We start from the raw sequence: 144,179 nt of genomic DNA, 5'->3' as shown, positions 1-144,179 counted from the left end.
CGTAAGTTACCCCAATTAGTCTCTAAAAGTGTGAGGTCTTAACAGCAGGCCTTATACCAGACATTCTCAAACTGGATCTTGCAGTCAGGGTCTTTTATTTTATTTTTTTAGGGGGAGAAAAGAAGGGTCCTGGGAATGAAATCCATGTTGCTCCGGGGATGGCTTTTTCCCTGAAACAATTTCACATAAGCCTACTTTATTAAAACACACACGCGCGCACGCACACACACACGCTCACCCCTGATTTAATTGCCACTAAAATATAATCATCTAGAGACTCAGGAGTGGGTGGTATTAAGGGTCGCCGGACCCCCAGGGAATTGCCACCTAGAATTAATATGGCACATTACCAAATGTGACTGTGGGTTTCCCTCCTTGCTCCCCGATCATGCCTTCCTTTCCCTTCCCTCACTGTCCCCTGACACTATATCACTGTTTTCCTCAGAATCTCCTTTGACAGTTCATTAAGGCACCAAGTTTCCAAGTTCCTTAAAAAATGATTTTTTTTTGATATTCTCTATTTCTCACAATGGATCTAACCGAAGCATTACTTAATTGTTTGCTTGTGTTTTTTATGGGACCATACAGATCATTTCCCCTGAGCTCTTTCAGTTTGTCCTCTCTACATTCTCCTAGCTAACCCTAATTATCTCATTTACCCTCCACCTTTTCCTACTTTTGTCTCTACTTCTGTCTTGAACTTTTTCCTTTGCTGGAGAGACTCTTTTTTCTCAGGTTATCACACAATGCACTGACCTCGTACAGGGGACTAGGGCCATGCAAAGCATCAGAATAAAGATTCTGCAATAGGAATCAAGTATGGGCACCATCTGGACCACTGGAAACATACTAAAAACTTGAGTATATTGCCAAGACAAAGAGGGATTAGAAACCCAGTGACTGAAAGATATACAAGTATCAGAGGTCTAAATAAAGGCAAGTCAAATCAGTAGCCACAAGATATCAGTACCAAAGGGGCACAGAGACTCGAATATTTGCTACTCAGACAGGAAATCTTGCAGAGTATAGGCCAGTCTCAGGCTGCAGTCTTACAAGGGGGTCTGCCAGTGTGAATAAATGAGCCATGTTAGAGTGCTGGCAAATCCCTTAACAGGGCTTAAATAGAAATGTGGTAACATATCCTTGCTCCATACTCGCCCACTTCCAGCTTTCCCCAACCGATCTAAATGGATAAAACCCACAATCCTGTTTTCACTCAACACCCTGCCAATTACAGTTGCTTTCTTGTCTGTGTATGATGGAAATGTGTTATAAATTTAAGTTTATATCACCATTTTCAATATTTCTCTATTTCCTGTAGACTTTTCTCCAGTGGGGGAATTATTTTTTGAGCTAACCCTTTCTAAACTTTTTATAACACCTAGTCCAAAGATGGCAAAATAGGGATAATATACACCAGACCACCTCCATGGATCCCACCTCTGGAAGCCAGTATTTTAATCAGGGCACAATTTCCTGCTAAGCTCTGGCTTTACTTCAGACTTCTCCGCAGAGTTCTCCAGGAAGTTACCAGCAATTTAACTGAACAGGCATTTGCGTTGACACATTCACCATGTTGGCCCATCTCTTGGCATAGGTGGGGAACTTAAATGTTCTTAATGGTGATATTGGCCTAAGGATTTGGGGGAAATTGCTCTACTTCATCAACAAAAGTATAGCCAGACCAACTGCATGAAGGGAAAAGAACATGAATATGGACATTTGTAATTTGGTTTTGAAAGTGGGCATTGCTGCTTCTCTGTGACAGACACAAACAACTTGGGTGTGAATCTTTCCAATAAATTGAGCCCCTATCAAGAAGTTTCTCTCAGTAGGAAAGTATTTAATCCTCTTTGCAAATATAACCCCAGCTCTCAACTTAACAGGACTGCCTACTGTGTTGAATTATAATCAGAAGTTTTTCTGACATAGACCACTCTCCCATAGGGACAGGACCAAGACTATTCATTGTGTAAAGAGCTGTCGGTCAGATTGAAACCTGTATCTCTCTGGCAAAAAGCCAATAGTTTATTCACCATGTCACTCAACTTTTTCTCCCATGTTATATAATTATAAGTGTCCAGCTTGACATTTCAGTCTGAGTAAAAGTGATTGTAAAAATCCAATTCAGACATGGCAGACAAAAGATAATCAATTTTTACTTACAAATATACAGTGACTAGGTTAAAGGAGAGAATTGCAATCTAGGATGCTGCCTTTTCCTAGTTCAGTGGCTAGACGCAATCTGGACTAAACACCTGGGTGCAAAAACTTTGGGGAGAGGGTGTGTTATGTGTGCATGCATGCATATGCGTGCATGTATTTTTTGGGTTTGATCGGAGTGGCTGAAAGAGGTTAGTGTAGGGACAGGAGGAAGGAGATAGATTTAGTTACAGGGTTTCACATGAACGCCTCTTGTTTTGCCACCATATCTTCCTGTAGGTGGCAGCACTAACAAGGCTGGGTTAGAGAAAAAAAGGTTTGAGCTTCAGATTCTGAAGAAAAATTTTCAGTAACAAGAATACAGGGAGAAGTTAAGACCTGTGTTTTGCCCTTTTAATTGACTATAGGTGCTGAAAGTCTTTCAAGTAACCAATCAATTACTCAAATGAGATCTCTCTCTCTCTCTCTCTCTCTCACACACACACACACACACATATACACACACGTGTGCATGCTCAGCCAACTTATTTAAAGAAAACAGACCAAAGTTGGGTAACTTGACATCACCAACTGCACCAGAAAGTCCTGGAATGTCTCATGTTCTCTTCGTTGGGGAGAATGAGCATTGTCTCTTCTGCCTGCAGTGTCACTTCTCATTGATAAACATAAAATAGAAATTTAACCCAGACCTTTTACTTCAGTGACTATTCAAAAGTTGGTCTTGGTGAATTTGGTAGCTGGAGTTAGAAATCCAGGCTCCATTTTTGAGGACAATAAACATAATTTGATATGTTATCATTATTATTCAGTAATAATAATAAAAACAAAATAGAAATCCAACCAATCAACTAATATCAAATAAATACCCAGATTTTATAATAAAGTTAATAGATATTGCCTGTCAGCATCAAAAAAGTGCTAGAAGTGAGCATGTTGAAAATTTGGTTTTGTAAAATTTATTACTAATCACAAAATTTTAAATCTATGATCATAGCCATGAAATTAAGTTAATATTTTACAGTATGTTCACTTACATAATGCCTAATTTTTAAAATCAGGTTTTGGGTTTGTTTTGTTGCCCTACATAAATTATAAACTCCTGAATAACCATATTATCTCATATTCAGCAGCAGCAACATTACTATCAGTTTGGGGGCAGTTTCTATTAAAAAAAATCACCTTGTACTAATCCTCCCAACAAACGGAAGGGGTGGTATGGTTTTCCCCATCTTTCACAAAAAAGAAGCTGGAGATAAGAGGAAATTTAAAAGGAATTTGCTTTCATGTTAGCTGACTGATCACTCTCTATTCTCTACCAAATAAAGGAATTCCTTGGATTTCCACATGGCACCCTTTCTAGAGCAATAAGAACAACAAAAAACCCAGACTATATATTATCCATATATAGCTGTGTTGCTATATATTCAATTTATAGGAAATTGTCTGAATACCCTCAAAGAAAAGCATTTTTGTGGTATTTCTCCTGGATATCGCTCAAGAACAAGCAATGTGGTAATATTTCTCATTGAAATACTGCATTTTTCTCCCAGTGGTGGCAGAAGAAAACCATGAGAAAATTTGCTTTCCTGAAAGGCATTTCTTCTCTCACACAGTGTTTCTGAGGGAAAGCAGTAGAGTCTGCAGGTGGTAAAATTTAATAAGGGAACTTTGCATTCACTAGTGCCTTTGACCTGTGAATCATAAAGTGCCTTACAAGCATTAATTAATTAATCCGCCCAACACCCAAGAGTGGGTAAATCACATAACCAAGATCTAGTATTCATTGCAATTTTGTGAGCATGAGAATAGCTATAGAACTGTCCACTATTAAACAGTTTGGTGCCATAGAAGGAAGCTTACCGTTAACCATTCAGCTGGACGGGGAGCTAACCAACTATGTGGAAAGTACAGTATTAGGCACTTGAACTATGTTAACTTATTTACACCTCATAACAGCCTGGCAAGGAATTTATTGTTATTGTCACTTTCCACAAAGGTCAAAAGCATCTGCCCAAATTCAAGTGCTTCATAGAAGAGGGTGTCTTGCTCTGAAAATTTTGTTTCCATGACATCACACTGCCTCATGGAGGATCTCAGTTATATGTTGTTCTGTAAACCCCTAAAACCCCAAAACTTTTCTGACACATTTTTGACATCCTTTTGCTACCTCTCCTCACCACTGCTTCCAGCTAAAATAAACATAAGAGTGCATATATCTTTTCAAATTAGTGTTTTCATTTCCTTTGGTTAAATATCCAATAATGGCAATGGAAATAAAACAAAAATAAACTATTGGGATTACAGCAAAATAAAAAGCTTTTATACAGTGAAGGGAACAATCAACAAAACTAAAAGGCAACCTATGGAATGGGAGAAGATATTTGCAAATGACATATCCAATAAAGGGTTAATATCCAAAATATATAAGGAACTGAGACAACTCAACACCCAAAAAACAAACCATCCAATTAAAATTGGGCAATAGACATGAACAGACATTTCTCCAAAAAAACATCCAGATGGCCAACAGACACATGAAAAGATACTCAACATCATTCATCATCAGGGAAATGCAAATTAAAACTACAATGAGATATCACCTCACATTTTACTCAGAATGGCTAAAATCAAAAACATAAGAAACAGCAAGTGTTGGCGAGGATGTGGAGCAAAAGGAATCCCCATGCATTATTGGTGGGCATGCAAACTGGTGCGGTCACTATGGAAAACAGTGTGGAGTTTCCTCAAAATGTTAAAAATAGAACTACTCTATGATCTAGTAATAGTAATTGCACTACTGGATATTTACCTCAAAAGTACAAAACCACTAATTCAAAGGGATACATACACCCCTGTGTTTATAGCAACATTACTTATAGTAACAAAATATGGAAGCAGCCCAAGGGTCCATCAATAGAAGAATGGAAAAATAAGATGTGATATTTACAAACTATATACAACACACACACACACACACACACACACACACACACACACACACACATCGGAATATTATTCAGCCATAAAAAAGAATGAAATCCTGCCATTTGCAAAGACATGGATGGAGCTAAAGAGTATAATGTTAGCCAGTCAGAGAAAGACAAATATCATATGATTTCACTCATATGTGGAATTTAAGAAACAAAACAAACAAGCAAAGGAAGAAGAGAGAGAGACAAATCAAGAAACGGACTCTTGACTACAGAGAACAAACTGATAGTTATCAGAAGAGAGGTGGGTGGGTGAAATAGGAGATGGGGACTAAGGAGTGCACTTGTCCTGATGAGCACTGAGTAGTGTATGGAATTGTTGAATCACTGTTTTACACCTGAAACTAATATAACCTTGTATATTAACTACACCGGAATTAAAATAAAATTTTAAAAAGTAAATAAAACACAAATGCTACAATATTAATGCCCTCTTCAAAACCATCTTTTGGTAACCCATCACATTTACAATAAGGCCAAACACCTCAAGATGGCCTAAAAGACTTTAAATAGCCTGCCCTTCCTTTTCTCAGACCTATCTCCTACCCCACTCCATTTGCTCTGCCTGTTCTTTCTCTAGACACACTGACCTTTCTTTGAACAGGCATCAGAAACTTCACATGCTTTCATGTTTCTTGCTGGAATTCCTCCTCTCTCACTCCCTGATTTCCCCATGGGTCCCTCCCTCATCTCTCTGCCTTTGTTCATCTCTCTACTCAAAATGTTCCCTCCTCCACCATTTGGTTTATTTCCTCTACTCATTTGTGTACATGTTCAATCTCTATCATCCTGGGGTGCTTTACTTTTTTCATTGTACTTATCATTACCTGTCATTATAATAAATATTTATTAATTTATGCCTGTCATTTCCTTCTGCAGTGTAAGGTCTTGGAGGGCAGAGATTTTGTTTATCTTGTTCATTTCTGTATCCCAGAACCTAGAGTCCATGATAAGCTCTCATGAATGAATGAATAAATGAATGAATGAATGAATGAATGAGCTGCTGCACTATGTATAGCATCAGCAAGTTATTAAACACATATTTCGTGGCACTCTAATTGCAGGATGATACCTGAATTTTTTCAAGGCATCAGAATTTCCCCTTAACAGAACAATGCATTTGAAAATACATCCCTGCACATTGCTCTTCAGGAATATTCCGCATCATAACTTTTTTTTTATTTGTGGATGTGATATCCTCAATGATATGATGAGTAGAAACAAAAAGCTATGGAATTTCTTTGATTTATAGAATTTGTGGCAATCAGTATCTTCAGGGTTAGGAACTCAGACAAGTCAGATCTAAAAGGCTGTATCACAGTAATTCAGTGTTCTAAATACTCAAAAGAGTATTGGTTTTTAATCTGCCTCTTTTACTCTAGTTCTATATCCCAGAACGAACCTCCTGATCATGCATATTTCTTTTCCAAAGACCTGACTCGGAATGAGTAGGGAAAAATTGTTTATACAAAGTCATAGTATTAGGTGGGTTGAAATAGAAACACAAATACCAGCCATGTTTCCCGCCATGCTTTCTTCTCCACATTTAATGGAGAAAATGAAATTGCTTCAGGTCCAATCTCAAAGGTTCTCAAACTGGTCTCTAGAGAAGGACAGGAAACAGCATTAGTTTTACCACTCTGCCTGTCAGCTCTTCCTGAACAAAAACTTTCCTCGAAGGGAAAAAAATTTTACCTCCCCAAATATAAGGGAAAGGTCATATAATGTTGAGTAAGATTGAACATCCTATATAAGATTGAAAAATTGATTTCTATATTAGTTGCTTTTGATTTTTATAAATCAAAATATTTCATGGGAAGGGTGATTTCTGACAAAGACTTTTGGGTACCTCTATTTGAATGTCACAGAAATAATATAATTTTGGAGTTTTAATTGTTTGATGGGACCAATCTCCTCATTACAGATGAGTGTTTCAGTGACTTGCTACTTATTCAGAAATGAAGTCAGTCTTGAGGTTCTCAGTCATTCTCTTCATTCCACAGCAAACAACACTCCCAACTAAAATGGAAGCACTATCAAGAATTCATTAATGAAAATGATGTTTCTTTCCACTGCTGAAGTTCTGAAAACACTTTATCTGCAATGTGATGGCCATGGGGCATTTATTGGGTATTTGAGCTCCTAATTAGTTGGTGGTTGTATTTGAAAATATATTTATCAACACTACAAAAGTCAATGCTAAAATACTATGTTTGTGATTAAAGTTGTAACACTTTTTTTTAAGATTTTATTTATTTATTTGACAGAGAGAGACAACGAGAGGGGGAACACAAGCAGGGGGAGTGGAGAGGGAGAAGCAGGCTTCCCGTGGAGAGGGAGCCTGATGCGGGGCTCGATCCCAGGACTCCAGGATCATGACCTGAGCTGAAGGCAGTCGCTTAACCAACTGAGCCACCCAGGCGCCCCAAAGACAAAGTTTCTCTTTATCATGTTCTCTTATACAGAATGAAGATAACTGAGGTTTGATATAATTGCTCAAATTTCTGCAATCTTTTTTTTCCCAAATGTTGGTTGGCAGGCTGGAGTATACTACATAGGAAAGAAGGGTTTTAAAGGAAGAGATTCAATTTGCAGATATGCCTAGGGAACCTGTTATCATTACTCTATAAGCAAACTCTATGCTAAGACTATTTGAGACGTTATTAGGGCCTTAAATGAAGAAATAGATGTTAGCCTCATGATCTTTACTTTGTGGCTGAAATATATTGCTATATAGAGGGCAATATGAATGAGTTGGAAAATTGTTAGACTAGAACATGTTGGGGAAGAAACAGAGAAACTCCTTTCTTTTTTTTTTTTTTTAAAGATTTTATCTATTTATGTGACACAGAGAGAGAGACAGCTAGAAAGAGAACACAAGCAGGGGGAGCAGGAGAGGGAGAAGCAGGCTTCCCGCGAAGCAGGGAGCCCGACACTGGGTTCAATCCCAGGACCCCAAGATCATGACCTGAGCCAAAGGCAGACGCTTAACAACTGAGCCACCCAGGAGCCCGGAGAAACTCCCTTCTTTTACTAACCCAATACATCCACCAAGTTTACACATATTTCATGAATTGAAACAGATGCAAATCTATAGGCTTACTACAAGGATCCGTATCCTTATTTTTGCTGTGTACATCATTGGCAGTCTAGTAACTACCATAACTTCAAAGTGATGATGACCACACATGCTATTTCAAGATGTCTGCAGCAACTATAATAGTTCATAAAGAGAGCTACGATATACCACATTCACAATTCCAGAAAATGCCAAATTTGCGTCAGGAGATGACAAAAACAAAAATGAAATGTTTTCTCATCATAGGTCTCCTTCATTCTACATACAGACCAATGGATCTGTGGATCTGATATTAAAAACCTCAGGTTAAAGAGCAAACCAAAAAAAACCACTTACTACAAAAATAAATTTAAACTTCCTTTTCAAGATGAGGTTTATTTACTCTACCTTAGGAAAATTCTAATTTACATAAAATCTAATAAGCTTTCATTAATTCTTAGAAGAACATTTTATAAAGGGGAAAGGGAACCAACATTTAAATATGGATATGCTTGTCTTCCGTTCTTCATACTTTTAGACTTTTTTTTAAATTAAGATTTTATCTTTTAGAGCAATCTTAGGTTCACAGCAAAATTGAGAAAGTACAGAAATGTCCCATATATCCTCTGCCCCTACATGTGTCTTGCCTCCCTTGTTATTAACATCCCCCACTAGCTTGGGACTTTTCTGAAAAACATGAAAACCAGATGCCTGCTTACAGCAGTAGAATAGCCCCCTGATAAAAATGGACAGAGCTCCCGGATCAGTATTTAACTCATTCGCTAATTTCCTCAGAGTTCAGTAGTTTCATGTTTATGTACTTAGGCTTCCTTTGGCCCACCATCTCTTTGCTTTGGCATTGTATTACAGAGGCAACTGTCCAGATGATTTTAGCCAAAATCCACTTTGGACATTTTCTGGGGTTTACATATCCATGTGAGTCTTGTACTTTATTCATTAACATTTTATGTTAAGTTGAAATGCACACTGAACTTTGTTTACAGACAAGTGTTTTAACAAAAGAAACATGATGACTGAGATATGTAGCGCTCAAATTATTTTGTTGTTGTTGCTGAGGCTGAAATTAACTAATGTGTTCATTGTTTAATTAAAATTTGAAATACATCAAAACACAGTTGTAAGCAAACTGTGCAACATCATAATAAAAGATAATATATCTTGAAAACATACATTTCACCTCAAAATTAACCAAATTGATAATAATCATAAAGCTATGTTAGGTTGAATAGGACAAAAGTAGAGAAAGAAATGGTTCTGGTATCTATTCATGATTTCTTATGTATCAGACATTGTATTATCTTATTCAATCTTTACATTAACTGTAAGAAGAAGGTATTATTATAATATTATTACTGGAAACCAAGATTAAATAACTTGCCCAGGTCACACTAATGACAGATATAGAATTCATGCCTGAGTATTTCTGTCTCCCTATGAATAACACAGCTCTGGATATGTAGCTAAGAAAAAAAACACAGCCATTACAGACACAATTTCCAAGACATCTCATAACAGACTGACCTCAAGCCAATACATATAAAGACACTGAACCTTGCAGTTAGCTTTTTTTCCCCTTCAGATTTCTCTGAGGAGTTAGTTTCTTTTTTACTTTATTTTATACAAAGCTGAGTTAAAAGATCACTTCTTAAGGCATAAAACTAACAAGTAAATGAGAAAGTTTACATAACAGTTGAATTTATTGTGAAGCTATTTTTAAAACCACATTTAAAAAAGGTATTTCTTTTCAAGTTTAATTTTTTCAGCAAAAAAAACAAAAAACAAAAAACATTTTGCTAATGGACTCAACAACTTCTAAGCCTGTAGCCCTAAATTTCTTCAGTTTTGTTTGTTTGGGTTATTTTGTTATTATTATCAGATAACGCTACCAGAATGTCTTTTTGAAAGGATATGGTGTGGGGGTTGTGGACTAATCACAGTAGAGAAAAATCTTCTGTCTCTGTAAAAAAATAAGGATTTTGGAATCTTTGTCATGCTCTTCTAGCTCTCTCTTTCTCTCTTTGCCTCTCTCTCAGCTCCAGGACTGCTGTGTACTTTGGGGTCACTAAAAGAGCAGCTAACCATTTGACACAGTGTTTGGATTCTCACCCCCACACAACAGACCCTCATTACCAAACTGTTAATCACTGCCAAAGGAGCAAGTCCCCTGACAGCTCTCAAACCCCCATCCCCCAAAGTACATCTTTCCACACTTGGTATCAAATTGCATTGTGATTACAACAACACGGGGACTGGGTAGTTTAAATGTACATTAGCGATGAGGAGGCTTTTTTCCAGCTTGGATTTAAATGTTTCTTCAGCTATTGTGTACATGTTTGCACATCAGTAAGAAGTATAGAGTTTGCGATTTGCTCTTATAAACACATACACATTCTACACAGCACACCTGATGCCCAGGTCTTTTGGAGACAAAACTCCATCTTGTAAGAGATACAACCTTCCAATGTGGAGTTTTATATTTTCTTGTCATTGGAAATTGCCTCATCTTTTATTTAGCTATTAGGTTAATGACACAACTACTTATTCAAAAGAGAAAAGGTTGTCCCAACAACAGTCATTTTGTTTATTTGATGCCAAAGAGCCACACTGACTGGTGTTTTACACCTACCCAGTGAACTCGTTGAAATCATCTGGTGTGTTTATAGTGTTATATAGAGCCAAGAGGTGAGGAGGGGAGGTAGAACTCGATTTTATATAACAACCTGCCTAGGCTCATATCTGTGTTTCTGGCATATCTTTCTTTTTAAAAGGTGATATTTTCATTTCTTAAACCTAAATCTTTATTAAAAATACAGTCTCTCAAGGGACAATGTAAGACTGAAGACAGTTATGTAAATTGACCACTTTGTCATGTATTTATTTATTAGATTAGCAAAATGGGGAGCTCCTGCATTACAGCTGTTTGGTTCCTTTATTTTTACATCATTGTATCAAAGGTATTCCAAGTGACATGAAATTGATTACCTTAAACCAGGTCATGTCCACCAAACCCTCTTGAAATGATACTGTTATTTGTGGAATATTAGTAATATATGAATAAAAATAAAAGTGCTATTTGATGATGATTGGTGTTAGTGCTTCTGTGGATATCTCAGTCCTCTTCCCAGTGACTGAATAATAGTACCAGTCAAGATTCTGTTGGTTGTAAGTGCTGAATTCCCAAGGCAAATTGGCTTAAACTGAAAGGGAATATATGGCTTCACATAACTGGGAAGTCAAAGTAAAACCCGCTGTCTTTTGGCACTGTTGAACATACGAACTCAAATGTGAGCACAGACTGTCTAATTTTCTCCACCTCCTGCTCTCTGGCTTTGCCTGGCTTTCCTCTGCAGGCTGGCTCTCACCATATGGTAAGCAAGATGGACCCTGGCGGAACCATAACTTTATTTTTCTGGAAAGAGTAGCTTTTTCTTCTAGTGTCTACATATCAATCACTGAAAAATACTTTCTTGCCCCTTCTCTGATCAAAATACATGCTATCATTGGAACTATACTGTGTCCAAAATAATTCAGAGCAATAATTGGTATAACCTCAGTGATATGCTCATTACTATGGCTTTTGGCAGATTTCAATGACCACAATCCTACCAGGACTCTATGGGTTGGAAGAGAGATGATTCCTTAAAGTCCTACAGAAACACAACTGACATACTCCCCCTACGCCATCCTCCAACACCAGTTCCCAACAAGAGGGGCACTAGGAGTTGACTTAATATTCACCAAGTATAAAGTCAGGAATTCAGAAGGTTGCTGTTATTTGCACTCTCTCTTAGTAAGTCTAAGCTCTTCAACACAAAGACATGGCTTGACCAAGCCGGTTTCCTCACCATCTTCATTCTGTTCTGTAGTGTGCAACCCATTTTCATCCTCCATTTTTCTAGGATTGATTTAGCTCTCTTTTTATCCATTCAATTAGATATTCAAATTACATGTATGTTTTAGGAAGCAATTCCAAGCCTCCACATGACACAAATTCTTGCATAACTAACAAACATGCTTGTATTTCTTTTATTTCTTATAGCATTGTGTTAATCATTTTTAACATATCTTTTATTGCCTCCAACAATATCACAAATTACCTTCTAATTGTAAATTTTGCTTCCCTTGATATAATAATATGGTTGCCCACAGGCACTGGGGAATATGTCTTCTTATTCATATTTAGCAAGGAGGATAAAAATAAAAGGACAGAGAGAGAGAAAGAAAGAAAAGAGAGAAGAAGCTGGCTCTATTTCAAACAAGATCTGAGCGAGCCTCTCTTTCAATAATACTAACCCCGTCAGACTTGCCCATTCAAGATCCAATCCAGGGCTAGAGGAAACGAATGTTAATTAGGTAACCATCGATTGGCATACCAATCACCTGAGGCAAAATAAAATTAATAGCAAGACCACTATTATATCTAGTCCTGAACTGAATATACAGTAAAGGATCAAATGTAAATGCAAATAGAATGGACTATAATGGAATTACACCATGTAATAAGCTGATGAAATGAAATTAAATGAGTAATAATTAAGATATAACCCCTATTCAATTAGAATTAAAAGAGACTATTTTGCAAGTCAAATGAATTTTATCTTATTCACAATGATTTTAAAAATATTCTAAAGAGTTTATCTGATTAATCCTTGTTTTGTATTATTAAGCCTACTACAAAATTCCTAAAACAAGCAGTGCTGGATTGTTAAGAGATGATATGATTAAGTAATCCAAAGAAGATCATGGTAAAAGGCCCTTATTCCACTGAGACAATTCAACATAATGACTCATCAGTTTTCAAAAGAGAATTAAGAATTTGATTTCCAATGATCATATTGAAGGCATTTGTTTCCTTATATCTTAATTATCAAGAAGGTCAGAGTGTCAGAAGGAACAGAACATAGTTGATTGCATATTCATTCCCCATGATACCCGATAACAGTTTTCTATACCACGGAACAGCATAAGACTTCCAAAAAGACAAAGATCTAAACTCAATGTGTGGGTCTTGACTTAAATAGATTATGTAGAACATTGGCATTAAGATCTTCTTTCCATTTGCCCTTCTCCTTAGAAGGCTGTGGGGACAGGACGGTCACTTACCAAAAGCACTTCTTTCCTTTTGTCAAAAAACCTCATGGAAGGAGATCGGTGCCTAGAGTTGAATGGTCTTGCATATAGCCAAGAACTTGTCTTATCATGAACTAAGAGAATGCAACCTTTAAATTTTTAGATGGCAATACCATCATTATAACTCAATAAGCATGTAACCAGTGTCCACACATTCTGAGTTGAATGTTTTATCCTGTAATTTTCTATGTCAGTTGTCAAAGTATTTGCCTAGCAATCTGTATATGTGTGTGTATGAGAGTGTGTGTGTGTGTGTGTGTGTGTATACATACAGAGAGAAAGAAAGAAAGAATTATTCATTTCAAGAAGACTCTGAGCAAAAACAACTGCTTAAATTCATAAAATTTCAATACCTTTTTTTTTTCAGTATTTATGAGGAATCCAACATAAGGAAATCCTTTCGGTGACGTTATTTCCCACAGACTTCAATGAACAGTGATTAATGGGTTTCTGTTATTATTTTTTTTATTATTCCAGTGTTTGGAAGTTTGCTATTTGGTAGGGAAGACACACTTCAAGTTTTTGGGGGGACTTCTACTTAGCGGTGTGCCTCATGTTTTTCCTGGACAGTAAGGCCGAAGGAAATTAGAAATGAGTAGAATGGACCAACACCAATAGATTGTTTAAGTTGCTAGAATTTCTTTATTTTTTTACATGGTAAGTGAGAGCAATTCTAGAAATATCCTGAATAGAAAAAAATAACTTTAACACTGAGAAATATCTTTTTCCAGGTATCCTATTAGAATTGGAGATCATCAGATTTTTTTTTAAGCAGAACATGTTTATACACTAAAAAATATTACCTATAGGTAAGATAACTTTACAGGGTGATTTATGTCTAAGTTTTAAATCATGCCACAAACATGGTTTTATTCTAGATGCCATACCTAATGAGAAGATAAAAGTACTAGAGGAAAGAGTATAATTTCTTGTGTATTCCCTCACCATAAAACCTGACTGATACTTTTTTATAACATATTATGACACACATTTTCCCAAAATGCAAGGGTTTGAAATTGAATATGTAAGTGTTAACTCAGAAAATTTACCTTTTTTTTGAAATTGTCGGTCTCATATATTATTTATAGCCAATATGTAGGTCTGAAATTTGAAATGTTTACCTAAATTAGGCACCTAAGGACATCATTGTCTTTTCCTGTAAACTATGCAGAAACAGACATAATAGTATATTGTTGCATATTAAGTGATCCAACTTTAAGTAAAGGGTCTGGGAGTTTAAATGTTGAATTCTGAATGGCCAAAACACTCAATGTATAATAATCAACTGTTTCATATTATGAATGAAAACACTAAAGTAATTTTTTTTTGGAAAATTATAGTTCAGCTCATAATGTTATCTCTAAAAATCAGTATCACTAACTGAGCTTTAGCTCTTTGGGTTAAATCAAATAAGATAAAAGATATTGAGTTAAAGTTTAGATTTTAAAAATAAACTATATGTGAAGGTACTCAAAAATTGTAAAATACAGAAATGTTTGTTTATTTTACAAAATTTTCACTTAACAGATTTTGCTTTAAAATATTTCTGACAGACTTATGTGCCTTAAGAAATCCAGCATTTTACCCTTTTTATAATATCAAGAAGAAATAGGAAGTACTTGCTGAGTTTCACCTTTGTATGCCTGTAACTGCATTTTTAAGTAATACCTAACTTTAGATACATTTGCACATACATATTTTGCTCTCAAAGATTTGAAATAATTTATAACAGACAAACACCATGAAATAAAACTTTCCCATTCCAAAAAATGTAGTTAAAGTTGAGGACTCCTGCTTTATCTTCACTAATTCATGCCTTCGTGAATCATATTCTGCAAGAACTTAGGTTACTTTACAGAACAAAGTTAAGACTTCTTTGGAACCCATATGAGCTTTTTCTTCCCATGAGGACATTATTACATAGAAAGCTGGAACTTTCCAAGCAGTTTTGAAAAGTAAATTCAGAGCCCTTTTACCCCTAAGTATCCACAGACTGCTTAAACTTTAATAATTAAACAAAACATCAAAGCAGGAAAGGTCCCATGTACTATTTACTCTAAGTCTCTCAGTTTACATAAAGGAGAAAAACAAGTCCCCGTGAATTGGTGTCAAATCCAAGCTAGAACCCAGTTCACCTTACTCCCAGGGCTCTTGCATCAAGCTATTTTGGGGTTGGCATCCCAGGAACACACTGTTTCCATAGGTTCTTCTACTCTGCTAATTTGATCTTTAGAGTCCATTAACATAATAATTTCGTCAGTTACCGTGTTTTCTTAAATTTTCCTTGGGAATTTGGTAAAATCATCTAAAAATTGTTCTGCTATCACATATAAATAAAGCACAAAGTTCCAGGTAGAAGACTTACAGCTTCCAAAGGGAATTAATTTGCATGGAGAAGTAATTTCAATCAAGAAGAGAGGTCTATTGGGTAGAAATTATCTCTTTGATCATCAAAGGGATTTTTTGAAAGGTAATGAAAATATAATAGTAATGTTATATAGTGTTTTTATTTATATGACATCATTTGATCTTCAGGTACTCTAATAGGCAAGTATTATTAAGTTCATGATAGATATATAAAATGGAGGCTTAAATTTACTAACTTGCTTCTTATAATAGAACTAGTTATTGTCAATGCTTGGGTATGAACCAAGTTGTTCCAACTCCAAATCAGAATTCCAGTCTTCTTATTTTTTATCAAGTATCTAAAAAATACTGCACAAATGCACATGAATTCACCCTTAATATAGTGAATAAATTTTCCCTATTGTTTCAAGGTGTGAAATGCTTTTACACTCATTATCTCATTTGATATTAGGAACAGCCCCATGAATTAGACAAGACAATTATTATTATGATTTCCATTTCATTAATGAGGAAACTGAGGGTCAGAAAGTTAAATGATTTAATGTAGGTAACACAGTAGGTATGTGACAGAATCATGCTTGATCATCTGTCTCTCACTCTACATTTATCTGTCACAGTGAAAGCCCATATGCCTCTAAGAACTTAACTGATTCTGCGTTTTTAATGATTGGTTAAACTTATTGCCGTCCAATACCACTTAATTTCTTCCTTAGCAAGGGATTCTTTTAAACAAGCTCTTCCTGTCATTTAAAATGTATTCTCAGAGGTGCCCAGGATTCATCCAGGCTTTTGATTATGTCCAGACGATCACTCCAATAGTTAAATATTTGTTCCACAATGACTTAAACACAAATGTGAAGTAGACAGACTAACCCAACAACATTTGCTTAATCAGCATTTCTAAACCTCTTCCTTGTAGATTTTGTTCTGAGGACTAAAATCTGCTTTCCCCTTTGAGTCTTTATGCTGTATAATGGAGATGGCTGGAAGCCATTAAAACAAAACAATCTGGGTATCCTCCAGCAGGATAAAAATGTAAGTTCATTTTAAGCATGACACTGCTATGAAGTTGATGCTGTGCTTTTTTTGATTAATCTCCATGTGTATATTCATTTTATGCAATATGTTGTATGACAGTAGCTTTCCATTTAGCAAATTAGTTTCTGCTCTAATTCAATGGGGATGAAAAATATTAAAATCTACCCTTTTTGTGAGACATTTCCATTTCCAGAGGCCCTGTTTCCAAGAAAGGTATCATTCTGAAGTATACAATAGACATTCTAGTTCAAAAATGGAATTACTTCTGTTTAAACTGGGTCTTGTGAGTAATTATAGATTTGTGGTAGCAATAATATTACTGAAAACAATTAATACTGTCCTGAATTTTAAAATATTTTTTCATGTAAAGAAGCAAAATTATATAATTTTAGGGTTGTTTTAAAATGATACGAAAGGGGCACCTGGGTGGCTCAGTTGTTAAGCGTCTGCCTTTGGCTCAGGTCATGATCCCAGGGTCCTGGGATTGAGTCCAGCATCGGGCTCCCTGCTTGGCGGGAAGCCTGCTTCTCCATCTCCCACTCCCCCTGCTTGTGTTCCCTCTCTCTCTCTGTCTCTTTATGCCAAATAAATAAATAAAATCTTTAAAAATAAATAAAATAAAAACGATACGAAAAATCCAATAGAGAAACAGAATTTTGTAAGTTTGCTTCAAGGCTTTGATGTTGATGTTGAGTAGGCAGGAGGGGGTTGGGGGCTGGGATGGGGTGGTTGAGTGGAAAGAAGGTTGTTATTAAATTGTGTGTCCCTGGTAGTTTCATTCCCCTAAGGAATTTTCAGAAACCTTGTTTCTGGTGCTGATACAAGTGCCAGACTACAGTTTTCACATTATAAATTACCCTTGTTTTGTTAAAGCTTAAATTATTTTTATTAGCTGGTCACCTGGGATGTGAGCAAGAGTCAAGTTAAAACTTTCAGATAAGCAAAGCAGCTGTTGGAATCAGCTTTCTCTTTGTCCCTTTTGCCACACACTCTGCCTTTCTCTATCCAATCCCTCTCCTCTCAATCAATCACTCTCTCATCTCCCCTTTTCTCCATGAAGAAATAAAGTGGCAGAACACATGAGTTTTAAGAGATACTTTGCAAGCCCAAATAGATCAATTTTCCATCGTGACAAGAATGTATGGGTACCAGGGCAAGTGGTATGGCTGTCCTGTTCTCCAGTACATGAACCTTAAAGATTCAGCAATGAAACCAAAAACTATCTAGTGGGGTAACACAGGGAGAATGGGAATTTGTTCATCAAATCACGAAAAAATTTTGTTCCACATAGGAAAACCTAATAGTTAAAAACAAAAATTGATTGGAGATCTTTCATTTTTATTTAAGTAAATATTTGGTAATTATAGAAATTGGGAAAATGTATAAAAGTAGAAGGAAAAAAATGAAATAGTATACCAAACAAAGATAACTCTACTTTTGATGTTTCATTTGCAGTATCTTTGGAATGAATAATGTATGTGTACCCATCACACACACACAAACACACACATACATATATATTTATCATACATATTTTTCTGTTTTTTATTATCACATCATTATTATTTTCATGTTATATAATAATTCTTATGGATGCATAATATCCAAAGAATGAATTTCCATTCCATGAATGTGTTTATTGTAATATTTTCTATCACTGGATAATTAGTTTATGTCCATATATATTTGTGATATTTCATATCAAAATTCTGCTCTTTGTGCATATTTTAATTTGATAGTTTAGATTAATTCCTTGGTTACAGTCCTAGAAGTGGAATTGATTTTTTACAGAGTGTATATTTTTTAACATGAGAAGAATGTGATTTTAGAGAAAATAAACATCATAGCTATGATGCATTCTACACCAACAGAGTTCTGATATGTCATTACCCTACTACTTAAGTGTGTAAAATAATTCACTTTCTAAAGTGGAACATCATATATTAGATTGTTACAAACACACAGAAACTTCCACCAATATTTAATTATAAGCATTCTTTTTTATGAAGAATACTGTTCATCAGAGTACAACCTGAGAACTAAAATGGTTAGGTATCTACAAGCCATTAAAAAATGATTTAAAGATTTACATGATTTATCCTGGACATCTTATGGGGAGGGACGGTAAAGATAGCATACATCTTTTCTTTATATCATCTTAAAAGGCCAGACCAGAACCAATAAGTGAAACTATAAGGAAACAGCTTCTGGTTCCTTCCACAGAACTCTTTATATAATTAGCTTTCATCCAAATCGAAAGAGCTGCCTTTATAGACCATAGGTCTTTCAAACATGTATCATCTGCTCTCTCTATAAGGGGCTTCTATCCTATGTGAGAGGATGAACTATTTCCCAATATAAAATTTGGCAATTCTATGACTTTTAAATATATTTTAACTATTTCTGAAGACTTATTTTTAAACTTGTTGTTTAGAACTTTTTCTATTTAATAAATAATTAGTTTAAGGACTAGATATAATGAATGAACCCATAGATAGAAGAATACCACATTTTAACTGTGGGAGATTTTGCCAACACTCTTGCCATTATCTGTTCTCACCGAGGTTGGTGAGAATTCCCCATGAACAAAATGGAAAGAAATGGCCAAGGTTGTGATTTCTCAGGGAATCACATTCTAGAAATAAAATATGAAACTTTTTCTTGCGACAACACTGAATGACTATATCATTTTATGAAGTGGCTTTGATAACATTTTGAATTTTTACAGAATACAGGTATAGCAGGTAAAAATGGGATAGAAGTTATAAGTGAGGAAAAGATAAGAAACTTATAATTATATGGTATCATCGAACCCCTACCTATAGAAGATTCATGATCCTTGGTATAGAATGCATTTGGTCATGCAAGTCTCCATTATTCTAAAGACCTATTTCCAGTTATAATTGTAAGGTGCAGTTATTACCAACCCCAGTCGCTGGGGCAAATCAACAAAAGAGAGCTAGCCAAACATTGAATTCTTGCATTCCTAAAATAGTTTGAGGAAACCTCTTGAGATCCAATATCTGATTCTTCAGACTCTCTTGGGAGAAGGAAAAAGGAAGTCAGAAAAAAAAAGTCATACATATTATGATACAAAAATAAATAAACATGGTTTTAAAAAGTGAAAAAGAATGATGGACAAGAACAAACATACCCTTAGAACTATAATGTGTTTGGGCTTAAAAACTCTAAGGCAACAAGGGATTTTTATATGAAGATGTGACGAATTCCTCACAGATGGGAAAAGATATAAAATGCTGCTTTGTAAGCATTCATTTAACCAGAAGAGATTTTCTCATACAATGGCAATACACACTGTGTGGCAAATGATAAAATAAATAGATAGCTAGTCAAGAATATTCCACTGCATTCATCTAGAGACCAAAGCCACCAGCATAATCTCTATAGTTGAAACAAAGTCTCTTAGTTTCAGAATGGCCACACAGAGAGATTTTATCCATCTGCTTCTGGGAAGAGACTTCTTCATGCTGTTGACATAGTCTAGGGGTGGGTAACATGGGAACTCACCTAAACAAGGCTGCCCACCTAAACAAGCGTGTTCCTTGAACTGCAATTGCCCTCAGTGCTTAAGTTTACTATCCTCTGCACCTCTGCCCAGCATTTCTGCCATCTTCCGCACTCATTGCCTGTGCTTTGGCTAACTGGCTGGCATCAGCTCTATTATGTTTTCTTTTGTTTCTTTGCTTACTTGTAATCACAGCAGGGTACCTTATTTTATCTTGCTCATTGCCAGGTCACTGAGTGTCATAGAAGGACAAAGGGGATCACACAGAATTAGGGATAAATAAACGAAAATTGATTTGATTCTCAAAACGTTTGAGAACAATGAGCTCTGAGAAGAGAACAAATTATCTACATTTTGAAGATTGTTAACTCCCTAAGGTCATTAGGTACCATTTAGTGCTGTTTCCCAAGCACTAGTTTAGAAAACAACAGCAGTCCATGACTCCACTGTTATTCTTCCATGAGAAAGCATATTCAAATCTATTACTGAGTAATTATAAAAATGATTGCTTTTCATCACTGATAGCAATTATGATTGCATTTTACATTTCATTTTGTGCAGAAGGGACACCACACATCAGGAGCGATATTCGCAGCTCTCAGCTTATCTTTAACTCTCCCACCCCCGTTCTCACATAAAAATCATCGCTGGTAGAGTGTAGAGTCCCAGGCCAGGAAGGAAATATGATGCCATAATACTCCAGGATAACAATAGCACTCAAATACCGAGGGAGAATGAGAACTAGAAGAATAACCACAAGGTTGGGATAAGAGTGGGAAACAGAATCTATGCCAAAATTCTAACCATTGCAAGGGAGAAAAATAGAATGATTCAGAAGATAAGTCTTATGAAAAAGCAAGTTTTGATTTTAGAAATCTGAAAAACTTCCTTATTCTCTAAAAAAATAATACGTGAGCACACTGTCAATTAGATTTTCCAGCTTCTAGGAGGTGCGAGTAATATCTGAATACAGCAACAATGTTCCAGTATACTCTCTCCCAGCATGATGTAAGAATTTAGTGGGTTGAAAGAGTTAACTTACTTTGATAATCAAAGATATGCATTCACTTCTTACTAGCAGAAACAGTTTACATTTTTAAAATTTCAAAAACCAGCCATCTCCATGTATGTCGAGATCAAAACTATGTTCCAACCTGCTTAAAATCAGATTCCATTTTGTTATTAATCTCCCCTCTCCTTCCCCTGCACAAAAGGCCTCTGCTTTGCCAGCTGTATACCATATTGAATCAAACTGCATTGAAATACGTAGTCTGTGAGTCTGCTCTGAAATTCCCATAGGTGTTTTGACTTAGATTATACCTATATATATAGAAATCACATATGGCTACCCCCCTGGAAAATGCTGTATCTAATCCTCTGTCAATGTGCTTGTTTGGAGATGACCCCTGAAAGTCGTATCTCTCACCTTTGTTCTTAGTAGAAATAAACTGTCCATATTACTAGATAAATGTCATCCTATATGTCAACAATTTAAACTATTCTGTGCCTGATAGTTATTACCTTTTCAAAAGTGCTATCCTGCACATAAATGAGGGCCTTTTGACTCATACAATTATTTTATTGGTCCTCTGTAGGAATGGGTGTCTAACCTCTATTACAGAACTCATTACACTTTTATTTATGTGATTTACTCTTATATTCTAACTTAATATAATATGTTGATTATTATTTATTATTATATGGTTATTAATTTAATGTTTGTTATTATATTTTAATTATCTGTTGACCTCAGATTAGATTATAAGCAACTGAAAATAGGGGCCATGCTTTGTCCTTGCATCCACAATACTTCGCATTTGACAGTGATAAGAACATGATGTTTGCTCAGGGAATACATGCACATTGACTATGCATGGCTGGAAAACATGCCTTTACTTGTTTTGGATTCAATGCCAGGATTACCAAAGAAGGTAAGAATGCAATTTAACTGCCAATCAAAGGCTAGAACGGAACCATATTTTTCAGTCAAATACAAATCTTTGCTATCTATCTAAAAGCATGAAAATTGACAACAAATATTATAATATTTAGTGTCATAAAAACAGTAAAATTCTCTGATTAAGATTTGCCTTCTGTGTACTCAACCATTTTCCTTGCATTTTAGGTATTTGAAACTTGGTAGCCTGATAAAATTAATAATGATAAGCAAAATCAAAATGTGTTTTAACTTAGTTGCAATGGAGAATTTCATTTAAAAAAATTGAAACGTTAATTTTAAATTTGAATACAACTTTTAAGTGATTGTTTTTATAGAGATAACACTCATTTTACACGTTGGTACTATCCCATCCCATCCTTAGTACACTGTACCTCCTATTTATTATACAAGTGAAATTACACTTGAGCTTTGGCCTTGACTATATGTTAAGACAAAATAGCACAGTATGCCCCCATAAAATCGAGACCAATTCTGCTTTTCCAAGCCTTTTCTTTAATAAAATGGAAGGAATGAATTCTGAGCTACTCAGCAAACATTCTGATTTAATCTTAAAGGCTTACCATACCCTGTCTGTGCATGAAATTCTGAAGTACTAAATCAACCACCCATTATCAGATGTGTTATTCAAGAACTATAAAATATCTAATATTAGATATATGCTAAAATAGTGATCAGTCAAATCCTTATAATCATTAACTGACCTCCCAAAGAACAAGCCTACACACATATTTCTTATTGCTTCAATTATCATCTGTACTTTGTTGCTGAATCTTTTTCTTACAGATGAAAATGGGCTAATTGTATTTTTTTAAATCCATTGGAATGGGAGAATTTCCACTTTGTTGCTAGAGTTTAGAGTCCACTTATGAAAGTCTTTCCATATTATGCCAAAAGATGGTTGGGGAAGTACTATTTCCAAAAAGATAAATATTTATCTAAAACTTTTCTCCACATTAAAATCACAATTGGTCTGAAATGAGAAAATGACCTTGACTTCTTTTTGTATTCTATTTGTATTTTCATTTCTCGTGGAGTTTTTGATATCATCATGGATTCTTGCCAAATGAATTATATCAATATTTGCAAGAGCAGCCAATAAACAAGTATTGATGCAGTAAGACTTTGGGACAGAAGGACACTGTACCCCAGGGAGAAAAGAATTGCAAACTTCACTTTAATTTAATGACGATTCCCCATCTTAATATCTCACAGAATGCTACTCCCTGGTTTGTAACTATGGCAGATACTGTGAGTAATCAAATCCAACCATTCTAACCTCTTCCTGCACATATGTGCATATCTTGCTAACAGAAGTCTCTTTTGTTCAGATACTGGTCTGTCATCAGTGTGTTCTAACAAGGTACGCCCTTCCCCTATTTCAAAGGGGTCTCAGCCAATCATGAGAAACACATACGTTACAATGAACGACCTAAGGGTGGTCATATTATCCAGTTTTGAAAATGATACATAAAATGTGAAAAGAGCCCTAGCAGTAGAAGGGAGATGTATTTCCTGATAAATCAGAGAGTATTTGGAAATTGGCCTTTTTTTCTTCCTTTTTTATTTCTTTCTGGTTGTGTAAAACTAGAATGCTTAAAACTGCTGCAGCCATGTTGTGATCATGAATTGAAAATTTAGAGGGAAAAAAAAAACCAAAATGCTGAGAAAAAGAAAAGGAAAAAATAGAAAAAGTCTGAGTCACTGTCCTGGCTCTAGAATTGCCAGAATTCTTTTTTTCTTCCCCCAAATATTCTATTACTTGCAGCTAAACACATCCAGATACAAAATTCATGTTAAGTTTTAGAAAATTAAAAGTTGAGCCAATAGGGAAATACATCCAATTTTGGTTTTTTGGTTGAAAATACAGACTAAATGCCCTTTGTTGTTGGGGCGTCGGTTAATCGTCCAAATCTTGATTTCTGCTCAGTTCATGATCTCAGGGTCGTGGAATCAGCCCCACGAGGGGCTCCGTGCTCAATGCAGAGTCTGCTTGTCTCTCTCCCTCTGTTCCTCCCCCCACTCTCACTCTCTCTCTCTCAAATAAATAAATGAAATCTTTTTAAAAAATAAAATATATGCCTTTTGATGTCATCATGCACAAAGTTAATTATTGCTTGAGGAGATGACAAGAGCCGTCAAGTACTCCAATGATCAGTTGCCCTCAAACTCAGAAGAAACTGAAGTTGAGATGCAACATCTGGGGATTCCCCAGTTGAAAGCCATATGCCTGTTCTATGACCTTGTTCTCTTGTCTTCTCATCAATGAATGGACTCTAAGCATTGGAACTATGTTCTGTCCCACTAAATATAAACACTATTTAATGAATAAGTCAGCAAAAAAAATGAAGATGGATTTGCATTAACATCTCTTTGTCAAATAACTCAAGAAATAGCACCAGGAACTTAGGTGCAATGTTATGATGTGAATTAACAGGGTAAATACTTAGGGGAAGGGAAGATATTTTCATTTATTTCTCCTCTAGAGTTCTTAATTTTTTTATTAAATTTTTTGTTGTCATTTTAGAGAGAAAGAGAGAGCGTGCACACAAGCGGGGCATGGGGTGGGCAGAGAGAGAAAGAGAGAATCTTAAGCAGGCTCCATGTTCAGCACAGAGACCCACACAGGGCTCAATCTCATGACCCTGAGATCATGACCTGAGCTGAAATCAAGAGTCAGTAGGGTGCTTAACTGACTGAGCCACCCGGTGCCCCTAGAGTTCTTACATTTTTTAAATTGATAATGGAAGATACCCTAGTGTCCTGCAGTTTTCTTTTTGGTAAAATATATGGTCTAATAAATACCAATATAAGAACAGTCATGTTGGGAAAAAAGGACACATTTTTTTCTTCATTTAAATCTCCAATTATGAATTCAACTGTTCCAGTATTGGCAAAACTACTTATAAATGATATCATTAATTAGACATAAAATATTTAAGCTCTAATCTTCTTAAATTCAAAATTTCAAATTAGGATTGTTATTAAATGACTGATTTTTATAAATAGATATAATTGTTATATTCAAACCAAGTATATAGATATTCTGGATATATCTATATGTGTTTTTCATCACTGCTCTTAATTTTGTTTGTTTTTGGAGAAGAATGCTAGAAGGAGGAAGATTCTGGTTGGAATGCTAAGATCTCCTATAAAACAAAAATGCTAAACATCATCCCCACTGTTGGATTGAAATTATATTTTTGTAGTTAAGTTTGGTCTTCAGCTGAATTGATAGATACGTGTGTTTAATACTGTTTTCCTGTGAGGTAGTAAGCTCTTACCAGAACAGTTACTATTATTACAAAAATGCAGATACAAAATTGAACATGAAGGTAAGTAATAATAAGGAAAAATGAGTGGCCTCATTTCTGCCAGAGGCTCATGCTCGATGGAGTCCTTCTTAGAAAGATTTCTAAGCGATTATTCAATATGTCATTGTGCCATTCCTCAGAACTCACATTTCTGTCTAGATTCTACCTTGATGACATGCTAACCCTCTCATAAGGAGTGCATTCAGAACTTTAAACCACATAGGAATCAGTTTCAAGTACTTGTCACATAAGTAAATGATAAAGATAAATAGCATATGCCAAACAAGAAGAAAAGAATTAAGAGCAAAGAGATAAATTTACTTCTGACTTTGAAGGCCAGTAAATAATCTTCTTGTTGCTCATATAAATCAATTCTCAATTCTCAATTCAAATTCAGATCAGGGATACTTAGTAAAAACAGGAATGTGCCAATCAGATACTGGGTAACAATGTGAGAAATGAGATGCAAAACTGCCTACTATTTTTAATCTCAAAATATACTAAAACAAGAACAGAATTGGAATCCATGGCCCATGTTTCCATTGCTGATTGTCTTTTCATTGCAGCATCACAATTTCCTCTGTGAGCATTATTTATGTATACATTATCTCCCCCAGATTGTGGGCACCTGGAAGAAAGAAGTCACATTTTTCCCTCAAATAGTAATCCTCTAGAAAACCTAACCCAGGTCTTTGTATACAGTAAATACCAATATATTTTTTCCCCTATGTCACATAAATGCATTTAAGTGTTTCCTATACTCGGCTGCTATTTCCTCTATTATTTTATCTTGCGTTATATTTAAGATAGCTTGTTATATTTAAAATTATATTTAATATCATTTATATATTAAACTATATTTAATATAGTTCTCCTGATGGAGAACTTCTTAAGGTTTTTAAAATCTCAGGTTTCTAAATTTTGGTCCTGGAGATAATTTTAGGACTATTCAGGGACTGGATTTTTCTTTTCCATAATGATGTGAGGGTTTTCCATTCTTTGGGAAATCTTCAAGCCTGTAAGGGTTGGCTGAAAAGGTCATAGGCCTGACTTTTCATATTATCTAATTATATAATACTTGGGCTTTGATGAAGAAATATCCTCACAAATCAAAATTTTCCTGAAAACATCTGGGACTTGACAATTTATACTGGATTATTTTTTAACTTGCTCTGGATATGGCCAGATGGCTCCTCCCTCTTTTTTTTTTTTAAGCAAACCATACGTATAGAACAATTTCTACATTAAAGCTGCATCTTTGTAGGAAACAGGCAGAGTGTTTAACCAATGATATACCTGACTTCGTTCCAAACCAAACAACACAGCCTTTTTTATTTTTGCCCATGCCTCAGGCTATCTGAAAGTATTAGAGTTAATGTGCAATCAGGTAAGTAAACCCATATTATATATCTGTAATTTTCATCCAGTAGAAAGAAAATATTACATTACAAGACTCCATAATTGCATTCAAATGTAATCAAATACAAAACTTTAAGAACCCAAATCCTTTGAGTTATAAGATCTCTTTTTCTATACATTTAACTAGTCTTAATAGCTGCAAAAAGAAGTTGAAATAATTTTCAAGGCACTAAAAAAACTAACAAGATTGCCTTATACTGTAACTGCCAGCCCCTGGCTCTAATTCTTTTATAGCACTGTCTGCACCAGCCATTTATGCGTTTAAGCAACAAAGGCCTGGACAGGGGTGCATTTTCAAAACATCTATTTGTAACTAGGAAAATAGCCGTTTGTAACCAAATAAAGTTTCTTTGGCTGGGGTGTTGGATGAAAATAATATATAATAAATAGGAGTTATACACTTCTTTTTTGATCTATGAATCAAGAATGAGTGTTCTTGCTTAGCATCAAAATTGAGGAAATCTGAATTAAAAGAAAAGTCTTAGGAAGGAGATTCATCAACACTATGAATATGATCCAAACTTTGAATTTTTAAAATACATTATGTTAATAGTAACTCTATTTATCTAAGATGCCTGCTTCCTTCCTTCTTTAATTTTTTTTATCATGGGAAAAACACAGAACCACTTGGAAAATAAAGATGGGAAATGAAGGTAGATGTTAGTAAATAATGTTGAGTCCATCTGCTCTACTCTATTCCAGACTACGTAAAGAGAAACAATATATAAAGGGGTTGGAGACATAAACTATACTAAAATGTTACAAAACTTCTTGGCCAACAAAGATTTTCCTCTGTATTCCCCATATGGTATGCCTCAGAGCTTCATTTGAATTAAGCATTTCTACTTTTAAAATACAAATGTTACCTTCATAATATGATTTCTTAAAATGAGAAGTTGTTATTTGATGATTTTTTTCTCCCAAGAATAATTATAAAGACCACTGCACAAAATACACACCAAACTGCTTTCCTGCCCTCCAACAGTTTGAAGGCATTTGAGAAAAATCTATGGCAGCTATGGGGCAAGATCATGGGGAGAAGAGAAGTGCATTGAGATGAACATTACAGGAAAGCCATTGCTTTTCCTCTTGAGCACTTGCTGATTCAAATTGGAGGGCACAGAGCTACATGTGGTTGCATAGAGCTTAAATTAGACTCTCTCTGCCAGGAAGGCAGAAGTTGGAGCTCAGGTTGCCAGGTGGGCTAGAAATTGGGGGTGAATATCTCAAAGAAAGGGAGCCACAGCAATATCATCCTGAGGCAAAATGTAATAACTGACATTAAGAATTTAATATCATGTTTAATAGTGAATTAGAGCAAGAAAGAGGACGAATAAACTATCATATAACTTAGTAGAACATTACCAGATCAAAGCACAGAGAAAATAAGAGGACTTGGAAAAACATAAGCGCATGAGAGATACATGAGACCTTGTAAAATGGTCTAATGTAACTGAAATCACAGAAGGAGAGTAGAAAGGAGTAAAGAATTATCTAAACAAATACTGGCTGCAAATTTGTCAAAACCGATGAAGCGTAGATTCAAAAATTTGAAACAAGATAACTCTAATGATAACCACATCTGAGAATGTCACAGTAATAACACTGAAAACCAAAGACCAGAGAGTATCTTAAAAGTAGGCAAAACAGGAGTAACAAAAAAAGACCAATAGTGGACTTTATAACAGAAAAAATAGAAGCCAGAAACCAACATAATTACATCTTAAAATTTTGGAAGAAAATAACTTCAAGCCTAGAATTGTATACCCAGTTAAAACATTTTCTTAAAAATTAAGGTAAAAAAAAACGAAGATGAAATAAAGTAGATCAGACAAACAAAATCTGAGAGAATTGGTCATCATCTCACACACACTAAAAGAAACATTAAAGATGGTTTTTCAGTCTAAAGAAGTAAGATTGCAAATGGAATCATTGTAAAAAATTAAAAGTATAGGAAACAGTGAATATGGGTAATAAATCAGAATGTATATTCACTGTTTAAAACAACAATAACAACCAAGTAAATAAGTATAATATTGCTACTGTGTGAGATGGAAAACCTATGTGAAACTAAAATATATATCAATAGCAAAAAAGATAAGAGGTGAGTAATTGAAGGAAAAGTCTACATTGCCTGGAAGATGACAAAAGTACTAATTAAAGATAGATTTTTATATTTTCCAATTTCTAGCGTAACTACTAAAAAAATCATAACATCAAATATAACTAATAAGGTCAGGATAAACTATAATAGAAGACACTATTAATCCAGGAGAAGGTAAGAAATAAAAATGGAGAAAATAAGGTTAAATAGAAAATAAATAATAGGATGATTGCATAAATTTCAGACTGAACATATGAGTAATTATATGAACTATAAGTGGAGTAAATACTCCACTTGGAAGACAAATATTGTTGGATTGAACAACAATGACAATAAATAATGCTCACACAAAACACTTCAAATATAAGAAGTTGAAAGTAAAAGGATAGAAAATCACATATGCAAACACAAAGCAAAAAAAGACTTTAGTGGTCATACTAATATGAGAGAAAGCAAACTATAAGGCAAAAACAATTACAAAAGATGCAGAAGATGTTGCATGTTAAGAATGGTGTCAATTCACCAGGAAAATATAATAATTTTAAAATGGTATACATCTAACACCGTAACTTCAAAATTTATAAAGCAAAAAATTAACACTAAAAGGAGACTAAAGCCTCTATCTGCTATTATATTTGTAACACTCTCTAAGTCAACAAATACATCTATATCTACACCTATATATCATCTCCACTTCTATCCATCATCTGTCTTAGAAAGCATAAGAAGATTTAAGCGATGTGATTAACAAATTGACCCACTTGACTTATTCAGAAAACTGGAATAACTACAGAATAGCTATTCTTAAAAAGTGTACATGGAATATTTGCCAAGATAGATAGTATGATGGGCTAAACAAAATCATATACAATATATTCTCTAACCACAGAGAAATTAAACTAGAAATCAATAATAAAAAGATAAATAAATCCTCAAATGTTTGAAAATTAAACAAGATATGTATAAACTATGGGTGAAAGAAGAAATCATGATGAAAACCAGAAATATTTTGAGTTGAATCATAAGAAAATGTAACAGCCTACCTCTTCATATCATTCTTCTCCTGTATTATTTACAAAATGTTCTTTGAATAGGGTTATTACTACATGCCACATTCTCTTTCTTTGCAATCCCAATCAACAAAACCATTGCCATGGCTGCTCCTTCTTAGCTTATATTTACTCTAAAGCCCTAAATTTCTCTTGTTTTTCTTCTGCACGGTTATACCCTTCTAGTCAATAGATAACAGTTATAAAAGTTTTGAAGAATGTGTACATTCCTCATATTGTAAAAACTTATCAAAATTGTTTTTTAATGTTTTTCAGAGGGAAAGAAATAAAATAGAGCCTAAAAAGACAATAGAAAAGATCAGACTAAGACTTTATTTTTTGAAGACAAACTTTTAGCTAGACTTACCAAGAAAAAAAGAGATAGGACTCAAGTAAATAAAATTAGAAATGAAAGATGAGACATTACAACTGATACCAAGAACAATTATATGCCTCAAATTGTACAGTATAGAAGTGGATAATTTCCTTGAAACAGACAACCTACCAAGACTGAATCATAATGAAATAGAAAATCTGAACAAATCAACGATTAGTAAGAAGATCGAGTCAGTGATCAAAAACCAACCAACAAAGAAAAGTCTAAGACCAAATGGCTTCACTGGTGAAGTCTAATAATCATTTAAGAAAAATTAATACCAGTCCTTCTCCAACTCTTTCAAAAAGGAAGGAACACTTCCAAACTTATTTTGCAAGGCCAACATAACCCCGATACCAAAGCCAGACAGGGACACTACAAGAAAAGAAAATTAGAGGCCAATATCCCTGATGATACAAAAATCTTCAACAAAATATTAGCAAACTAAATTCAACAGTATGTTAGAAGGATCATACATCATGATCAAGGGAGATTTATTCCAGTGATGCAAGGATGGTTCAACATCTCCAAATCAATGAATGTGATCCTCCACATTAATAAAATAAAGGGTAAAAATCTTATGATTATCTCAATAGATGCAGAAAAAGCATTTGACAAAATTCAACATCAGTTCATGGTAAAAACTCTCAACAAACTGGGTATAGAGGGAAAATGCCTCAACATAATAAAGGCCATATATGACAAGCCCACAGCTAACATCATATTCAATGGTGACAAGCTGAAATCTCTCCCTGTAAGATTAGGATCAAGGCAAGGATGCCCACTCTCACCATTTTTATTTGAGATAGTACTAAAAGTGCTAGAGAGGGCAATTGGGAGAGAAAAAAACCCAAAAAGTTATACAAATCAGAATGGAAGAATTAAAATTGTCTTTATTTGCAGATGACATGATTTTATATAAAGACTCCACCAGAAAACTGTTCAAAATAATACACAAATTCAGCAAAGTTGTAGAATACAAAATCAATATACAAAAATCAGCTTTGTTTCTATATAATAAAAACAAACTATTAGAAAAAGGAAATAAGGAAATATCCATTTACAACTGCATCAAAAAGAATATAGTACCTGGGAATAAATTTTACAGAGATAAAAGATCTCTACACTGCAATCTATAAGTTGATGAAAGATATTGAAAAAAAACACAAATAAATAAAAAGATATTCCACACTCATGGATTGGAAGAATCAGTATTGTTAAAATGTTCATACTACACAAAGCAATCTACAGATTCAGTGTGATCCCTATCAAAATTACAGTGACATTTTTCATGGAAATAGAAAAAAAAAACTATCCTAAAATTTGTATGAAACTACAAAGACTCTGAATAGCCAAGCTAATATTGAGGAAGAACAAAGCTGAAGGCATTAAACTTCCTGATTTTAAACTACATTACCAAGCTATAATAATTAAAACAGTATGATATTGGCATAAAAACAGACACAAAGAGCAATAGAACAGAATACACAGCCAAGAAATAAACCCATGAATATATGGTCAATTAATTTAAAAACAAAGGAGGCAAGAATACATAATGGGGAATCAGTCTCTTCAATAAATGGTGCTGGGGAAAATGGACAGCTACACGTAAAAGAATGAAACTGGACCCTATAATTCACCATTCACAAAATCAACTCAAAATATGGTAAAGACTTGAACATAAGGCCTGAAACCATAAAATTCTTAGAAGAAAACATAGGGGGTGAGCTCCTTTACATAGGTCTTGGCAATGATTTTTTGGACTTGACACCAAAAACAAAGGCAACAAAAGCAAAAATAAACAAGTGGGACTACATCAAACTTAAAATGTTCTGCACAGCAAAGGAAACGATAAACAAAATGAAAAGGCACATACAGAATGAGAGAAAATATTTGCAAACCATATATCAAATAAGGGGATACTATTCAAAATATTGTAAATGTAAAGAACTTCTACAATTCAGTAGCAAAACAGCAAACAATCAGATTAAAAAATGGGCAGAGGAATTAAATATTAGACATTTTTCTAAAGAAGACATACACATGGCCAACAGGTACATGAAAAAGTGCTCAACATCACTAATCATCAGGGAAATGCAAATCAAAAGTACAATGGGATCACCGCACAACTGTGAGAATGGTATCATCAAATGAAAGAGGTAACAGGTGTTGACAAGGATGTAGAGAAAAGGGAACCTGGTGCATTGTTGCTGGGAATGTAAATTGGTGCAGACATTATGGAAAACAGTATAGAGTTCATCAAAAAATTAAAAATAGAATAACCCTATGATCCAGAAATCCCACTTCTAGGTATATATCCAAAGGAAATGAAAACAAGATATCAAATAGGTAACAGTACTCCTATGTTTATTGCAGTATTATTCACAATAGCCAAGATATGAAAACAACCTAAGTGTCTGTCAACAGTTGAATGGATAAAGATGTAGTTATATATATATAACTATATACACAATGGAATATTATTTGACCATGAGAAATAAGGAAATCCTGTGGTTTGCAAAAATAAGGAGGGACTTTAAGGGCATTTTGCAAAGTGAAATCAGCCAGACAGAGAAAAACAAATATTACAGGGTATCACTTATGTGTGGAATCTTAAAGAACAAAAAATATGTCAAACACACAGAAACAGAGTAGAAAAGTGATTACCAGGGCCTGGAGACTGGGGGAAATAGGGAGTGGTTGGTGAAAGGGTAAAAATTTTCAGCTGTAAGATGAGTAAGATTTGAGTATCCAATGTAAAACATGGTGACTATAGTTGATAACACTGTATTTTATACTTGAAATTTACTGAGAATAGTACTTCAATGTTATCATTTAAAAAAAACTGATATGTGAGATGATGGATATATTAATTAACTAGATGAGGAAAATTTTTACAGAATTGGTAATGTATACCACCAAGATGTACAATATGAATGGTTTACAGTTTTACATGTCAATTATATCTCAGTGAAGCTGAGATTGGAAAAAAAATAAGGAGAGATAGAAATTGCCCAGTTGATTCTTGATGATCTGGGAAAATTTCAAGCTCAGAAGCAGTTCATGGATTGTCTCTCTAGAATAGCAAACTACTGCCTGTGGGCCAACTACAATACCTCTTCCTATTTTTGTAAATAAAGTTTTATTGGAACATAGTCACACAGATTCATTTAAGTATTGTTTATGTCTGCCTTTGCACTACAGAAGCAGAGCTGAGTAGTTGAAACAGAGACCATATGGCCCTCAAAGGCTAAAATGTTTACTATATCCTCCTGTCTCTGGAAAGAAAATTGTTTGGTCTAACTTGAAACATGGACTCAACCCTATGTTTTAGGGATGGTGTTGGAATGAATTCCTCTGCTTGGCTGGTCTATCAGAAACGTGGTGTGGAACAAAGTCATCTCCCCAGAGGAAAGGCATTACTATCACTAGAAGAGTGGGATGGGGTATCTGGCAGATATAACTAATACATGGTCTTACCCTATGCAGTCCAATCCACAAGAATGCTATCAATGCCAAGTTGATACACAGCTGATAAAAAGCAATGACAAGCAAAGCTTGAATTCTAAGACTGTGACATTAGGTGGAAAAAAGGTTGCTGCTATATATGACAGATTATTTTACTATTACAGGCCATAGATTAGAGCAATAATTCATTTATATTTTATAATTATATATCTGGCATTTGTTAGATTACAAAGGGAGAATTTATTTTAATATCTGCTTCCACGCAATATAGTTATCCCTATTTTATCTGTGAGAATCAGAAAAGTTATGTGATTTGTCTACGATATAGACTTAATGTGCAGAGGAAGACTGGAATATGATCCAGCTCAACATTCATATTGTTCTTTAAATGCTCCACATCTATTTTCTGACAATTACCAAGAGAAACACATGAAAAAATGCCATAAGGTATATTCCTTTTAACACTATTACAAAAATTCTATGTTAAATAGCCATCATCTTTGGTCATTTCATTTTGCTTACTCTAGAACAATCCAAACTGTTAATATCATGATTATATGCTATGTTTTCCCAAATACAATAACTATTGATCCTGGAGTATAAAATGCGTGTTAAAGGTAATAGCAATAAGAACTGTAGTAGATATCTGGAGAAGAAATCAAAATATTAGAGCTGGCAGATTCATTCTATATCAAGTCTAACTTGCCTTTTTTGTTGTTGTTAAGGAAACCACAGATTCAGAAAGGATAAGTAACTTGCTAAAGGTTAAGTAGTTATTTGAGAAGAAATCTAAGAAGAAGAGTGTAAGTGTATTATTTCCCACTGAATGAATGTGTTTTTTATCCCTTGGGCAATGTTGCCTGGCTCTATGAATTTAAGATCCATATGGCAATTGGGAATACTATCAATTTTTTGAAGACTTTGGATGGAATAAGAAACAATCTGGCACAAGGAACATTTATTTGAATGTTATTCTAAATTAATTCCTTATATAATCACTTATCCAATTACTGCAGGAAGATAAAAAAAGCAATGACGTTTCTCCTAGAATATACCTACTGCAGTCTGTCTTGGCCTAAACTACTTTCATCACGCCTGCACACACCGCACAAATAAAACAATTATTTTATCAATAACAAGAAAATTTTACCTTGACTGGGGCCTCAAATCCATAGTCATAAAGCTTAAAGTCAACATTTATCTGTCTATATCTCTTACATTTCTTACAGTACTAAGATGCTAGTGCTCGGTAGTGCTAACATATAGCATAGTTGTATTCTACGTGGCAAATATATTCATTGAATGGGGAACTGTTACTTATCTTTACCTTCAAAAGCTAACTTAAAATGTTTTGTATGTCAGAAATTAAACATTATTATTTTCCCTTTAAAAAGAACCTCTTATTGGAAACCCCAAAGAAATACAAGTTATAAGCAAGGTCACCAAAGGATGCTAAAATCATTGTTTGAAAGTCTGTTGGAGGCAAGGATAGTCTCGCCATGTCCAAGTACCATCTAACATATGACTTATTAATTGAAAAAATATATATGAAATTTTTCCATGGGGAGATTCTAGTAGTCATCGCCATACCGAGTGATCAAAATTAGTATCACCTCTGATGATATAACCTAACACAATGTACTTCCTGATGTGATGCAATATAAATAACACAGTATTAACTATAAAAAAGTATTGCTACAGTCATTTATCCCAAATTTAATCATGCTCTGAAATCTCACTTCCAGTTTACAGAAAATACAAGGTGTAGAAGGGTAAGTTTATTATACCACAAGGACATATTTAGACAAATTCAGAAAGTTAGATGTCTTGTGAGAGAACTGACCTGGTCTCTTCAAAAAGCCAGTATCATAGAAAAAAAAAAGGTAGGAAGATAACTCCATGTTAAAGAGACATAATAATCAAAAGTAATATATGTATATTGATTCAATTCTGGTTTTAAAAACAGCAATCAGGGGGCACCTGGGTGACTCAGTTGTTGGGTGTCTGCTTTCCACTTGGGTCATGATCCCCGGGTCCTGGGATCGAACCCCGCATCAGGCTCCCCGCTCAGCAGGAAGCCTGCTTCTCCCTCTCCCACTCCCTGAGCTTGTGTTCCCTCTCTCGCTGTCAAATAAATAAGTAAAATCTTTAAAAAAAAATAGCCATCAGACATTTTAGGAGCAGTTGGAGAAATTTGAATATTAACTGGTTAAGGATGATTTTGGAGAATTAATGTTACCTTTTGTCAATGTAATAATAGTAATGTGGTTTTGTAGGAGAACCTTCTTATTCTTAGGCAACGATGCTGAAATTTTTAGGGTGGTATCTCAAATGTCTGCATCTTACTTTAAAATGGTTAATCAGAGAATTAACATGAAAAAAGACAAGAAAAAGAAAAAAAAGAAGGAAGGGTGGGAGAGGGAGAGGAAGGAAGGGGAGGAATGAGGAAATATAGGATATTGTAGAATAAGATGGAAGTTATAGGAGTCTACTGTATAATCATTCATATTTTTTGAATATTTGAATTTTTCATAATGAGAATGTGAGGAAAATTCTTGTAAATCTAGGCTGGAAGAATAACTGCTACTTTCAAAAAGGTATTGTCCTTGTCTACAAGAGATGGTACATTAGTAAAATAAGCCGAAATGAAGCTCAAGATTACTCTTTTCAGAATGTCCCTGAATATACCCTCAACAACTGTGTACTCTACAGAGACAGCTCTAGCTTTCCCTCAAGTGATATTAGAGCAAGAGAATGAGAAAGGTTATTAACTTATCTTTTATTCATTTCTGAACCAACTTTTTTTTTTTTTTTTTTTTTAGAAACAGAGAAAGAGAGCATGAGCTGGGGGAGAAGCAGCGGGAGAGGGAGAATCTTAAGCAGGCCCTCTGATCAAAGTGGAGCCTGACGCAAGTCTCGATCTCATGACCCTGAGGATCATGACCTGAGCCGAAATCAAGAGTTGGATACTTAACTGACTGAGTGACCCAGGTGCCCCTCTGAACCAACCTTTCAAAATTGACTCCAGTATAATTATTCTTCTTTCAGTCATAAAACTTTTGGGAGTCCAATAAAGAGACATTTCTACATCTAAAGATTTTCTCTAAAAGGGTTTTTAAAAAGTAGCATTTTGTCTTACCACAATTAATGTGTTTTTAATGAAATCACCTGAAAATAAATGTCTCTTTATTCTTTGGTTTCAATTATTATTATATGAACAAAGGATTATATTAGAAATAAATTGCAATCCACTCACTTTCTGTCACTACAGTGCTGTAATAGATACATACTGTAAGATTTTAACTGGCTGATAAAAAATACTCAATTCCAGGAATTACGTTTTATTATAAATCTTAGCCTTTGATATTGTTTTCCAAAGAAAATGCTCGAATGATTTTCAATTCCTAAGGGCCAAATTCTGCCGTCAGTTATCCATGCATGGCTCCCATTGACTTCAATGGCTTTCATTGACTACCATGGAAGTAAGCCAAATTCCACTGGAGGATGTGTGCATGCAACTCTATTTGAAGTTAGTGGGGGTCACATACATATCCTAGGGCAGAACTTGGCCCAAGGATTCTATACTAATCAATTGCTGTCTTAGCCTGCAAAACAATGGAAAAAATATTGCCACTACAAAAGTAAACCAAATGTTAAAGACAGCTCTCCAAGAGAAATCTAGAAAAGACTTCTTAAAGAAATATAAAAACATTGTCATGCCATTACTGCTCTGCTGGAGACTGAAAACAATTAGGATTCTAATAAGATATATGTTGCAATGAAAAATTTTCCTGGATTATACAGCATTCTCACATGGATCTGGCCCACTCAAGACACTGGCCCATTTCAAACTTTGGCTTTTTCTTCTGTATGTTGATCTCCTGATCTTTCTCCAAGCTTAGCTCCCACAGTTATTTTAAATGGTGTTCATGTCTATTATATAAATATAATACTAAAAGTGGATAGTGAGTTTGGTGCCTTCTCTTGTTTTTTCCCTAATTAGTTCCCCAACATGGGCTACTAGCTGAATGTATCAAATAAGCACAGTACAATTACTATAGTAAGGAGAAGCATAACAATAATCATTTTTTATCTATAATTTTCATCGTTTTTCAAACTCCTTTCCCTGTGTGGATGACAAATGAGCCCAAATATGCTTTCTTCATTTGTTTAAACAAAGAATGTTGTGAAATATGCCTCTCTGTTACTACCTTAGCAATACTTCATCTTTTCTTTTTTTTTTAAGGCAAGAGATGCTGATTTTCCATTTCTTCTCAAGTTAAAATACATACAGAAGAGGGTGCATATCCAAAATGTATTTATGAATTTTTACAAAATAAACATGGTAATGTAAGTATTACCAGATGAAGAAATTATCATGACCAGCACTCCAAAAGTCTTCCTGGTTCACCTTCCTAATCATTACTCATTCAAAGATAATGACTTCTTACTTCTGGCTTCTTACTCACACATCAATGAAAAAGACTGGAGTGTTTACCAGAGTCTCTCCTGTTTGTGTTTCCTGCCTGTTAAGACTGAAAAATCTCAGGTTTGATTTTTAGCCTTTCACCTGTACCTTTTAATTCAGCCATCTTGGCCCAGAAGACCTTAAAAATAAGCAAATTCCTCAAAAGAATAGGAATATAGAATGTCAGACTCATTTATCTGTGTTCTCTTATCTCTGAGATTTTGGCCTCTGAAGTCCTGGCTGCCTTGGTAGCCCTGAACTCCAATTGCGTGTCCTTGAAATTGTGAGGCTGCTGAAAGGTTTGAACTACAACTTCAGACTTGAGCCCTTGGGTCACTACATATTGAACCAAAAATACCTGATGTGGAAAAATGGTGGCAAATGGTGGACTCATCACAATTTGTTCTCCTTCTCTCTAGAATCTTTGCCCCTTGAAGCCAGTCTGCCTTGATTCTTCTCCATGACTTTAAAGAGCTTTCAGAAAGATTACTTATTCATCTTTATAGTTATTTTCAGTGAGAAGATTGATTTGGTATAAATTAGTCCATCATATCCAAAACTACGAGTGTCTTCTTCAGCTCTTTACAATTCTTTTCTAAATTTTAATTCCAATATAGTTAACATAGTGGGTTATATTAGTTTCAAGTGCACAATATAGTGATTTAGCAATTCCATACATTACCCAGTGTTCATCACAAGTGCCCTCTTGAATCCCCATTTTCTATTCCACCCAACCTCTCACCCACTTCCCCTCTGGTAGTCATCATCAGTTTGTTCTCTATAGTTGAGAGACTGTTTCTTGTTCTCTCTCTCTCTCTTTCTCTCTCTCTCTGTCTCTCTTTTCCTCAGCTTGTTTGTTTTGTTTCTTAAATTCCATATAGAGTGAAATTATATGGTATTTTTCTTTCTCTGACTGACTTGTTTTGCTTAGCATTATGCTCTCTAGCTCCATCCATGTCTTTGCAAGTGGCAAGATTTTGTTCTTTTTTATGGCTTAATAATATTCCTGTGTGTGTGTGAGAGAGAGAGAGCAAGAGAGAGAGAGATCTCACATCTTCTTTATCCATTCATCTATCAGTGGACACCTGGCTTGCTTCCATAATTCAGCTGTTGTAAATAATGCTGCTATAAACATAAAGGTGCATGTATGCCACTGAATTAGTGTTTTTTGTATTTTTTGGGTAAATACACAGTAGTGTGATTACTAGATTGTAGGGTAGTTCTATTTTTAATGTTTTGAGGAACCTCCATACTGTCTTCCAGAGTGGCCATACCAGTTTGCATTCCTACCAACAGTGTAAGAGTGTTCCTTTTTCTCCACATCTTTGCCAGCACTTGTTTCTTATGGTTTTTATTTTAGCTATTCTGACAGGTGTGAGGTGATATCTCATCGTAGTTTTGATTTTCATTTCTCTGTTTACTTCTTCAACTTTCAACTTCTTTCAACTTCAACTTCAGCTTCTTCAACTTTCCCCTTTGGAATAAAAATTGTAACATTGTCTTCCTGGTCCCTTCACCCAGTCATCACCATTACACCTTCCTTTGCTCTGTGCACTTCTGTTAACTGACTTCTCTCACTGCCTTCTGTATTCTTTTTTATATTTATGTCTCCTCTACTGGTCCTAGTGTTGTTACATTTTGACTATCATCTATTTAAGAAGTACAATTAAAATATTAACCCAGTATAGGCACACATACCTATATAGAACTGAGAATTTTACTAAATATGATTTACCCTGCTGTATGTGATGTACCCTGATCTATTCTACTCATCATGTTCTATTTCATCTCATTTTTTAAAAAATGCTATTTTTAAATGAAGTCAACTAAATTGATTTTAATGACCATTAATTTGTTATTAACTAAAAATTGTGAACTCCTTGAGCCTTTTTTATTTTATTCATAGCCAGGTGTCCCCTGGGCCCAGAATTACGCTAGCATATCACAGGTGATTAATAAATATTTGGGGCCCAAACAAACCTCATAGACATACCTCACAGGCTACTGGTTGGTCTAGTAAAGGCGTCATCAGAAACAAATTGCTAATTGAACTAGAGCTATTTAGGGTCATTGTAACATAAGTCTTATGGAAATGTATTTCTGAAATATAACAGTTATTTCTTGTCATTGTTACTCAAAGACTGAAAATATCTGTGCAGTTTTAATTTTCATGTTTATATTTCATAACATTATTGAATTATAAGTGACATACAGTGAAATGCACATATTTGATGAGTTTTAACATGTGTAAACTTTTGAGAAACCAACACCATGATCAAAATAATGACCTTTTCCACTACCCCTAAAAGTTTCTTTGTGCCCTTCTATAATCCACACCTCCCTCTAATCCCATCCTCAGGCAACAACTTGTTTGACTTCTGTCACTGCTGATTAGTTGCATTTTCTAGAGTAATCAAATCACTTAGCATAATTATTTTGAGATTTATCCATAAATGGTTCATATTTATTTACTTTTGAGTAGTATTCTATTATATGGATGTGCTATAATTTATCCATTCACCAGTTGATGGACATTTGAGTTGTTCCCTGCTTGGGACTCTTACAGAGAGAGCTGCTATGAATATTTGTGTACAAGTCTTTGAATATATGCTTATACTATAAAAAGAAGTGGGATGGCTAGGTCATACCAAAGGTTTATATACAGCTTTTTAAGAAACTACAAATGGTTCCCCAAATGGTTTCCAAAATGAGAGCACTATTTTACATTTCTTCAACAGTATATGAGTGTTCCATTAGCTATGCTTTCTCATTAACAATTGGTTATTCTTTCAACTTTAGCTACTCTAATGGGGTGTGGAATTTTTAGGTAGTTTGAGCAAGCATTCCTCTCCACCATTCCAGATACTTGTTAAAACAGCATACTGATTAAGAGTTTGGCTCTGCTGTTATACACATTTGATTTCAACATGTTCCTCTTTATCTACATGAACTCAGAGGACTTATTTAACATTTTAGAGTCTAAGTTCATAAATATCTAAAGTACGATATTTATAATATCTAATTTCTGGAGATGCCCTAAACTCAAAGAAGAATATCTTATATTATTATTTCTCTTCCTCTTTTCCTCTCCTTTATCATATAGATATCTCTCCAAAATTATAACAAAATTGTAAAAACATATCACTTTCACTCCCTATTAAATAAAACTAATTAGTCATACACACTGTTCGTATTAGCTTTAATCATAGTTGACTTAAACCACATTTAGAAAAATATAGTCAGGGTGACATGAAATTAAATAAATCCTTATTTTCTCTTCCCCTCTTATCAGTTCTTTCTTTTTACTTCTCTCAAAACTCAGTGATTTGTTTTTTAAAAGGTCTGGTCACGCACCAGATTAAAAGTTGAGTTCATATTTATCAAAATTTTTTGGCATGCCATGCTTTTTTCTCTCTGAATAATGCCTTCCTGGAAATAGCTACAATAGTAATTTATTTCAGATTAAAAAGAAAAATATAATACTGTGTGTTTCAAAGGAGCATTAAAATTATATGAAAACATTAAAATTGAAAAAAATGAATAAATCAATATTTACAAACCTGAGAAAGTCAGTTAATTGGCACCTCTTCTTTAATAGATTGCAATTAATCAATTTTTATGTAATTAATGTTCAGAGTTTAATAAATTATTATACAAAAACATGAGATGGAAGTTCATGGCAAAGAGAAGGTACAACCCTTATACTACAAATTTGAACAATTCTGAAAGAACAGACAGTTCTTGGCAACTGTAATTAAGCTCACTGCTCCAGAAACATCACAAATTCTGATAGCTTGCAATTTAATTCTATTTGGAGAAGTAATAGGTCATAATAAAGCAGAGATGCTTGATTAGCATTAATGGTTGACTTTCAATGGTTGCCATCTCTTTTCAATAACACCAAGTTTTCAAATTAAGAGTATATTCTTTCAATACCTTTATCTTTGTCACAAGCATTCCATATGATATATTTTTAAACTCCCCATTTACCTTTAAATGAATAGTTCTATATAATAATTTGTTACTAATATAGGATTTCAAGTGCATGACAATTGGAAGAGGGTTTCACTGCTTGAGGCTATCTTTCCTGTTATCTTATCTCTACCTCCCAAAATAAAAGCTCAGGATGGTAACACAATGTCTGTAAGTAAAGAAGGGGTTTCCAAACCATACACTGATACTATATTATCTTCTTAACCATTTTTCACTTGACTCTCTCTCCTTGCTTAAGATTAATTCAAACTGTCTTCTGAAGTGTTAATTCAACTGTGGACTACAAATGTTTGCACATGAATAGCCCTTGAGAAATGCAAAAGAGATATTATATTTTCTCATATCTAAGATATCATCTATCATAAGATGCATGGATATATGCACCACTAAAGAAGAAAAAATGTTGCCATTTAAATTATGGCACAATTAAAAAGTGCTGCTGATTATAGCATGCATCCCAAATTCAGAGATGGAAAAAATTAAAGGAAAATATTCACGTTAAAATTCAGTGAAATATGGTATTCATGATATGGCTTCTGTGTAAAGCTTGCGTGTTGCCATATGAAGTCAAATGAGTCATTTAACTCCCTCGTACTTCAGCTCCCTCACCTCTAAGATGAAGATAATAATGACTTCTCGGTTGAAACGATGAAGGGAAGTATGTGCATGTGAAACTATTAGAGTTGTGACTAGTGTGCAGGAAGCTGAAAATAAGTGACATATTACTGCTATTCTCTTCTTTTAAAAATTAAGCTCAGATAGCCAAAAAATTAAAAGTAATTTAAAATAACATAAATATAATCAAGAAATTGTGATTAGGCAATAGGTACATTAAGCAGTTGTGCAAGGCAAACACAATGAGTAAATTAGAAAGCTTGACCAAAGAGTTCAGTCTTACACAGGCAAAATAGAAGAATGAGAACCCCAGGGGATAAGAACAGAGTGAGCAAAACCATAGGGGGAGTAAGTGAGTGAGTGCAGTGAAAAGAAGGCTACATGTGATCATTGACAGTTGAGTTTTCCTCTCGACTCTCCTCAACAGACATGAGTCTTCAAACAAGTAATCCCTGCTCTCTTGGCATCGTTTTTCTCATCTTTACAATGTTGTGGCTAGACTAAATCATTTTTGTGATCTCTTCTACCTCTAAAATTTCTTATGTCCATGCATGTACAGAGATAGGGAGAAAAAAAGTGAAACTTTCCAGAGTGGAGGGTTAGCCCTGAGGTGAATGAAGTAAGAAAGCAGGTTGAGGGGTGCCTGGATGGCTCAGATGGTTAAGCGTCTGCCTTCAGCCCAGGTCCTGATCCCAGAGTCCTGGGATCAAGTCCCGTGTTGGGCTCCCTGCTCGGCAGGGAGCCTGCTTCTCCCTCTCCTTCTACTGTCCCCCCTGCTTGTGTGCTCTCTCTGTCAAATAAATAAATAAAATATGAAAAAAAAAAGAAAGCTGGTTGAATATCATACTACAGATAAACAGCTTTTAACCAAGATAAACGTGCAGACTTGATATAGTTTATTCTATTGATTTTTACTATTCTATTGTTCCCAGTAATATTATTAGTAAGAGTATATAAATATAGACATATATATACACATGTATTCACATATGTCGATAGATAGATAAAGCAAATTGTAGAAACTTTTATAGTACAAAGAATTCTGTTTCTAACAGAGTCTTAAAATGAGGTATTCTTTTTAAATATTCTGCTTGAGTTACTACAAATATTATACATAAATTTTTAATTTTCAAAGTACAATAAATAACATTTAACAATGATAGTCTATTAAAATAATTTACATTTTAATTGATGAGTAAGAACAAATTTAGGAACTTTCAGGATTATTTTAATATCATTTTTTTCCCCAGTGATATGTGGAATTGCCAATTTATGAGCATGCTGGTGAAACCTCCATATACAGATTAGGACATATAAGAGCAGAAATTACTATTTCTTTTCTAATGTTATGTTAATACACATGAAAGAACATATGATTTCTGTCTAAATATTTAATTTTCAAAAATGGTGTTTTATTACTCTAAGAGATGAAATCTGAACAAGAAAGCATGCACAGTATTGGTATGGGAGATGACAGTGAATGAAAAACAAAGATAATGCAAAGAACTACCTCATGGTGCAGATTGCTTTGCAGATTATGGGACATAGAAAAATATCTTTTTTTCCCCTCTCGAGTTTAACTCTACTATACATAAGAATGAATATTTGACCTTGGGGAAATGTGTGCATGTGTAAATGCATGTGCGTGTGTGCCTGTGTGTTTATGTGTGCGTGTGTGTGTGTGTGAGATTTGAGAGTTACTCACTGGTCACTATGAAAGAGAGAAGCAGTTTGCCTTGGAGCCCCACCCCCAACAGGAGCACAAGATGACAAGCGAGGGTCATGGGTGTGAACGTTCCAGAGCTACTGAGCTCTGAATTTCCTTGCCCTGCAGCTGGGAGCAGCATGCCAGCAACTTCTAAAAAAAGGAAAAGAAAACAAAGACAGAGAAGCATATTATCATACACTGTAGGAGAGACCAGGAAGGGCAACTTTACTTGGAGATTTCATTCCTATCTTGGCCTCTACCATGGGACTTGGGGGCCAAGGTGATCTCTCTCTGTTCTGTACTGAATTGTGTTCCTTCAAAATTCATATGTTGAAGTTTTAACCACCAATGTGATTGTATTTGTAGATAAGGCCCTTAGGAGGTAAAGGTTAAATGATTTTGTAAGGGTGGGGCTCTAATCTTATAGAATTGGTGGATCTGTAAGAAGAAGGAGAGAGAGATCTCTATGGACATGCACCAAAGAAAGGCTATGTGAGCCCACAGTGGAAGGCAGCCACCTGCAAGCCAGAAAGAAAGCTCTCACCAGATCTTAGTTTTCCAGCTTCCAGAACTGTAAGATACATTTCTGTAGGTTAAGCCACCCAGTCTATGGTATTTTGTTATGGCAGCCTGCACAGGCTAAGACCCTCCTCTTCCCTTAACTTTTCTGCCACCACAATCTGTCTCCCTGGATCTCTCTGGAGTTTTGGACTAACTCGGCCTTTGTCAGTCTTTTCACTCAAGAGGAACACTTGAAATATCTTTTAAGGCTCAAAAACTTGCGTAAAAATTATTGTATTGAGGTTGTTCCAGTTCTGCATGTAAGGAGCTGGGAAGTAGCCATTCCATACTTAAAAATAAAAAGCTGAATGGACTGAAAATACCAAAAAGCAATAAAAACAATGACTGAAAAAACAAAAGAGAATATCCAAGGACTGTGGGACAACTACAAAAAATGTAACATATGTATAACAGGAATATAAGAAGGAGAGAAATTTTCCCAAATTAATGTCAGACACCAAACCATGGATAAGGAAGCTTAGAGAACACCAACCAGGCTAAATGCCAAAAAAAAAGTGTACCTAGGCATATCATTTTCAAACTAGAGAAATCAAAGATAAAGAAAAATCCTGAAAGAAGCCAGAGGAAAAAAAATATCCTATTTTTAGAGGAACAAGGATAAAAATTACATCCAACTTCTCCTCAAACCACATAAGCAAGAAGAGAGTGGAAGGAAATATTTAAAGTGTTGAGAGAAGAATCCATCTACCTAATATGCTGTATTCTATAATGCTCTCTTTGAAAAGTAAAGGGGAGATGAAAACTTTCTCAGACAAACAAGAATTGAGGGAATTGAAGCAGTAAATCTGTTTGATAAGAATTGTCTAAAGTAAGTTCTTGAAGGAGAAAAAAATATATAGGTCAGAAGTTCAGATCCACAAAAGTAAGGAAAAGCATCAAAGAAGGAATAAATGAAAGTGAAATAAAAACTTTGCTTTTCTTATTCTTAATTGATCTAACAGATAACAGTTTGTTCAAAATAATAACACCAACAATGTATTTGATTATATATGCTTATGTATATATTTTATATGTATATATGTGTGTGTATGCTTATATGAATGAAATATGTGAAATGAGTGACAGCAATGATACAAGGAACAAGAGGAAGGAATTAGGATTATTTGTTCTTATAAAGTAATCACACTACCTATGAAGTAGTAAGTATAGAGTTACTTGAAAGTGGATGTGGCTTAATATGGCAAACTCTAAGGCAACTACTAAAACAAGTTTTTAAAAAAGTATAACTGATATGCCAAGAAAGAAAGAAAATGGAATCACATAAAATGCTGTCAAAACCACAAAAGTCAGAAAAAGGGTGGAAGACAAAAAAAAAAAAAAAAAAGAACAAGGGCAACAAACAGAAAACAATAAGAGATATGGTAGATGATAATTCAACTCTATCAATAATCACTCTGAACAGCAATGGTTTAGAAGTACCCATTAAAAGACAAGGATTGTCGGAGGGGACCAAAAACACAACCTATCTATATGTTGTCTACTTTAATCTATATGTTAATCCACTTTAAATATAAAGATACATATAGATTAAAAGTCTATTGGTAGAGAAAAGTATACCATGCTAACACTAATCAAAAGAAAGCAGGAGTAGCTATATTAATTTAAGACAGAGCAGATTTCAAAGTAAGGAAATTTATCAGAAATTTATAAAGAAGTGATAAAAGGGTCAATTCTTCAAGAAGACAATAATTCCTAACATGTATGTGCCTAACAATAAAGTGTCAGACTACATAAGGCAAAAACTGATAGAACTGCAAGGAGAAATATGTGAATCCACTATCATTGTTAAACAACAGCATTCCTCTCAGAATTGGACAGATCTACCAGGCAGAAAATCAGAAAGGACATAGCTGAACTCAACAACATCATCAACTGAATGTAACTGACATCTATGGACTACTTCATCCAAAACCAAAATACATATTCTTCTCAAGCTCACATGTAACATTTACCAAGATATATCACAATCTGGGCCATAAAGCAGATCTTAACAAATTTAAAATAATAGAAATCATGAAATGTCTGCTTTCAGATCAAAATGGAATTAAATTAGAAATCAATAAGAGAAAGATAACTAGAAAGTCCCAAAATTCATGGAGATTAAACAACACATGTCCAAGTAACACATGGGTCAAATATGTAATATCAAGAGAAATTTTTAAATATTTTGAACACTGGAAATATATGAAGAGAGTAGATTTCAGGTGCACTCATCAGACACACGAAAAAGGTTACTATGTGAGGAGATATGTTACTTGTCTTGACTGTAGTAATCATTTCACTAAATATATGTATATCAAACAGTCATGTTGTATATCTTACATATACACAATTTGTATTGTGTATATATATAAATAAGTGGGGCACCGGGGTGGCTCAGTTGGTTAAGTGTCTGCTCTTGGCTCAGATCATGATCCTGGGGTGCTGGGATCAAGCCCCACATTGGGCTCCCTGCTCAGCAGAAGTCTGCTTCTCCCTCTCCCTCTGCCCCTCCTCCCCACTCGGGCTCTCTCCCTCAAATAAATAAGTAAAATCTTTTATATATATATATATTTATACACCCACACATTTTGAACTATACATGAATACAAAATAAAATGTGAGAATTATTTTTTTAAGATTTATTTATTTATTTTAGAGGGGGCTGAGGAGCAGAGGGAGATGGAGAGAGACACTCTCAAGCAGACTCCACGTTCAGCGCAGAGCCCCACACGGGGCTCAATCCCAGGACCCTGGGATCATGACCTGAACCAAAGTTAGACTCTCAACTGACTGAGCCACCCAAGTGTACCTTTGTATACAATTTTTAATGCACTCTTTCATTTTTCTTTAAACCCTGGGCTGCAGAATAAAGGCCATAGTCTTAGAGTGGTGCCCAGTGCTGCTTCCTGTCTTGCCTCTCCTTATCTTCAACTTTCTGTTCTAGGAGTGTCAACTGCTTGTAATTTCCTTCTTCTCTCCCAAGCCCCATCCTCACTCATTTTGCTTCATCTGCCTTCTGTGTACCATTTCTCATTCCCACTTCGACTTGTTCTTTGAACCTCATCTGAATCTGACTGCTTTTTACCCTTAAGTCTTCCTATAGGTGCCACCTTTTTGAAGACACACTCCTTGACCAGGTTTTCCATTCCCAGGCAACCTGAGGTGCCCTCATGAGTATTTTATTATGTACTTTAACTATCTGTATTACTTTACCAACCATGCTGTAGTATTCTTATTTGTGCCTCTATGAGTTCCTTGAGGGTGGCTTTTCTTTTTCATTCCTATAACCCTAGTATTTAGCAGAAAGACTGCATAAATCATATACTCAATAAATTTTAATTGTATTAAATGAGTTAATTCAAATACAGAAACCTGGGGGTTTCAATTCCAGATTTATTCATTATCTACTTGAATTTTGGCAGAGTGCTTCTCTTAAGTGAGCATGGTTTTTCTTACCTGTTAAAGAGAGATCATAATATCCACCCAAACAACTATGAATGTTAAGATCAAATAAGACAATGCAATCACACAGCCCCTTATAAGTAATACATATGTATAGTTATATATAGTTATATATATAATCATATCTGTTTATATATAACTATGCTAACATATTAGATTATTAAGTTTGTGTCTTCTTTTTACCTTGTATTTTTTCCTCTTATTTTTAAATTTTTTTTACGTTTGTATTTAAATTTCAGTTAAACATACAGTGTACTATTAGTTTCAGGTGTATAATAGTGATTGAACACTTCCATGTAACACCCAGTGCTCATCACAAACGCACCCCTTAATCCCCATCACCTATTTCACCCAGCTCCCCACCCATCTCCCTTGTATTTTTAAAAATTTTATTTCACTTGATGTTTCAGTTGGGTTGAATTTGCCTTATACATCTTAAAATTCCCATGTTATCAGAAATATCAGAAATGGTGTTTAAATATACAGTTGGAAGAGTCATGCTGTGAAGTATTCCATCAACAAGTTGAATCTAAGCTAAGACCATGTCTAACTTAAAACATATAGATATTTTCGAGTTGATACTGCTTATCCAAACCAAACTCTTGGCTTTCATTGTGTGTGGCAAGCAGGGATATATCTTGGAAATTAGGATTCATGCAACATGATACTTCTGAAAAGGTTCACACTGTGTAAAAAGTCCATTTGTGACCAGACGCTACCTGATATGTAATCCCAGCCCCATTTTGCATTTTTAATACAGGCAAAATACCCATTAAAACAAATACATTTAAAACATAAAAGCTATTTATTATTTACTCTATTGATTGAGTTAATCTTTAAGTTAATACTTAAGTTAATACCACCTGTGTGGTTCAGTTGGTTAAGGGTCTGACTCTTGATTTTGGCTCTGGTCATAATCTCATGGGTGCTGAGATCAAGCCCTACATTGTCGGGCTCCATCCTTAGCAGAGAGTCTGCTTAAGGATTCTCTCCCTCTGCCTGTCTCCCCACTCATGTGCCCTCTCTCTTTTTCTCTCTCTAAAATAAATAAATAAGTCTTTAAAATAAATAAAAACAAATATAAGAATGAAATATAAGAATGAAAATGGATGAAAAAAAATCCGGATAAAACTAGAAAAATTTAGGCCAGGGTTATAAAATAAAATGGTTCGTGCAACCAGGCAGATATTTTTGCAAATGAGCAAAGTCTGCAGGGCATAACATCCAGGATTTACAGCCCCTCAGTGCTAGTGATTGCGGCAAAGTAGCTCAGTCCCTCCTTGAACAGGTCAGGCTTTATCAGTGCCCGCCAGTCTGGCCGTGCAAGTATATGGATCCAGTATTGCCAGAACTTCAGACTTTTCATGAGAAATTATAAATCCATATTTTACATGAATATTCTAGATTTTAAAATGTTATTTCCATTTGTTTAAGTTGTGCAAAGGCCAAAAAAACACAGCTTTGAATCAAATCAGGCTTCTTGTCTACCAGTTTGCAAAATGTAGGCACAAACAACAGAACAAATGAGGATATAATTGAATATAAGCTGAATATCTTCCAACAGTACAGTATTTTTTTAAATGAAGAGAATTCTCACTGCAGTGGCTATTAAAACACGGTATTGCAATTAGTATTTGTCATCTCATTGGGTTATTGGATAATTTTTATCTTCTCATATCAGGGAAATATATGGCGACTAGGCTATGCCCAAGAAAAGTCTTTCAAAATAGCATGTTTGGAAAGATTGGGAAAAAGTTACTCTGAGAAGTATCAAAACAGTTACAGTTGTTCACCTAGCTTTGCATAAAAATTAAGTATGGTATCTCACTGTCTTTGGGCTTTTGCATATTCTGATTCCTCTGCATAAAATTCTCTTCTCTCTAGTCTTTACATGGTTAATTCTGCCTGGATAACATCTCCAGAAAGGCTTCTTTGCACTCCCAAAACTTAGTCACCCCTCTGATATTGTTTTGTTTTGTTTTGTTTTGTGTTTACCATATTTAGTGTATTTTCCCATCATAGCACATCCCCCCTGTATGGCTTCTTTATTTCTTTTCTTTCTCAGAATCATGCATTCTTTGAGGACTTTGTCTAGATTATTTTTAAAACCTAGGACCAAGCATAATAGTAGACATAGACATGTAGTAGGTAATTAATAAATAATAATGAATACATAAATGAATCAATCACTAAATTGATCGATGAATGGATGACTCCCCTGTCTGGCGTAGTTGTACGCTGGTTACTACTGTTTTTCATTCCTCATTAATTTCCATGCTATCCAGGAACAATACTTGGCCTTGCTAACATTTATAGTATGTTGACAATTTTTACTTGCAGATGTGATAAGAGAATTAAAGATACTAGCATTAGTTACTATGTGCCATATTTCATTATATAATCCTGACAAAAACTCCAAAAGGTATTATTATTCTCATTTCACAAATAAAGAAAAATAGCTCTAGAGTTTGAGAAACTTGTCTAAGCTCACACCTCGAGTAAGTGAAGGAGCCATGATTCCAAATGAAATTACTTTCAGCTTCAGAATTTATGGTTTTCCCATGATAACATGTCTGCATGTGAGCTCCAATGGAAAGGGCAGTTTCACTGACAGAGTAACACTGACCTTCACAGGATATTCCCAAGAGTGATTTACTCCTAACAAGCCATAACTGGGTGCATGGTAAATTGGATGTACATGTTCTCTATTAAAAAGAGACTGTTATTTAAAATTTCATTTAAAATGTCAGAATATGGGGTGCCTGGGTGGCTCAGTCGGTTAAACATCTGCCTTCAGCTCAGGTCATGATCCCAGGGTCCTGGGATAGAGCCCCGTGTCAGACTCCCTGCTCAGCTCAGAGCTTGCTTCTCCCTCTCCCTCTGCCATTCCCTCCACTTGTGCTCTCTGGCTCTATCGCTCTGTCAAATAAATAAAATCTTAAAAATAAAATAAAATGTTAGAATATCTTTTTTGTTTCTGGAAATTTAATTTGCTTAAAACACTTTTATGATCTCTATTATTATGTAGATAAACTTTTCCATTATCTTAGGAGACAGGAATAACAGAACAATTTTTCTGGTTCTACAAATGTCTCCACATCCTATCTCTTGGTAAGTTGAACACAAATTTTCATAGAAGTTTCCAGAATATTCTGAAAGGAAAGGGATTAAGTCACTGAAAAAAACCCTTCTCCTTTAAAGTTGAATATCTGTAGAATGGCTTTACTTAATTGAGGTTATCTTTGATGAGATTAACTAGCAAGAAAATATGCCAGTCAGTTCCTTCTTTCTCCCTTCCTACACCTACAGAAATGTACAATTAGGATAAGGTTAATTTGGTTCAAGCTCACTACCAAAATAAAATTGCATTTGCCATCTTGTTGAAAAGAATAACAAGAAATTAATAATAGGTTTCTACCATTAATTTTTTAAATGAAAATTGTCTTTAGAATAGGCTCCTTGGGCTCTCCACAGAGTGGAATTTAGAGAAAACAATGAGGCCACTGCAATATACTGAACACTATCTAGTTTTAAGAAGCAGGGTTGACATGCTTCCATTTAAACTCTTGTTATTAAGTTTGAACAAATGCTCTGCTTCTCTTATTTGCTTAGATAATGCCTACTAACCTTAAAATACTCTGTTCAGATTTTACCTGCATTAGGAAGGCTTCTATATCAGAATACAAAGAGAAAAACAGATATAAACCCCTCTGAGTATTTATTTATTTATTTTAAAGATTTTATTTATTTGACAGAGAGAGACACAGCGAGAGAGGCAACACAAGCAGGGGGAGTGGGAGAGGGAGAAGCAGGCTTCCCACGGAGCAGGGAGCCCGATGCGGGGCTCCATCCCAGGACCCTGGGATCATGACCTGAGCGGAAGGCAGACACTTAACGACTGAGCCACCCAGGCGCGCCGCCCCCCCCAACCCAGGCCCCGAGTATTTAAAACACAGGAAATTAGCACAGGAAATTGACTTTGCATATAAAGGACAAGTTTAGGAATCTAACCAGGGCCGAGTGGGTCAACTCTGAGAGTAGGGAAAGCAGAAAACCATCCCTAAGCTTGACAGACAAAGGGAGAAGACAGGATTATTGGAATCAGCTAGAGGAAACTGGAATCCTGGCCGAACTTGTCAGTAGGAACTGGCGTCACAAAAATAACTTGCCTGTTTGCTTCCCTCACTTCAGTGTCAACCACAGTCCATAGCCTCTAGGACATCAGCTGACTCAGGAGGCCAAGAAACAATCTACTGAGGTGAGCACTCCTGAGGTACAGAGCAAGGAAAGAATGAGGCAGGGTATGAGGCACAGAAGAGTCCCTGTTGGCTCTTCTCTCACCTAAAACAGGAGTCTCCACTTCTCGATTTGCATCCGTGTTAGATGTTGTTCTTAGGGCCCTGTGAAATATGACTGCATCACTTTGCATTGTGATTAGCTATTTACTTGTGCGGGAGATGCTGAGATGCATGAGATCAGGGACTGTGAATATTTGATGACTAAATGAATAAAAGAATCAGTTCTCCACAGTGCTCTCTTCACCTGTTAACACACAATACCACTTTATTTTCAGTCCCATGGAGCTGATTGGTTTCCAAAAACTCATGGCTATAGCCCTTAGAGGCTAAGGCTTGCCCCATGTAATTGAACCTGGATGGATAATCGGTTGGACCTAATCCCTGGACGTTAGAGCCAAATGTAACATGAGATTTTAGCTATTCCTTTCCATCCTGTCATTCTGTAAATATACTGCCATGCCTCAAGGTATTCCAAAATAGGCAGTACAAATTTTATGCCTGGGAAAGAATAAAATGCTTCCTTCATATTACAGAAATGATAACCATAGATTTTAATGTTAATATTTTATATTATCTTATTGCAAAATCGTGGGATCTTGTTATAAAATATTTTCCTTCTTTTAGATAAAAGAGAAAATAGGAAGTCGGATCAGTAGAATAGTTTCATTCATTACAGCAGGCACTTTCTTTCTTATTGTGAAGAGACATCCTATAAAGTCTTTTGGTGCCAAATATCCCTGCAGCTCAGATGTGTCTGAATTGAAGTGTGACTCTTTCACAAAAGGGCTTGTAAACTGAGAGTGTTTCCCAAACTATGCTCCATGGTATATGAGTAATGCAAGGGCTTAACAATCTGTTACCTGAATAGATAATTCTCTGGTCAAACGAATTTAGGAAATGATGAATTAAACAAGAACAGACAAGTTTCTTTACTGAAGAAATTTTTATTATAAGATGTTAGGTGCTTTGAATCTCCAAGAAAGAAAAAGAATTATTTTTTAGCAGAACACTTGTATAAAAGTGAGATTTTGAGATTTGTGAGAAATTCTACAAAAAAAAAAACCCACAATTTATTGTCAAATAGACAAAACAACTGCTTGACATTGATTTTTATTGGGTAAATAAATGAATAAATAATAGTATTTTATAGAAGGTACAAATTCAAAAATTACAAAAAGAAAATTTCATATATTTTTAAATTCTTTAGTGCTAACTTTAAAGTGAGATTTTTCAAATTTAAGATTATTTAGCGTTCCTACCTGATTGAATTAATAAAATCTTTTTGTAGGAAGAAGTCCCGTTGAATGGAAAGCTGTGTTACTGCATCTGATTCTCTTATCCACATCTACAACTTTCGATTATGAGATCATACCAAAAAATGCCATCCTTCATCGGGCAAGAGTATAGCTTAATATCAGTATATGAGGAGGAAATAGAAAGTTCCTGAAGTGTTAGATTTGTGACCTCTTATTTACAAAATAATCATAGTTGTCAAAGTTGTCTAGTGAAAAATGAAGACTGATAAGAAAAGTCATTCATTAACTTAACAAATATTTGATTTCCTATTATGTACCAGGCATAGGTAGTTATAAACACTTAGCTCTTTAGAATAACAATTACCTTAATATAGGTGTAAATTTTAGTTTCTACAGATAAATCCTCTAGTTCCTGGAGATTTTCAGGCCCTCCTATTGTAACTGTTTACTTACTTTTATATTTTATGTCTATTGGAATATTAATCTAGTGGAGAAAATTTTCTGTGTGGGTGTCTCATATTTCTAGAAAAATAGTTGAGTTATGAGACTAAGCTTCTGTAGCTAACTAATAAAACTAGATTTGATTACGGCAACATTTCTTCCAAATGTGTATTTTCTAAAACTATAAAATGTTTATTATATTATGTTCTTTTAATATATGTAATAATATAACTACTGTCTATTTTTTTAAATTTTGCTTTCAAAAAAACCAAAATTTTGAAAAGTTTGCTCTTTTAAAAGTTTGGTTTAAGCAAAAGAATGGCTTCAAATCAAGAGTTGGTGGTAATTTGCTTATAAAATGTCCCCAAGTTCCTGTAAAAATATAAAGAGAAAATAGAAGAGCAAAACAAAAAATCCACAGCCAACATCTTGACTAAAATGAGGTGATAACACATCCATAGGAAATCCAGAACATGGGCAAATAAGACTAAATCAGTAATGACAGTAAATATAAATGTTACAGATGTTTTGGAAAGCAATTTGGCAAATCCTAACAAAGTACATATATATACACTGAGACCCAGAAATCCCATTCCTAGGTATATTTGAAAACCTAAAAAAATATTCAGTAAGTTCATAGAAATATTGTTTGCAGTGGCAAAAAATTAACAACAACCCAAATATATCTCAATAAGAGAATAGATTGATGGACTTGCTGTACATTCCTACAATGAAATACAGTAGATAAAAATAATGACGTGAACATGGATAAATATGTATGATTCTCACAAACAATACTGAGCAAAAATGTTTTAAAATGCAGGTCGCATTGGAGCGCCTGGGTTGCTCAGTCGTTAAGCGTCTGCCTTCGGCTCAGGTCATGATCCCCGGGTCCTGGGATCGAGCCCTGCATTGTGCTCCCTGCTCCGCAGGAAGCCTGCTTTTCCCCCTCCCACTCCCCCTGCTTGTGTTCCTTCTCTTGCTGTCTTTCTGTCAAATAAATGAAGTCTTTAAAAAAAAAACAAAATAAAATAATAAAATAAAATAAAATGCAGGTTGCAGAAGAATATTAAGGAATGATAATTTTATGTATAATTTTAAAATTTGCAATGAAAAATGTTGTTTAAGATAGGCCCTAAAGAACACATATATGTGGATATATGTATACATATATGTATGATATGCATATACAATACATATAATATACAATATATGTTATATACATATATCATACATATAATATACAATATATATTATATAGATATTTACATGAAATTTATGGAAACAACAATCAGTGGGTGTAGGCTATTGGTTGCACTAGGACATGGAGGAGAATGCTGTAGGGAAGGTTTCCACATCCATTTTAACTGCATTAGTAACATCTCATTTCTGAAATAGGTGGTGGCTCCATCCATGAGTTATCAGTGTATTACTCTTTACAGCTTTTAGTGCCTCAAATACTTTATAATAAATTGAAAAAGTCAACTAAACCATTTTTCCCCTGACTCTATGAAATATAGTTCTCTAGTTACACCTGTGACCTAGAGCAAATCTCTGTATAGTCTCTTTTTATACCAATCCCCAGTGTGTATACTCCCCTGTGCCACACACAGACAGATATTGTTCCTTTTGGTTTTCTTGTCAGAAGTTCATCATTATTATTTAATAACATTTGCCAAGTAGATATAAATAACTTGCTATTCAGGACCATTGTAGAGCATGGGCCTTTTCAAGAAACCTCATTTTTGCCCTGAATAGTAGCCTGGCATCCAGACATTTACAGCAAATCAAACTTTCTCTGCTCAGGACTGGAGAAAAAGAGTAAGGAATGACCCCTTGGTTCCCGGGTCTCTCACCCAACAAGGTATTGTGCCTCTTTAGTGCCTAATGATTCTCTAATGTTCTCCAAAATATCAGCACTTCACATGAGGGTTTCCACTTACTTCTCCTTTCAATTTAAAAACAGAATGACCAAATTATACAAAATTTTCACATGTGATTGTTCCATACTCTCCTTAGACTTTAACTGGCTATCATCATATGGCCTAAAACACTGTCTCTGATTTCGGACATAAACTTTGCCATTTCTCTTTAGAGGAATAAAAAACTGTTTCATATAACATGACCCTGACCTATCTTCGTATTTCCAGTATACCCAGATTTTTCCATCCCGACATGTTTGCAATTCTGGGAGACAGTGTATACTGACATAGAGATTTATTGCCAGAAGCTTCCCAGTGGAGTCAGTGGTCACAATTCACATGTGTTTGAAATGAGCATTCCAGGACAAAATGATTAATTTCTCTTTAAAACCCAAAGGATAAAATACCATACTCACAAGCATTACTACCTCTGTGTTTGCTCAGTCTCTCCTTTGTTCATTTGCTTCTCTTTACATTTTCCTCACATTATTTTGCTTTTATTTTTAAGCAATGAACCAAGTTATTGTTATTCAGGAGAAAAACTTATAAATGTGTAAAAGAATTTTATTCTGCCATGGATGCCTTAAAAAAATGAAGTACAGAAGAAAATGTAAAACTGAAGTAAAATAAAATGCTAGCACTAAAAAGTACATTAATACTCCCAGTTTGGTATCCTCACTTTGTAAAGGTAGAAATCCAGAAAGTTTAAGTGCCTACTCCTAAGTCATTTCATTCATGCAGGGGATTGAGAAAGAATGGGGATCCAGATCTTCCAGTTCTGAGGGTCAGGAATCTCTGAGCTTGTAGAATGATACCAGAAGTTTTATTATCAGGCTTTCATACTTTGGCTTAAAGCTCTGATCAACGTTAAAATGCTTACCCCCTTCCTTCCTTCCTCCAAAAAGTGTCCCCAGAACAATTAACATTTTAATTCTTTGTCCACTATACCATGCCACAAAGCAGCTATAGATAAGAAAAAAAAATTATGTAATAAATTATTTTAACCATCATAATATCAAATGGAAGTGACTTATAAATGTCAGATTGCCTAAATATTTCAGCTACATTAAAAAATATGTGTATATATTCTTGCCCCGTGTGTGCAAGGTAATGTAACTGTCAGTTAGCAGTATATGTGGCAAGGTTTTTATTTATGTATTAACTATCAAGTATTGTCTATTTCTTTAGTATTTATATCTCACTATCAAAAAGTATTTTCTGAGCCTAATAAATGGAGCATTGTTAAATAGCAAACTAGCAAAACCATTAACATAAGGATTTAAAAGAAAAAAAATTTAAGAGCCACTTCTACTCAGTTCTATACCCCAAGCTCCAGCCATGGTCTTCACTGCTGAGTGTAAAAAGGTGAATGAGGTCTGGTCCCAATATCATGGGGTATCTCACATCCTAATGGACCATTATTGTAAAGCAGGCAAACTCTCTCTGTAGACAAAATTGATTGCACACTCATCAAAATATCTACAAAACAAGCAGGGAGACTGTGAATAGAAAGAACTTTTCTCTAAAGTTCCAAAGAATTTTAGAGAGTCCAAGAATTTTAGGGTTAGAGAGGATCTTAAGAGGTCATTTATTCCTACACTTTAAATTAGTCCTGTATCTTACGCATCTCGACTGAGTGACTCTTTGGGTTCTGCTTGACCAACTCCAGTTATTGATGCTACATTCCATTTTGAAATTTCTCTAATCACTAAATTCTCCCTTAATATAAACTGAGTTACCCAAAACCATGTGTACCAGTCTGTGGATTCAAATGGGGTCCCAATTAAAACATCTGTACTCCAGGGGCTTGTGCCCCACACTGGCTCACGTAGGAACCCAATTCTTTCAAATTATCTCCCTCAACTCCTTGTATTTCCGATTGTCCCAGAAAATGTCTCAGAAGAACCGATCAACACATCAAATCAAATGTCCAGTAAACTGTCATGTAGAACCTGCCACTACTGTTAGGCGTGGTTGTCTCCCACTAGTGACTTGTCACCATCCGCCCCATTCCCTGGGGTCAGCAGTAGCTGGGACAGCCCTGAGCTGTACAGTAATCTGTAGAGCAGTGAGAAGACATCATTTCTCCCACTTTTGTGGTGTACTCTGTTGCTGCTGATATGGCCCATACCATCCCTCCCTGACCCAGTGTCTTCCAGGGCTTTTAATTCACTGCCCAGCCTCATCTCCACTCACAGGATAGATTTGACTCCAAAAGGAGCTGAGTTCTGAGATGAATGTGAATAACAGGTACGAAACTGTATTCAGAAAACCTTTTCCCTAAAATTGCTAAGGCGTTGATACTGGAAGCTCCGTTATTCCTGCAAATGGAGTTCTAGGATCACCTGACCAATTGATCAGTCAGGTCTATATCCTACTGAGAGGCACAGCTTAGATTCAACCTTGAATCTGTGATAGATGGGAATTGAGTAAGGTTGTGTGTCTTGTTATATGTCTAATATCCCCTACAGTTAGGACACATAGAAAAAAATTAACAACGATAATAATCATAATAATAACAACATATCCTGAGTAATACAACCTTGTAGGTAATATTTTGTTTAATCCTCACAGCAATTCTATGAAGTGGATACTGTTATTATTCTTATCTTATAGATGAGTAAAGTACATCAGGAAAGGACTAATTAATGTGTTTATACATAATCACAAGGCTAATAAGTGGTGGGAATGGAACTTGAACGCAGACTCTCTAACTGCAGAGCCTGTGGGCTTAACAGTCACATGTCACCTTCTTACCCTCTAAACAGAAGAGGCTCAAGAAATATTTTGAGGCAATGACTGTAACTATCTCTTGTAATATGAACACATTGATTCTTAACTCCCTTCTGGAGACATAAACAGTGTGTGTTCACAAAGGAGGCAGTCACACATTTAAAGATAGTTCACATGCCCCTCAGCCATCAGAGGGTTTTGCCGTTTCAGTCACAAAGAGAGTGTAGGTACTGGTTACCCATGTACCTCTTAGGGGTGACTTGAGGATCAGAATTCTGTGCCACTCTAGGAATCTGAAAATGTCTCCGCTTTCTTTGAGTGAGTGGTTTGAGCATTTAGTCAACCTTTCCTGGAAAACAGTTTTTAAAATTTTGTTTCTTCTGTCCTTCTCTCCAAACCTATTTCCCACCAGTCCTTTAAACATCCATTAGCAAATATCTGGAGATGCCCTCCTGCATGACAATCTATGCTCTTCAACTTTCCTATGCTTTTCTCCACACTGTCTCTCCTGCATCTAGACACTGGCTCATCACAGGTTCTGGAGTGCATTCTATGCCAGCTTGTCTCATCTTGGAAATGTTTAAAGTAGGTACATTTACACAAAGGTTGTGATTTATTAGAATTTTATGTATTGAGTCATCAGGAGGCTTTGTTTTAAAAAGTGTTAATAACTAGAGAAGACAATGCTTAATTCAAAAGAATTAATCCCTAACAATGGACTAAGAGGTTTTTTTTTTTTAAAGATCCTTTATTTATTTTAGAGAGAGCGAGTACGAGTAGGGGGAGGGGCAGAGGGAGAGAATCTCCATGCTGAGCATGGAGCCCCACAGGGGCTCGATCTCACAACCCATGAGATCATGACCTGAGCCAAAACCAAGAATCAGCCACTTAAACAACTGAGCCCCCCAGGTGCCCTTCAATGGACTAGGAGTTTTGAGGCCTAAATAGGACTAAACAGTTTTAGGATAAGATATTTTCTTGAATCTCAAAAGAATAACTACAATAAATCATCAGGCTCCTAAAAATTCCTTTATCTTATTTAGCACTTATAACACTTTAAGATGTAAGTATTTTGTCCCCATTTGGAGAAGATAGTAAAATTTCTCAATTTGCACATCTAGTCAGAAGCATAATTGAGACTTGAACTCTGACCCATTTGACACTTTGCTACTGCTTTATCTCTTAGCTGACCTCTTATAAATTCAGTTCTTTGGTGAATTCCTAGGGAATGTACAGTTAACCTGAAGACTATTTTGAGTTAAGATAAAAATAATTTAAGGTTGCCTAACATATCTTCATTTTAATAACAGTCTTTAAGGCATTAACCTTAGAGAAGTGATTTGGTGGCCCAGAGGAAGGGCTTCTCATGGGCATGTTTGGGGGTAAGTGGGACTTCCTCTCAAAGCAGTGTGAGCAAAGAGTTCCTTGACCTTAAACAAATTGAGCTCTGCTCGGGGAATTGGTCAGAGAAGATAATCTCTACCTGAATGTGGAAATGGGCTTTAGAAACTTGGCTGACAAAACCTCCCTCTGTCAGTGATAAGTGCTTTGATTTTACTTAGTTTGTCTGTTCTTCCATTTCCTCAACTGTAAAATGAAGATGTTTGACAGGATAAGAGCACCTCAAACCTGCAAGCTCATCAGAACCAACTGGGGAGTCATCTTAAATATCCATACCTGTTTCCCTTTATTCTCTTACAGAAATCACACTCAAAGACTCCTTGCATCCAATTAACAGGTCTAACATAACTTCTGACTTTACCATGTTATGGTTAGACTCTGGGAGGTATCATCATCCTGGACATAATAGGGAAAATAAAATCAAACAAAGCATGTCAAAGTAAATGTGTAATATCATGACTTTTTTGATTAGACACCAAAACTAGATAAAAGGTGAACAAAAAAATCTATGTAATGTGAGAAATTTGGTTGACTTCATCTTTCATTTTATTTATTAAACAGAAGATATGAGTTGACATACTACTGTGATTTAAATGATCTCCAGTTAATTTTGTCCTCTTTTTCTTATAAAAGTTGGGATCGAACCGCTGATTGGGTTTTTTAAATTGAATTCAAAAGAAATATTTTAAAATTTAGACAATGATGTCTATATTGTGCACATGATATCAAATAGCATGTTTGATTAAAACTTTCATTTTTAACTAGTTGCTTCAGCAATATTTCTTTTCCATCTTTATTTTATTCTGTCAGTAGTGTTTTAAATCTCTTAATTACTGATACCATACATTTCATTCAGTATGTGAAACATTTGCCTCATGAGAAAAAATTCCCACCGTGGCCTGATCTCTCACCAGTTTTGTGCATCTGAAGAAAAATATTTCTAAAAGATTGAGATGAGCGACAACAGAGTAAATTTTCAAATGATATTGTTGACTGAGAGCATAATGGACAGTACCAAACTGTTTACAGATGTTACACTTGGCCCCTTTCCCAGTGCCAAATATTTGCATGAGAGATAAAGAGCATAATCTATTCACATATAATGACTTTCCTCTTCAAAATCTTTTGAGGTCGGTTACATTTTAATAACCATTTGCTCTTGAAAATTTATTTCTTTCTTCAAGACCATCTGCATCTGTATAGCTAGGCACCCATTCCTTCCTTGTCTTCAATACCAAATGTTCGCTTCTCTCCACAAAGTGCACGCTTGCTACACCGTCCAGTAGATTGTGTTCTTGCCGCAGTGAAGGAAAAGGAAACTCTAAGCGATGTAGCATATTGTGTTTTATTTTTTTCTACAGAGCATTTTATAACCATGTGGTGAAGTGAATAAGAGGACAGATTGTGATGCTAAATGATCTTTCTTCTTATTCTGGCTTCACCAATTGTGTGATCTTGAATGCATGACTTAACTTCTCTAAGCCCCTTTAACTCATCTTCAGAAAAAAAGTAACACTACAGGGGCACCTGGGTGGCTCAGTCAGTAAAGCGGCTGCCTTTGGCTCAGGTCATGATCCTGGGGTCCTGGGATTGAGCCCCGCGTCGGCTCTCCGCTCAGCGGAGAGCCTGCTTCTCCCTCTCCCTCTGCCTGCCACTCTGCCTACTTGTGCTCTCTCTCTCTCTATCTCTCTGTCAAATGAATAAATAAAATCTTTTTTTAAAAAAAGAAAAGAACACTACATATCTCCTTAGAGTTGTTAGGATGATTAAATGAGAAAATGTATAAAGATTAAATATTCAGTAGAAAGTAGATGTTGTATTTCTGCAGTGTCTCAGAAACACAAGAAATGCCAATGTGGGGGGAAAAGTGGCTGTCAACTCTAGTGGGGGATGGCAGCTAATTTATTTTCTGGGAATTAAAGAACTCATGCCATTAGTTTCAAAGACAGTGATTCGTGAGTTGAAGTATATTTCTACTGTAAAACCTCTGAAGGATTACATACAGGATAGGGATAGGAGGACATAGTTTTCCAGGTGCATCTCTTCTGTGAGGAGCTTAATATTCTTTAGTCCAGTAGTTCTCAAACCTATCTCATTATAAGAATCATCGGTGGATCTGTAAAAACAAACAGAAATACCAAACCAAAAAACAAACAAAAAATATGGTTGGGCCCAACCACAGACCTACTCTATCAGGAGGTCAATGGGTGGAGATATAGAAGCTGATTTTTTTAAGAGTTCTCCACTTATTTCTGAAGCACAGTAGGAAACTGTTGGGATTTTTAAATTCCCCTCCCCATATTCAGAGAGCCAGATACTAATTATTACCCTGATGACTCAGGGAAGTCATATTCTTGGTAATTTACTTGTGGAAATGGGAAAAAAAAAAAACCTGTTTTGGGTTTTTTAATAAAATAGCACTTTTATGAAGAAAGAAGAGCACTAATAAAAATGTGTCAGAAACTAATTAATTTTTAGCACTATTAACCTGGTATTTAAAATAGTATAATTGTCAGGATATTAACAGAAATACAAAGTTATCTGAAGGCAGCAGAAAAACAGAATTATGGAAGCAGAAAATTGAATATAATATAGAAGAAAATTTGAGAAAAATTTTCATAATATAAGGATTAAATTAAAATAATGAGACCAGGCAAAAGAGACAAAATGATACAGAAAATATATAAAAGGATCAATATATTCAATTTAAGAAAGATAGAAACAAATAATACAAACAAAAAAACAATAATCAAACATATGACTAAAGAGATGTTTTGAGTTGAAAAGATAACAGGTTTTTACCTCAAGTAAAAAAAGAATAAGATACCCATACCTTAGACATGTGGTGCAAACATTTTTAAAAATTTTAAGATTAAATAATTTTAAGAATCTAGACAGAAAAAAATAGGTTATCTACAACTTACAGAAACTGAGGCGATCTTAAAATTCCCCCAACACTAAATATCAGAACCAAATAAAATGATTTTATAGACCTTATGCTTGAATAATTTAACATACATTTCTTATGTAAAAACCACAGAAAAATCTCCTCAGATATATAAGAAAAAAAAAAATAAACCACCCATAAAAGTTTCTGGAAAACTTTCTTAAGAATATATTCCAGGAGGGGTGGCACAGTCAGTTGGACTTTTTACTCTTGGTTTCAGCTCAGGTCTGGTTTTGGGTTCATGGGATCCAGTCCCGTGTGGGTCTCTGCACTCAGTGCAGAGTCTGCTTGAGGCTCTTTCTCCTTTCCCTCTGCCTCTCTGCCCTGCTGTCTCTTTCTAAAATGAATGAATAAATCTTAAAAAAAAAAAAAAGAATATATTCCAGGGGTGCCTGGATGGCAATTAAGCCATCCCACTCATGATTTCAGCTCGGGTCATGATCTTGGGGTTGTGAGATCAAGTCCCTCCTCAGGCTCCTCGCTGAGTGTGGAGCCTGCTTAAGATTCTTTCTCTCCCTCTCCCTCTGCCCCTCCATCCCCACTCACTCTCTCTCTCTCTTCATCTCTCTCTCAAAAAAATTTATAGTAAACACTGTAATCATTAAGTAAAGAAAGTAAGACCGAATAATTATTGTAACTATAATGAAAAACTTGAGTGCAAATGCCATAAATAACTTTAAAACATTAACATTTCACAATATTTATGGAAATCTGTAATTCTTTATTAAACTTATAAAATTTTATAACCGGGTGTAGGAGGGGAAGAGAGTTCTCAAACTCCAAATTTCAAATCTTATAAAATCAAAAGTCATATCTTTTCTTTTCTGCTTTGATTTTATAAAGAAATATTTGTTGAGTTGATTTTAAAGACTTAAAAATAAACATTCACAGAATGTGACTGGAAGATAACAAACAAAACATCATATTATAAAAAGACCACAAGGAAATTAGAAAAGGGTTTACAAAACAAAAAGAAAATACTCCATTAAGATGACAGAAAAACAAACCTTGCCAATAACAATGAATAAAAGTTATTTAATCTCTTTCAATAAAAGACAAGGCAATCTGTTTAATGAATAAATTCATTTGTATGTTGCTTACAAGAGATACATAAACCAAAATGGTACAAACGGTTGACTGAATATTTGATAATGACTTAAAAGGTGAATATAAATTGATGTCAGACATGGTTATAAGAAAATCCAAGAAAGTAAAATTAGTGGCAAACAAACTAAAGAGACAAGAAGGCTCATAAATAAAATTTTGATAAAAGAATTCACAATGAAGACAAATAGTGATATGTGCAAGAATAAATCGACCTCCCTCCTGAAAAAGGTAGTGTTATAAATTAATATTGCTATTTATAATTTTGGGTCAAATGTTATCAAAAATTAGCAAAGATTTTGATTAATGTAGTGCTAATAGATTAAGAAATATCATTGATAGATTAAAAAGTAAATGCTGAACTCTACAAAATATATTTATATATGGTCATGAAACATACTGGAATTCTCAACAAATTCTAAATAATAAAAGTTTTTAGGTAATATTTGACCATTATATAGGCATATCCAAATTTAAAAGCAAAGTTGTAAAAATAAACATCCTATTGTCTCGATACATACTTAAATGTTTTTATACAACTGAGACAATAAAGGGCAAATAAATGCAATCTAATTTGATAAAAATAAGGATATTAATATCAAGATATCCAGGGTGCAACCAAAATTACATTCAGAATAATTGTGCAGACAGATGGGATTGTGTTGTTTAAAAAGACGACAATTAAGCATTCAGCCAAAAAAGTCTGAGCTTTTTAAAAATCTGTTTTAGGAGAAAATAACTAAATAAAAACCCCAGTGAGTTACTTAGAAAAAAGAAATAAAAAATAGAATTAATAAATGAGTCTGAGAACTAATTCTTGGGGAAAAGTAAAATAAAACATACTAACTAGATAAAATTTCATTTAAATTCTAGTCAAGAAATTAAAAACCAAGCAAATAATGTCAGAAATCAAAAAAGAGACCTAATAAAAACTGAATTCATAGTAAACGTCTTAATTCTCAGGGTTTTGTTTTGTTCATTGTATTTATTTATAACCTAGCATACACATAACCTAACACTTCATAGGTATAGCAGGATCTCATAAATATTTATGGAATGAATGAATATGGAAGATATTAAAAATTGTAGAGGACACTTTGCACTGTGTACTGCTGTGTACTCATTAACTCCAAGAAAAAGTTCCAGATTCAAAGAATTTTATGGTTAGTTTTTCAGCTTTTGAAGGTTAAATGTTTTTTTATTTGTCCTCGGATGTATAAAATATGGAAAACTTTCTAGTTTAATGAAAGTAGTAAAATACTAATACAATTGGACAAAAATAGAAAATAAAAAAGAAAAACTATCACAAACCTACACAAACACAAAAAGCAAAGCAGGCACACAAGTAAGAACAGCATCATTTATCTGCAATGTAAAAAACATTAATAAGGTGTTAGCAAACCTAATTAAAATATTAAAAGGATGGTTCACCATCTTAAAGTAGGGTTTCTTCCAAGGATGCAAACCTAACTTAATACAAGGCTGTATAGCCTGTGGTTATGAGCATGACCTCAAGATCCAAACAGCCTTGATTCAACTCCCTATTGTCTAACTTAGTCATGGTGTGACACTGAGCCTTAATTTCCTCATCTGTAAAATGGGAATAATAATAGTATTAATCTTAAAGAACCAGTTGGGAAAATTAAATGTTATATAAAATGCCGAGCATGGCATCTGGTGTATATCATTTTTACTATCATCATCATCATCATCATCATCATCATCATCATCATCACTATCAGTATTATTATATTTAATAATCTCAGGAGCCATCATTGTCCGATTTTTATTCCAGGGCAGTAACGTGTCCAACTGCTACAATGGTTGTTTTATAGTATTTTGATTAGCAACATGATTAAAGAAAATCAAAGGAGGGGAGGAATCATGTGTTTAATAAGTGAAAATATGTCTAATTCCAACATTCTCCTTTCCATGGGCCCAGGAAAGCTTTCCCTTGAGGTAGGTGTGTGTAACTCATTCATGGCCCATGCTTGAGTCTAGTCTGGGAAAAGTTGAAGCTCTGGAGGACATCCCTGCCTTTGGCCCTATGATCCACTACAGTCCTGATGTACTTACACTTCACGTGGGAAGATTGTGTCAGCTAATCTCTATGGCTGCTCAGTGGGAAAGCTGGAAATAAAGTCATGGATGAGCTATTTTCCAAAATCTAGTAGTAGACTCAGAGATGGCACTGTCCAGATGATTTTAACATGGGACTGTGTTTCCTAAGGAAACATGGCAAGTGGAGGTGGGAGATGCTAGCAAATGTCCCACTTTGTTTCCCAGGCACAGGGAAGGTCTATGGTTTTCTCTTTTAAGTCCTGTGCTTGCTTTTACTGTATAGAGTAAATTTGCCCCACCTCTTATTTTGAAACAGGAAATGAAGATCAAATTATCCTTTCCATTATTGTAAACAGTTGTGCAAATGAAAAGATTGTGTCTTCTTCTGGGAACCCCACAGCCCACCCAGGAATCCTATGAAGTGATCTATAATCTGATACAGTAAGAAAAAAATCTCCAACTTTGATTCATCATCACTGTGCTCACTGCTATATGACCGCCCAGTAGTGCCAGAATTTCACTGTCACCCAAAACTACACTGGAGTCACTGAAAGGCAGCAGCCGGGGCACTGGTGACCCATTCAAAAACAAGAGAATTAAGCTGATCTGGATGTCCAACAGAAGGATGCTGGTAAAATTTATGGGAGATATCTGAGAGTGGAAGAAAGCACTAAAAATAATTAAATAGGTGTTGGAAAGTTTACCATTCAAAAATATTATTTGTTGTCTGAAATTTTGCTGTATTATGTTCATGGGCCTAAAAAAAGCCATTCTACTCAAAAATTACTTTCAAACTTGAAGTTTTTACTTAAAGATAAAATTAAAAATATCTGTATACATTAAGGAAGGTTAAAAGGTTACATTGATTATATAAACTGTTAGGAATGGAATATTCTTGGCACATTTTCACATACTTTACTCAGTTGCTTAGCTGACTCTTGTCTCTAATACCATGTCTAGAACCAAAGGAACGTGTTTTTTAAAATATGGACTATTTTTATTTTTTCCATAAAATTGTCTAAAATATTTTTGAATTAAAATTCTATGTTAAAAAATGTGAAATCATTGACATTTTCACTAAACATTTCTTTGTGAAAGAGGTAAGAAAGTATCCTTTCTAAATGTGCTGTCCAAATAATTTCTGCTAGATGAAATATACTCTCAAATCCAATTTATTTTATACTGGGGTAAATATTTCAGCCCAAATATTTTCACAGGCACTGCCTTCTTGCTTCCATTTAGAGTAGTTTCCTTCAACAAATATTTTTATAAGACAACATTTGTCAAATAAGTTGTCTCTATTTATGATTCCCCTGAAAGTTTTACCAAATTTAGATGCTGCAAAATTGTAGGTTTTCTCAATTTTATTTCATTGCAATACAAGATATATATTTATTCAGTTAAGCATAGGAGATTTGTCAACTCATTCTTCCTGCAAATCAGATGTTTCCAAGATTTTATGCAATTTCAAAACTAAATTTTATACACCGTCTGTGATCTCATTCTCTAATTTGTTCAGCTTCCCATTGCTTTTGTAGAAAATGTCTTCCCCATTGGCAAGATAATGTCTTCAATAATTTCAATTTGCTAAAGGCTTCAATCTGAAGTCTTGCTTTTCTTGCGATACCATTTGTTGAATATTTGCTTAAAAATTTCCAGGTGATTTTGAAGAAAATGCAACCAAAATTTGGAGAAATCCTTTACAAAAACATTAGTATCTTTGTAGGCTGTTAGGGCTGATTAATAGAGTAGTTATTTAAAGACTTCACCATTGAAGTCTAGCTTCAAGAGGGAGAAGCTAGAGGGAGAGAAAGAGCATACTGCCAGCCTGAAAATTTTTTTATTCAATATTAGTTTCACCAGTATTAGTTATTCCAACTGTGTACTTATAAAAATATGTACAGATTTTGACAATTGTAGCTTCTATTTCAGTTGGTAGAATATTACAGTTTCGTTGGGTGAAATTATGAATTTTATGTACACTACAACCAATTCCAAATACATTTCTCCTTCACAGTTTCCTTAATTTAGTGAGAACATTGTTGCTACCATGCTGATGTGCTCTACAAAATTTTCTGTTCATATTATTGCCCCAAAACAAATGCTATAACCTCAGTGTTGCACTTTTGACATTCATAATGATATCAGATGTTTTACCTTTGAGAGAATAAATTCCAAAGCTTTACTTTGATTCCAGGAACCATATGGGGGGAAAACAAAAGAATGATTATTGGAATTACCGATTTTCAATTTGAAGCATCTGCTGATACCAAACTGATGTCCTTTAAACTTGAAAAGTTCTGCTGCTAATGAAGTCACAGCATTTGCTGCTGTCACTTCCAGCTTCGTGCAGGCACAAACACTTGGAATTGAAAATGGGCAGTGTTAACTCCAACCAACAGCCAATTGATCTAAGTGAAAACTCATGCTTCAGAGTCACACGTGAACACACCTTATGTGACTGCATATGTAAAATTGTCATTTGGTCTCAGTGTCCCTAACAATTTTGAGTTGATACTGCTGACTTCCCAGAAGATATTTTTTGTCCTTTACTTTTCATCTCTTCAGTGATATCACATGGGCTTTGTGATGAGTGGAAAATTTAATATGTTTTTTTAATTAAACATGCACTTTCATTTCTTGAGGTCATTGATGATAGAAGGATTTATTGCTAAATTCAAAGAGTATTACCAAACAATATGATGCATAGCTGTGGATTTACAATCGGTAGATGACATCATTGTAGCAAGAGCATTTAAGCCACTTGCTACACGTTTTAAACCTGAACTGCTCCGGGGGCTGGCTGAAGAACAGCATCTGATACATGTAATACTTCAACCACCATCAGGACCAAAGGAGTTAGCAGCTCAAACCTGAATGCCTGCACATTCTCCTTAGATCTAGAAAGGATGAAAAAATGAAAAGGATAAAGACAGAGGCTTTTGCTGGTCATCTGCCAGTGCATATGTCTTATACCTACTGCCAGTAAGACAATGACAGGTGCTGACAATAAACTAGCAGTCTAGCAGAGCTATCCTGACTTATTTTTATGCAACTATTAATAATAATACTTGAAAAAGTGAAAATACTTGGACATACGACAACTGAACAGGATCCTGGGACCAAAAGGTGCATCAGGGGTCTCCTTTGCGCCCTGGCGTGATCACCCTTCTGATTGCATGGCTTGTTTAGGGACCATTTACCGAGGGCAGGCCTTCTGGTTTTTCGGAGATGAAATAGTCACCAAAATAGGATCCCCACTCTCTGTGTTTGCCCACTTCGCATAGTTCAATTTTGCAAAACATGCTGTTTTCAAAGGACGTTCTCACAATGAACTCCTTTGAGTCAGATTTGATTCAGGAAGCACATCATCCCCTCTGCCACCAGTTTTTGAGGACCTTCCTACCCCTCGGCCCAAGGGCACCAAACACGGGAGAGCACAGGGTGCAGCACCTCTGCTTGTGTTGTTTTGAGAAAACCAGCCTTTCTCAGCATCGACGGGATAGGCCGTCGCCGTCAGCAGGCTTTCTCACTCAGCCTCTCCTCTTGATGCCGCTCAGCAGCTTGAGAGCAGCCAAAGCCACAGGAATGTCAGGGTGATTATTGGCCAATGTCAAACTTACTTTGGAGCAGAGGCCCTTTAAGTTCAGGAGACAGATTTACCTTTCTTATGGCCTTAATAGAATTAAGCAAATCAGCACTTCCTGCTGAAGGCGGGCTGCACCCCCACCAAACTAGCAGTGTCATTAAGGAACCACATGTGTTTAAAATAAAATTGTTTCTAACAGTAAGTCTCAAATACCTGCTCTCCTGGCATACTTGGTGATTTTTAAGATTCTGTCAAGCTGTGATGACTTTAACCTTATTCTTTGAAACACTCTCCTCTTCCCTCTTTTCCTCTATTCATCTATTAAATTGAATTTACTCTATTTTACTCTAATGAAAAGAGAAATAGAATATATTCAAAATATACTTGAGGCTCAAAATGGTGCCACTCTTTTTCTTCCTCATAAGACTTTTGCACCCCATTTCAATCAGCGGTCCCATTATGATTCCAGGTCCCAAATAGAAAACACTGGCTTTCTCACTGCTCTCGGTTCATATAAGTTGCCATTCTCCAGGTTTTGTCACATTTTCCTCAGAACTGACCCTTGTGTTTTCTATGTGCTCTTCATTCCCATGCTCTCTCTCCAATCCAACCCTTAAGAACCTCTCCTCTGTGAGAATGAACCCAAATTTCCACCTTTACTAGCCTAGCGTTGCAAGTGGGTAGAGCCAGAATGGCTGGTCAATGCCGGGTGTTATCTGCTCGGTACACTTGGTCAGATTTAACCTCTATGCCTTAGTTTTTCACCTGTAAAATGGGGCCAGTAATTGTTCTCAGAGAGGTGTTGTGAGGATTAAATGAGTTATACATAAAGCACTTAAGAGGTGATTAGCTATCTCCTCAATTTTAGGAAATCAAAGAAGGCAGAGATATCATCCATTTATAGTCAATGCAGAGAAGCTTTGAAAAATGCTTAAGGCAACTCTCTTAGCATAATACAGCCAAGGTTATTAGTTTGATTGATCCAAGACCAAAACAATGTTCTTGAAAGTGACATGAATTCCTTGTGTAGAAGAGATCATGGTCTTCACAAGAAAATCAATCCTCAGGGTTTGGGACATATGTTTGATTTCAGATGTGACCGAAAAAAACCATCCTTAGTCCAGAATGCACACCTTGTACAAAAATCGGAAGTTTTCTCTCTATTTCATTCAAGTAATTTATTCCGTAGTGATCAATGTTTTTTTGAACACGTCAACCATAAGTGTTCAAAATTATTTTGAAAAGGTGCTACTAAATATACATCTATCAGTTTTTTTCTTTACTTGCACATGTACAACAAATTTGATGGAAAAAAAACATCTTTTATATCTACTTTGTAAGTCACACATATTAAATCATAAACTTTTTTTAAAGATTTTATTTATTTGACAGAGAGATAGAGAGAACACAAGCAGGGGGAGCGGCAGGCAGAGGGAGAGGGAGAAACAGGCTCCCTGCTGAGCAGAGAACCCGACATGGGGCTCAATCCCAGGACCCTGGGATCATGACCTGAGCAGCCACTTAACCGACTGAGCCACTCAGGTGTCCCTAAATCATAATTTTTTTTTAAGAAACGTTATATGACTTTTTTGAACCAAAGTCTTTAATAGTAAATTTAGGATAATTAATCAGGACCTAAGTTAATCTCAAAGTGAAAGAATATAGATAAAAGTACCTTGTAACATCTCCAAATATGAGATATTAAATCACATAGTTGTGGTTTCATGTTTCAGGGTGTGTGTTGGGGAGAGGAGAAGAGCACTTGTTCATGGAAATTCAAACTACAATTGCTAGCCCCATTTATCTATACCCATTCTCCAAGTTAGAATCTCATCACCTTTAATGGGTAATAATAATTATCAATTATTAATCACCTATAGTTTTCCTAAATTGGGATAGGTGCTCAAAACATAATATTCCTAGACTCATATTGTTAGCCCTATAAATGTCTGTGGCTTTCTGGGGAGAGTAGTTAGGCTCACTCTGTTCTTGAGTTTGGCTAAAGTAAAGAGTAACTCTCTTTGCCCTTCCATTGTTCACATCAAAAAAGTCTGAAGAGGTGGTCCTGACAGAAGATAGACACACATCCCTGAGAAATTTCAATCAGTTCTTTACTCCATGTTACTAGCGACTGAACACAAATTTAAAATATTAAGATGAGAGGCTGAGGATGAATAATGCTTTGTCCCCTAGTCAAACTCAGCCCAGCTATGGTTGTTCTTGAGCATGGGCCTCACTGCCCAACCTTCTTCATTTCCCTTCCTTTCTGGACTGTAGCTCTTCTTCAACAGTTCTTATTCTTCCCTTCTACTCTGATATCTTATAAATCTTTACAGCTTCCTGAAATGAGTCATAGCATTTTTACCTCTCACCAGTTTCTTCTGCCAAATATTTGGAAAAGGAAACTAGGACTCTGAGAATGAAGGAGACCATGAAAGTCATCAGGATAGGCTTCTGCTTTAGTTTACATGTTTTTTTTTAAATTTTTAATTTAAATTCAATTTCATTAACAAATATTGTGTTATTAGTTTCAGTGATTCATCAGTTGCTTACAACACCCAGTGCTCATTATGTCAAGTGCCCTCCTTAATGCCCATCACCCAGTTACCCCATCACCTCCACTCCAGCAACCCTCAGTTTGCTCCCTATAGCTAAGTCTCTTATGCTTTGCTTTCCTCTCTGTTTTCCTCTTATTTTATTTTTCCTTCCCTTCCCCTACGTTCATCTGTTTTGTTTTTTAAATTCCTCATATGAGTGAAATCATATGGTGTTTGTCTTTCTTTAGCTGACTTATTTCACTTAGCATAATACCCTCTAGTTCCATCCATGTCATTGCAAATGGCAAGATTTCATTCTTTTTGATGGCTGAGTAATAAAGCCATAATCATTAATTACTACATGTTTTTACTTTCTTTTCTCTTTGTATATTTGTCTGTATGTCTGTTTCTTGTCTTAAAAAAAAGTTCAGGGTGCCTGGATGGCTCAGTTTGTTGAAGGTCCGACTCTTGATTTTAGTTCAGGTCATGATCTCAGGGTGAGACTGAGCACCGTGTGGGGCTCTGCACTGGGTGTGGAGCCTGCTTTAGATTCTCTCCCTCTCTCTCTCTTTCTGCCTCTCTCCGCTGCCCACGTGCTCTCTTTTATTGGCAGAAGATGAAAAAAGTTCATCTTCTGCCAATAGAATTCATTAGTTCTTCATAGAAGATCCACATCATCCTGAAAGCACAACTTTGGATCTTATTAAATAGTAAGAGTAACCATTTCTTCCCCAAACTGGAGTTTCATCAAACCTTCTCTTCTATTAATTTCTTTTTTTTAAAACTTCTTTTTAAAGATTTTATTTATTTATTTGACAGAGAGAGACACAGTGAGAGAGGGAACACAAGCAGGCGGAGAGGGAGAGGGAGAGGGAGAAGCAGGCTTCCCACGGAGCAGGGAGCCCGATGTGGGACTCGATTCCGGGACCCTGGGATCATGACCTGAGCCAAAAGCAGACACTTAATGACTGAGCCACCCAGGCACCCCTCTATTAATTTCTTTTAATGTGAATAATCACTATTTTGGATCTGGATTACTTCTTCCCAATCCCTGTTCATTTGTTTGTTTCCCCTTTCATTACATCAAAACAGAGTCCTGTTATGGAAAAATGCACCTGTAATCCTCACATTAACATTCCAAGCTAAGCACCTAGTCTTAAATATGAAGACCTGTTAAATTTATTAGAATTTCATGCTTGATCATTAGCAGAAGTAGAAATGATTTGACACAGTCAATAGAATGAACAAAGCTTTTAAACAGGAAGTAGCATCAAAATATATTCATAGGCAAAGCTTAAAACAGCTGAAATTCTAACAATATGCAGAAAAATTATGACCAGCAAAGCTAATACTGTTATTACAACAAACACCACAACCACCACAACCACCATGTGATTTGAGACCACCTCAGAGACCAAGGGATGCCTTTAGCCTAGAGTGACTAAAGAAAACCTCCCTTTCCTGATCATGCATGGATCCCTTACCATCTCATGGCCTGTTGCTTTGTTGTTCTCTAATCTCCTGCTTCCTGAACTGACCCCTGTTGCCAATCATCATAAGCTGATTTACAGAGGACAGTTCTCTTCTGAATATCAGACTGCCAGGTATTTTCAGAGAATTACTATTATAGAAAATTGTTGAGAAATAATAGTTAAAATTAAGTTATAGTTCTGCAAATAGAAAAACTAACTGGGGATTTCATTGAGCTAACTTGGCCTTACCAGGGATGTGGGTCGAGATAGAAATTGGGAGTCCATACTGATTTAAAACTTTATCGAAGTAGGGCTTCTATTGCAATTCTGGGTGTTTACCCAAAGAAAATGAAAACACTAATTCAAAAAGATATATGCACCCCTATATTCATTGCAGCATTATTTACAGTGGCCAAGGTTTGGAGGCAATTTCAGTGTTCATTGATAGATGAATGAATATAGATAGATAGATAGATAGATAGATAGATTAGATACATATACATACATACAATGGAACAATACTCAGCCATAAAAAAGAATGAAATCTTGTCATTTGTGACAACGTGGATAGACCCAGGGGTATTAGGCTAAGTGAAATAAGTCAGACAGTGAAAGACAAGTACCAGATGATTTCACTTGTATGTGAAATCTAAAAAAACAAAACAAATGAACTAACAAACAAAACCAGAAATAGAATAATAAAAACAGAGAACATTTGGTGGTTGCCAGAAGGGAGCGGGGTCAGGAAGATGGGCAAAATAGGTGAAGGGGATTAAGTGGTATAAACTTCCAGTTATAAAATAAATAAGTCACAGAGATGAAAAGTACAGCTTAGGGAATATAGTCAATAATATTGTAATAACAGTGTATGGTGACAGACGGCAACTACACTTACTGTGGTGAGCATTGCATAATGTATAGAATTGTTGGATCACTATGTTGTGCACCTGAAACTAATATAACATTATATGTCAACTACAACCCAATAATAAAATTTTTAAAATAAAAAAATAAAATAATACAAAAAATTCTTATGTGGACATCTAACATGTAAGTAATCAAAGGTAAATTTTGGATTTTATCTCTTAAGACAGTCTCCTATCTTTTAGGCTCTCAACAAAAAAAGTTACCAAATTCCTGTTAAATCATTTTCATTTTCATTAATACATGCATACATTCTTCAGTGAACATATTTAATTCATATGAAGTTAAATAATATAAGATCAAGCTATAAGACCATTCTTGGCAATTGCTATGGATAATTGCACCCTGTATTTCTTCCATCTGTGTGGCTTTTACAGGGACTTCACAAACTCAAGATGAGACAATTATGTTTAACTGTATTCTATTTTGGAGCTACTGCTTGGCAATTCTGCTGCAGCCTGAGGGAGACAGAAAGACCCTGAAGAAGTAGTAGGCATCTTGCCACATGGGGTCCTGTAGTAGGAGCCCGTGGCCTAGCAGAAGCATGTCTGGGCCTAGCCCCACAATGCCAAGATTTCCTATGACCCCAGATGTCCTCCAAATTAAGAACAGTTTCTCTGGTTTATGCACTACAATCACAAAAATTTTAATACATATTTGACAGCAGCCTAAAACAGCAACAGAGATTTGTGGAAAAGCCAAGATAGTCTGATCCAGAAGTCTTCTTTTCTTACTTGTATAAAAGGTCCCCTGCATTCTGAAATCACTGATTATATTCTTCTATCTTGAATACAATACCTTATTCTGGTTAAACACAAAATATTTTTAAACATTATTTTAAAGAATTTGCATTACTCAACTCTAGGAGTGTGAAATAGAAGACATTCAGAAGAGAAATTAAGTACTTTTCAATGGTTAGGTTCAAATCAGGTACTTTGGAAGATATGGTTCTGTGAAATCTTACCACTTGTTTAAATCCCAAAAGCCTGAAGATAAACAGATTGCTGAGGAGGGGAGGCAAGAGTGAGCCTTAAGCTCAAGGGTTATTCTAAGGTGAGAGTGGCCGAAGTCCAAAGGCAGGTACAAGGGTCAATTATCCATCAGAGGAAGAGAAAATCCTTGATCAGAAAAAGGAATATTTAGGAAAAGACAGGACAGACAAGTTTGGCAAAGAAATAGCTGCTAACCTTTCTTTTTTTGTTTTTGAAAGAACGTGAGAAATCACAATTCCATGAGAGAACATGAAGAAGAAAGACAAGTGCACTGTAAAAGATATTTAAAATAGAATTAGTTGATTCATGGGTTGCAAAAGTGATCATCTACCCACTCCTGTTTTTCTTGAATTCCCTACCCTGACAAAATATATACGAAAAATCTAACATACGTCAAATTTCAAAGTACTCCATTCTAAACATATTGATTTGTGTCTTCTTCAATTTCTTTCATGAGTGTTCTGTAGTTCCTAGAGTATAGATCCTCTACCCCTTTGGTTAGGTTTATTCCGAGGTATCTTACGGTTTTTGGTGCTATTGTAAATGGAATCGTTTCTCTAATTTCTCTTTGTACAGTTGCATTGTTAGTGTACAAGAAAGCAACTGATTTCTGTGCATTGATTTTGTATCCTGCCACATTACTGAATTGCTGTATGAGTTCTAGTAATTTGGGGGTGGAGTCTTTTGGGTTTTCCACATAAAGTATCATGTCTCTCTGCAAAAAGAGAGAGTTTGACTTCTTCTTTGCCAATGTGAACACCTTTTATTTCTTTTTGTTGTCTGATTGCTGTTGCTAGGACTTCTAGTACTGTGTTGAACAATAGTGGCAAGAGTGGGCATCCTTGACATGTTCCTGATCTTAAGGGAAAGACTCTCAGCTTTTCCCCATTGAGGATGATATTTGCTGTGGGTTTTTCATAGATGGATTTTATGAACTTGAGGAATGTTCCCTCTATCCCTATACTCTGAAGAGTTTTAATCAGGAAAAGATGCTGTATTTTGTCAAATGCTTTTTCTGCATCAATTGAGAGGACCATATGGTTCTTCTCTCTCCTCTTATTAATGTGTTCTATCACATTGATTGATTTGTGAATGTTGAACCACCCTTGCATCCCGGGGGTAAATTCCACTTGGTCGTGGTGGATGATCCTTTGAATGTATTGTTGGATCCTATTAGCTAGGTTTTTGTTGAGGATTTTGGAATCCATATTCATCAGGGATATTCGTCTGAAATTCTCCTTTTTGATGGGGTCTTTGCCTGGTTTGGGGATTAAGGTAATGCTGGCCTCATAGAATGAGTCTGGAAGCTTTCCTTCTGTTTCTATTTTTTGAAACAGCTTCAGTAGAATAGGTATTATTTCTTCTTTGAATGTTTGGTAGAATTCCCCAGGGAATCCATCAGGCCCTGGACTCTTGTTTTTTGGGAGATTTTTGATCACTGCTTCGATCTCGTTACTGGTTATTGGCCTATTCAGGTTGTCAATTTCTTCCTGTTTCAGTCTTGGCAGCTTATAGATTTCTAAGAAGGCAACCATTTCATCCAGATTGCTCAGTTTATTAGCATATAGTTGTTGATAATAATTTCTAATAATTGTTTCTATTTCCTTGGTGTTAGTTGTGATCTCTCCCCTTTCATTCATAATTTTATTAATTTGGGTCCTTTCTCTTTTCTTTTGGATAAGTCTGGCCAGCAGTTTATCAATCTTATTAATTCTTTCAAAGAACCAGCTTCTAGTTTCATTGATCTGATCTACTGTGTTTCTGGTTTCTAATTCATTGATCTCTGCTCTAATCTTAATTATTTCTCTTCTAATGCATGGCTTAGGCACCGTTTGTTGCTTTTTCTCTAGTTCTTTAAGGTGTAGAGTTAGTTGGTGAATTCGGGATTTTTCTATTTTTTTGAGTGAGGCTTGGATGGCTATGTATTTCCCCCTTAGGACCGCCTTTGCAATATCCCATAGGTTTTGGACTGATGTGTTTTCATTCTCATTGGTTTCCATGAATTGTTTAAGTTCTTCTTTGATTTCCTGGTTGACCCAAACATTCTTGAGCAGAGTGGTCTTTGGTTTCCAAGTGTTTGAATTTCTGCCAAATTTTTTCTTATGATTGAGTTCCAGTTTTAAAGCATCTGAGAATATGCAGGGAATAATCTCAAACTTTTGATATTGGTTGAGACCTGATTTGTGACCCAGTATGTGGTCATACTGGAGAAAGTTCCATGTGCGCTTGAGAAGAATGAGTATTCTGTTGTTTTAGGGTGGAATGTTCTGTATATATCTATTAGGTCCATCTGGTCCAGTGTGTCAAAGTTCTTACATCAACATGGATGGGACTGGAGGAGATTGTGCTAAGTGAAATAAGTCAAGCAGAGAAAATCAATTATCATATGGTTTCACTTATTTGTGGAACATAAGGAACAGCATGGAGGACATTAGGAGAAGGAAGGGAAAAATGAAGGGGGGGAAATTGGAGGGAGAGATGAACCATGAGAGATGATGGACTCTGAGAAACAAACACGATTTTAGAGGGGAGGGTGTGGGGGGATGGGTTAGCCCCGTGATGGGTATTAAGGAGGGCACGTACTGCATGGAGCACTGGGTGTTATATGAAAACAATGGATCGTGGATCACCACATCAAAAACTAATGATGTATTGTATGGTGACTAACATAACATAATAAAATTTAAAAAAAGAAAAAAGAAAAAAAGAAACATACTGATTGATCTTTTTCATTTTTGGAAGTTATCATTGCTAATTGCTGCAACACAGGTAGGCCATTAGCTAACTCACACCTAGACCCCAGAAACAGAGCAATCTGGCTAGACCAGAGAGAGGAAAGTCAAGCTGCCACCCATTGCCCTTGAAATACTAGAGGTTCAAGTCCTGTATCACTGACAAGAAGGGCTGGCAGGTACCCTTCTTTTACAAGATGCCCATGATCATTCCTTCCTTTCTCACCAGTATATCTATCTAAATGTTTTTAAACCTTCATACACTGATTGTTACAACTCAGTTTTGCCCATCTTATATTGACCCAGCTAACTCACTTCTCATTTACAAAATGTTGTTTTTCATCAACTACCTGATGAATAATGATTTTGGATCTAATTTTGTTAATTGCCTGGCAAAATGCATCAGGCCTCTGCCAAAGCAGTGGTGCATAATATTTGAGTGGGTTTTGAAGTAATACCAGGTCTTTGCTCAGAAAAGAATATCTGTGGCTCTTTCATGCAATGTTTAAAATTTTTTTTTAATTTTTACTGATATTTAATTTATATACAATAATATTCACCTCTTTAAAGTGTACAGTGCAATAGTAGTTTTTATATATGTACAGAATTTGGCAACCATTACCAGTATCTAATTTTAGAACATTTTTATCAACCCCAAACAGATAGCTTATACCTATAGTCACTCCCTATTTTCACGTTCTACTCTAAGTCCTACATAACCACTAATCTACTTTTTTTTCTTTATATACTTGTCTATTCTGGTCATTCCATATACACGGAGCCATATAATATGTGGTCATTTGTAACTGGCATTTTTCATCCCTGTTGTAGTATATCAGTACTTAATTTCTTTTTATTGACTAATAATATTCTATTGTCTGGATATAACATACTTTATTCATTAGTTGATGGAGATTTCCATTTTTTTTGTCTATTATGAATAATGTAGATATGAACATTTGTGTATAGATTTTTGTGTGGACATATGTTTTAATTTCTTTTGGGTAGCTCCCTAAGAGTGGAATTGATGGGTCTTATGGTAGCTCTTCGTGTAATATTTTGAGTAACCACCAAACTGTTTTTCAAGGTGGCTGCATCATTTTACATTTCCAATTGTATCAGGATTTTCAATTTCTCTACATCCTTATCAACACTTGTTAATATCTTTTTTTTTTCCATAGGCATTCTGGTGGGTATGAAGTGGTACCTCACCGGGCTTTTGCTTTGCATTGTATATTTGATTTGTATGACTGATGAAGTTTAGCAACTTTTAATTGCATATTGGAGATTTGTATACCTTCCTTGAAGAAAATCTATTCACATTCTTTGCTTTGTAAAAATTGGGTTGTTTGTCTTCTATTATTGAGTTGTAATGGTTCTCTATATATTCTGGGTACAGGTCCCTTATTAGATATATGATATGCAAATAGTTGCTTCCAACCTGTGGATTTTCCACTTTCTTCATAATATCTCTTAAAGCACAAAAGTTTTAATATCAATGAAGTGCATCAGTCCATCTTGTTTTTAATCAAATCATTGCCAAATCCAAGGTCACAATTCTGATTTTATCTGCTCCCTGTTAGAAAGGGAAAGGGACCCAGTTGTAAGGCCCTGGGAATGTATACCATGACCACACACACACACATCAATCCTTGAATAGCTTTAATAAGTGTCCTTAAGCATGTCCTGGCCTAGATTCTCCTCCCACTGACTTGCCACCCAAAAGTCCCAAGGCACAGTCGAGCAAGGCAAGACGAGATTAGTTAAAGTAAGCAATTATAAGAAAAGCCTTACAAAGAGGATGTCCAACAAAGTGATCCAGGGTGAATTTCAGGTGTGCAATGATAGAATGCTGCGATGGCAGGAAAATGATGCCGCCTTCCCACATTTATCTTAACAAGAAGATGTAAGAATAAAGGGCTTCTCTGCTTCCTGCAATTGGGCTTACAGAGAGGAGGACAATGGACTCTAGTAAGGTGATATATGTGGGATGACCTTATAGCAGTCACATAATTAATAATTATACAATATAAGCCTCTGGCAAAGAGTCCTAATTTTGAGAAGTAATTTCAACCTTCAGGAAAGCACTGATGACTTCACAGCTGCTCACTGGCCTCAGGACAGATGAATGGAAAGAGAAAGTGAAGGACATTGCAAAAATCCTTATTCGTCAAAGCTGGGGTATGTCACCAGTAACCAATGCCTTCTACCTCCCAAATCTCACATGAATGGCCCTCATCAACAGAACCTGAACTATATCCAGATTCCTTTTAGGTAAGAGATTCGGGAAATTCAGTTGCCAGGCTTCTAGGCCTTGTGATACAGGGTGACAGAAGCAGGGTAGAATGGATAATATTTGCCAAAGATAATATCCAGCATAGAAACGTTGGGAGGAATCATCATTATTGATATCAAATATGGAATATAAAGAACAAGTTAAAGTAGGTCTCGGAGACTGTAAAGGAAAAAAGAACAAAGAGAAACATATAAAGGACCATATAGTAGATGTGGATGGCAGAGCCTAATGATAGAGTATATACATATCGGGCATTGCTGAGGGGTGAGAAACAATATTGAAGAACATATACATTTCCAATTGTATAATAGAAGCAAATTTTCCTCATTTTCTTCATCTAAGTGTGTAGAATTGAAATTCATAAAATAAAAGAAATTCACTGCTAGATGAGTTCTAGCAAAATAGGATAATTTCAAGGATTATTTAAAAAAACAGCAATAAACATGCTCAAGAAGAATTTTAAAATATAGATTACTAAAGGCAAGAAATTTACACACTACAAATGAATGTGTAAATTTAGACTCTAAAAATTTCTACAGTTTTCATTATCTTGATATGAAAACAACTTGGCACATATAGTTAAAAGGTAGAGACCGTTGAAACTAGTTAATTTTAGTTTTGCCTGATGTATGTAGTTCCTTTAGGTTAAAGAGAAAATCATTTCTCTTTCAGGTACTATTTCTCCCTTTTCAAGGATTCTTTTTTTCCTCCTTTTCCTTCAAATGGTATGTAGGCCCAGGAAAAAGCATCCATGTCCTCACGACAGGACAGGTCAGAGAGCGGCTTCTAATCCACATCGACCCTCACTTGCTCCACTGAAAAGTAAGGTCTTCATTCTGTTGTTTTGTTTTTTACCTGATTGTTTGGTATATTGCATTGGCTTTACAGAGTAGCTGCTGTTTTCAACTGCTTTTTTTTTTTTAAATTTAAATTCAATTAGCCAACATATAGTACATCATTAGTTTCAGATTAGGGTATTGTGCAGACACCTGGAGCTGAAGTCTCTGACCCTGGTTTAGCCTCAGTTCAAGAGATCCCTGCATTATGCAACCTCCTGATCTAGAACTCAAGCCTTTTCTGGTCAGTTCTCTTAGCCCTGCTGTTTCTCCCCCCAGTCAAGAGTTCCCTAAATGCCAAACAAAGGCAATGGAAATCTGGATCTAGCTCAAGGATACCTGTCCAGATACTTCCCTCAGGTATCTTCACTATACTATTGACAGCACTCTTCTTTTAGGAAATGTTGATTTTTCTTTTAGGAAATGCTCAGAATTTTTCTGTTTTTCAGCTTTTTGGTCTATTCCTTCAAAAGGGAGACACTTTTTGCTGAGGAATTTCTTTTAAAGCCTTCCACCTATTTCTACTGTGCCACATTCCATGATTTGGTGAGACCTGACCCTAAAACAGGGGTAAGGAATGCAAAAGAAAAGAACAAATAGAAAAGTCTAATAATTCCTTGATTCTTATCAAAGCTTCCTCTTTTCTATTTGGTGGAACTTACCTTATGTCAAACCATGCTCCTTGCTGTATTTTGGTTTATAGTAAAACACAGCGACCAGGCTTCAAGGTTCACTCTGAAAGCTACAGGGAAAATTTTGGAATTTATTGAAAGTCAACAAAGCCTTCATTTGAACACTAGTGTCCCACTATAGACTCAGGTTTTAATTTGAAACTCAAAGCTGAATAATCACATCTTTATTCTAGCCTAGGCCCTCTTCTAGTCATGAATAATGATAATTATTTTTGATTCAGTGGGTGGGAGAAGCTGTGGAAAATCTAGGAAAAAATATACTTCTTAAATATGCCAAAAATTATTCCAGTACATGTCCAAAGAAACAGACTTGTCCCTTGCAAAATGGATGGAAATGGAATGATAAGTAACAGTGTGAGAGGAAACAAATGACTCAAGAATTTCATAAGAAGGCAATAGAAAAATATAATCAATTTTATGAGAGATCAGTAAATATACCATTCATATCATCCTCCTGGAAAAGTTACTCAAAATCATTCTGTGACTGATTGTCCTTTCTTTTATATTACACTTTTCTCCTTTTAACAAAATTATGAAGTTAATATATGCATATGCATAATGTTAAAACAGGTTGAAAGAAATTGTGTGGAAAAACAGTCTTACTTCTCCGCCATTCCTGACAACTTTTAATAACTACTGACAGTTCCTTCTTGCCTTTCTTTATTTTCTTATCATTTTACTTTTTAATTTTATAAGAAGAGAAAATATAGGTTTATTTTTTGGTAATTAAAGTTAAAAACAATAAGAATTAAATTTGAATGAACAACTAGAATTAAAAATCAATATTCATGAACTTTTAAATGTAGTGAACTTTCAAATACATGGGAAAAACTAGAAGAACAAATAAAACATAGGTCATGTAGCAAAAGGGAAAAATAAATGTTAAAGCATGAAAAAAAACGACAGAGAGAAAAGCCAAATATCACCTGTGACTCTCAAAAGGAACCAGTGAAATCCTCATGTTTAAAGCTTTTGGGATCAGGGTAGAAAAATCCAAATCTTTGCTGTTTACAATAGCTGCAATGACATAGAATAAAAATAAAAATACAAAATGATCAAAGACTTATTTGACAGAAATAAAATAATGGAAAGCAGTCCTGGAGGAATCGAAGGTAAAAGCCTACATTCAGGGGATATTTCCCAACTTTAAGCATACACATTATTAAATGAGAATTAACAAAACAATGAAGTAAAATAAATAAGAATAAAAGAAAAAAGAAAATAATATTTTAAAAGCAAATTTTAATGGATTAAAATCAGGAAAAAATAAATTTAATGAGCCCATGAATTATTGGCAATAAAATTAGAGTAGATAGGTTTCCGGAAAATCTGATTAAGAAAAAGGAGAAAACAAATAGAATTAGAAAGAGAAAGGGTACAAAAGTCAAATAGAATACAATGTATGAGATTACAATACAAGACCTTATGTATGCAGTAAATATGTAAAATTGGGTGAAATGGATGATTTTCATGAAAGATATAAACTGACAATAAAGATTTATAAAAATTAGAAAAATCTGAATTGAATAATAACCATAGGTATAATGAAAAACATTTCAAAAATTGCTCTAAATTCTCTAGGGATTGTTTTACTAGTGAATTACTTGAAACTTTAAAAGAACTAGTAAAATCAATTCTATATAATTTGTTCCAGAACACAAGAAAAAAATATGGAAAGCAATCAAATCTATTTTATGGATATGGGATTATTCTGACATCAAAATCTGACAAACATTACACACACACAAAAATAAAACTAAAGACATATCTGTCTTATGAATAGAGAGTCACCATGAATCCATATTAGGAAATATATGTGCCTGGCATTTATTAGATACTCAGTAAATTCATCCTACATCACTAAGGAAAGCAAGGCTATCCAGAATGAATTTCTTTGGCTTCCTGGCCCCACGTCTATACTTTTAATTTACATCGGAACCCATCCTCATCTCACTTCCCTCTCAGAAGAAGGGAAAAAGGTCTTTTGTTAAAAAATGAAGTTTCCAGTTGTGTTCTGGATCCTGTTCTAGAAGCAAACCCTCATCCTTGATTTGTCAGTTACTTCTTTTGTCAGTTACATGTTGCCTCTTTCTATTAACTATTTCCTTTCAGCTCTTACAGAATGCTTCCTCAGTTCTGCATCCAAATGCCCTGGAAATTGATGACCAGATTCCACACAGTCCTTGCTTTCAAAGAGCTTTCAATATGCAGGAGCAGGCTAAATCAGCAATTGCAGGGCAAAATGCTAAAATATGGCCATGCACAGGTACTACTGAAAGGCTTCTGGAAATGTTCCTCCAATCAGTGCCATGCCTTTTTTTTATTTCCTTCACTGACTATCTTCTTAAAAAGAGTAGCTTCCGCTCACCATACCAATTTTTCGTTTCCCATTGATCTTTCACAGATCACTCCCTCACTGAAACCCCATGACTGTATGTTCTTCTGCTTTTACTTATTCTTTGGCCTTACCTCTTCTCTTTTGCAGACTCCTTCCACCCAATTCTTTATTATGGACTACGTTTTAGAAGAACAATGGCTACTTTTATCTCCTCAATTTGCACACACTCTCTACGTACACTCTCTCTCATCTAGTTCCATAGTTTCACCTACTAACTAAATGTTGGGTCTTGATGTCTACCCACAACAAGCATCTCTCTTCTGAGGTCCAGGTTCAAACACCAGCTCTCTACTGCATCTCTTCACATGAATGGCTAGCCGGTATGTCAAATACATGTCTCAAACGAATTAGTATCTTTTCAAATCCTGCTGCTTTACTATACGCATTGTACAACGATGTGAGCCAGGACAGCTCTAATACAGAGACAAATTCATCACGTTATCAAAATGTAAGGCTAACATGCATTCTGATTTCTTTGTTCTGATCCAAATCTCTCCAAGCAACTTTTGGTAATTCTAGCGTTCTATATGGGTAGAAACTTCTTTTTCCTGATGGCACAAAGTCCTTTTCTAATTGAATTATATGTATCATAGTGAGTGAACAAACTGGCATTTCAGTCTTTTACATCGTGTTTTGTAAGGTTTGCTGGTTTGAGTGTGCGTCTTCCATTCCTCCAAGACTGGAATACTAAACCGACTGAATTATTAAGTGTGCAGGGCTGAGTCTAGACTCTGAAATGTGATGCATTCACCAGTATAAAGATGATAAAACATGATGAGGGATTGGGATAGCCTTTCCAGGTGCCATTCTTTTGTCCCCCTCTGAGCCCTCTGTCAGCAGAAATGTCATCCTCTCAGTGAAGTGTCTCCCACTGCTCTATGCAGAATTAGTCCCTCTCTTGTGTTCTCCCACAGCACTTTGTTCCTGGACCCTTCTCACTTTTTCTTGCAGCTTACTTGTCTCTGTGTCTGCAAACTCCTGGCACATAATACATGCTCACAAGTGTTCATTTAATCAACTAATTCAGATCCTAGTATTGGTATTTTGTCCAATTCTTTTTCCTTATTTCTCTTGAATTATTAGACTGCACACAAAATAGGATACCTTTGCGGGAACCAAGGCTGGTCTTGTTATCAAATAAGACTTTTACAATATGGTCAGGAGACTATTTTAATTCCATCCGGAGCTAAGTGTTTTAGAAAATTTCTACTGCCTTCATTCATTTATGTTCCAATTATTTTTAGCTTCAGTTAAACGTATCAGCTCCATAGCATATTTCACAAACTCTTTTTGCCACAGGACCCAGATGTGATTATTATTGTTTTGTTTTGTTTTGTTTGGGTTTGGGTTTGGCTTGTTGCCGTTAATGCCACCAGGCTGAACCCATGTACCATTTTGTCTCTCAGCAAAGTAGCCATTTAACAAATAATAGAGGAAGCCTTTGAGTTCTAAAAATTCTTGACTGTGTAAAATACGCTTGTAACCTCCAGCTTATAGAATCAATGCATATCCTAATGGTTGTTCAGTAGTTTAAGAGGTGTTTGAATTATTAGGTGAGGGAAGTCACTGTAACAGTTAAGCAAAATAACTAAATACATCTGAAGCCATATAATTTAATGTATTAGGAGCAGATCTTTTGAAAATTTCCAGAAAGTTATCCAATATCCTATTGACCAGCATTTTAAGACACATTTTATAGCTCAAACCCTTAAGTGCCTACGTCGTTCACTAAGGGAGAAAGAAATGGCATAATGGCAACCCTAGCCATGGAAAGTATGCTGTTTCTTTAGTACACCATTATTTCCCAGTAAGTATTGTAATTGAGAAGAAACTTCCTTTAAATGTGCTAAATCAATTAATTACCCACACACACTTGCTTTAACATCCTGCACAATTGAAACAACTTCCAGATGTTACATTTGCTAATAATTCTTTAGTCATCATGTTTCAGTGGGTTGGCTGTATCACTCCAGATACAAACTCAAGAGAGGCAGAATCACGACTATCCCACGTGACCATCACTGGTGGTGAGATGACTCTTGGCATAGCCACACACTCTTTTTTTATCTTGGTAATTAATTTAATCACTTTATGTCTTGACTTCCTCATAGGTAAAAATGGGAGTAGTGATGCTAAGAAAACATTAAGAACAAAAATGAATATAAACAATTTTGCGTTTTGCAAAATATATATGTGTGCTTACTAGTAATCACACTTTGATGTTCACAACGTTCTTGCATAAGAATGATCTCATTAACTTATTTTCCCATTGAGAAAGTGTGTATGGCAACATTACCCTCTGTTTGCTATTAAATGCAATCTTTTTTCATTTAAGGTCTAATGCTTGTTTTATTTTAGCACATTTTTAAAAAATGTTATTTTAACATACCCAATGAGTTATACTTCTGAAGTCCACTGTTGTGGAGAATCTGAATAGCATCATGTTTACCCTAGTAGGTTTATTCATTAAATGTCATTTACAAGATGGAAAGATACATTTGGAATTGCTTTGCAGCCTTTAGATTTTCTAGAACCTTTAAAACCACATTAGCATTAGTTGAACTTCTCAAGTTTGTCAGTTCTACTAACATAAAGCCATGCAGCAAATTTGCTTTGAATATTTTTCTTCTAGCTTTGTGCTTTATTAGAAATAACTCATTTACAGAAAACCTTTTATTTGAGCTGGTGGTGAGAATAAACACATAGTTCTCAGTGACTTTTATTATTTATTATAAAGTAATTTGGCAGGGTGTTGTGGAGGCAACTAAACAAAATAAAAGATTAATCAGAACTACCAATCTTTTTCTGATTTGCAGAGTAACAAAAACCAGCAGCCCAGCCCTGTTTTACTCCCTGAAGGTTTAGTTCAGTATGTGCCAGTGATGGAAAACACCGTCTGCCTATAAAGCAACAATTAGGGCTGGTTTCCATTGACTCAATCAGTCAAATGTAGAAATACAAAAGACCAATATAAAATAAGCCCTCTTCTGTGGGCCTTCACATGCCAGAAACGTGAACACCCTTGGATATGGGCTGCTCCTGCTATTTACCAATGCTTCACTGGAATTTTTAGGTTTAAAAGTTCATATTTTATTTGCAGAATTGAATACAGAAGGATAAAAATCAGCAGTTGTTCCCCAGGTTATAGCAGAGTTTGGAGGAAAAAAAGACATAGCTGGAAGAAAAGAGGCCTAAGTTCACTTTTTGGAGAAGGCTGTTGTCACTGAGACTAATTGATAAATTACTTAGTCTCTTGGGATAGTCATTTGTTATATATCATGTATCAATTGATATAAAATATTAGAAAAACTGCAGACTACTTAAAGCTGTTGGCTTTCCTGGAAGTAAGCACATTTGCCCACAATTATGTTTTAAAAAGGCCTGTTAATGTGTACATTGTCCTCCATATATTTTGAAGGTAGAGTCACAGAAAGCAATTTGTATTAATACCAATCCATCCAAAAAGGAACTCCTAAAATCACCTATAAAGAAATGTTAGAGAAGGTTAGAGGAAAGATATGAAATTCAGGTATTTTCTGAAAAACAAAACAAAACAGAACAACTAAGGTGATTAATATCTGCTAGCTTTTGAAAAGCTATTATACATTCACTGATAATCAATTACTTATTATGACAAAAAAACACAAAATGTGTTTGAGTTATATGGAACAAATTTAAGGTAGAGATAGGGAAGATATGCCTGGCATTGAGGGTGGGGGATTGAGGGTTACTTTTGGTATTCTTTTCTCCAGTTAGAGCTAATCCAGTACTGCTTCAGAGGAAGGAAGGTAGGTAGGTGATATTTAAAGGACTTCTCTAGCTTAACCCTTGTTGAAGAGTGCACTTTGAAGCTGTTACGGGAGTAAGATCTTTTGTGTGTCTATGTATGGTGACCTTGTGAATAACCTTTTATTCAGCTGAAATGTTGCAAAAAAATCAAACATTTCTATTACTACCTTAAAGGATGTGAAAAGCATTCCATCCCTATATCCTTCTTCTCCCTAACATTATGCAAAGGTAGTATATTATTTGTGTTCATAAATTTTTTAAGATGTTATTTATTTATTTAAGAGAGAGAGCATGAGCAGGGGAAGGGGGAAGGGCAGCGGGAAGGGGGAGGAGCAGAGAGACAAGCAGACCCCCCCTCCCCCCCCAACCCTGAGCTGGAAGCCCAATGAGGAGGTCAATCCCAGGCCCCTGAGATCATGATCTGAGCCAAAGTCAGATGCTTAACTGACTGAGCCCCCCAGGCACCCCTGTGTTCATAAACTCTTGAAGGAGTATTAATTCAAGATCAGTGGCTGCCTGATGACATAGGATCTTTGCTTCGGTTTGGTAGGAATATGTAAGGTTTTTGCATTTTTCTTGGTGGCTTGGAGGGAAGAACAGTGTGGTGTTCCTGGGTCCTCTGCCACTAGGCCTGGTGTCACAAGCATCTGTCCAAATGTATTCCAAAACAAGAAATTAAAAGTGAAAGAAAGGAAATTCCTATTCTGGTTAAAATGAAAAGGGGATTAACTTCGAACTACCAGGCTTTGTGGTGAATCTCCATAATTTACAGAATAAGAATTAACACTTGTTAATGAGCTGATGATTACCAGGCCCTTAGCCATCTGGCTTCTGCTTATCTTTCTTCCCCCATCTCTAGTCCCTGCCCTAGTTGCCCTACCCTCTCAGCATATCAAACTACTTTATGTCTCTAGAATGTAACATCCTCTTTCACTTCTGAATCATTTCAGTATGGATTCTCCTGCCTGCCCTACGATATCCCCTAGTCTTTCCAAAGGCTGGAATAATCTAACCTTAACATCATTTTCTTCTATGAATCCTTCTAAAATCCAAAGTTTTTCATTATTTCCAGTAGTTTCTATCAACCATGCTTATCGTTATTATAGCAATCCTTTAACCAAACTCTGTCAGACTTTGTCATGTTACAAAATCAAGGACAATATATAGAAAGTACATAGATGTAGTATGAATTACTCCAAGATTAAAGTGTTATCCAGGGATCATCTTTGTCACTTGCATCTCTGGGCAAGTCTCATAACAAGGTATCTATGACGCTTCTTTACAAGTACTATTTTGACATTTGAATAAAGAACTCTATAATTCTATCCCATATGACATTACTCAGATTTTTAACCATGTGAGGAGAAATAGCAGTCGATATTGTTTTGTATTAATGTCTGTAGGAAAAAAGAATGAAAATTATTTACATCACCCAAACAATTTCATAATAACTCCCAATCACCATGAATACTAAATAGGGTGATAAGTGCCTTAACTTTCCCATTCTTCTGAGACTGAGGTCTATGAAAAACTTAACAAAGAGCAATTATTTAGCGTTGACTAAAACAAATTAATAGAAGGTGCCCAGGAAATGACAGGAGGTAATAGAAATGTATCACCATAAAAAGTAGACACAAAACAAAAGGAAAATCTACTAACTAAGGGGTTGGAAAGCAGTAGCGGCATAAACTATTGGACAGCCAATAGGGTGATTTTTGACCATATGATGGTGGGAGCAAACAGATAGTCTAACACTATAGTCATAAATTACCAACGTCAAAAGGTCTACTTGAAAGGATTGTTGATAGTATATATTTTAAAATAACCACATGATTTGCCCAGTTAAACATTAAGATTTATCACTCTGTTGTGACCTTAAATTTCTCTAACCATTGTCATGTGTGCTCTTATTTTGAAGGGCCAATTTCTTCATGATTATTATGTTCCAGTTACGGCTCTACTCCTGCACAACATCTCCTAACTCTTTCTCGGTAAAAGTATCCTATCGCTTCTCTCCTTTAATGTGTTGTAACACTTATTTTGATGGTGTCAACATCAGTGACATGCTGCCTTCACTTTGTCACTTAACTATCATATCTGAAGAGCAGGATTACTCATAATTTGTCTGTGGCCACCCGCCCTCGTGCTGATGATAACATTACACATTTGGAATAGTCCTGGCAAACTTTACTGAATGAATAAATGCCTGGTACAGTTTGCCAGACAGAGGTAGTGGGGCATAGACTAGAAAACAAAACCCTATATTGGGAGTGAGAAGAATGCATCTCATCTCTGCCAGTACCTTTAGGCCTCTGGGGCCTTATTTCCTCATCTATGAAGGGATCTCTAAAGCCTCTTCTAATTCAAGTCCTCTTGGAACATATGGATATTATCCATATATCGGAATAATACCTACAAAAAAGTATGGGAAATGAGTAAGAATATGGCAGCTAAAGGAAACCATACAATTAGAGATTTATCTCCTTAGTTTGTACTTAAGATTTATGCCATGAGATATTTCACTGTATGGCACATAAATCTGAAAACAATTCGCCATTAAATACGTTACTTAAGCTGTAAAACTCCTCTAGCTAAAAATGTCCCAAGTACCCTAAAAAGCCATGGAAACCAAAAGGAAAGTCCAGTTTAAAGGTGTGGAAACTGATATTAGGAAAAAGTTAATGATACACAAGTTTCTTTAGTGAATATGTTGTGTCATATCATAAGGTGTCACTTCATCAAAATAAAAAAAAGGTTGCAATCCACTTCTGTTATGGTAGCTAGTTATGATTTTCACATAAAAATTATTTATGTCCAGGAACACCTCATTATTTTAGTAGTATGCAAAGCTTGATGTAGAAAGTATTAATATCTTTATAATCCCTACATAAAACTGGACTTGAATTTTATATATATAAACATTGTATATATAACACACACATATAGTATCTTTTTTACTTTGCAATGATAAGGCAATGGCATAATATAATTATAAGTTGTATAGAAGTTTTTTAAAACCTATCTGATTATCAAAATATAGAAACAATATTTTCTGAGCCCTCACTTCCCCCTCCTGCACAAATCATCTATCTGTAGGATCTTGTATTTACTGAAATACCAGGATGATGCCCCCATCTTCCTATATCTGGAAGGTGTAATCTTAATATAACTTCTACCACCATAATCAGGGCAACTATATTCTTTATGGAACCTTTTAGTTAAATTTTGATGCTGTTTTTTAAGGCTGTCGGCCTTAAAAAAAATCCAGATGCTGGAATTTGTACCTAGTATACATCAAGTAAAGGCTGGTATCAAGGTATAGACCAAGTTGGTTAACTTGTGGATAAAATAAGATAGATTTTTAAAGACCCAGTTAAATATGTGTGATTGATTGATTGATTTTCTCCTGAATGGCTGAATATTAATTCTCTACTACGGGCAAACTGAAACATGGGAAACAACTATTTCACCAATATCATAGTCTAAGTTGAATCTTCCTTAAACTCCAAAATAAGAATAGAATAGTAGAAAGGATGTGGGCCGTGAAGGCATCCAAGTCATAGGTCACACATAGAACTTACCAAGTAATGGAAATGGTTAGTGTGTGTGTGTCTGCTTGTGTGTCATACACATGATGGAATACTACTCAGCAATAAGAAGAAGCACATACTGATACATCTGGAAACACAGATGAATTTGAAAGCTATTTTGCTTATTCTCTATCTTGTTTTGGTTGGTAGATACCCAGGTGTATGCAATTTAGTCAACAAAACACCAGAGACTGGGTGGCTTAAACAATAAAAACATTTATTTAAACAATAAAAATATTTATTTCTCAAAGTTCTGGAGGCATAGGAGTCCAATATCAGGATACCAGCCAATTCAGTTCCTCGTTTCTGGTGTGAGCTCTTCGCTGGTTTGCAGATGGCCACCTTCCTGTTGTGTTGTCACATGCATGGTGGAGAGAGAGCTCTGGAGTCTCCTCCTTTCCTTATATGAGCAATTATTCCATCATGATAACTCCACCGTCATGACCTCATCTAAATCTAATTATCTTCCAAAGGCCCCATCTCCAAATACCATCACATTGGGGGTTAAGGACTTCACCACATGAATTGGTGGAAGGGCACCTTTAGTCCATAGCAGTAACTGTCAAAATAATTGAACTGAACATTAATAATTTCTGAATTTTATTTTATGTAAATTATACCTCAATAAAAAATTGTGACACAAATAAGACTAAATTTTTCGAAATATTTGGCAACTCTGACAGTCTACACCTGAGATGTCTCCAGAGAGGTCTGCTTCATAGCATTCTGCCTATAAGTAGGGTGACATATATCCAATTTACCCGGGATTAGCCTAGTCTACGCCTGTTGTCTCAGCATGAATATTAATGGATTTTTCTTTCACTCTGGAAAGTGCTCACTTTGGACCTTAAATTATATGTTCCCTTCCTAATAAGCACCTAGACTCAACCTCTGAGTGACAAGCCTAAGAAGTTCTTTCCCGTCTCTGGATTCTAGTAATCACCAACACAAAACTGGTTGCTATGCCATACTCTTCCTCAACCATAATGCTAAGTCATTTGTGACATAGATGAGCAATTCTAATACTAGCTCAGACAATATCTCAGTCAGGTGGCTCATTCCCACACCCAAAACTTTGAAGGTGGAAATGTAAACCAGTTTCCTTTCCATTTAATTTAGATTTCTGTTTTTATTAATTCCCTGAATTGCCATATTTTTTCCATATTTCTCCAACAGAATCTTCTCAGAATTTTATGAGCTTCATGCATCAAATAACATATTATTTCTTCCATCATCACCCCATGCTAAAACTTTATTATCTGCAACTTTTAAATCTATTGTAACAGCAGGAAAGATCCTCCATCTCTTTGATCACCTCTTAGGGGTATCTGCCCTAGATTTAGAAATAAGCTGTAAATGAGTACCCCGGGATGGAACTTGGAAAATGGCATTTTTATGTTTGGATTTTGTTTAAAAATGAAAGGGAGGAAGGAGAGAGGTAAAAAGAGAAAAAGAAGAGAGGAGAGACAGAAAGAGTGTCTACATCAAATTCACTGAAGAATTTGGTCAAGCTGTAATTTCAGCTACAGTAAAAGCCGACAGACTTTTCATTGAAAGTTACCAGACACTCCTTTGTTTAACAACACATAACATGTATTCAAAAGTGTGCCATTCAATTAGGAAAAAAAAAAGCTGAATGTCTGATTTCTTTTACATAATATGTGAAGTAATAAAAATAAAGATTCTTGATTCCCCTGTTTTGTTCTGTGACTTTCCACTGTTTAAGATGAATAATGAAGATGAGGAAGAAGAGGAAGAGAACACATCAATGAAAATATTGTAAATACTTTCTGCCAGTAAAAGACAGACAAGCTTTAAAAAGCTGTCCCAACTCGAAGATGAAGCAAAAGTAAGAGGTTGAGATAAATCCTTATATATATGCACAGATATCCACATTACATTTATTTGGTCTACTGTGAATTGCATGTGGTTTTTAACTAAATTGAGGGCCTCTAATAAGCCAAATAGTGAATCAGAGCCAATGGTACAACCAGCTGATTTAGTAAATTCATTCCAAGAGTTGATCAAATCCAATAAAACGAAAACAAAAAAATTAGCCAAGTGAGCTATTTGGCTGAAAGGGTTGATTGATTGAGTAGAATAATATACTCCACAGTGCCAGGCAGACTAATACTCAGCCGCTTATAGGCTAGTTAAAGGAAGGCAGCCTCTTGTGACTGGATAAGTAACGGGTCTTTGTTCATCTCAGTCTGTCTTGGGATAGACCCAAAACAACTCCTGAGTTGCAAGGTTTATACTTTTAAAAAAAAGCTAGAACAAAATATTACATTTTGCTTAGAATTTTGACTAATGCCAAATCTCATCATTCTTCCCTCTGGCTGGCTGTCATTTTCAAGGTTTATCTGAATATTAACTGCCATCAACAGCTCAAATTTTCAGTTGGGTTCACTGCAGCCAAAAGCATTATGATATTAGAACATTCAAGATATAGATTAAACTGCATAGCAATGACTGCCTGTCATCTTAACAACATAGAGGCATGCTTTTTCAGAGCATTAGCCATTGCTTGTTTCTGTGCATGAGTAGGAAATATTGGTAAAATTTGTACTGTGAATGACAAGAGTAGGAATGAAAAAGTATCATTGAATGGTTTTCTATACTGATGAAGAATGAAATTTTAATCACTTTCAGCTCTGTTCTTACAGCTGTTTCCTGGAAAGAAAGAATTCAGTGCCAATAACAAATATGCTAATTACAATTTGGGCCATAGCTTCAAAATCTTTAAGTAAATGCTGAATACTTTAGTTCAGTCAGGAAATTTTCTATGACACATTTCTTCTGACAGCTGCCAAGGAGAATGTCTGTTTTTAATCCTTGAAAGATATACCAGATTTGCACTTTTAAATAACCACAGTTTTATAGCTCCTATTGGAGTCTTATTGAGCTCTTGACTACACTTTCAGCGTAGAATGTCAGAAAGTAGCCCACTTCAAATGGTTTTTTTTGATGCCAACCATACAACTACTCTAGACAACATTTATTTCAGAGTCAAAGAGCAGATTATTTTGCTTTTTTATTCCATGTAAATTCAACTTCATTGAACAATGACAGATATAAATGTCTAACCTGCTGGTATCCAGAGCGCCTATGTTTATGAGCCCAGCCAGCCCCATTTATCATGACCATCTTCAGGGACAATGCTGCGCTTCATACTCAAATTTATTGTGTCATGGTCCTCATTAGTTTTAGATAGGCAAAAAAATCAGCATTGCTACGCAATGATCTCTTTATTTCCCTCACTTAAAACTGGCATAGTGCTCCAAATGAAGCAACCAAATTGGTGACAAATGGTAGAAAAGATTTTCCAATTATATTTTTCCATCACAATATGTTTATAAAGACAGCAGTAAAGGCAAAAATAGGCTTCATTTCAAAGGACTGAATGCATTAATGTATCAAAGACTTGTGCAAATATTTCCCCAAATAAACTTCTTTTATAGCCTCCACCTCTTCGTCCCCATGAAGATAAAGAAACCTAACTCCTGTCCATCAGGAAAGATTAAAATTTATTTACAACTGGGTGGATTTGAGCCAAGCTATGTTTCCTTAACAAGACTCTGTCTTTTCAGTACAGGCCTACTCAGTATAGGATTTCAACAGAGTTGAAATAAATGCTAACTTTCCTGCAAAGACAATAGCCTGAATGTCTTGGCACTTTATGAGAAAATGGCATATTTTTCTGACCATTTAAATTATTTAGTAACACCTCATAAGAAATAATAAAAATAGTCAATGTCTTAAGATTGTTCTTTTCACATCTATAATACCACTTGGAATTTGATATTCTTCAGAGAAGAAGAAACAAACAGGTACTACTTAATTACCATTATCAACATCATCAGAATTGCCCTCACCATTCCTAGAACCTACTATACACCAAGAATTATACACTTATGGTCCATTCTTTCTTTCTCTCTAAAATAAATAAAATAAATCTTTAAAAACAAACCCAAATATGTATTGGCTGGAATAATCCTTGTCCTATACCTCTTGAAGATCTAATTGCAGATAAGAGTGACTAGATGGGGTAGAAATGAGGCAAAGGAAGGATATAGTAAACACATTTCCTCATATGGCATGGCTTCCAATTCTATATCTCTCCTAAACACTATCCTTTGAGTTTGTTCTAGTTTGTCTATATCCATTATTTAAAAAAACTCCCCAAAACTGAACTTAATATTATATTTTGAATGTGAATGGTGGAACTAAAGCAGAACAAATGATTATCTTGTTCTAAATACTGTATTTTTAACTAATATAACCAAGTCTGGCTTTGGCTTTTTTTTTTTTTTTTGGTCCCACCACTGACTCATATAATAGTTTTTTTTTCTGTAACTCCATATTGTTTATAACATATCTTCTATATACTTCTATACTAAATTCCTGTAATCTTTTACATGTGCACCTGCTGTTCAAACTCATTTTATTAGAAACTATCTTTCACTCCAAATTTTCATCCCTAAGTATACTGTTAACCAGAATAATCACACTTTCTCCCTAATTTATTATCTATAAATTTGATAAGCATACCATATAAAGTTTTTTCCACATCTTACTTAAGAATGGAAAAGAAAGCCAAGGCCGAAGGTGTGACATTCTATTAATTACCTACTCTAGAGGGACTGAAATCTTATAACCAACTACACTGGCCATTCACCTCTTATTGTCCTTAACATCTGATAAACTTCTTCACTTTCTTCATGAGAAGATATAAAAGTAGATGTCAACTCCCTGCTTAAATTGGCTTTTACTTTTTTTATTTAAACAACTTACTTAAACTAAAAAATATAGTTCACTCATTTCTCCCTATCCTTTACCCCTTACCCTTGATAACCACCAATCTGTTTTCTGTATATATGAGCTTGGTTTTTTAAAAAAAAAAAAAATTTTTTTTAGATTCCACATATAAGAGAGATCACATGGTATTTGTCTTTGCTTTTAATTTTTTATCACACTTCCTCATGGTCCAGAAATCCAATCAAACAAACAAAACAGAATATCTTGTTTAAAGAAGCATGATGATTTCATTGATCCCAATTTTTTCTTATACTTAAAAAATGTTACTAATAAATAATTGCACGCTATTACTCATGAATAACCCAGAAATAAAGGTATTCTATTGTACTCTTGATAGTGGAAGCAGATTTCTCTCGTGTGTGTGTGTGTGTGTGTGTGTGTGTGTATGTTTTGGAGAATCAGAACATATGCCGATTTTCTACTTCTATCTTATCTCACTCACTGCAATTCTTCAGAGACCAGTGCATCTATCAGTTTAATGTTTTCTTTTTTTCAGTGTTCTGGAATATAAATATTCCAGAGCAGAGGATTTGTATAAATTTGGAGATTCTAGAATTCTTTGATAATGTCTTTACACTTTCTCCTACTTTGACCAGTACTGAATCTACCTTTGTCATATAGTGATCTATTGCCATAAAATCAGTATCCAAATAGGAATTAAGGTCTTATGAAGTTGGGCCTGCTTTTTCTATGAACAACTTGAAATCTTCTTTCCTAGGACCCATGGAGTTTAGGAGGAATGAATCAAAAAGAGAAAAGGTTAGGAATTCAGAAACAGCTTTCAGAGAGCTAATGACAAAGTGACTTTACAATTCTGCTGCCTTATCCATCCTCACCATCTAGACCAGTACAGCTCAAAAGTGTTGTCCCAAGACCAGCAGCATCAGCAACTGCTTAAACCTTGTTAGAAATATAGATTATTAAAAAAAGAAAAAAGAAAAGAAACACAGATTATCCGGTCTCTCCTCTGAACTCCTGAATGAGAATCTCCCGAGGCAGGGCCCAGGAATTTGTATTTGATCAGCTTTCTAGGTGATTCTTACACATGCTGAAGTGTGAGAACTACTCTTCTACACTAGATTCTGTGAGAATCTGTCCACAGTGATACATTCTCCATGAGGTTGTAGGGTCGTATAGGTAGGATAGAGAGCAAAGAAGGTAGTTTTTGAAAACCCAGTAAAAAAATGGCTCGATATTGTTTACACAATGCTGTATGTTAACTAACTCCTTTCATTCCACAGATGTTTGGAATAGCAAATCTTCTAAGTGAGTTTAAGGTGCATTAGTGGATTGAATACAAAATCTGGATTAAGGTTGAGGTTTCCTTACTCCTTGTTCAGATCCAATCCATCCTTTTTGTTTTCCTCCTCAAAATTCTTATTTGCCTTTCCTAAATAATCCAATGGAACTGTTTTTTCCTCACTAAACTTCAGGGTGTATCAGGAGCAAAATGTCTTTAAAGTAATTCTCCTTTGGTATCTTTTCTATTATAAAATCTTGCCAAGACCTTGTTCTCCGCTGCAAAATCATGGTGATTCAGTGTTTACTGAAAGTTTGATTGAGCCAAACCAGGGATGTGCTTTAGGAAGCAGCAAAGTATGGTGGAAAGTGCATCAGTTTCAGAATCAAACAGATCTAGATGCTATTCAGGGTCTGATATTTATTAGCTGTGTAATCTTGGGTAATTTTTTTAGTGTCTCTGAATTTCAATGTCCTTGTTCATTGGTTTTATTGTGTGATAAGTAATTATTTGCTTATTTGTCTGTTTATGGATTTATTTGCACATGCCTATCTCAGTACAAACAATTGATGAAGTAGCTATTGAGATAATGAATATAAAGTGTCTAGCCCTTTGCCTGGAGCCTACAAGATATTTAAGAGAAGTTAATTCTCTTTTATGTTTTTTCCCTTATTTCTTTTGTTGCTGAGAATCTTTTCACAAAGAGTTAAAGCATCTGCAGAGCCAACCAAAGGTGTGCAGTAATCAGCAACCTGAACATTATAGTTCAGATAAAAGGGTGAAAGTGTAAGATTTGCCACTCTAACCTTTAGATCTTTGCTATCCAATAGAGTGGTCAAGTCTTCCTGAAGACTTGATATGTGCCTAGTCTAAACTGAGATGTGATAGATAGATGTAATTATAAATATGTAATAATACTAGATTTCACAGATTTCATATTAAAAATAATGTAAAATATCTCACTAATACATTTTTATGTTTCTTAGGTATTGAAATGATAATATTTCAGATATATCAGTTTAAATAAATGTGCTATTAATTTCACCTGTTTCCTTTTACTTTTTTTAATGTTGCTATTAGAAAATTTAAAATTATATATATGGCTCAACTTTGTGGCTCTCTTAATATTTCTATTGGACAGAATTACTCTAATTCATGGGCCTTTAGACTACATTTGACCACCAAGTAAATAGTTTTGTATTTTAATTCTATTTGGCTACTTTAAATATAGCAATGCCAATGGTCCCACATTAATGTACTTTCAATTTGTTTTTAACAACTACAGAGAGGACAACCAACTCTCAGTGAACTTGCTTACATAGTGTTATTTAAGAAATCAGAGGCATAGGCTGGGCAAAGCCAATCCATGCAAAGAATCTCTACCCATCTGGTTTTTCCTAAGAGAATCCACATTTCATGGCTGGTTTAGTAAACTTTTTATAGGTGCAAGGTCTTAATGTCCAAAGTAGAAATTACAGCCCTGAATGGATATGTACTGGTAAGCTATCATTCTTTTAACAACAAACGTGATAGGCCAGTATTTGCATAAATGGTACTATTTTTTCAACACATATATTACATTAAAACTATGAATAAAATTGTCTGTTTTCCCTTCACTTCTGCCCCCAAATTAGAAATGCCTATATTCATCATCTTCCTTTATCTATACCTTATCAAGACCAACATCACCTTTTTTTTTTCTACTTTCCCTAATCCAGTTTAGCCTCTCTGTTATTGGCAATCCTGTAACACTGGTTATTTGCAATACATATATTAGCTTTTCGCTAAACATGATTTTGTTGGTTTTCTGTTTTTTAGTGTAGGTCTTATCTACCCATCCATGCCCTGATCTCCTCAAGGGAAGAGACATATCTTATGTGCTTCTGTGTCCCTCACAGCCTTTGTTTAAGCAAGGCAAGTAGGTAACGTCGACTATAATAATAATGATGAAGGTCACAAAGAACAATATAAAACTAACCCCTATAAAGATATACAATATGATGACAAGCTCCTTATGAACAAGAAATGTCCACTGTGCATTTTGACCTTAGTTATTTCTACACCTCAAATTCATCAGGGTTAAAATTGAATTCATTAATTTCCCTTCCTTAACTTACTTCTGCTTTGATTCCTATTTCAGTAACTGGTGCTACTGACTCAGGTTAGAAATGTATATATCCTTAACTTACTCTCCTCAACTAGTCCCCAAGTTCTCTTGATATCCCTCAAATCCATTCAGCTATTTCAATCCTCACTGTTAATATCCTATCTCGTACCTCCCGTCTTTCCCCAGCCCCTGGCCCAGTCAGTCTGAGCTATGAAAAACACAAGGCAGAGCATGCCATTCCTCTGCTTAAAAAATTGATTCTTTTCCAAATTGATGCTTTTCCAAAGCACTACTACTCTAGTAGTATTGATGAAGTTTTTCATTATAATGTGGTCCATTTATACTACTTCAACATTAAGTCTCACACCTCTTCTCCTGACCCAAAATTATACTAACATTATTTTGTCTGTTCTAATCAGGCTTTCCTTCCTTTACCTCTGGGCCTTTGAACATACCATTCCCTTCATAGAAAGCATTGATTCCCTGTTACTTGATTAACTCCTTTCACCAGCTCCAGTCTGTTTCCTCCACTGAAATGTGAGCAGAGAAGTCAGGGTATATCTCTTTTGCCATTTTATTTACCTCTAGCAACTGTATCTGGTCCATGAAGGGGCTCAACATTTTTTGAAGAAAGGAAAAAAGATGTAAGTGGGGGGTGAAGGAAATAGGGAGGTATGGAGAGAATGAGAAAGAAAGAAATTTATTTTACTATGCTGCTTGCTTTCAAATATTTGAGGGTCAGTCCTGAACCACCATTTTAGAGAATACTCTTAGACTGTTGCTTTTTATTCTTGATTTAATTACAGTCTCCTTCTTGCATTAGTCTCACACTTTTGTGAGGAGTTGGTTGAATAGCCAACATTCATAAATCAAAGTATTCCACCTAGGGACCAACACCCACCGAACCCCAATGGACAACTACACTGTGCTTTTACAAACTCAGCTCATTGGCCCACTCTAAATACCCATTTATTACTTCTATGAAGTCAGCCAATAGCCAAGTGAACTCAATCAATTAAAAATTTAATGGATGTTTGTTATACACTCAGCACTGCACTAAGCACTCAACAAATAGTAAATGAATATGAGTCTTGAGAATCTGGAACATGCTCTTAAGAAACTTTGTCTAACTAAGAAAATAAAGCTAAACAAAATACAAGAAGCAATCATAGAGAAATAATGTGCCAAATATATGCTTCTGAATTCATGCATCAGAGTAGCTTAGAAAGAAACATCAAATTGATATTTGATCAATGAATATCAAAAAAATAACAACATCCACTAGAACTTCAAAATGAGAAAGTACAAAATATTAACCTACAAAAAAGCCCAATGGAGTTAACAACTAGGTGGATGTTTGCTCACCAAAAATCTCTCGGTCAGTAAAGGTACAATCGTGAAGGCCTGCTCTGTTCTCCGTACTATTTACGTGAAAAGTAGAATGCCAAATACAGGGCATTCAGCAATCACTGACTCAAGCCATCGTCCTCAGCCAAAAACATCTCCCACATGTGTGGGGGCAGCAGCCAAGGTGTTTTGGTCAGGCACTGTGAAATTGCTTTGGCTGACTAGGCTCTATGTGATTCCAGCAAGGAAATAATACCCTGTCTTGTTGCTCTACCACATATGCTCCAAAGGAAGAAATGATATCAAAGATTCCAAAGCATCTTATCGCATTTTGTGCTCAAACTTTCAAAAATTACAAGGTAAAAAAGTGTAAATGCTTTTGGCCACTTTCTTTTTCCAGCCTATAAAAGACAATTTGTTAAACTGTTGAAAGAAAACATGGCAGCTTATGTAACAGGTTTAAGCAAGTGAAAGTCTCTTGGATGAGGACATTTCACTCTATAAACATTGAGCTTGTTTAGAAGCCACAGTTAATTCTACTACCTATAGAGATTGCTAATATTGGGGGTTAGGTGTGCAATGGAATGATGCCATAGTAAGTAAAAATAGAAAGAAAAGGGCAAGAACAGAGATATGTTGGTTTAGTCATTAAGGTTATTTTTTGACTGGGGTTAAACATTTCAAATACCTTATTTTCTTCTTTTAATAGTGTAAGTAAGGGGCCCTGGGTGGCTCAGTTGGTTAAACATCTGACTCTTGGTTTCAGCTCAGGTCATGATCTCAGGGTCCTGGGATGGAGCCTCCTGTAGGCTCCCCACTCAGCATGGGGTCCTCTTCCTCTCCCCCCTTTCTCCTTCTGTCCCTCCCCTACTCACACGTATACACACATGTGTACTCTCTCTCAAATATATACATACATTTTTTAAAAAATATTATAAGGAAAGCATATTATGAGACCAATCATGAAGCAAAAGAACTGTCTAACTAATGAGCAAGCATACTTCGTGGTCCCCATTTGCTATCAAATTAAATGGTACAGGGGATTATGGTAAGGCAATAAAGAGAAGAAATCTAGACTTAGTCTTGCATCCTGGCTCTGCCAATGTTTACTCTCAGACAATTTATCTGAGGCTCTTCAACTCTCAGTTTCCACATTAGCAAAATGGGACTGATAATAATATCTACCTCATACAGTCATTAAGAGAATTAAATGAGAACAAATTTGTTTGGTACAATGCCTAGTACATTATAAGCTTTACTATATATTAGCAATTTATTAATATGTTTATACCTTTCCTTATTCCTAGTTCTTCAACATTATCTGTAGTCTGAAATATGAATCAATTTCAAGACTTTAGGGTCTTTGGTCTTCCATTAGAAAACAAGAGGATGTTCTCAGCATCTCTTTCTGAGTATGGAGAGACTCCTATCCAAATAAGCCCACCTTCAGAGCACCTAAGATCTCATATCACATGAAGAACTTATATGTGCAAATGCCCCAAAGTGATAACTACTCATTTTATGTCTTTCTTTGGTAAACCTAGGATTTCTTGTAGATGATATCTAGCCTACCTAATTCAGTCTCATAATATTTCTAATACTAGTAAGCAATGGAGAAATGTGTGGTTTTGGGGTGGGGGAAGAAAAAGTTAGGGGGACTTGCATCAGTGATTCTGGAGGGAAAAAAAGAAACTAAACATTAAAATGTATGAATAACTCCAAATGCTGGAAATAAGAATTTGTAAATATTTAGTGCTGGGATGGATCCTAAAGACCATTTAGTTTAATTCCCCTTACAACCCCACAAACCTCAGGAAAATGAGACTCAGCAAAGTTAAGTGACCTGCCCGGATTCACACAGTAAGGTTAGGATAGAAAGCAGCTCCAACAACTTCTGGTGTGTGTTCTATTACAGTGTCCCTAACAGCTAGGAAACTCTTTTCTTAAATAGCTCAAATGGAGTATTTACAACAAAACTGTTTTATTTGAAACAGATTTAAAATGTAGAGTCAATATTTTTCCCCTGACTTTTAATTAGACAATTTTTTTCCTGAATATTATAAATGTGAATGTCTTAGTTCATTCAGTCTGCTATAACCAAATACCTTAGACTGGGTGGTTTATAAACAACAAACTTATTTTTCACAATTCTGGAGGCTGGGAAGGCCAAGATAAGGCACGAGCAGATTTGGTATGTGGTGAAGTTTCGCTTCCTCGTTCATAGACAGCATATTTTCAGTGTCCTGACATGGTGGAAGGAGCAAAGGAGCTCTGTGGGGTCTCTTTTATAAGGGGACTAATCCCATTCACTAAGGCTCCATTCTCATGACCTAATCACCTCCCAAAGGCCCCACCTCCTAATACCATCACATTGGGGGTTAAGATTTTAATATATAAATTTTAGTGGTGACAGAAACATTCAGATCATAACAATGAGTGATTAGCAAATTAAAAAACAAGGGTTCTTTCCCTGCTTTGAAATTTGAATGAAAATGGGTAAAATGGATTGTTTGTTTTTGTTGTTGTTTTTAATATATCTCTTCACTATTCCTTCACTATGTATTTGCTTCTAATATTCTCTCTACTTGGCATTCCCTTTCTTCCTTCCTCATGTGTCCGAAGCCTCTTTTCTAAATTAGTTCAAATTAGCATTTTTGAAACAACAGCTGATCCTTCCAAGTTTCTGAAGGGACTCCACTCTTTTGATCTCCCATATTTCTTTATTGGTGTTTCACTCAAGGTACTTTCATTCATAACACCACTTAAATATTTTTATATCTCCTATATTCTCAAGCATGGTGTCTTGCACATAGTAGTTGTTCAGTATTAAAAAAAAAAGGCAACAAAGTCTGTATCTTAGTTTAAAATTCCCTGACCCAACTAGAAATGGCATTACTAATAACACAGATCCTTTCATTTGTGACAAAAATCCCAGGTTCATGAACTTAAAGCATTCTCTTTAGAGAGATATCTCAAGGAAATATATTTATGCAAATAAAATAGTACTTTTTAAATTTTAACTTTTCTTATTATTTGATTAAAACTTGGCATTGTCATTTAATATCAAGAACTCACTAGAAAATAGTAAAGCCCTTGATAACAATTTCACTTATTAATCATCATTGCTGTAATGTAATTGTATATCTTAACTTTATTATAGCATTTATAGAAACCCAGTTAAGCTGATACTAATTTGGTTTAGGATTGTGAACCTCCTTCTTGCATTTCCAAGGATGAGAACAGAGGATAAGAGAAAAGTACACCCAAGAGAACCACAGAGTACAAAGCCTCATTGCAAGATACTTAATTCCATCACATAGCTTACTTTGTGGATTTGCAGGGGGGAAAATATATGCGTATATATACGTACCTGGGTGTACATATTTAAAAAATCATATCTTATATTCAAATACATTACTTAATATGCAAAGATCATTACTATTACGTTTATTTACCTTCCTAATAAATCTTTAAGATAGAACAAATAAATATTATTAGCTCTATTTTACAGAAGACTGGGATACAGAAAAATTAATTTATTTGTTCAAGGTCATACAGCTAGTGAATTCCAGTCTTGATGTTGACATGAAGCTATGTCACCTGACTCACAGCCTTGGAATCTTTATAAGAGTGAATTGACTTTCAAAGAGCTCCAGTGTTTTCCTTGAGCTTAATTTTAGAGGATGTCTTTTTCCTCTTCAAATATACTGGACATGTTCTATTGCTTTAGGGAAATTTAAGAATGATGAACACTTAATTTCTGACCAGAGTAGATATGAAGAGACTTCAAGAACAACAACAACAAAAATGTCTTTCACATAACATGTACTTAATGTACCCTGCTTTCATAAATGAAGCCATTAACAAACTCATTTCTACCATTGGCTGGGATTGTAGGCAAAAATCACTGGTTCCTTCCCACTTAAAATTTTCTGTTTCAAAAGTAACTTTCCCAAAAATGAAGAAATTAAATATTAGGAAGATTTCCATGACCACAGCTGATAATAGTAAGTGCCCCTTTTGTTAATTTATCCAGCATTTACAGTCTATGCAGTTGACTCTTGAACAGCATGGGTGTGAACAGCACAGGTCCAATTACACACATTTTTTATGAATACAGCATAGTACTGTAAATGAATTTCTCTTACTTGTGATTTTATTAGTAACATTTTCTTTCTCTTGCTTACCTTATTATAAGAATATAGTACATACAAAATATGTGTTGACTGTTAATGATATCAGTAAAGCTTTCAGTCAATAGTAGATTATTACTGTTTTTGTATACCTATCTTGGAATAGGGCTTTTTCTCTACATCTCCCCGTAAAATTTAAGTTTTTTGAGAGTAGGATCACGCATTAATTCACAGTAAAATATAAATAAACTATGATGTATATACTCTTCTTGATATGTGGGAAAAGGATTGATTGATAGCATTTTGTTACTAATGCCTTTGTCAAAGTGTAATCCTTAGATCATGTAAGTCATAAGCACCTAGTGTTTGTTAAACATGTAGCACCAGACTTCTGAATCAGAATCTCTCCATGGATTCTAGAATCTCTATGGAGGTCCTGGAATGTGAGTCTGGTACACACTAGAGTTTGAAAATCAGTGGACTAGGGGATAAGGGTGGGGGCACAAGAAGCTACAAATACAGACACAGAATGGCTTACAGTTAGGGCCGACTAAGAAAAGGCAATGCACCAAAACCAAACTGCTCATCTCTAAACTTTGCCTGACTGCTTCTCAATTTCCTGCTCTGCAGGTTCATAGCACAAGTCATTTCTCACCAAAGATTATTAACTTTCCTTATGTGATGAGATTTCACTGGAAATGTGAAATTGTTCTGCCAGAAACATTATCAGTGGGTTCTGAAGAAGCCAGGCCAGACAGCCTGCTGGCTGAATGGCCATGTGGACAGTTATAACTGGGTTCCCCATGGGCTCAAGAAAGTGCTGTAGGTTGGGTGGTCTCTGTGAACAGTAGTTCAAGGAGTAGAACAGAAAACACTGAATGTAATTTAATATAGCACACAGTCCCAACTCTGACAAGGCTCAGGTCTGATCCGTGTGAAGATCGAATTACCTCTCCGTCCACAGAGGGACACCCCTCCCCACAAGCACCATTGGCAGAGTCTGTGGGAAAACTTACTAGCAGCTGTGCTACCTTATCTAGTCAAAGGAAAGAAAGAGGTCATCAGATTCCAGGGCTGCCAGTTGTTAAACCTTTATAAGAACCACAAGGAGGAGGGAGAAAGGCCTAGAGGGTTTTAAGGAATAGATACACAGAAATAGTTCTAATTCCTTTGAGAACATAATCTAGGATTTATTTTCTGAAATAAAAATCTGGAAGGAAAAATAAACACACATTAAACTATTAATGACCAAATATCACATTGGGATTTGACTATATTTTCCTTCTTATACTAATGTTATGGAGCCAAAGCCAAAATACTCAGAAAGACTAATTGCAAATGAAATTGAGACTGATAAGCATTTGATTAACTTCTATCATATTTATTTAATACATTATATTGGGCTGCTTTAGTAAAAAATAAATAAATAAAATATAAATCTCTTAATCTAACAAAGAAAACACTGGACATTAAATGGACCTATGAAAAAGTCTTGGCATCACAAAACAATCCACTCATAAGATCTTCAAAACCAAATTAGCACTGGCCTAGATAGTGATAAATCTCATATGTAGAATGTTAACTGAAGCTAAAACAAATCACACTTTGAAGTGACTATTTTGTTTTCAACTTTCCCTATGAAAGCCTGAAACTAAAACCTCAAATTCTCAACTATTGTGTCCCAAAGTTACTATAGGTTTTCTAGAAGTCAGCATACTTCATGAGGCACTGGAAGTGAATAATGTCACTCAGCTTGCCCACGGTCTCCACGTTGATCCCTCTACAACCTTGAGACCAACGCCGTTTTACTGTTATCTTACTTGTGTTTACCCCTATCTTAAAGCTTAAGCTTCTCAGGTCAAGGACCCTGTCTTTGGTAGTTTATACTTTCTGAAGCAATATACTCCTCTGTAAATAATTGTGTTTGATCATCACGAGCCACTTCAATTGGATTTTCCCATAAAAGAGAAAGTTCTTTAAAGGGTACTTTATAGTTAAAACATAACAGAACACTTTTTGAGCCTTTTTCTATGAGACCTATCAATACATATACGAGCTGAGAAGCTCAAGGCACAGCAAAGCTAAAGTCACAATCAAGGAAGGCTTAAGTGTCTCTCAGAGCCTGAACTGTGGTCATAGTTCTGCTGGCAGAACCCTCCAAATTAGGTGAAAGTGATAAATCTGTTAATTATTGTATTTTGTTTATTTGAGACCAAATAACTTGTTTTGTTTTTTTTTTTCAGTGAAATGACTATTATTTGTGATATTAAAGATACAGCTAGGGGCGCCTGGGTGGCTCAGTTGGTTAAGTGACTGCCTTCGGCTCAGGTCATGATCCCAGGGTCCTGGGATGGAGCCCCGCATCAGGCTTCCTGCTCCGTGGGAAGCCTGCTTCTCCCTCTCCCAGTCCCCCTGCTTGTGTTCCCTCTCTCGCTGTCTCTCTCTCTGTCAAATAAATAAATAAAATCTTTAAAAAAAGAAAAAATAAATAAAGATACAGCTAGACTTTGTTCACTATTAGAGGTATTATCATAGGACATATTAGATGAATTTCACTTTCTCTTTCTCTAGCATGTGTTTATGTTGTGATTTCAAACTTAGTGGCATCAGAATCCTTAAGAAACATTTTAAAGGAGTTAAAATTAAAATAACAGCCAGATGTCAGAGCTCTGTCTACCGACTGGTGGGGTCTGGGAATCCATATATGATCACAGCCCTAGAGATGAGTCTGATTTCTGATGCTCTGCTGAGTTGGAGGTCCCTACCAGATGCCCAAAGAGTGGATCCCCATGAGGTGCTTCCCTATACCTCTTCAAAGTACCTGGTATGCAAAAGTAGGGTCTGGAGCCCCATTCTCAGAATTCACATGCTCCTTCAACTCATCAGCACATAGTTAGTTACCTTATATTAGAAGATTATAACAGCCCTGAGACCTAGCTACACAAATAACTAAAATTTTCTTATAGCTTTGGAGACAGTTGGGAAGTTGATAAAGATGTGTGTCATTGGCGTACCCTTGATTGTCCAAAAAAAAAAAATCACTTAGGAAGCTTTATAAAAATAATGAGGCCTGATCTCTATCCCAAGAGATTTTGGTTTAACTGGTCTAAAGGAGGCCCTGGCATCAGTATGTTTAAAAAGCTCCCCAGGTGATTCTAACGTCTAGCCAAGTTTGAGACCCACTGGAAATGATGAAATGATAATTCTACAAAGAGTATCAATGAGGTATTTATATAACCAGTTACATTGCCTAAATTTTTGATATCTGTCTCACAACAATATTTTGAGGTAAGTAGTAAAATTCTCATTAAGCAGATGAAGAAGGAGAAAATGTGCTAGAACCTTCCTACTCAAAGCGTAGTCCATGTATCAGCAACACAAGCATCACCTGGAAGCTTGTTCGAAATGCAGAATACCAGGGCTCCAGCCAGGTTTTCTGAGTCAGAATCTAGTATTTTAACAGGATTCCCCAGTGATTTATATACACATTAAAGTTTGAAAGTCCCACTGCTCTAGGAAGGATTCATACCCATGAGGCTTCTCATGGAAGTGAATAACCCTCCCCTGCACACTGCCTGCCTGGCATATGAAACTCGTACCTCTTAGTTCCAGTAGGAAGACTTTCCTCATGTGAGCATACCTGAAATGGGGCTATATCATCTGAACTCCTCACCTTGGGTCTTTTTAGTCAGAATAGCTACATCTTACTTAATAAACATCATGTACGTTGGAGCATTTAAAACAAGAATGGACTCCTCCATAAGAGATTGACTTTTGTCAGATGTCCTGAACTAATGGCTTTTGTATTACTGACTTTGATCTTTGACTACATGTCTGATACTTCAACCGTTGTTTGAACCCTCAGCTTCTGGCCTTGACCCTGTCTCTCCCTAAATCTCAGCAGAGCAAAGGATAAAAGGATCTTAATTTCCACATACAGATGAAGTACTTTTGTTAGGTAGTATTAATTCACTCATTGCTCACTAACACTGCACTGGGCTTTGTGATCCAAAGATGAATAGAACAGGATTCCTGATTGTAACTAATTAATAAATCAATGGAAGAGACAGACAATAATAGATCAGTACAGCATGTGTGACAAATGAGAATACCATATGCTAGCGAAGGCATGATAAGATACACTCTTTGTACGCTGCTTGTTTGAGTATGTTACCGCAACCTTCCTGCAAGCAATCTGGTAAGATGTATTAAAAGCCTTAAATGCTCTTGAATTTGAATAGTTTATACATGACACACTAAGGAACCCTTGCATAAAGTTTAGTAAGGAGGATGGGACCCGATTTACGTTTGGGGACGTTTACTTTGGCTTAATGTAGGGAATGGATTAGAAGGGTGCAAGACTGGAAGCAGGAGTTTAAGTAACAGGCTGTTGTAACAACCCAACATTTTTCTAATCTAAGAAAAGATGAACACCTGAAAGAGGGCCAGGCTTATGTCTGGCTTCTTTGAACGTAATATGTTCCTAGTCTTACCTCAGAAGTACCTTTACTAGGAAATAATCAGAGATGGATTATCACAAGCAAAGCTTACAATGGTGTTTACTGTTGTGATGTTTGTGATAGTGAAAAACAAAACAAAACAAAAATACCTAAATACCCAATATCCAAGTTATCCTTAAACAAATCATGATATAATAATTTTACAGAATATATAATCATTAAAATAGTATTTATGAAAAATTTAAATGAAGCGGAAGTAGGCATATGATATAATGTAACATCAGGCAAAATCCTGTGATCAAAATTATCCAAACATTTTAGTATGGTCTACAAATTCGCTCAAACTCCAATCTCTACCTAACTTATGCCCATGATACTTCCACTGTACCAAAATGCTGGTTATTCTCTAAACATAGCATATTCTATCACCATCCCATGCTATTGAATAGGCTACATTTGTTTTTGGTTTTTGTTTTTGTTGTTTACAAAAGTACTTTTTTTCCTTTACAATTCTGAGGTATCCATAACCACTTCCACTCTTCTGTCCCAAGGACAGTTCAGGTCCCTGGAGATCATCTTTTAAATTAATTAGTTAATGATCTATTTAATTATCCCCTAAGAATACGAGCATGAGTTGTAACTTACTTTCCCTCAGCTTAGCTCTGGTGGGTACATTCTACCACAAAACTTATAACTGTATACTTTCCATGCTCATCTCCAATTTCTCATTCAAAGCCTCTTCTTCATGAAGATTAATTACCTGACAGGAATGAAAGACTTCTTAGAGGAGCCAGACCTTTTCCTTTTGAAAATTTGAAAGCCACCAAACAGCACAGAATCTATCTTAAATATGCTATTCTGACTTCTTGAGAGATTGAATAAAAATGTTCAGACATAAGTTGGTAAATAGATATGTTGATAAAGTAGAGGAACAATTTTTTTGGCAAACAGCTTCATGATAAATAAAAATTTTATTATTAAAAATCCTGTGTGGGGCGCCTGGGTAACTTAGTCAGTTAAGCGGCTGCCTTCGACTCAGGTCATGATCCCAGGGTCCAGGGATCAAACCCTGCATCAGGCTCACTGCTCAGCAGGGAGTCTGCTTCTCCCTCCCCCTGCTCTAGTGCTCTTGCTTGCTCTCGCTCTCTCTCTCTCAAATAAATAAATAAAATCTTAAAAAAATATTGTGCAGAAGAAATTTCTTTCTTATTAGAAGAACAAAAATTTTAAGGGCCCTCGATGGAGACTAGACTTCAGAAGTTGGATATTAGGGGAAAATGCAATCTTAAGAGAGAAAACAACTTAAAGGAAGGTCTGAAACTGGGATATTGCCAAGCATGTTTGTGGAAAGACAGTGGTGGGGAAATTAGATGAAGTCTATAAAGGGTCAAATTTTGGTGTTTGATGCCCATGTTGAAGTATTAAAACTCTATTTTTCATATTCTAGGAATTCATTGAAGATTTTTGTATATAGGCAATGACATGATTATATCTGTATATTGTAATGATAACTGAAAGTATGTGAGACGTTTAGCAGGTAATAAAACCCGGGATCTGATAGTTCCTAAGTTGATGTCTTCTGCCCAACCTTTCACGTGACTCTAGACCCATAAACTGATCTGCTACAGGGCAGTCTCATTACACTCTTACACCAAACTCATCATACCTGAAATAGAGTTTATCAAAGTTACTTGTCTTTCCCATGAACTAAACCGTGCATGAATAGCTAAACATACACATGTAATTTAAAAAAAAAAATTCTTAAGATGTCAATTTTCCTAAATAACTAGAATTAGAGGATCCAGAGTACTCTACTAGGGCTCTTATGTCCTTGGAATTTAGAACAGTTGAAGATGAGGGATATCACTTGCCAGTAGCTATAGGGCTTAGGTGTAAGGAGAAAAATACAGAAGGCCATGTCTTGAGGTGAACCTCATTTGATTCGGACAGACTCTCCATCCAAGTCAACCTTGTAAAGGGCTAATCAGAAAGGGATAATCTGGAAAAGAAGGGAAAACAAACGAGGGCAAGAGGATTTGAAGCAGAGTAGGAAGAATGACCTGGGGCAAATAAAGAGGAAGGCTCTAAGGATGACTGTGGAAACTCTCCATAGAGGACTTTCACCCATAGAGCATGGCTAGCACACATGTCCAAATCTCTGTCCTTGCTTGCAGTGTGTTATTCTTTCATCCCCAGTTATTTCCCTGCTTCATTCTATTTCAGCTTATTCTCGCTTTGCTTTCCCTGTCGTATTTGTGACATCTCAATATATAGGACTTTAAGTTTGAGCTTTCCTTCCACTGATATTGGTTTCTGATTTGTGGTACACACAACTAAGAGTTTTCTAGATCAAAAACCAATATGGAAATGAGGTGGTGTTCTAGTACACGTAGGAGGGCTAAGCCATGCCCTGAACCTTTGTCTTCTTGGCTGGGGCCAGGCATCCTCTAAGCCTTTCTCAAATTCTCTTCTGAGCAAATATCCTTTGCAATCAGGCATTCCCTGGGTCATACTACAAACCACTGACCACTCAGACTTTCAGCACTGAATTCTGCAGAAGATAAGAGCTGTGATACTCTACCATCCACATGCCAAGAGTTGCAGTAAATATTAGGGACTCTGTCTTCCAGGAGTTACCCAACAACAACATATGTCATTACAATGTGGTATAATAAGTACAATAGATAGATAGATAGATATAGATACACATACACACACATATATATTGCATTAATATTTTTTTAAAGCTGCATCATGAATTGAGTTCTCAGTCTTGCACATGAGCAGTCACTTCTCCCTAGGATAGCCATATTTGGTTCCAGTGTGGGACCAGTGCCTCAGTGCATATGTATACTTACACACCAATGAGTGACCTAATTCCTATTTAACTTAAGCATTTTCATTTGGTGAGTAAATTAGAGCTCTGTTATACTAGCAGTAGATGGATACACTGAACTGTAAATTATGCATTGGTTTCTTTCTTTCTTTCTCTTCTTTCTTTCTTTCTTTCTTTCTTTCTTTCCTTCTTTCTTTCTTTCTTTCTTTCTTTCTTTCTTTCTTTCTTTCTTTCTTTCTTTCTTTCTTTCTTTCTTTCTTTCTTTTTTGTCTCCAGATTTTCACCACTTATTGAACTCACACTCTTATAAATATGAAAGGGAAAGAATTATTTCCCTAGGAGAGAAAAAAAAATGCTAAAATCAAGAAAACTTCATACAATCCATATAAAATGGCTGGTTGTAAGGACTTTTGTGATTCCGATGCTTCCATTAGCAGTCCCTCACTCCGCACCAAAGAGATCCTATGAAGTTAGAGCTATGGCACTTCCATTGACACTTGGTTAGGAAGAAGTTGATTCTTTTTTCTTTCCTTTGTGATATGAGTGTTTAAGGCCTTGGTTTGCATTTAGAGCGACTGTGGGTCTTCCAAAATCAGCTCTTCATATTTAGTGAAAAGTAAAGCATATATTGTAATAATATTATTACCACTGCCTAAGTCATCTTTATGTAGTGTTTGACAAATAACAAACTGGTTCTCTAATATTATGTTATTTGATTATTACAGTAGCCCTGTAAAATGAATAGAGCTGATCTTTTTATTCCCGTTTTGCTTAGAAGAAAGTCTGGCTTGCTAAAGGCCACACACCTGACAAAATCCACAACTGGCAAAATCCAGATCTAGGATTTTCAGACAGATGTATTACTATCCATATTTGGAAGTTTGAGAATTCTTGTATTGTTCAAGAACATTTTTCCCATTTACGGTGTATGAGTCTTCTCCAAGTTCCACATGTCTTTTATTTCCTAGGTTTGTAAGAGGGACAATAACCTACATACTGAGGTTTTCTTACAAGAGAAATATTATTTCAATGCATTGTTCTAAAGAGCTCTATTCTGATTCTGAAGAGAAATAAAACATGCCTTATTTTTACTTTCTTAATAAAGTACTTACAGGAAATGGGAAAACAGACAAAACAAAAACACATCCAAAATAAAGAAAACTTCCGTATTTTTTTCTGAAATATTATATCTTGACAGACAACATAGGTCTGTGGATGAAGCCTGAGTTTAGAAGTTAGTTATACTGCCAGACCCAATTCCTCCCACCTTGTTCCAATTTTTCCTTTTACCAGGAGCTCTCATCACCTTCTCAGATAGCAAAAATTTATACTTTAATTATTTTGACTTATTGTCTTTCCCCTCCAATTTGAATGTAAGTTCCAAGTGGGCAGGGATCTCTCTTTCACACTTTGTGAACACTAGCCTAGTGTCTGGCATATACTAGGAACACAGTAGTTTGCTGATTGAATGAATGAAGACATGCCTCGGTTGGAATTCTCACCTTACCATTACCAGTAGCAGAAATTTAGGAATTTTATTTAACCTTTCTGAGTATGTGTGTGGTGAAATATATATAACATTTACCATTTTAACCATTTTTAAGTGTACAGTTCTGTGATATTAAGTACATTCACATTGTTTTACAACTATCCCCACCATCTACCTCCAGAACTTCTTTGACTTTCCCAACTGAAACTCTATACCTGTTAAACAACTCATTCCCTTCTCCTCTCAGCCCCTGGCAAACATGGGTCTACTTTTTGTCACTCTGAATTAACTCATATTAATAGAATCATACAGTATTTATATTTTTGTGACTGGCTTATTTCACCTAGCATACTGTCCTCAACATTCATCCATGTTATAGCTTGTGTCAGAATTTCTTTTGTTTTTTTTTTTTTAAAGCTTACTCATATTCCACTGTATGTATATACCACATTTTGTTTACCCATTCCTCTGTTGATAGATATTTGGGTTGCATCCACCTTTGGCTATTATGAATAATGTTGTTATAAACATGAGTATACAAGTATCTGTTTGAGTGTCTGTTTTTAATTATTTTGGCTATGTACTCCAAAGTAGAGTTGCTGGATCATATGATAATTCTATTTTTAATTTTTTAAGAAACCACTATACCATTTTACAAAGTGGCCGCACCATTTTCATTCCCACCAGCAATGAACAAGAGTTCTGATTTCTCTACATCCTTGCTAATACTTGTTAGTTATTTTCTTTTTGGTTTGTTTGTTTGTTTTTAATACTAGCCATCTTAATAAATATGAAGGAAATCTTTCTGAATTTAATAGCTTCATCTACACAGTGAGGATATACACAGAGACTTATTGACTAACAATTCTAGCTCAGAGTGTGTGTTAACCGAAAGGAGAATTTCTTTTGTTTACTGCTATATTTAGGAAGAAAATTTCCACATAAATATGAGAGTCACTTCCACTTTTCCTGTTACTATCTAAAATTCACTCAGAGTGGCATAGACATAAATCAGACATATCATACAGGAAAAAATAGAAAGTCTTATTTTTAATTTTTTCTCTTTTCACCCATGAAAGAGACTACTACTGCCTGGATCCAATAGAAAGAGTCCCAGTAATTACAAACTGAGACATAACTTTAGTGATTTATATTTTCTTTTAGTGAGAAAGACTTGTGAGTAAAATTAAAGAACTTAGGACAATCTGATTCATGTATGAAAATACTACCCTTTTACTAAAATATCGTATTATTTCAGCTGATCAAATTGTTGATTCACACATTTTAAAAAAATCACTGAAATTGGTTACCTGATTCAGTTAACTATTATTTGATTGATTTCACCATCTTGTTATTTAAGAAAAGTTATGATTCTCTCTGTCCCTCTGGAGATTCATGCTTGGCCTAGATATAATAAACAAAATTTTTGGTGCTTAAGGAACTTTATTCAACTTAACTCATTTTAATTCAGCAGAAGTTTATCAAACAGATGTCATGTACAAAGCATATATGGAAAACAAAAAAGATTCAACATGTACTTTTAAGAGCTTGTGATCCAGATGAGTAAATTGGATAATTATTATTTTAACAGTTAATAAAATACTGAGAGGATTAAATCAATATGGCAGGATGAATATATATTTCTATCTCTTCATATGCCTAAGTTATCATAAAAGAAAAGAAAAATAATATCTACTTATATGTCTAACTATATCTATACCTATATCTACCCATGAATATAGTATGAAAGGGAATATAATAATCTTTAACAATTTCAAAATACTTAAAAGAGAATTGGATCAATATGGAGAAAGGAATACATAAATCTAGCTGCTATTTTGCCTAAAATGTCACAAAATAATATCACTATATCTAAAAATATCTATATTTAAAATAATAAATCTAGTTATTCTTGAAAATAGGAAAGAAATCTGTAAGTAGTTATATAATTTGAAGTATTTCTACCCCAAATCACTAAAGAACTTATCATAAACATAACTAGAAGCCATACTCTAGTAGACAGGGTTACTTGAATAAAAAATTTTCAGAAAACAAAAGAATTACCAATAATTTCAGGAGAGCCAAAACCAAGAAACTTCATGAAAGCAAACAACTAATAACCGTAAAAAGAGAACAACAACAAAAAAGAGATGGATAAAATAAATAAAACAAACTTTTAAAAGTATCCTCAGTTCTTTGAGAATTCGGTATCCACAAAAAAGGAAACAGACTTTGTAGAAATGAAAGCTAAGGAAGCTGAAGTGTTTTTAAAAAAGCTCTGTAGATGGATTGAGTAGAGAATGGGCACAACTAGACAGTAAATCCATGAGCTGAGAATGGAGCCAAGGAAATCTCCCAGAACACAACACTAAAGAACAAAGAAATGGAAAGAATAAGAGAAAAGTTAATAAACGAGGAAAACAAATTCCAACATCCATTTATTAAGAGCTCCAGAAAGGGGCACCAGGGTGGCTCAGTTGGTTGACTCTTGATCTCATCTCAGGTCTCAATCTCATGGGAGTTCAGGCCCCACAAGGGGCTCTGTGCTGGGCATGGAGCCTACTTAAAAAAACAAAAAAAGAGCTCCAACAAGAACAGAGAAGCTGGCATGGGAGAAATGACAAAGAAATCACATAAATTACAGAAGAAAATGTTGGATCTAATGGCACAACTGAAAGAACTTATGGAGTACCAAGTAAGATGAATAAAAATAGAAATATACCTAGGCCACCATGCTGAGGTTCCAGAATTCCAAAGATAAAAAGAAAAATCCTATAGGATTTTAGAGTGAAAAAAATAGGCTATTAACAAAAATGGACAAGAATCATCTAGGCAACACTGCGAGCCAGAAGATAATGAAGCTATCTTTAATGTTATCACTAAAACACTTGTTTTAAACCTAAAATACTAATATTAAATACTAATAATTTAAACCTAAAAAACTAATATTCAAACTGGAGATAAAATAATGATATTTTCAGGTATCCAATGATTCAGGAAGTTTACCACCCACAGTTGTTCTCTAAAAAACCACTCCTAAGTATAACACAGGAAAGAGAAGCCCAAGAAGTGGGAAATATTAGGCCATCAGAAAACGTGGTGAGCAAAGAAACCAATAATCCTAGTTAAGTTTAAATATCTGTTGAAGCATAATGTAAAAAATCAAAGATCAAATTTTTGGAACTAAAATCTCTGGTGATTTCAACATAACATTGGTAGAGGGCTGGGAGTATGAGCATGGGAGAGGGAGTCAATTTATAATGTCCTCAGTTTCTTACCTTTTTACAGAGATTATATAAATTCAACTAAATGAATATATATGGATATATAGATATGATTATATGAAAATTATGATAAATGATAAAATTATATAATATCTCTAAGCAAAAACAGAAGTAAAGTTCAACATAAGTTAAGACTTTATGAATTATTAATATTAAAAACAAATTAGTTGTATAAATTGCCAAAATCACTAGCAAAAAAAAAAAATCACGTGGCAAAAACACATAATCCATTTAATAAAAGAGAGGGAAAGAGAAAGCACAGTAATTTAACAAGTAAGTGCAAACACATGATTAATTACAAACATGTACATGTACAAAATAAACATGTACAAAATAGAATTATATATACTCATTTAGGCTTGTGGAATTCAACACCCAAGGAATAATAAGCAAAAATTGAATTTAATTGATAGGTCTCAAATACCTAAAACATATGGAGCCTTATTCTTTGCACTATAGAATGGTATGTTATCACACATAAGTGCTGTGTTTGCTATCTAGCCGGTGATAAAAGAAAAAGTTTTAAAAGGCAATTTCATGGATAAGACTGCTCTAGTGTACAATACAAAATTAGAAACATTGAGCAAAGTGTCAGTAAAGATATTGAGGAGGATTTAGTCCATAGTATCAAACTCATTATAATAGGAACTCTATTAATTGATTGGCTTATCAGATATTATCATCAGTAATCCTATAGCTGTTCTCAAATATTTATCAATGATGTTCCATTGTGAAGCTCCAAATAAAATGAGAGAAAATACAAATTTCCATATAAATCATTGCTACTAGATACAGAATAAAAGAAAAACTTTTTGACAGAAATTGCTAAGTGGTTATATTGATATCATCTAGACCCTTGCTGACATGGCACAACTCACTCTTCAAGGTCACGACCTGCACTTTTTATTCTATGAGTATTTCTTGATTAAAAGAAAGCATTGTCCTGACATCCTTACTTAGTCCTGCCTTTCCAAATAATATAATAGTAAATAACGACTGCACCTTACTTCAGTAAGTTCTAAGAACATGAAATGGTGGAGGGGTCACTCCAAAGGGTAGTGCTATGGACTGAATTGTGTCTCCTCAATATTTTTGTATGTTGAAGCCCTCAGTTTCAATGTGATGTACCTGGAGGTGGGGCCTTAAGAAGATATTGGGTTGATGAGGTCATGAGGCTCTCATGATGAGATTAGGTATCTTTATAAGGAGAGACATACGAGAACTTCCATTCTCTCCCCTGTGTCTTTCTGTCTCTCTTTCTCTCTCTCTCTCTCTCTCTCTCCCTCTCCCCCCCTCTCATCAAAGAAAGGCCATGTGAATACACAGGTGAGATGGTGGTTGTCTCCAAGGCAGGTAGAGGAATTTCATCAAACCCAACCATTTTGGTACCCTGATCTTAGACTTTCAGCCTCTAGAGCTGTGAGAAAATAAATTTCTGTTGTTTAAGTCACCCTGTATATGATATTTTGTTATGGCATCTTGTGCTAAGACAGGTAGTATCATAAACCAGTAAAGGATGAGCAAAATGTTCTGGGGCAACTGACTTTTTGTATATAAGGATGAACTTATATAGATATACACTCATATATCAAATATATTTTATAATTCATCAGATACCAGTAAAAGCCCAGTAGGATAGTGTCAGATAATACCAGTACAGGTCTTTAAATGCTAAGTTCTTTGGTAAACTTCTGGATTGGTCTGATCACATGGGATAGTATAGATCCCTTGTCATATACTAGAACTTCATAAACTACTCTGGCCAAATTCCTAGGAAATCCTTTCACCCAGGTTTCTGTATGAGACCCTAGAAATGACTCACTTAACCCTCAGTAAAAATATAGCTCCAAGAAACTGTTACCAACATTCTTTCTTTTTCTAGTTTTCACACAAATAAAAAAGAGACAAAGTCCCAGAGATGCAGCAAGTCCATTAATTTTGCTTCTGTGGTCAACCGAATAGAATGGGATCTTCCTGACAGAGGGTACCTTCTATACCATTCAGTCCTCAGTCATCCTGCTCTCCTCACCCTTGGAAATAAACTTTTAAACCTAGATGCCTATGACTGAGAAATATGCCCTTTTTACTTAAATCTTTGCTATACTTCTTATCCTCATTTTCCATCTCTTCTCATTTTTCCATGGTTCTATATTTAATAATCCTCATAGTATTTCTCTTCTTTCTTACCCATGATCTGTCTATATATTTTTTTCTTTTTTCCAATCCATTTTAACTAACCTAGTTTTTTGGCTTAACATTTTTTTCTTTCTTTTCATCCACAAATATCAAAGTGTCTTGCACTGTTAGAAAAAAATGTAAGTGGTTTCATCCCATTCTTACTATAAATGACCTACTTCTTTTTCCATCACTCCAATAATGCCCACTTCAGTCCTCTAGCTGCCATGATCCACAAAGCTTCAAATGTTTCTTGGAGTTGAACTAACTAAGATGACCTGCCCTACCTAGCTAGAGCAAGATTAAAGACCAGGAGCAGAGCAGGATGAATAACCAGTTGAGGCTGACAGAAGGGGGACATGCCCCTCATCATGGAAAGTGTGTCTACTAGGGTACCAGAGAAGACACAGATAGATGGTGCTGTTCCATTCCCACTGCCACTGTCCTAAAGCCCACATCCCTTCTGTACCCAATAAAGTTGTGTGACTTGAGAATATTCTTCATAGAAATGATAATTTGGCTTAAAAACATTTCCTAAATATGTACACTTTACCATGAACAGCTTAGTTGCAATAACATTGATGAAAAAAATAGCTCAGAATATCTGTAGTCTCTTGGTCTGGGACTTAATCTAAAATGAAGAAAAAATTAAACTTTTAAAGCTCTTATTCTTACCAAAACTCAAAAACTTCATGTTTAACATCCGGAATCTCCTGACAGACTGTATAAGACTTTGGTTGCTGGTACATAAGAAGCACTCAATAATTAATTTAGCTATTGTTCTTAAGAACATCTCAGTCACTTCCTTTAAATCTACACTGAGTGAGTCCCCCAGGCATCATTTGGTAATTCTGCTCAGTTATTTGAATTTACATATTCTTCAATACTCACATTAAAGATGTTAGCAGCTTTCCAGAAGTCAAACAACATAAAAGCAAATGTCCTGCAACATGGTTTTGTGACCCTGAAGACAGAGAAATCTGGAATCAGAAATTCTGGTGTTTTATTTTAAGTTAAAAAAAAAAAGAAGAAGTTGTGCCCATTCATCAAGCATTTTTATTCCTTAATTTCAGCATTTATAAAATGTGAAAAATAGAGGCTGGCCAAATTGAGAAACTATGAAGCATGAGCTTTAAATTATGAACACTGGTCATTTATACATAGATTTTGTTATTCTTTAAAATTAAAATCATAGTAGCTGATTTAATCCTTACATTATGACATGTTGCTGGGTAGTTATGCTCCTAGGTAGTTATGCATAAATAATACATTAATCTGTTAACATTGCTTTTATAATACTGTATCACAATTTAGCTTTTTGTTAATATTTGGAGGCACTGCGTGGATTTAAGATGGCAGACATTTGAAACCATTTTCCACTACCTACCAAATAACACGAGCTCAAGTAACTTACTTAACCCTTCTGTCTACCTCAGTTCCCTCATTGCAAAATGGAGAAATGGCTAAATCTCCTCATTGAATTGTGGTAAGAACTAAATTATATAATATACGTAAAGCAACTAGAATAGTGGCAGGCACCATAGTAAATACCTAAAATTGTTAGCTTGAAATTAAAATGTATTTATTTCTCATTTGTTATTTTTTCATTCTTTATTTTTTTATTTAGTCACATAATTTACACACAAGAAAATGGGTTAAGGCACAGTGGTTTGGGAATGTACTTGAAAACAAAAGTGAGTTCTTTTGGTCATTTCCATGATCCATGACTGCCTCTTCCTGGGCACCACTTGTTTGGGTTCCGTCCATCCTGTCTTCTCCAAAGAGATTCATTGAGAGTATACTCTGGGCTCAGTGTTGCAGGATCAAGTATTTGAGGACAGGAGGGCTCAAGGTAGCAGATTCTTGGAATCCCTGAAATTTGAGTCTATCAATTTCTTTCCACAGATGGTCTGCAAATTTAAACATGCTGAGAAAACAGAAGGAAAAGCACAGAGATCTGGGATGGAGAAAATAGAATAGAGAATATAGGAAAAATAGGCTTAGAATTAAGGCAGCATTACTTAAAGCTAAAGTTAAGAAGAGGAAAAGAAAAATAAGAAAAAGAAAGGGCCTTACCAGCCCTGGCATCTTTTGGATACTTCCGATCAACCAGCATCCAAGCATTGTCAGACTAAGCAAATTCAGATTTATGGCTCGGTGCTGGAGAGTATGTGTTATCCTTCCCGTACTTTAGTTCTCCAGTCATTTTTCAGTAATCAGCTTACTCAATACACTGTAACACCTTCTCTGGGCTAAGCCTTCATTGTATTAAACATTGGGACCAGGAAAATAGAGAGGTGGTTACCAAGATGAAAAAAGACATGATTGTTGACCTCAAAGAGTTTGTAGTCTGGTGGAAGAAACTGAAAAAGGCTCAGAAACATTACAATAGAGCCCTGAGTTAATGAATATAAGTACTAGGGGCTCAGGGAAAGAGGAATGATGAGTTCTGCCTGGAGAGTCAGGGACATTTTCACAGAGGATTTAACACTTGAGTAAGTCCCTAAGGACAACTAGGTACTCCCCAGCCTGAAACAAATTGTATTTTGTAGAGCATGAGGCATGCAGAAGCATAATGTGTTTGGGAAGTAGTTATTCACTGTGGCTGTAGTAGAGGGAGTATGGGTGGAGGCAGAGACGTAGAGGAAAAGATGGGGGTAGTTGAGAAATCATGTGCCCAAATAGGTTTAATATGTCTCTTTCATCTTCTATTCCTCCCCCCTCCCCAGCCTCCCTAGTATGACTAAATGAGTGATGCTTGGAAGTTTCTGTTTCTGGTTCTGGGGAAGGCAGTGAATCCATTCAACTCTGAGAAAAATGGCCCTGAGTGACCTGAGCATCTGGAAGGGCCATTTTCAGTCTTAAAGCTGGGACAGTTGAGTGGCTAGTAGTGTCAGCAAGTGACTCAGCTGGATTGGGTCTGTTATTAAATTTTATCATGTCACAGCCAATAGTATCAGTAAAACATAAAGCATTACTTAGAAATTATTGTCAGATGGAATTTCTGTAGTTGCTTTGTTGAAAATATCCATCTATGCTGCATTGGTATAGATAGCCAGCCCTGTATGTGTGTGTGTGTGTGTGTGTGTGTGTGTGTGTGTGTGTGTGTGCGCGCGCCCATGTGTGCATGTTGTATATGTTAGTTTTTATAGCCTGTAGTCCCTAGGAGTCCTAAAGAATAAGCATGCCCTTTTAATATTCTTATTTGCTCACATATCTGTATTTTCAGGACAAGGGTACAATAGGGGCTTTTTGTGCCCATGTAAGTGTCATAACAAGGATGAGGGGGACCAGGAGATGCTGAGAGTCTAATGAGACATGACCAGTTGTTTCTTCTCTGGTGACAAAAGTATAACAAGGGCTCAGCTTTTCTCTAGCCAATCCTCTTCCCAGCCCAGGCCTTTAGGTATGGTTGACACAAATACTCCTTTCTCTTGTGTGTTCTAGTCTAGATTGTGCAAAATCCCTCAATCTGGCAGAAAAAGGCAATTCAACCCAGAAAATTCTTTGCCCATATTTTCCTGGGACTCTCCCCAGTAACACTTCCTGGAAATTCTGCCTGCCAAGGCTATATGAGAACACTGAATAGCTCAGCAGAGAAGGAAACTGATATGAAAAGTGGACAGGGAGTTGCCAAGGAGGTCTCTCTTGAATATAAGCATAAAAACGTAAAAAGGCACAATTAACTAACTGGTTTCCTAACATATTAAGAAATAACTCAATCTCTCGCTACCTAAAATCATGTTAAAATAAGAGAAAAAAATTAACACATTAATTTGTACTATATGAGGTGCGTATTAAGTCTACTGGATGGTGATGTGCCACAAAATAAACTTCCCATAATTCAATATGATTTGCTCTTAAGGTATCAGAAACTAAACCTGAATACACTTTCTGTTGGCATCTTATAAAAAGTTCTTACAGAATCTTAGTCTAATAGTTCAGCACCAGCAGCACCAATTTTGTGCAGTTCTCCTGAAAGCTTTCAGCAGTAAATCTCTAAAAATGTCCACTTAAGCAGTAGAGGTCATAAATACTTTGCAAGAGCAATAAAATAGAACAGAATTTTGGAAGTTATAATTTTAGTGGATATAACTGCACTATAAAAGAAAGGCCTCTGGGACCCAGAATAAATGCAAAACTCTGTCTAAGTGAACCGCAGTGCTAACCCATCTGCAAGTGGTAAATTATCCCCAGTCCCAGGTGTGGTGCATTATCCTAAGGGTGTCCAGTGATTAAAGGTAAGAACGTGGCTAAAATCCAAGGGAGCACTGAACATTAATGACGGCTGGAAATTGTCGACAATTTCTCTGGAAGTTTGATTTGGTCCTATTTGCTCACATTAGCCTGGTCCAAAGTTCAGCGGAGAGCCTATGATCAGTACAGATACTCCAGTGGAAGAGGCCCAGAGGGTGAAAAGAAGACTTTGGCTCTTCATTTGCCCCAGAAGGAGTTCACACAGATGAAAGTAGGACCATAATCCTATTACCTATAAGCTCTTTAAGCAGCAACAAAGAACAGACACTTACTGAGGCCTTTGTCCTAAAATTCAAATGATAATTGCAAAGCAACATAAAAATTTCACTACATTTGTTCTCTTTCTGGTACATCACTTTCAATAGTACACATTTACATACATGTTCTTTTACAGTTAAATCTGTGTTAGGGTCTTAGAAACTCCCAAAAGGTCAAGGATATGTTTAATTGATTTCCCAAGCTCTTCCCCTATCACACACACCCATATGCATATAAAGAACATTGTGCATTGCTGAATACAAGTGACTATTTCATGATTACATTCATAATTTTTTATAATGTTTGGGTTCAAAAAGTCCCCATTTTTTATACTTTTCCACCAAGTTCTTGAATTGCCCCTTATGCTCCAATATAGTTTTGACCAGTACAATATAGAAAACTGATGAGTACAATATCGAATGAAGGTGGCAAGGATAAGAAAGTTACATCTGAAGAGCAGATGAAGAAAATTTTCATGCAAGGAAGTCCAAGCTTCCAATTTTTAATCAGCATTTGATTGTGGCCTATTATAAATGCCAAATCACTTTGCAATATTGTGCTATGTCTTCACAGCTTAAAATAGTCACTGTGAAATAGTCATCCCACCCCATTTCCCCATCTGAAAATAATAACACATTGTACCTTTTGCTGTTGCTTCTAATTTTTGGGCTTTTATGATTGTGTAACTGAAATGTCATCCTCCTGCATCTAAGGGTCACCTTCTAGTTTATTTGGAAAATAAAAGAACAAGTGGGTTTGTCCCATGTCAACTCCTGAGTCATCGGCTTGGCAGCTGTTGTCTATATCATGTGCTCCTCTCAGCCTTGCTTTCTGCATGGCCTTTGGTCACTGTTCTGTTCACTGCTGTTTACCACCTGGAACTTGGGTCTTCGTTGGTGGTATGGTGCCGATTCCAGAGGGCCACACTTTCCAACATTAATCTGTCGCTTTGCTCCCATTAATACCTCACCACAAAGTTTATGGCTGTTAAGGATTTTGCTGCAGGTTTGGGGATTGTTCCAAGTAAAACTCTCTAGTTCTCTCTCAAAAAAAAAAAAAAAAAAAAAAAATTGGCTGATATCTATGTAGATTGGTTTTACCCATGGCTTTTAATCTGGGCACTTCTGGGCTGCAATAATCATCCCACAAAGCATTTCCCAAAGCCTTAGATAGGGAGTCCAAAGTAAGATCAGGACAACAGTTAAGTGGGAGTCGCATTTGCAAGGAGGAGGGCCCACAGAACATAGTCTATGGTGACTTCTGCAGTCTGGTTACCATTCAGGCCTTGCAGCCGGTGTGAAGTGAAACCAGCGCAGGCTACTGGGTGGACCTGTGTTGTTTCTGCATACCTAGTATCACTATCCTTAATCTTGTAATGGTGTCTTGACTTTCCTTGGGGATCGACCTCCACCCACTTTCATTCCATGTGGTTTAGGTGGGGCTAGCCCAACCCCTGGAATCAGAGGTGAGCTCATGACCCAGATCTGGACAATTGGTATTGTGGTCTGGCCATGATTGATTAATTACTCTTTGCTCTAATCAAAGTAATCCTAGGAATTTTTCTGTAGCAACTCAGAAAGACGTTTTGTTTTGGGGAGTTTTTTCTAAGAGTTCTAGCAGAGAGGATGAAGTAAGTCTGAGCTTCCATCAGGCACCATAAAATCATAAAAACAAGGCCAATCAAGGGGAAAGCAGCACAGAGATATAAAGATAGATTGGTTCTAATCATGGCATTTGAGATTCTTGGATCCAGACATGATTAAAGTTGGTAGTGCTGGAATTTTTGGTATGGAAACCAAGATTTTTGTTTTAACTTAAGCCAATTTGAGTTGATTCCCTGTCACAATCCAAAGGTTCTTGAATAATATATTGTTGAATTTTTCCTATGGCACCAGGTCTCCCATGGATACCATAATAAACACACACACACATTTATCCCTCCCAAAGATAAACAATAATTTAAAAAATATTGCAGTCTAAAGCCACACTAAAAGAGAGAAGCACTTTTTTTGGGTGAATATAATAAAATCTATACAGATAGCTTTGTGAACAATAACTATAATGCTTTATATTATTATGTACAAAGTTTTAATTTCCATCTCTTGTTTCTAGACAATAATCCTAAATCTTAGTGAAGCAAAAGAAAACAACTCCATTAGATTTCCATGACAAGTAACAAAACTACATATTTCATTAGTTATATAAACATCTGGAATTGAAATTAAAATATCTGAAATTCAAAGTCAGTTTCATAGTCAGGCATCCCCCTCATCTCACTATACATCTCTATAAGCAGTGGTTCCTGGTATAGAATTTATTTCCCTGATCCAATTCCTCAGGTAAAGGAATGAGAAAGAGGTAGGACAGGAGGCTGGTTCTTCCAGGGACATCTTTAATTTAGGCAATGATTATAAAGAACACAAAAGGGGCGCCTGGGTGGCTCAGTCAGTTAAGTGTCTGCCTTTGGTTCAGGTCATGATCTCAGGGTCCTGGAAAGGAGCCCCAAATCGGGCTCTCCACTCAGCGGCAAGTCTGCTTCTTCCTCTGCCTCTGTGATTCCTCTCCCTCTGTGATTGTTTTTGCTCTCTCTCAATTAAATAAATAAAATCTTTAAAAAAAAAAGAACACAAAACCTATTTACATTTTTCCAAATTCATTTATGACCTTTCTTAATACACATATATTCGTCTCCATTTATGGGGGAAGAGTGGTTTATATTAGAAATAAACCAATGGAGGGGCGCCTGGGTGGCTCAGTCGGTTAAGCATCCCACTCTTGATATTGGTTCAGGTCATGATCTCTGGGGGGTGAGGTTGAGCCCCTTGTTGGGCTCCCTGTTCAGTGGGGAGTCTGCTTCCTCCCTCTCCCTTTGCCCCTTCCCACACACACTCTCTCTCTCTCAAATAAATGAATCCTTAAAAAATAAAAGAAATAAACCAATGGAGGAAGGAAAAGTTGAGAGATCACTATACTACTCTAGAACAGATGATATTTGTTGGGAAATCTTTATCATTGAGTTAAAGATATAATTATGTTAAATTTGAAAGAAAGATTTCCAAATTTTCTTACATTATGTGGAGAATATTTGCCTAAAGTCTAAATATTTCAGTAAATCAGAGTTTGAATATTCATAATTCTATTAACATTTTGCTGGTGTGATGTTATTTGTGTGTGTGTGTGTGTGTGTGTGTGTGTGTGTGTGTGTGTATGCCTGGTGAAGGCAGAAGAGGGAAGGCAAGAACCTTTGTATCATCTTGCTATCTCTCCCTTGAAGGAGAATGAAGTTGGTGAACAAGAAATGGAATCCCAGTTTGGATATCAGAAAAAAATATTCCCATTCCAAAGGACTCCAGTCTATGTTTCACATTTATATAATACCAAATAACATGGACTTATTTTCATGGTCAGTGAGGATTAAATGCACTACCTGCCTCCAGGAACCTGGCAGCTATATGAAAATTTGCTTAGCTAATCAGGAGTTGGTTCTCAGTCCAGTATGCATTCTGATTCAACATATCTATTTAGTTTAGTTGTTTTTTTAATTTAAAATTTTTTTTGTTATTTTTTGTTTTTTAAAAAACGTATCAAAGTATTGAGGTATCAGGAACAATGATTCTGTGTCTTCTTAAATACCCCTTCTGCTTTCTGGCACCCCATTTCATTAATTCCTTTTAGCCAATCTAAAGTAGATGTAAGGCTTTTAATTCAATCAGAGTAAAATACAAAGTTATTTACTTACTTTAGGAATTCTTAACTGCCTGGATCTTCATCTCTGGAATATTGTTGACTTTAGCCTAATCTGTGATACTAACCATTCTGGTTTGGGATATTTTGGGATCAAAACCCTTCCCCTTCCCTGGGTAAGCAGGTCTGTTGCAGTCCCATGAGTTGTTACCTGTTTGGTTTGACTACTCACTGAGGACTGTTCTTTTCCTAGGCTTCCCCACTTACAACAGACCCATCATTGGCTCTGCTTCAACTCCCAGAGCAAAATCCAAACTCTTTAGCATAGTACATGAGAACCTCCACCATCTTGAATTCCGGTTTTATTAGATTGAACCATCTATATTTTCTACCCACTCAGACTTCCATCTCCCTGGTTTTAAATGCTGAAGAAATTCTTTCTTTATATAATATCATACACAAATATGTGATCATTTTAACTTTTTAATGATTGTTGCCTAATACATGTTTTTAACTTTTCCTGCTAATGCGTGGGATTCTGCTAATGGTTTTCCTATATTACACAAGCTTGTTTTTTAGAATAAACCCCACAAGGTCACAGTAGGTAATCATTTCAATGTGATATGTTCTGTTTTAAGACCTTATAGTTTTCATCAAAATATTCATAAAGAAAGTTGAATTATATAATATTTTTTACCTTTTTGACTTTTAGTATTAAAGCTAAATATATTTCATAATGTGAAAGGGATAGTAACATATTTCACTTTTCTATTTTTTCAAGTTCATGTACTATAAGGAACATTTATTCCATGACAGGTTTTGGAGAAAAGTCTTTAGGAAATCAAGTTGAAATAATAATTTTAGAGATAATTCAATTTCTTGTTAACGCATCAGTTTGGTAATTTGATATTCTTTTTTTTTTTTAAAAGGTTTTATTTATTTATTTTTTTGAGAGCAGAGCCTGAGGTGGGGCCTGATCCCAGGACCCTGAGATCATGCTGAGGCAAAGGCAGATGCTCAACTGAGTGAGCATTTCTCAATGATGGTTAGCAACAACAACAACAAAGATAAATACACACACTTGAGCCTCCTTTGGCTGCTAAAGCTTTTATTTAATTCAGTCCGTTTATCATGAAAATAGAGTCAGTTTACAACACAGGGCAGAGAAGAGGTGTTGGAAAGAATCCTTTTGACTTTTGCCAAAATAATGAAGTTACCACTGCGAGAAGTATGATTCCTTACTCTAAAAGGCTTGTTTTACACATCATTAGATATTCTCTGATAGTTATTGGAGATATTGATAGTGAAAATGACGTGGGAGAATACTCAAAGAACTTAGATAGTATAGTGGAAAGATAAATCAATATCTCAAAATCTATAGTTTACTATAAGAATATCTGACTTTAAAAGGACAGACATAACTTTATACTATTTTAAAGCATTCATCTCCTTTATTGTAACTGCATTTGCATCATTGTCTGTCTCCCTCCATGTGCCTTTCTAATGGCTTGGATCAAGGTTTTTTTTTATCTTTGACCCCTCAATTTCCAATATAAGTTGTTTGCCCTCCAATTTGTAACCACAAAAATGTACTAAATGAGTAAATGAAGGAACACCTGCATCTGTAAGTCAAAGAAGTATTTTTTCTCCTTTCTCTGGTGAAAATTACTTAACATTTCTGAATAGTTGTTGAAATCTTTTACTCTTTTATCTAATATAGAGAAGAGTTGACACCATTACTTAGAAACATCATAAGTAGTTGAAAAAATAAAATATAACTGCTTAAATTATTTTAGATGATTAAGATATGATAGGAAGAAAGCATTGGTATTATAGAAAAGGGAACAAAATTTTGAGACTTGATATTGAAGTTGCTTTTTTTACCAAGCACAGTTAGACAAATCCATGAATTTACCATTGCTTTCGACTCTCAAGGAAATACAAATTAGTTAAGGATAATAAAACCAACATTCAGCTTCATGTTTGTGGGTTGGGTTGCTACATGGAATCAGAATGTATTTTCTGTGGCATAATATTTTTATAGTGAAGCAGCCAAAATACCACAAATGCATAGCACGAGATGCAAGTGTTCTGGCCCTTCCAGGCATTTCTGTGGCTTGGCATTGATAAATGTAGGTGAGATATAGGTTGCAGTTAGGATCAAATTACAACAAACACAGAGTTTTCCAAAAATATAAGAGTTGCTAAAATAGCTTCCCTATTACCTTGGGAGAGGATGCCTGTCCATCAACAAGGTGAGACTTTAGAGCAAGTTCTCACAATTGGATCTTTTGAGCCCAGTCAAAATAAAAGCAATTTATAAAAGACCTTTCCCTCACATTTCCACAAGAGCCCTGTGTGGCAAGCACTAATATATAGTGGGACTTGCTTCTCCCCTTCCTTCTTGTTTCTTAATTGGGTATTTTAGCCTGTTATTGAATTAAAAGAATTGGGTGATCCCTTAATTTCAGAAATGATCAAAAAGTACTAAGACCAGGTGTGTGTATTTATTCTGTAGAACATTACATCATCGGCCCACCCAATAATCATGTTTATCACTTATGTGATTTCCTAATGTATAGGTCATCATTTATAAGCATGCAATCTGTCCACGGGTATTTTTTCTTTTTCTTTGTATTTTTTCCCATCAGTTTCTCCCTAATTTGGTTAAATCAGGTAATGACATAATGTTGCTTGGAAAACACAGTGTGTGGCACATATGATATGCACAGTACCTTGTAGTTATTAATAAGATATCTAAACATAAGATACTTTTTAAGATTAAAGAAAAATAGAGCCTCTGAGTTTTTTATATGCTCATATGATTTTGATTTGCTTTTCTGGTATAATAAATGAGAAGTCTATTCTATAGTTCTCTGATATTACTATAGCTGCACACTAGATTTTCAGCTATTCTTTGTGATTGATAGTCTAACATGAAATCTGTGTTTTGAAATAATGTGGCTTTTCTGAAGTTGATATGCTTTAACATTCACCATTTCTCATATGGGTCAATTTCTCAGTATTCTGAGAATATATCTTGATAAGTATTTATTTGGGTTTTGACCTAGCAACTAAGACTCTTGTTTCATTTCAAACAATGAACCAAGTATTATGGGGTCCATACATTTGGATCATAGAAAGTTAAACTGTGCTATACTTAGTTCTACTTTTAAGAAAAACATTTTAAAATGGTGCTGAAAATGATACTAAAACTTTTAGATTATTCTCACAGAATGAAGTCCTCAAGACATCATCAATCATTTTCTTTTGTTTCCCGTCTCTATGATGTCCCTTCATACCACTTTCAATGAACTCCCTGTGGATATTTTGACCTTAAGACAACTGCCACCATTCTTATAGCTACACAAAAAGACATTTATTACAGTCAGATCAATGCAAAACTGATGCAGTTAAGCCATTTTCTAATTAGCTCCCTTTCCAATTAATCGCTGATGAATGCTTTCTACTAATTCAAAGGTTCCAACCAACTAATGTTTTGTTCTTTTGTTTTTATTTTGACAAGGACAAACTGAATTTCTCATTGCCCAGGAATACACTTGCAACCATCACAATTATTTATATTTGCACTGGTAAATATTTCAGCCCTCCAGAACATTTAGTAATAAAGGACCTCTCATGTTGGAAACAGTAGAAAGACAGTTACCACATAGTCTCATTTCAGGCTTTGTATTGAATATTTCCATTAGCAATGTAAAAAATGGTATAAGTTGATTGTAATCAAATTGAAAATGTGAATCAAATGGAACTGGAACAGGATAGATATTGGGCAATGAAACAGCTTTCTAACTTCCACACCATTTATGTGGCCCTGTGAAGTCTGATGGACTCTAATGATTCATTGCCTCCTGATATTGGAACCAAACACTTGGGTCCTGAAGTTAGGAAAGAATCTGGGTAGCTCAGACATAGTTTTGACAATGCCAAAACAAGCTTGGAAAGGGAAACAGTTTAACCAAGGATTTGGCAGCATAAAAACCCAACAAATATGTTAATTGATGTTTGTTTTAATATTGAATATAGTCAAATCCTTTTTATGTAAAACCAACCCATTAAAGAAGACACCCTCTGAAGGAGAACAGTTGAGCAACAGAGGTCAAAATGTCAACTGAGCCATTCTTTGTTAGAAGTCACAAAAAGAGGCTGAAACTTTTTGATGAGGGTTCAAAATGAGATGGAAGGGAGAAGTGTATGAAAACTATGCTTCCCTTTAGATTGTATATGTCAGCATTAGTTAAGATTTGTAGGGTAAAAAAAATTTTCCTCATCAAATGTTGGTGCTCAAAGGCTGTAAAACAAATGTATTAGCCAAAGATCTGCAAAAGGCCTTTAAAAGATTAAAATATTAACATTTTATTTTCACAATGAGGATCCATATAGCTGTGAAATGTTATGCACTGAGATTCAAATTTTTGGTTTTGGGAATTCGTCTGAATTGAAATGTAGTCTAAATGAACCTTGTTTTTCTCTTAAAAACTTTCTCTGGGTTGTAATTACCAACATGTTGTGAGATATATAAATTCAGTTGATAAAACCATGGCAGGTATAGGCATCCTGCTAATTCCTAAACATATCCATTATATTGAAAACAAACAAAAAATATATTATGCTTGATACATGACTGGCTATAGCTCATTCTACCTTTAAGTTCTACCAATCAATGCCTCCTGATAAAACAAGGTGAAAGCTATATATCAGAAAACACACATCAAGGCTAATAGCACTTTCATTTAACCAGGAATGAGGTGGAACATAATTATGATGATAATAATAACCACGTATGGAGAACCCACTGAATACCTGGCTCACAATATGGCAATTTGGATATTCTCTTCTATTTAATTACTAAACAAATCTTAAGGCCAGTATTATCATTCCCATCTTATAGATAAGGAAATTTGTTAAATAGCCTGTCCAAAAACAATGACAAAATTAATGTGAAGCCAAAACCCAGATCCAGATCTGACTGTACTAAAAGCCTATGGACTTTTCACTCAGCAATCCTGCCTAAAAAAATAATAATAAAGTGAAACACCAGAGCTAAAGAGAGAATATTATATCTCTGGTTGAGCCCATGTTGTGATTTCATGTTTGAGGTCATATTCCCCCATTCCCATCCCACTCCAAACACAGCAGTTATAAAAAAGCAATTTCAAGGAAAACAATTAAATAATAGAACCAAATTAAAGAAAATTCAGACAGAGATCTCTGTGGACCTGAAGTGGAAGAGAAAGTACCAAGGGTATGTGTGTTTGTACATGGGAGTGGGGGTAGCACGGGTATGATGGTCAGTTTTTTGCACTCAAATCTATTCCCTGCCTTTCTTCTGTCTATATTGCACGTAGCCACATTTCCTAAGCTCTTCTGACAGCTGGCTTAGGCAAGGTTGGCCAAGAAGAAGCAGTAACAAGGAACTGGAGAATAGGAAAAAAGGAAAAGCTACGGTATCTGGCCTCCTATCTCTGCCTCACTGGCATCTGGCAGTGACTATGTCTCTCTAGTGGTTCATGGTCTTGCCAGACCCATTCCTTCCATGGTCCCAGCTACCCGCCAACCCAGGCTGGTTCTGGTTTCTGTCCAGTGGCATGGGTGGCTAGTCTCTGATGATAGCAGATACAACAGTATAAGACATGGTGCTGGAGCAGATGTCCCAGGATGGAGGAGGGACTCAGAGGAAGAAGCTGTTAAGAAATGGATAAACACAGAGAGAGAGAGACAGATAGACAGAGAGAGGGAAAAGGAGAGAGAAATAACCCTACCAGATTAGAATCAAAACTAAAATTTCCAACTAATTAGAACTAAATAACCCTAAGAAAGGCTGCCTGAAATTTCAGGATGTTAATACATTATAGATAAAATGGTGAGAAAATAGAACAATCTCAAAAAAATTATTATAAATTTACAAAACTAAGATCATTAAAGAGATAACAAATAAGATTAATTAAAAAGAGAAAATTATAGGAAAAGAATAAGATTGTGAAACTAGAACTGATGGTTATGAAAAATAAGAATTGGTAGAAATAATAGATATCATATCCCCCAAATCTTGAAATATCAGAATTATCAAATACATATTATAAACAAAGGTAATGACTATGTTTTGTGACTATGCCACTCCAGTGGGTAAATCCAAACAAATTTAGCATACTATCATTTCTCTCCTTCTGATATTACCATACAGCAGGTGAATACATTAGGACACTGAGAACAACAAATTCATATTGGTGGTCTCTTATTTAACCAAACCAAATGTAGTGTGAGTACATTTTTCAGATTTCAAATGGCCATGGGTGACATATCATGGCTTTTGCTTTGAAACATGTGCAAGCAGAAATCAACTCAGCTATGTTTTAAAGTTGCCAACCTTTGAGGATTTACTGTTTATTTATTCATATACTGTAGAGGATGATAGATCTATCTATCTGTCATCTATCTATCTATCTATCTATCTATCTATCTATCTATCTATCTATCATCTATCATCTATCTATCTACTCATTTATTTATGCCTAAAGGCAGTCCTGGAACTGTCTAATGATATTAGTGTGGCCAGCCTCTATGCCCAGAGGCTTAACTATCTATTTACACAAGAGTCCTGGTTTGCATCCTCAGTTTTCATAATAAATGTATCAGCTCTATCATTTACTTCACTTTCGTAAATAAATTGCATTTCTACGGATAAACAATACAGAATGCCTGGCTTGCAAGCCTGTGTCAGAGAATAAATACTCAACTTGTCCTATATTTATCGAAAACCTTATTGAAAGAAAACATATTTATGGAAGAAAACATCAAAGAGAAATAATTCTCTAGTCTAACTGGTTTACTTAGTTCACCCTGCACCATTGTAAAGCCTAAACACCAGAATACATGATCATAGCTCCCTACAGACTTATTTTTACTGAATTGTACATTGGTGTTTTACTCTAGACCTGTACTGAAGGCTGCTGTAAGAAAAATCAAATGAAAACCTCTTTGATTGGGGTAGGCTAAACTACTTTAACAAACAGATCCAAACAACTATAAGTGTCTCAAACACAGCAGAAGCTTATTTCTCATTCATCTAATAGTCCAAAATGGGTGCTCCTGGTAGGTGCACAATTTTTATCCATGCCATGATTTGGCAATATTTTGTGGCTCTGTCATGCCCTAGTTCTTCCTCATCATGAGCATCCAACAGGTAGAAGATGATGGAGAGCCTGGTTAAAAGCTTAGCCAAAAAATAGCACTCATATTAATGCTTACTTTCCATTGGTGGGAATTAGATGAACAGCCATTCATCATTGCAAGGAGGGCTGGGATATGTGGTTCCTAGGTAGGCAGCAACTTCCCATTGATGATTCTATATTTTGGAAAAGCAGGATAGAATTTGGTGGACAAATGTACACTCTCTGCCACACTGTTATCTGTTATAATCACAGCAATGTGTAGAGGACATTGATCATGACTTAAAAAAAATAAATGTGTGAAATTTCTTTCAAAATAAGCCAGAGAAAGCTTTTCTTTCCTTAAGAAACTGATATACTTTTCCTTTTGAATGATATAAATCATGTAAATGATCATGATTTTGTTGGTTGTTTGTTCAATTACTATTTCCTTAATTTTCTGTTTGCTTTGATGTAAGGGAAGCTTAAATCAAATTTTGGTTAAAATTTAATAACTGTGCAGGATCTTATGATTTGAATAGAAGAAAAATAAATTCGTGCATTTATTATATAGGTAATATATGAAATGGTAAAGCACTCAAAAGGACAAAATGGCGTCAACATTTGGGCACCTCTTGCCAGAGCCAACAACTTTTATAAGGTTCTTTAGGATACTTCCAAAGCTATTTCCTGCATCTATAATCACAGGCAGTTTTTTTTTTTCATTTTCCTAAAACTTGTGGTTTCCTCTGTCTAAACACTTATATCTTCCATGTTTCTTGTTAATTTTATTCCTAATTATTTTCTCTTTCATTGCTGTTTTAAGTGGGGTCATGGGGCTTTTTTCTCTATTACATATCTTAATTGTTTATTATATGATAGGTGAATTCTACTAGTTTTCAGCTGAGCCCAGGTTTTACAAGTATACAGTGCTATCAAATCTTCTATAATAATTACAATTTTACTCTGACCTTAACACTTGTATTCCTATTCTCTTATTTAATTAAGTTAGCTAGTACTTCTAGAACAATCTTAAATTGTTAGCATATGATAGCATATTTGTCTTGTCCCGACATAACTGGGAAAGTTTCTGAGAGTTCCCCTTTTAGCATTTCTCCATCAGATTAAGATTTTTTTCCTTTTTATGGTAGAATTTATTTACTTTACATGCAGTAATTTTTAATTCATTTTTAGTGCTATTTGCTGCCAGGTTTGATTACAAAAGTGATGCTAAGTTGATTAAACAATTCAGAAATTTAGTTTCTTTTTCTATGCTCTAGAGCACTCAAATAAATTAGAGTTTTCTGCTCCATACTAAGAAATAATTCTGGCCTAACACTTTAGGGTAGAGAGGGTAGTTAAACAATATAAATTCTTTCTTAGCTTTTATGACAAGTAAACTATTTATTTTTGGGGCAGAGTTGTTTTGAAAATATTTTTTTTCCTAGAAAATCTCCCATTTTATCAAGATTTGTTAAGTTATTTGAATAAAGTAACATCATGTGGTCCTTTTAGACTTCTCCCAATCTATAGTTATTTCCCCAATTCTCAATTCTTATTTGTGTTATTTGTGCTTTCTCCTCTTGTTTCTCCTTGATAAAGTTATTGCTTACCCAATTTTTAAATAACTTGTTCTTGGATTTATTCATTAGTTCTATATTTTTCCACTTTCTAATTTATTAATTTTTGCTTTTCTCTTACTATTATATTCCTTCTACTTTTCTAAATTATCTTGTTGCTGGGACACCTGAGTGGCTCAGTCAGTTAAGCCTCTGACTCCTGATTTCAGCCCAGGTCATGGTCTCAGGGTCAGGAGATTGAGCCCTGTGTGGGGTTTCACGTTGAGCGTAGAGCCTGCTTAAGATTCTCTCTCTCCCTCTCCCCATGCCCCTCCACACTTGCATGCTCTTTCTCTCTCTCTCAAAAAAAAAAAAAAAATTTGTTCTTGTTTTTAATTTCTTTATTTACCCATAGTTTTTTTTTATTGACCCTTTTTCATTGTTACAAAGAGAAAGGTGTTGAGGATATAGAAAGAAAGGCCATGCATACAAGGGAACACAATTCGGGATCATTTTAGATTTCAGGAAGCAGTGAGCATCTATCTGATGGGTCTTTGGGGAAATTGGAAAAGGGAAAAACCAATAAAGAGAAAGACCAACTTAGAGACAAAAAGAGAGGCTAAGAAATGGAACATCTTCCTGGAACCACAGTAGAGAGGCTAAACGAAGTCTTCATTTCCTTTTCACGGATCATAAAATCTCGCCCTCTGCTTGCTCTGGAATTCCTGCTCTTGCTCCACCTCCATCTGTGTCTCCTCCTTTGCTGATTTCAGATGCTGGGCCTTCCTCTTTCTCCTATCTGCCACCTTCTCAGCTGCCTGCTTCTCAGCTTGCAGGAGCTGCAGGCTGCCCTGGGACTGGCCATTTCTGTCATTATGGCTGATGCTGTTTCAGATGCTGTTTTTAATTTTTATTATTGAAGTGTAATTGATATACATTGCATGTAATTGTATACATACATACATACATTGACATACATAGCAATGTATGTCAATTACAGTTTTAGGTGTACAACATATTGATGTACACAGTTTCATGTGTACAACATATTGATTCAACAATTCTATGCATGATGCAATGTTCACCACGGTAAGCGTAGTTAACATCTGTGACCATACCAAGTTATTACAATATTATTGATATTTGTTGTTCCTTTCTACCTCCCTGAGATACTCACTTCGGGTTTTTTTTTTTATTTCTTCTATATTACTATAAAGGCTGAGAATTTTCCAAAGTTTAGCTATACTTCATAGGTTCTGATATAAGTGCTTTCATGTCATTTTCCAGGTATTTTTCATTTTGGTTTTGATTTTTCTCTTGCTCAAAAAAGGTTTTGGTTGGGGTGCCTGGGTGGCTCAGTCAGTTAAGCACCTGCCTTTGGCTTAGGTCATGATCTCTGGGTCCTGGGATCGAGCCCCGCATCAGGCTCCCTGCTCAGCGGGGAGTCTGCCTCTCCCCCTACATCTGAATCACACCCCCTCCCCCAGTGGTGGCTCATGCTCTCTCACACACACCCCCTCTCTTTCAAATAAATAAATAAAATCTAAAAAAAAAAGGGGTTGTTTGTTTTTATTTGTAAGTGGAAGCATTTGTCACTTTCCAATTTAGTTATTATTTCTGTTTGTGTTACATTGTGATCAGAGAATGTTGCCTGTATTTCTCCTATTTTGCATGTATTGAGATATTTTTAAAATCCTACATGTAATTAAATCCTGTAAATGGTCACTGTACTTGTAATAAAGGCATATAATTTGTTTCCAAGGACATCCAGGGTTTGTCATGTCAGCATTATCTTATCTCTTGTTTTGTTTTATTTAGGGCTTCAGTATCCTTAAAAATCTTTCTCTAATAAACGCATCAAGGGCTAAGAGGAATGAATAAAAATAAGGTATCAATGTTGTCTGTGTATTTTCGTATGTGTTTGAGTTTGTTTGTGCTTTAAGAATGTCAGTGCTATGTTTTTGGCAAAAAGATATTCACAGATGTCATATTTTCACTGCAGAGTGCACTCTGTCATCATTAAGGACTCTTCTAAGTTTCATTTAGTGCTTGTGTGCCAATTTCAACCATGTCTGACATAATGATATGTGCTCTTGTATTTTATTTTCATTTGTTTGGTATGTTCTTTTCTATCATTTAATTTTCGATCTTTCTGAGTCACATTGTGTAAAATAAATCTCTTGTTTTTGCTGGTTTTGCTTTGTGATCCAATTTGAGAATGCTTTTCTCTTAATTGACTCTAGTTCATTTGCATTTGTTAATATGAATTTTATGTTTATTCTTAGCTGTGTCATCATACTTTATATTGTTTTCTGCCTTATAATCTATTTTAAACTTCCCAATGTTTTATTAGTTGTATTTTCTTTGGCTCTGGTATGTTTTTGGGTACATTGTCAAACATTGTTTGACATTTAAACATTGTTTAAAATATATTGTGGTATAAGGTAGAGAAAAATAGATATTTACATAGGCAGATGTGTACACACAGAATATATACATATTTATGTACGTGCATCCATTTGTAAATTTCTCTGTCAAATGAAAAAATTTACATTGCTCATATCACAGATGGTCAGAGGAGCAATTCTATAATAGAAGTAACACTCAAATAAGACTCAAAAGACCTGGCTTCTTATTCTGGTCCTTCTTGTACTAGCCAGAATACTTTAGGGATATCATTAAGTTTCTCTATAATGCAAAGATAACATTTCTTTTATGGTAAAATTCTTGAAAAGATAAAGTATTTTAAAATGTACTTTCAGAATTACCAGCTCTGTCTCTATTTTTATATATATTTCTCAAATAATCACCCAAAACAACAAAATGAAAAGTCAAAACCTTAACCTTGACATTACAAGTGAATCTGATTTGGAAATCTTCATATACACAAGTTCAGAAACCCAAACATTCTGTAACCCCATTGAATTTTATCAGATTAGTGACCTTCTGCAATGATTTTGACATTTGCGCATTCAGAAGTCACCCTGACTGTGCATGTAATCTGCATAAATGCTTCTGGTGACTTTTAAGTACAACTGACAAAGACACCTGATGATCACCATGATGAGAACACATTATTGAGTCTGTTATGCAATGGCAGCAGGTGCCTTTAGACCTGGAAAGAAATAGGGTGGGAGGTCCTCAGTCATTTAGAATCAGTCATGAGGCTGCAGGAGGAGGCTACAGGTATCACAACATGAAAATAAAATAGCAAATCTTCACACAATCAAGAAATGAGAAGATGGGCCAGAGTGTGAAATGTAATGTGAGCTTAGCTGATGTCTGGGCTAGTACGTCATCCCTCTGTCCTTTGTTGTGCCTCAAAATAGAAAACAAAGGCCACCGGCATGTCCTGTGCAACAAGCTAATCTACATTAATTTACAATCTCAGTTCCCTTGGCACCTAGGAACCTCATGGGCATAAATCATCTCTGTAATGTTACCGTAAATAACAGCCCACTGGGTTGTTGTTGATTCATTAACTTCTCACTGTTTCTAACAACACTCCATTTCATGACACAGGGGACCTCCACAGGCATAAAGAAAAAGGTTATAAGTATCTTTAAGCACACCACACTGTACATTAAACGTAAGGCAGGGCTGTTCTTTTAGATATTATAACTTTTAGAGGTAAATTCAACTACTTGGCTATAATAACTGGAAAAGTTATTATATCTCTAAATGTGTACAAGGAAAACATATACCTTGGAAAACACAAGATACTTCTATTGAATTAAAAATTGAAATTCTAGGGCACCTGGGTGGCTCAGTCGTTGGGCCTCTGCCTTCGGCTCAGGTTGTGGTCCCAGGGTCCTGGGATCGAGCCCTGCATCGCGCTCCCTGCTCTGCGGGAAGCCTGCTTCTCCCTCTCCCACTCCCCCTGCTTGTGTTCCCTCTCTCATTGTGTCTCTCTCTGTCAAATAAATAAATAAAATCTTTAAAAAAAATTGAAATTCTACTCAAGCATACAAAGAAGGTAACAATTATTTAGTGCCTTCTAAGTGCAAAGACTTGCACAGTATGTGTTAATGTTCCTATTTTAGAAGTGAGAAAACTGAGGAACAGAAAGTTTAAGTATGTTTCCTATAGCCATTTAGCTCAGGAACTACAACTACAGGAATCAAGCCATGTGTGTCTGACTCCAAAGCCCTCCCTTTCCTTTCTTCCAGTATATCACACTATTTCCTCTAGGGCATATTATATAAGAGGTACCCACCTATACAATGTAGGGTGCTTAAAACAGATAATGCAGGGTCTCTAATCCAAATTTCTTTAAAATGAACAGATTAGAGTTCACAAGTACACACAAGACAAAATATGAAGAGAGGTTTAAGATAGTAGTAAGAGACTGAAATAAAATCAGTATCAAATCTGACTTACAAAATTCAGAAAAGAGTTCATGACAAAGATGACATGTCAAGTAGTTTTTAAAGGATTGGAAGAAATTGTAAAAAAAAAAAAAAACTGCACCATTAAGCATATCTTATAAACTGCATGAAGTTGGATGTGCTCTTTACTTTCTTTTGTAGATACATGGCCATTTTACCCAGTGTGTTTTGTGAAGAAGTCTTTGGCAAATAAGAAATTATTGCAAGTAAGATTCATTATGTCTACACTGAAAACATACCTGGGAAAATTTTGGAGGCTTTTTTAAAAATGAGTTTATCATATTTGTATATTAGCCAAATTTAAAGTAACAAACCTGTTCTCATTTATAAAAGAACACACCAAGAAAGGTTTCAACAAACCACCGACTACAAAGAACAATTTAGCAGAAAGGTATGTCAATTAAAGTTCTAAGGTGTATATTACAATGTGTATATATTTAACACCTGGAAAGCTTGTTGACCTATGTTCTTGGGAAATTGCACCTGCCGTCTAAAATTCAGCTGTGTTGAGGTTCTGGGGTTAAGACTGTACTCCAAAGACCACAACAAACTGGGTAATCTTTAGGACAGTGGGCCAAATTCTTACACACAACTGCCACTGACAACAGGGAAAGGAATCAGACTTCAGCAGAAGTGATTTGGAGCAGCACTTGTCCCCAAATCCACTATTAAATTCATTTAAAGTGAACTTAGCCCCTGGAGGAATGCAAAGTCATGTTTCAGCATCATGAATAAATAATATTCTGCATCTGTAGGAACCCCACCACAATAACATGGGTTAGTGGAAGTCCTGCCATCTGGTTGGATTACTTCTCATGACAGGAACCACAGTACTCTCCAAAGAAGTCTAGAGCATGGTGAGATACTTCTTGTTACAGAATGATTTCTTCTATTTAATATTTTTTTAAATCATAATTTCCTTGTTGCTTTAGGTTTAGGCTAAACTATATTTTAAATTTTCCAAGGTAGCTTTGTTTTTTGTTTAGTTTTGTCATTTATGTTCCTCATGTGTTACTTGCTTTTATAAATATCTTTTCATTTTTGTAGCAATGGCATTGCCTCTTTCTTAACTGCAAAAGAAGATGTACAGGTTTTCAATGGGATAGGAAAACATGTACTTACTGCTTGTCTCTTTGTCTCCCTACTTCTGTCACTTTCATATATCTAGAAGCTGAACACAATGGCAGCTGAAAGCAGCATTTAATGTTTTAAAGCACACTGGGCAGGTGAAGTGCATTTCTGTAGGAATCAGGAAGCTCCATAAATAACGGTCTATGAACAGTAGATGTGCAACGGAGTTTCCTCACCAAGTTCACATCTACAAGCATCCTGTTTCCTTTGGGTACCTCAACTCTTGCTCTTCTCTCCTTACTCTAAATGCTCCAGACAAACAGAACTGCTTTCAGTTCCTATCAGTCATTTGCATTCTCACCTTTAATCTTTTTTATGTGCCTTTACTTGACACCACCTATTTCAAATGGCTAACTCTACTAACCATTCAGATTTCAGTCTAACCATCATCCTCCTGTTCCCTTCTCCTCTCCCCCATGCCCCACAAGAAGCTCAGTTAAAAGCCCTTTGTACTACTATACCTTACATGCTATCCTTCTTCAGCATTTATAATTGCCTACTTCTCTGAATCTCACCTCTTCATGTAAGCTCACTGAGAGGGGCACCTTTTGTTGGTCTTGTTCACAATTATACATCTCATAGTGTTTGGCATATATCAGGTATTCAATATTTATTAAATGAATAAATGAGTGAGTGAATGAACAAATGACTTTCATGCAGTACCTATATGAGGTATGGCAAGGTATATTTGCTAACTTCATATATAATGATTGATATTCCTCAAATCTATTGTTACTGTGGTAAGCAGACAAATAATATACAACAATATCACAACTTTTAAACAAGCCAGATAATTAATAAGCAATTTGGGTCTGGGTGGAATTACTTATACAGGTAGGATTTTTAAAATTAGCCTTCTTGATATTTCTAAATTTATCCAATTATTCTAAAGTGCATCTGGTCTAGTCTTTCTTAAGTTATTAAACATTCCAAAGTAGTTCAACAGGAGATTAAGTCCACTGAACATGTGTGCTGACTCTTTACCCTGGCCTACAGTGCTGGATAGAAATGTGACAGCTTCAGGACCTCACACCTGAGATAGTATTC

General features: G+C 35.4%; 1 long non-coding RNA gene across 2 annotated transcripts; it reads right to left on the bottom strand.

Moving 5' to 3' along the window:
• Positions 1–62,830: 62,830 nt before the first annotated feature.
• LOC113928051 lies at positions 62,831–121,653 on the bottom strand. Of its 2 annotated transcripts, none has more exons than XR_003521764.2 (5): positions 121,581–121,653; positions 116,541–116,634; positions 83,950–84,040; positions 82,994–83,073; positions 62,831–62,957 (listed from the first exon to the last, which is right to left on the bottom strand). It is a non-coding gene; the product is annotated as an uncharacterized LOC113928051 (long non-coding RNA). The 2 variants fall into 2 exon arrangements; XR_003521763.1 differs by lacking the exon at positions 62,831–62,957 and adding an exon at positions 69,663–69,853.
• Positions 121,654–144,179: the final 22,526 nt, after the last annotated feature.

The sequence above is a fragment of the Zalophus californianus genome, chromosome 7 (genome assembly GCF_009762305.2).
Source record: "Zalophus californianus isolate mZalCal1 chromosome 7, mZalCal1.pri.v2, whole genome shotgun sequence".
In the NCBI taxonomy this organism is placed as follows: Eukaryota; Metazoa; Chordata; class Mammalia; order Carnivora; family Otariidae; genus Zalophus; species Zalophus californianus.
The sequence above is the reverse complement of the archived record's forward strand: the minus strand, read 5'-3'. Positions and strand labels throughout refer to the sequence as shown.